The sequence below is a fragment of the Dicentrarchus labrax genome, unplaced genomic scaffold, assembly GCF_905237075.1.
Source record: "Dicentrarchus labrax unplaced genomic scaffold, dlabrax2021, whole genome shotgun sequence".
Taxonomy (NCBI): Eukaryota; Metazoa; Chordata; class Actinopteri; family Moronidae; genus Dicentrarchus; species Dicentrarchus labrax.
Window position 1 is genome coordinate 28753403 of NW_026136706.1, and position 144179 is coordinate 28897581.

At 40.8% G+C, this 144179-nt stretch overlaps 5 protein-coding genes and 2 long non-coding RNA genes across 9 annotated transcripts in view; 3 read left to right on the plus strand and 4 right to left on the minus strand.

Annotated features, from left to right (window-relative positions):
- Nucleotides 1-43618: 43618 nt before the first annotated feature.
- Nucleotides 43619-53940, minus strand: LOC127365391 (uncharacterized). The gene is made up of 2 exons (XR_007885193.1): nt 52420-53940; nt 43619-44008 (listed from the first exon to the last, which is right to left on the minus strand). It is a non-coding gene; the product is annotated as an uncharacterized LOC127365391 (long non-coding RNA).
- A 1268-nt stretch (nt 53941-55208) lies between these two features.
- On the plus strand, nt 55209-75032 carry ccdc80 (coiled-coil domain containing 80). Of its 2 annotated transcripts, none has more exons than XM_051403224.1 (10): nt 55209-56748; nt 56942-57139; nt 58398-58912; nt 59380-59727; nt 60605-60761; nt 65232-65368; nt 68705-68856; nt 69896-69999; nt 73198-73281; nt 74133-75032. In XM_051403224.1, exons 1-10 carry the CDS (start codon nt 56076-56078, stop codon nt 74453-74455), a joined length of 2691 nt encoding a protein of 896 aa, XP_051259184.1. In that variant the 5' UTR covers nt 55209-56075; the 3' UTR covers nt 74456-75032. The 2 variants fall into 2 exon arrangements, with proteins under 2 accessions (XP_051259184.1, XP_051259185.1); XM_051403225.1 differs by having other exon boundaries at nt 55210-56748; nt 58401-58912.
- A 373-nt stretch (nt 75033-75405) lies between these two features.
- Nucleotides 75406-85875, minus strand: slc35a5 (solute carrier family 35 member A5). The gene is given in 11 exon segments (XM_051403310.1): nt 75406-77282; nt 77284-77313; nt 78021-78289; nt 79669-79796; nt 79895-80095; nt 80867-81055; nt 82333-82400; nt 82647-82780; nt 82866-82964; nt 83145-83304; nt 85771-85875. Coding segments are annotated over 10 exon segments (1284 nt in total). The 5' UTR covers nt 83272-83304; nt 85771-85875; the 3' UTR covers nt 75406-77243.
- A 1917-nt stretch (nt 85876-87792) lies between these two features.
- On the plus strand, nt 87793-105828 carry f5 (coagulation factor V). The gene is made up of 25 exons (XM_051403175.1): nt 87793-88049; nt 88454-88536; nt 89669-89791; nt 90839-91051; nt 91147-91308; nt 92783-93004; nt 93095-93260; nt 93601-93781; nt 94143-94239; nt 94356-94561; nt 96086-96233; nt 96326-96538; nt 97192-99319; nt 99459-99627; nt 100229-100465; nt 100818-101034; nt 101273-101452; nt 101906-102022; nt 102136-102207; nt 102357-102442; nt 102544-102699; nt 102807-102951; nt 103895-104046; nt 104231-104413; nt 104508-105828. The coding sequence occupies exons 1-25, from the start codon at nt 87889-87891 to the stop codon at nt 104652-104654; spliced, it is 5964 nt and encodes a 1987-aa protein (XP_051259135.1). The 5' UTR covers nt 87793-87888; the 3' UTR covers nt 104655-105828.
- A 1986-nt stretch (nt 105829-107814) lies between these two features.
- Nucleotides 107815-114441, plus strand: rgcc (regulator of cell cycle). The gene is made up of 5 exons (XM_051403423.1): nt 107815-107978; nt 108280-108453; nt 111870-111977; nt 112690-112752; nt 113684-114441. Exons 1-5 carry the CDS (start codon nt 107948-107950, stop codon nt 113689-113691), a joined length of 384 nt encoding a protein of 127 aa, XP_051259383.1. The 5' UTR covers nt 107815-107947; the 3' UTR covers nt 113692-114441.
- A 12560-nt stretch (nt 114442-127001) lies between these two features.
- Nucleotides 127002-144179, minus strand: part of LOC127365400 (uncharacterized) — a 177316-nt gene continuing 160138 nt past the window's right edge. For both annotated transcript variants that reach the window (XR_007885204.1, XR_007885203.1), the window contains exon 2: nt 127002-127185. This is a non-coding gene — a long non-coding RNA (uncharacterized LOC127365400). The remainder of the gene's footprint in view (nt 127186-144179) is intronic.
- vwa8 (von Willebrand factor A domain containing 8) overlaps nt 141988-144179 on the minus strand; it is an 86900-nt gene continuing 84708 nt past the window's right edge. Inside the window, exon 45 of the mRNA XM_051403176.1 lies at nt 141988-143641. Coding sequence (XP_051259136.1) covers nt 143533-143641 — 109 coding nt within the window. The 3' untranslated portion in view covers nt 141988-143532. The remainder of the gene's footprint in view (nt 143642-144179) is intronic.

Below are 144179 nucleotides of genomic sequence, written 5' to 3' on the forward strand. Positions count from 1 at the left end.
CCTCCTCAACACTTAGCACTGTAAAACCTGTGCTTAAGACCCTGACTCATACACATTAAGGCAGAGATTGCGGAGGAGGTAGAAGTGTATTGAGGCCCCAGACAAGATGACAGTCAAAAGGACACTTACGCAGCCAAACAGCGCCAGCGCTAACAGGAGGCAGACGGCGGGGATGAAGGAAGAGGGATGGAGAGGGTAAAGAGGTGACTAATGCAGGAGATGCTGATTAGCTTACTTGGAAACATTGCCCAAGCGAAAAAACTGGAAAGTGAGTTTATAGTTCCTGCAGCTGAGTACGCTGAAACTCTCAAATGAACTATTTTACTTTGGAGGAAAAGAGGAATGTTCTCATGCCAAGTAATATCGCAGTCAAGGAAAGAGTGGGAAGCTGCACAAGGTGAAACATTTCCAGTCGGTCTATTGAATTTATTTGAAAAGGTGAAAGGTGAGATGGAGTAAATTAAAATGCTGTTTTCTCAGTTGCAAGTCTGTGTATCTGCAATAATACAGTTGTGCATGTGTGTGTGTGTGTGTGTGTGTGTGTGTGTGTGTGTGTGTGTGTTTGTGTGCGTGCAGAGCTCATCAGCATGTTTAAGGTCACATCTGAAGTCTCTGTGCTTCCCCACAGTTAAAGGGTAGACTTCTGGTTGTGGTTTTCTGACTCACAGTGGTTTCCCTCTATCGCTATCACATATAGCCGTGCGTGTGTGTGAGAGAGATAGCAAGAGAGTGACCAAAGGAGAGAGAGACTTTTGCGACATGAGATGCGTTGACATAGACGGCAGGGTAAATGTTAGGATGCCGGGTCACCCTCCACGCCGCAGAGATCACAGCTCCCATCTGTTCCCACCCCTCTGTTTAGCCTCTGAGATTTCTTTGGGGGGGTTTTTTGCTTGCGCCCACACACCAAATAACACAAAGTACAAAAGCCCTTGATTATTTAACCTCTCTCTGAGTTTTGATGTTTTTGACACACTGTAAAACGCCCATGTGGTTTTGGGAAATTCTTGCCTTTCAATTTCTTGCTTTTGTTCTGCCCTCATCACCACCACCACCACCACCCTCCAGGAACAGCCACTATTTGCTGATTGTCAGCTCGTGCAAAGACTACAATGACTTTATGAGTGACTGTGATTGTGTGTTAAAGGCACTGTATGAGACTCCAAGACAAAAAAAAATGCATGTTTGATAAAGAAATCAGGCTACCGGTGCAGCAGGAAAGAGCCCTTGAAATTTCACTTGTTGCTCTGGTAACAGCGAGGACAGATTCAGGTTAGGATTGTGATAAAAAAAAAAAAGTGAGAACACACAAACTATGCATGCAGTTCATGTATGCGTGTTTCAAATGTGGTTTTCACAGGGCGCGACGGGCCTTGATCCTCATATTTGTTGGTCAATACAGAATATCACTCGTATCTGCGCATCATCCTGCCAGTCCTTTCACCGCTGGAGGAAGCTCAGTCTCATTCCTTTAATAGTGTTTTGCCCCTGCTAATGTACATCGCTCCCACACAACTTTTATTTTCATCATAATTTTCTATGGCAGTGTAGCATTAGTGGCCCTTGCTGTCAACAAATCTTTTCTTTATTTGGGGATGGAGGGGGACATTCTTTGGATTGTGTGTCTGCCCCCCCTCCCCGCCAAGTACATCCTTGTATCTCCATTAAACATGACGCTTTTCATCGGATTCAAAACCGACAGTCCCTTTCACCAGGTTGTCACGCCCTCGTCATTGTGCCGCTATTTAACGATGAAATCCGCGGCTGCGGGGGAAAAAAAAGTCTTGAAAACTGCCAGTCACTTCTCAGGCGTGGACCTTTTTTAAACAATGTTTCAATTTTACTTTCAAATGAATATGTTTTTTTTGTTTTTGTTATTTTTTTTGTTGCAGAGCCCGTGCTTGAGTGGTGGAGGTGAAACCCATTATAAGATGTGTCGGCGGAGAGAGGAGAGGGAGAATGAGTGAGAGGGGGCTCTGTGGTGTTCAATGAGTGGGCTGCCGTGCATTCTTTTAGCCTTATTCACTAAGCGTGGGCGGCTAATTCGTGTTTGCATTCAGCAGGTTTACCTAAGGGGGAAATGTTTTATTATATGCTGTCTTTGAATTCGATGACTAATTGTAATCCTTTTTCTCTCACTCTCTTCCATGCACTCGTCTCATGTCTATCCATCTCCCACAGCTCAGTTTTCTCCTGATCCCTGCCCCCTCTTCCCGCCTCACGTCTCTCAGCACCGTCCCCTCCTGGACTTTGGATTTGAGGGTTGCAGCGTTTTGTGTGATGGTGCTGTAGGACTCTGGCTGCTGCAGCATACAGTACAGTAAGGTGTGATGCTCAACCCTCTGGAAAAAGAGGTGTTTTTTTTCACCCCATCGGTTAAATCTCTTAAAGAAAAACACAGAGCAAAGGAGAGCAATAGACACGGCCTTGGGAGCTGACAAATAAAAGACTGCATTGAGATCTTAAAAAATGGAGGGAGAGCGTGATTGAGAGGCAATGAGGAAAAAAAACGGAGAGAGAAAGGAGTGCATTCTCCCGACATGAGTCACTTCTGAGTGAAAGCTTTGTAATTTAAGCCACACACGGTGAAGGAGAAAGAGAGCAAGAAGGGTAGATGGAGAGATACAGAGGGACAAGCAGACAGATGTAGGCATTATCCATCACTAAAATCACCAGCTTTAACCACAGCACCAGTGGGTAGGTGTACCTGATGTGGCAATACTTATCTATGTTGATTCCAACTTAGAGTAATTACACACAGATCTGACAACAAGTACAGGTAAGTATGTTGGCATTCTTTTAAAGTGTGAACCTCCTATTGTAAACACACTTTACCACATCCTCATGATTCACTTTATTTCATTTTCTTTCCTCTTTGTAAATGGCTCATGATGTGGATCAAGGGTCCGTGTAAATAGTCATCCGGCTATGTGCAAATATACACCAACGAAAAACCCCCTTGAGATGTCTGACTTTCCTCTAAGCATCACGATACGGACTAATTAGGGTCTTGAATCAAAACTCAACAAACCCCTTGTACCTGTACTAAATGCATACAAATAAGATGCTTTCCCAGACTGTCATAGTGGCATAAAAAAGATATATTTTGCTAATTGTAGCACTGTAGGCCTACTTGTTTGACAAATTTTAAGAAGCCCCTTCAGTCAAAAATCTGTGTTTCTTCTTGAAACTTGAAGCCACCACTGAGAATGGACTTTACAGTGAAGTAGGAGACATCTTGTGTCCAGCAGGAAACTTTAGAAATCAACAACATTTGTATATTCAGAGATTCTGGAGGTTTTAATGAGGCAGAAGGAGGAGATTACTGTTTAAGGAATTTAATGTGGAAATTATACTTTTTTCAGTCTTCTTAATATATGTCTAGAGAGATGGAAATCTTCTTAGTACCTTATATGACATAAAGAATGTCGGGCAGGTGTAAACTAACAAACCATACAGGTGATTTCCATTAATGTAAGTGCAAAGTGTAAAATCAAAGATGGCTTGCAAGTTCTTCCTCACTCACAGAATGGAGAGCTGCTCAGGAGAAGTGTGCCCAGTGCTGCCACAAGTGGCTGGAAACTATGTTGCAGTTACAACACTGATGGAGGAACATAAACTACTGGACTATAGACAGATCAAAAGTAGATTTTCTTTCAGAAAGTCACTAAAAAATGCATGAACATACATAGATGTTATTTTGTTACTGCTTTGAAACCTTTTTTATTTATTTATTTGGTGTTGTGTGTGTGTGTGTGTGTGTGTGTGTGTGTGTGTGTGTGTGTGTGTGTGTGTGTGTGTGACAATTTTGTTTGTGTTTCCATTGTAGGCTATAATTGTTTATTGTTTCATATCATTTCAGATATTTTCTGAGCTTTGTATTTGGCTTGTCTTGCATTTTCTTGTTTTATTGGTATTGTGTAACTTAAATAGCTGTGTTTATTGTTATTGGTTTTGTTAGAGATTTGCAACCACTTTTCAAGGAAGACACTTTCCACTTTCAGCAGATGAATGTGAAAACAACCTTCTAGTGTCAAACTCTGCACAGACAGCATTCAAACAGCACGCTGTAGGAACAAGAACAAACACTGGTTGACTGAAGGGGGGCTTTAAGTACTAGATAAATAGTGATAAGATCTATCAGCGCTCCCTTGCTTCCTCTCTGATTGCTGAGCTAGGCTAAACACACCTCAGACCTATCTCAGACATGAACATTATATTGGTCTTTACATTTATTCATCTCCATGTCCACCATGTAGGCATATTCTATATATACCAGTGAGGTGTACCTACCAAGACACATCAGCTGAGCAGGTACATACAGTAACTGCCTCTAAAGCATAAATCCTTCACACCAAAATAATCACTCTGTTATTTCCCTCAGTGATACCAGATAAAAGTTTTCATCACTTGCTGTATATATGTATGTTATATATTATTAACTGAGAGGCGTTAGCTGGTATTTTTTGTTCCTTCGCATGTACTGGTGCCAGAACTTTAGCACCAAAGGTCCAAAAACTTGCATTTGGCTGAACACGTCAAATCTGTTCGCTCAACATGGCCAACTGTACATGAGTCATGTGGTATTTATCATGACCTGCCTCAAAGTCCTACCTCCTCTCTGACCGCCGGCTACCATTTAATTTACTGTGGTCTGGATGATGACAGTGTCCTGGCTACAACACACACATGCACATGTGCACAAATCTACACGTGTTCTCAAATGCAGCCCGTCCACTTGACAGCTGGTGTTTTTTGTTTTTTTTAAATGGTCAGTAGGCCTGTTTTTTTTCTCCTTCATCTTGAGGAACAAAAACAGAGACACATGTTGTGAGTCACTGCAGTGTGTCATGATGATCCGTCAGAGAGAACAGTGTCCCGTGTTGGCGGTGATGTGTTCCCACAAACGGCAGATAGCTTTTATGACCAGCACTGTGCTGACTACTGCCAGCGGACAGAAATATAAGAGAGAGCATCCATCTAACTGATGGACTTCAGTGAGGAGACTGTTCCAAATGACAGACAGACACTGACTATGTTTACATGCACTCTAATTTTCCACTAATATCCTGAATATGACAATATTCCGCATTTGATAGGAGTCATGTAAACAGCGTTTTCCTTTTGGATATTCCTAATTAGGCTGTATTCCTGCTTCCTTATTCCAGTGGAGCATTTTACGATATAGACATGACGGATATGCTGATATCATTCAGGTTTTAGGAGCATTCTTTGGACATGTATGCAGCGCATTTGGAATTCATCTTGTTTGCGGTCAGCTCTGTGCATTATAAACAGAGGCGTTTTCCAAAGCGGGAACCTGGCCACCCCAAGTGCCATCCCATCATCCTTCCCTCTTCCACTCTGCACTGTCTTTGAGATGCTATTGTGGGCTTTGTTTTAAAGCTAGAGTGAAGATCTTGGTATCATATTAAAAAAGATGACCTACGCATCCATTGGTACCAACCAATGCTAGCATGTCAGCAAGGAGGCTAAATTAAAAAAAAGTTAGGCTAGATTTTACTGATGGAAAAACTGGCATGCCCGTTTTCGAAAGGGATCCCTTGACCTCTGACCTCAAGATTTCTGAATGAAAATGGGTTTTATGGGCACCCACAAGTGCCCCTTTACAGACATGCCCACTGGCTACGCTAATCACATGCAGTTTTTGCTTGTGGTATAAATGTGGTCTTTTCGCCTACTGTATTTGAATATTTCTCTACACTGGAGTCCATAAACAGTGTTGGAATTGCATAAATTGGAAATTTATCAGCTCATTATCTGGCCACAGCGTTGTTGTTTTAGTTCACTCTCACTGCTCTCATAGTGGTGCTTTCTGCCACAGCAGGCAGATGTTTTCAGTAAGAAAAGTGCTATAAACTGGTGCTGAGCAGGTTCAATCATCAACTAGCTGCTGACATAGTGGAGCATTTAGCAGCTAAAGAGCCAGATATTTCCCTCAAGAGTTGGTGGAGACCAACACCAGAGTGAATAGGGGTTCAAATCATATACTTAAGTAATGCTTAACTAATGCACGACTCATGATGATTTAGTGCATGAATTAATGCGGGATGTATCATAAATTGCTGTTGCTCACCCCGAATAAATGATCAAGTCACTATGCCCTTTTGTGATTAGTTCATCCATTAAGGAATGTTAATTCATACATGAATTGATAAGCGACCAAGTTAGCAGGACTCCAGTTACATTAAAGCTGCAGTAGGTAACTTTTATGAAAAATAACTTTTTGTCATATTTGCTGAAATTTTCACTATATAAATGCTGTTAGGAGTGCTACAACGAGCCAGAGGAACCAACATTTTTCAGATTATCTGTCCCATATACTGCTGTCAAGATAAAGTGTAAGTTTCAGCTGGTATGACAAAAAGTAATTTTCATTTAAGAAAAAATTACCTACTGCAGCTTTAAAGTGTATTTTATGACCATGCATTTGCTCAGCCTCTCTGATAAAAAAAAAAAAAAAAAACAGCTTTATATTTTTCATGAGAATAGACCCAATGGTATTTTTTGACACATTCACAACATAATGGATACATTAGAGGAGAATCAGACATGTTTAAGCTCAACCTCTTTCAACAACACAAACTAAAAATAAAAATAATTTTAAGAAGTGCATGATTTCTACTATTATAGTGTCACTAACAGAGCTAAAAGAAATGTAATATTGGACTTCATTCATTCATCAGGTGGGCACAAACACAACTCCAAATGAATGATAATGTTGTGCTGGATGTGTAAATAAGCAACTGTTTGCGATCAAGTTCACCATATCAAGTTGATGATACACTAATCAGCCATTATTATGAGCACTGACAGGTGAAGTGAATAACACTGATTATCTGGATATCATGGCTCCTGTCAGTGGATGGGATATATCAGGCAGAAAGAGATCATTTTGTCCTCAAAGTTGATGTGTTAAAAGCAGGAAAAATGGGCAGCGTGAGGATCTGAGCGACTTTGACGAGGCCACATTGTGATGGCTAGACGACTGGGTCAGAGCATCTCCAGTACCTAACAAAAGTGGTCCAAGGAAGGAAAAGACGGGTCATGGGCGGCCCGTGTGGTATGACCCAACAGATGAGCTACTGTAGCTCAAACTACTGAAACAGTTAATGCTGGTTCTGATAGAAAGGTGTCAGAACACACAGTGCAGAGCAGTCTGTTGGTCTGGGGCTGCAGAACATTATGACCACCAGGGTGCGCAGGTGGTCAGAATGTTATGGCTGATTGGTGTTTGTCAATGTTCACAACTTGGTGTTACTGCCCCCAACTGGCCCACAAAAACCAGTTTTTGGAGGTTTAAGGAAAAGTAGAATATCACTCTAAAAATATTCTGTTATACGTACGTATTCCATTCAAGATTTGACTTAATGCAACATTCGGGATTTTTTTGCGATTTGGCGCCCCCAGTTTTGGAGAGCATTACCACTGTGGTAAAGATGGACAGCTGTTTGCTGATAACTTATGATAAAAAACAAATGTGAGATGCCAACTTTGCTAACACAGCCAAACATCAAGCAATAACACAAAATATTGCAAGAACAGAACAGAACGCCAGCTTCTGTTTACAGGTTCTGGTACGATCGCTCTACATTAGCACCCTGATGGAGAACTTCCTCTTCCCAGTGGTCCAAAGCTCCAGGGCTACCAGTGTAAACACCAACACTCCCCCAGGTGCTCTGAGGTGCATTGATATGAAAGCAGCATTTTAATGTTATAACTTAAAAAAAGAAGAAAAAGACGTGAAAGACGTAATGATGCAACAAGAGGACACAGACAAGAGAGGGAGAGAGGGCACCCTATTTGAAGTTTTCATTAGCTTTGCACAGGAACAGCCGATAGAACTGTCCTTTAGAGAAACCAAGAGAGTACTTTTTACTTTTATACTTTGAGTACATTTCAGAGCCTGTACTTTTTCACTTTTACTTTAGTACAGAAGTTGAAACAGTACTTCTACTTTTTACACAAATATATGTGCTTCTGCTTAAGTAAAGACTACTTTTGCCACATCTGACTGTATGCAACTTCATGGCTGATTTCTTAACTCCAAAAAAAAAAAAAAAAAGAAAGAATCTCAATTAAAGTTTTTAATTCTTGGGAAAAAAAGATTTGTAACAAATGGCACTGCAGCTGACACCATGCTGTGGGTCTGCTTGTCAGAACAGTGCAGCACAGTGACAGTTCAGAACCATTATTGTTTGGCAGAGACCAATTAAAAACCATCACACATTTTATATAACACCATATTGCCACTCTTTGACAGACCCTCATGACTGTAATCACCAGTCACAAGTGTGAAGTTTAGGACTTCAGTGCAAACTCAATTTGTCCGCATATGATGCCATTACAGCTGTTTTAGTGAATGAATTAATATCAGATTATGATATTGATTTACTTTGTCTTACTGAGACCTGGCTGTGCCACGACAAGTATGTTAGCCTAAATGAATCCACCCCCCCCAGTCATATTAATACTCACATTCCTCGAGGCACTGGCCGAGGAGGTGGAGTAGCAGCCATATATGATTCGAGCATTTTAATGGACCCTAAACCTAAACTAAATTATAATTCATTTGAAAGCCTTGTTCTTAGTCTTTCTCACCCAAACTGGAAAACACTGCAGCCAGTTCTATTTGTTATAGTGTACCGCGCTCCTGGACCGTACTCTGATTTTATATCTGAATTCTCAGAGTTTTTATCATGTTTAGTCCTTAAATCAGATAAAGTAATTATTGTAGGTGATTTTAATATTCATGTGGATGTTGACAATGACAGCCTTAGTAATGCATTTATATCATTAATAGACTCAATTGGCTTCTGTCAGAGTGTAAATAAACCAACTCATTGTTTTAATCACACTCTTGACCTTGTTTTATCATATGGCATTGATATTGAACATTTAATAGTCTTCCCACATAATCCTTTCCTATCTGACCATTATTTAATAACTTTTGAATTCATTCTATTAGATTATAAGCCATTAGGCAAAACTTCCTACAGCAGATGTTTATCTGACAGTGCTGTAGCTAAATTTAAGGAGGAGATTCCTTCAGTGTTTAATTCAATGCCATGTCTGAATTTAACAGAGTCCTATAACAACTTTAGTCCCTCTGAAATTGATAATCTTGTCGATAGTGCTACAGGCTCACTACGAAGAACATTAGATTCTATCGCTCCTATAAAAAGGAAATTATTAAAACATAGGAGAATAGCACCGTGGTACAACCACCAAACCCGCCAGTTAAAACAAATAGCTAGGAAATCTGAAAGGAAATGGCGCTCTTCCAAATTATCAGAATATCGCTCAATTTGGCAAGATAATCTTAAAACCTATAGAAAGGCCCTCCGTAACACCAGAGGAACCTATTACTCAGCACTAATAGAAGAAAATAAGAATAACCCTAGGTTCCTCTTCAGCACTGTAGCCAGGCTGACAGAGAGTCACAGCTCTATTGAGCCACATATCCCCATAAACTTAAGTAGCAATGACTTCATGAGCTTCTTTTATGATAAAATGATTACTATTAGAGACAAAATTAATAACCAAATGCCCGCAACAGGTATCACTGTCTCTCCAAGTTCAGGGACTTTAACTAATGTAAACTCAGATATATATTTAGACTGTTTTTCTGCTATCGATCTTCATCAGTTAACTTCAATCATTTCTTCATCGAAGCCATCAACCTGTCTATTAGACCCGATCCCAACTAGGCTGCTTAAAGAAGTCGTACCCTTAATTGGCACTTCTTTACTGGATATGATCAATCTTTCTTTATTATCAGGATATGTACCACAGTTCTTTAAAGTAGCTGTAATTAAACCCCTTCTTAAAAAGCCCACTCTTGACCCAAGGGTTTTAGCCAATTATAGACCGATCTCTAACCTCCCCTTCCTCTCTAAGATTCTGGAGAAAGTAGTCGCCAAGCAGTTGTGTGATTTTCTACATAGCAACAGCTTATTTATTATTAATTCTTGATTGTTGTTTATTTTATGTCTGTTAAATTGTTGATTGTTAATTTTATGTCTTGTTGATTGTTTATTTTATGTCTTGTTGATTGTTGATTGTTTATTTTGTCTGTAAAATTGTTGATTGTTTACTATGTCTTTTCTATTTATAGAAAATTTATTTTTTACTGCCTGTTTGCACCGTTGGTCCGAGAGGACTGAAATTTCATCTGTGCTGTATGTTGTGCATATAGCATATTTGACAATAAAGCTGACTTGACTTGACTTATTTGAGGATTTTCAGTCAGGATTTGATTGCTTCCGACACTGGACTTGTTTCTGTACTTTAATTATTAGATCTTAGTGCTGCATTTGGCACCATTGACCATAATATTCTTTTACAGAGACTTGAGCATCAAATTGGCATTAAAGGAACCGCATTAAGCTGGTTTAAGTCATACTTATCAGATCGTTCTCAGTTTGTACATGTTAACGATGAATCTTCCATAAATACTACAGTTAGTCATGGAGTTCCACAAGGTTCTGTACTTGGACCAATTCTATTCACTTTATATATGCTTCCCTTAGGCAACATTATTAGGAATCACCCCACATTATTAGTTATACCTGTCGATCAAGCCTGATGAAATTAACCAATTATCTAAATTACAAACATGTCTTAAGGACATAAAAACCTGGATGAGCTGCAATTTTCTGATGTTAAACTCAGAAAAAAACCTTAGAGACTCGCTGTCTAAAGATATAGTTACTCTAGATGGCATTACCTTGGCCTCTAGCACCACTGTCAGGAATCTTGGAGTTATCTTTGATCAGGACATGTCATTTAATTCCCACATAAAGCAAACCTCTAGGACTGTCTTTTTTCATTTACGTAACATTACAAAAATCAGACACATCCTATCACAGACAGATGCAGAAAAACTAATCCATGCATTCGTTACTTCAAGGCTGGATTACTGCAATTCCTTATTATCAGGCTGCCCCAATAAATCAATTAAGACGCTCCAATTAATCCAGAACGCTGCAGCACGAGTACTGACAGGAACTAGAAAAAGAGATCATATCTCTCCTGTACTAGCGTCTCTGCACTGGCTCCCTGTAAAATTTAGAATAGAATTTAAAATCATCCTCCTCACCTATAAAGCTCTTCATGGTCAGGCCCCTTCATATCTTAAAGAGCTCATAGTACCCTATTACCCCTCTAGAACACTACGTTCTCTGAATGCTGGGCTACTTGTGGTTCCTATAGTCTCTAAAAGTAGAACAGGAGCCAGAGCCTTCAGTTACCAAGCTCCTCTCCTGTGGAACCAGCTTCCAGTTGTGGTTCAGGAGGCAGACACCCTCTCCACATTCAAGAGTAGGCTCAAGACGTTCCTCTTTGATAAAGCTTATAGTTAGGGCTGGATCAGGTGAGTCCTGAACCATCCCTTAGTTATGCTGCTATAGGCCTAGACTATCGGGGGATTTCCCATGGTGCACTGAGCTCCTCTCTTCCTCTCCCTCTCTTTCTGCACTCATTCATGTCCCATTAATGCATGTTACTAACTTCACGTCTTCCCCGAAGTTCTTGTGCTTTCTCGTCTCGCAGGTTCTCATGGATCCTGGTGGAGCCTCCTGCCATGGTCCTGCTTGACTGCCATTGCTATTACTGAAAAATTATTATTATTATAATTATTATTATTGTTATTTTTGTTGCTACGGTCACTGTTGCTGCTGTGGTCGCTGCTCGTTGTCCCCCATCGTCGTCATCATCTTCGTGTTCATCATCATCAGTCACTTCTATTAGTGTAGTTGTTGCTACTGTTGTTGCTGTGCACCTCTGTCTGTCTGTCTGTCTCTCTCTATTTCTCTCTGTCTGTCTGTCTGTCTGTCTGTCTGTCTGTCTGTCTCTCTCTCTCTCTCTCTCTCTCTCTCTCTCTCTCTCTCTCTCTCACCCCAACTGGTCGAGGCAGACGACCACCAACCTAGAGCCGAAGGATCTGTCCTAGGTTTCTGCCTTTTAACAGGCAGTTTTTCCTTGCCCTTGTCTCCAAGTGCTTGCTCATGGTGGTACTGTTGGGTCTCTGTAAATAATGTTATAAGGAGTTCGGTCTAGACCTGCTCTATTTGAAAAGTGTCCTGAGATAACTTCTGTTATGAATTGGCACTATACAAATAAAATTGAATTGAATTGAATTGAATTAAACATATTCACGTGTTTGTTCAAGAGTCTGCTATGCAAAGCATGATGTTTCTCCCACACAATGCACACAGTGACACAGGTTTAAGATGGATTATTTTGGTTGTCAGAGGAATGGAACAGACATTATCACCCAACTGAACCTTTTACTGTTTCTATAACTTAAACTATGTTATTGAAACCAATGCCTCACAGGTATGGAAAGCAGTAAACTAAAAAGGTGGAATGCTAAACCTGAGTTGTGATGAAATCTATCTCTAACTTCCTGGAAAAGGTCTTAAGTTCTATTTGAGGGATTTTCCCGCTGAAATCAACAATACTTTTATAGACACAGAATGAGAATAGAATAGGATTCTATTTCTAACCCCCGATCCCAACTAACAATCAACCCACCAGAGTCTGAAGGGGTTCACCTGACAGTGGAAGCTAGAAAGGAGGGAAATCCCTAATATGGAAATCAGACACCTGTGCCAGAAAAGTGTCAGGAACGAAGGTGAATAAAGTCATCTTTCCAGAGTGTGTACACCACACATCCTGCCTGCAGTTTGCCCTGTGCGTGTGTGTGTGTGTGTGCGTGTGTGTGTGAGACTTACAGTCATCATTACCCAAACGTTACAAGTCGTTCCAAGTCTGTGACATGGCAAGTGAAAGCTTCTGGCTGAAGTCCACCGTCAGCGGCAGCCAGCTACAGTAGCAGCGTAGTCCCTCGAGCGGGCAGGTGGCTTTGATCTGCCACCAGTGAAACTGTATCAAAGGACACACAGGTGATAAAGCAGCGCGCAGTAATGTTCCTCCCCTCCCAGTTTTTTCGTCTTCCCCTTATCAGCATGGCCTATATCACACAGCTTTCAGGTCATGCACTGTGTGGACAAGCTCGCGCACGGTGCTTTCAGATACTGCACACTGTAAGGAAATGTGTGAGAAAAAGTGCAGAGCAGCGTCAGTTTTCTGCCCTTTGAATGTGATGTTTACTTATTAGCAAAATAGCTCTCTATAAATCGCCTCCACTGTGAAAAATATGGCACAATAAATCACCTTAACTTGTAAGTAAGTAAGTAAGGTAAAGGTACTTGTATCTACAACATGATTAGAATTATACTCTTAGCTTCAAGTCTTTAACTTTGTCTACATTAATGGATAATATCATGTGAAAGCACTGGTATACTCGGAGGGAGGTGGAGATTTTTTTTAAAAAGTGCCCTCTTGGATGCTAATCCAAATCCTGCACTGTAAATTATTCTAACTAAAAACAAATAGTTGATTCACAGTTTTTTTAACTTACAAAACTGAGTTAGTTGTACTTGTATGATGTGATCAGTTTCAACAATTTTTTTTTTGAGTTAGATGAACTTATCTGGTTTTACTGTGTGACTAAGCTGTTTCACCATAAATGCATCACAACTTCCTGCACTCTGGTGCCCTTTTTATTGTATTTGCCCCTGACCCTCAAGCAGTCTGAGTCCGCCGCAAAGTGAAAGGCACTTTGAGGTGACGTAAGCACAAGCAGTTTGCCGTATGGAGCCCTATCGCTGATAAGGATCAAGACATCAAATGTTTTCCACGGGGTAACTTAGCAACCCATGAGCCAGGAACAGTGGGCCAGGATCTGAGGCTATAGCTAAAAGTTCGACCGTCTAATTGCTGACATCAAAGCGGACTTTCACAAGCCATGTGACATCACCCTGCGGTACACTGGTCACACGCACATGGTATTGACCTAAGCTACATAACCTCCAAGTACTTGAGGCCAAAATAACAGAGCAGCCTGTGCTGAACATGGTTAAGGCCAAAGTATGACGCAGCATTCTGGTGTGAAGCTGAAGGAGGAACGTGGCTTTTAGGAGCTGATGAAACATGCATAAGATCTATCCTTACTTCTCTTCTGTATACAACTATATTCATTAACGTAATCAAATTGATAAATACAGCATGAAAATAACGATTATAATAATTTCAAATGAAAAGAAACTTCGAATTTTAACTCCAGTTCCAGTTTGGAGGGTGATTTTTTACGTCTATAAACCCACTGCCTTTCAAACCAGGACCTTGAAACCACAAGAGTCTTGAAAGGCCTTTTTCAGAGGCACAAGGTCTCTCTCTCTGCCATGGTTTTTTTGTGTTGCGGAGAAAAGCAGTGATGGGAGAGGGAATGCTTCAGCTTTCTCCTCTAACAGAAAGTCACATATTTCTAAATGAAAGGCCTTTCGCAACAAGGCTGCAATCATGTTTCTCTGAAAAGGCTGTCTGCCCTTTGGCCTCAGATATCTCTTATAGTCAAGCAAGGGAAGGAAAGCAGAGGGAACAAATGAGAAAAAAGTGTATTGACAACCTTTTCCTCACTCCCTTTTCTCTACTCCTCACCTTTTCTTCCTCACAGAACCTCTATCTCTCTGCGCTTCTCCTTTCAAGGTCAGCGTTATCAGTGTATCTATCCATTATCCATCCATCTCAGGTATTTGAGCAGGAATTAGCTGCTAATGCCAAAGCATTGTTTCCCACGCCGAACACTGAGGTGTTAACAGCCGCGTAGGAGTAGTTTCGATCCGTCAGGTAGGTCAGGTTTCTCTTAACATGACTGCATACCTGTGTGAAACTATGTATGTGTTTGTGTGTGTGTGCATGTGTGTGCATGCATCTACATGCTTATATTGAGACACATAAAAAAGAGCTAAGGAATCCAATTATTCTTGATATGGCCAGTCCTGAGCAAACACAACCAGACAGCCAATCAGACTTCTGCATTTGCTTCAGCACCTTGTTCAAAGATTTTCCCCATATAGGAGGCTGCCAGTCATTGGTCATAGAAAGAAATACATGGATAACAGGTATAAAATGTCGGCAGAATCATCTCTATCCTTCAGTAAAGACCAGATAAAAGAATATTTTAATATTTTGAAAGTTCATTCTTGATCTTGGCAATAGAAGGTCAAGATCCACTCGCTAGCTTTTTCTGGTCTTTCAACTGCATCTCACAGTCTGCGTTAGTGGATGTGGTGGATAGCTTCGGAGACAGCTAGTAAGTGGACCTTGAGTTAAGATTTATTTATGTATGCAAGTTAGACACTACAGGTGAATGAAACTGACCATGAAACTTCCCCAGTTGATAACTTATATTAAGATAATTATGTTTTGCATAACAGGTTTTCTGAAATGTTATATTCAAATTTGCAAATGAGTCATTAAATATTTGTTCATTAATACATTTCCAGAACATAAATCTGAACATTCGATTAAGCCAGGTTCAAAATTCTGGTTTCATTTTGTTGACATATTAGAGTTAAAGGTTTTTTACAGAGGAAATTAGTGGATATCTCTTCTTATCTTTCCATAAATCAGAAGATACTGATCTATTTCTGAATGACCAACAGCCATCTATTTCCTTAGTTAGTTTTTATGAATACAATGTGATATTAATTAGGCTATGATATATGATATATAAACAAAAGTCTTCTGTAAAAACCTTCATGTCGGCTAGATAGGAGTAAAACTGGAAGCGTTGGTGTATGTAAGTGCTACTGAAGTGGAGATTTCTGGTTCGGAGTGTAACAAAAAACTAATTTTGAGAAAACACCCTTTAAAGGTCCAGTGTGTAACATTTAGGAGGATCAACTGGCAGAAATGGAATGGAATATACATAGGTATGTACGGAGCCCTTAAAGGCACATGGGGGGGGAAATGAAATGTGTGTTGTGGCGAATCAACACATGGCTCATTTGAATATTAAAATGAGCCATGTGTTGATAGGTCACAACACGAAAATGTAACCAATAAAATGACTTATTTTGACACACATTTTAAGCCAATAAGTATTAAACTAACAAGGTAATGTGTCAAAAGGCGACCGTTTTTGTTATTTTCTCAAAAGGAGGACAAATGAGTGTCTGGCTGCAGGACAGGGCATTTAAATGCGGACTGTAACAAAAAAGGTTACAGATTCATTTACATTTATTTTTTAGTTACAGACAAATTAGTTTAATACTCATTTGAATATTAAAATTAGCCATGTGTTGATTCGCCACAACAGGGGATCCATATCTAGTGAGCACTAGATAGTATTTAGTGCGCACTAGAAACGTTTCATTATTTTTTTTCCCCCATGTCCCTTTAGGGGCTCCATAGGTATGTCTTCATTAGTGTATAATCCCCTGAAAAAAATAATTTCACTAAAGGTGAATACATAGGAGAAAATGTTTAACTAATAGATATCATCATGAAACCTCCCCAGCTGATTACTTACATTGAGACATTTCTGAAATATGGGGCATTATCTAATGCTAACCTTCTACAGATGCAAATAGACAAAATTTGGTCAAATAAAAACCTAAATGTATATTTTGGCAGTTATCTTTCCATTAATCTGAAAGAAAATAGGCCAAAATCTGAAAATGTACCTGTGTATGAAAAAACTATGTTTTTGTGTTAGAAAAAAAAAACACACTACCTTATCTGGATAATTCACCTCATGGTATATTATGATATACACTGTGTGGCCAAAAGTATGTGGACACACCTGACTGCACACATTTGTGTACTTTTGGTCCAGTGCCACTTAACTTGCCGGTTCCAATTAAGTTCAGTCTTAATGCTGCAGCAAACACTGATATTTAAAACAACTACTAACTTTTGGCAACAGTCTGGAAGAGGTAATTTCAACATGAAGGAAGGAAGGTCCATAAAAAAATGGTTTTCCAGGTTTCTTGTGGAAGAATTTGAATGCCCCACACACAGATCTGACCTAAAATAAATAATAAACTGTTATGCCAACTGGGAAACAAATTATTGCAAAAAGTCTTCTCAGAAGCTCTTATAGCAGCATAGATACCCATGTGGGTGTAATATTTTGGTGTCCATATACTTTTGGCCATGTAGTGTACATCCACTTAAAAGCATCTGATTTAGGTCAGATTTAGCTGCATACAAAGAGGCATGGCTGAGTGCAGGAATAACCAGCTTGATGAGTCTATACAGGGTGTGTGTGGTGTTGGCAAGAGTGAGAGAGAGAGAGAGAGAGAGAGAGAGAGAGAGAGAGAGAGAGAGAGAGAGAGAGAGGAGTACTCTGAGTGTTATGTTCTTTAAATTTTAACACACACATACACACTGCAGTGGCAAGTGCTCATTCACACTGAGTCATCTTTTGTTTATGTTTGCAGCTCTGGGGAGGAAATGTAACAGACAGAATGTCGAAGCTCTGAAAGCAACCATGCATTATGAAGCATCCTTGCTCTGTCGCCATTGCTTTGTGCAAGGACAGTTTGAGTACTTGCAATCAGCGAGACACACACTCTTCTGTGCTCTCTCTTTGTCTCCCACACTCACTTGCACACACGGAAAAACATGCTAACTGGAAGATGGTATCTTGTCACAAAATCTGACTTTCCTTTACGGTAAACACAAACAAACGAACATTAAATTTCTTCAGATAACTTTTGTCTCCAAGTTCCCTTTGTTACAGGATTTATTTTTGAGATTTGGCAATATATTGAAATGATGAATAATGCTCTGTGCAAATCAAGCAGCATAACGTAGAGTTAACGTCACTCCATTCCACAAATTCTTGAATGCTGACTGTTTTTTTGGAAGCAAATGAAATCAGAGAACCTTAGAGGTAATTTTTTAAACCCCCCCTCCATTTAGAAATCAGTGTTTGTTCTTGTTCCTACAGCGTGCTGTCTGAATGCTGTCTGTGCAGAGTTTGACACTAGAAGGATGTTTTCACATTCATCTGCTGAAAGTGGAAAGTTTCTCTGAGCTCATTGAAAATCTGATTTTAAGGGGCGGGGCCTACCAGCAGGATTTGTGACATCACAAATAGTCAGGAAGTCAGTCCTGGTCCAGTATCAACTTGTACAGTGTGATGTAGAAACTTGAATCCACCAGTGCACATCCACTGAGAATGGACTTTACAGTGAAGTAGGAGACATCTTGTGTCCAGCAGGGAAACTTTAGAAATCAACAACATTTGTATATTCAGAGATTCTGGAAGTTTTAATGAGGCAGAAGGAGGAGATTACTGTTTAAGGAATTTAATGTGGAAAATCATACTTTACTTGTGGAAAAAAAAACATATTGTTCCAAGTAGATTATTTTGTTAATACATACCTGGAGTGGATCTTTAATTGTTACGACCCAATACTGGATTAAATTAGTTATTGTGGACATTTTTTGCAGTGTACATAGACATATAAGCACACACACACACACACACACACACACACACACACACACACACACACACACACCTTGTTTAATCCCTTTCATGGCGGGTGGCTGTGCAGGCGGATGCTGTTTAAACAGAGCGGGCCCTTGATGTGGGGCCTCTAGGGGCCAGGGTTTGTGTGTGTGTCTTTCACCCTGGATGTGTATGTGTGCCTCTCCGAGTTTTCTGGCCATGGGAACAATGGTCCTTTAGAATGTGAGGTTACTGGTGCACTGACCCCTGGCAAATAAGAGCCATGTTCTGGCATTCCAGGCCTGATTGGCACTTTGAGCCTGCAGAGAGCTCAAAGGAGACACAGGAAATGTGACCAGTGTAATTGGTTATATATTAGCGGAGCATTCTCCCCAGTTTAAATGATGGAACATTCTTCAGTGACACTTAGGTGGATGGGGCTGGGATTCCACCAGCTACAGGGAGAGAGGGGAAAGGACAAACAAGAGGGTAAAGAGGAGGGGGAGAAGACGAAAGGAAAGAAAGGGTGAAAGAAGGTAAAAAGGGCAAAGGAGGATGGAAAGATATAAAGATTTGTTCCAACCGTATTCAGAGGAGTGAGGGCTTTTATGCAGGCAAGGGAAGAAAATATTGGGGTGGGGTCATCTACCGTGCACCTTCTGTATTTACCCATGTGGCGGTGAATAGGAATGTCAGATCATGATATGTTCAGCACTCTCCCTGTGAAGCGTGGCGAGTGGAGTGTGTGGATAGGAGGGGGGAGGAGGTCAAATCAGTAGCTTGACCTTTGACTTGGGGTGCTTGGTCGCAGTTCATGAGGGCTTCATTCTGCACTCCTCTGTGTGTGATGTATTTGCGCAAACATTCATATCCTGAGTGCTATTGTGTTCTCAGTAGGAGGATCCCATTCTGCAGAAAACCCATTTGTGCATGACAGGTATCTGTCACAAAACCAGCTCCCATATTGGCCTGTGAAAGTAGCTTGGAAGCCCATTGCATAGATCTGCAGCCCAGTGATGGAGGAATGAGTTATTATCCCCGAGGCTCAGCCAGGGGAAGCTTCAGAGACAGTAGACCCACAGCACCACCCTGCATTCCTTCCTTATACAATGAGTTTAAGGATGGAATGGGTACCAATGGGTATAAGGTATATATAAGTATTCACTAAGGCTATCTTATATAGGTCCTGTCCGTTTAAAACAAAACGCTTGTTGGGGTAGTTTGGATAACATTGGTCTGGTAAAAAAAACAAAAAAAACCCAACACAGTTCACAGGCACACTGGATGAATGTGCACACATGCAAAGACACACACACCTTGGTATGTGGGCCTGGCGTAAATGTAAAAAACACAGGTCTTGTTGTAAACTATCTAGAGGTTGTCAGTTTAGCCATTAAACCTAGGGAACCATGAGAATCTTGTCAAAATGTACTGCCCCCTCGCATCAACACAGAGACAATCTTTGGGTTCACTCAAGCTGACGACAGCCACTGAACAGTTAGTGAAAGTGGAGGCCATGATGATTCAAATTCACTTTACAAGAAGCAGCTTTGAAATGTGGTTGAAATGGGTATTACTATGTTCATAAGAAAATAATGAACTGAATCATACTGTAAAATATCTGTTAGCTAGCTACTCTACATCAGTCCTTAGTTATAATTTCGGCGGCTAGTTGGCTAATCTATATTAATCGTTAGCTATAAATTAGGTGGCTAGTTAGCTAGTTAATCTACATCAATATTTAGATGAAAATTAGTTGGCTGGTTAGCTAGGTAATCGACATCAATACATAGCTAAACATTGGGTGGCAAGTTAGCCAGTTAGCTCATCTACGTTAATCATTAGCTATAAAATAGGTGGATAGTCTACATTAATCGTTAGCTAGCTAGTCACATGTGATAGCTAATGTTACCAAAACTCTAGCTGAGAATTGATGTATAGCTAGCGAGATATTGTTTTTCTAACATTAGCAAATTATCAAATTTGTTGCTTTTATCTTTTAACAATCCAACTTTGGTTGTCTTTTCAACATAGATGAACCTAGCATGATTTCTGGAAAGAGTTTCATTTTTTAATGTATTTTTTGGCGCTTTGAGCACCACAAGCCGAGTGCCATCTGGTTCCATTATACTGAAGAGAAGACAGACATCTCTACAGGAGATATCACCAAAACTCACACCAAAGCAATCTAAATGGATAAATAGCACTACATGTAAGAGGAATAATATGCTTACCAGTCTCCACCAGTATCATCTTCACTAAGACCTGCAGCAGCATCTCAATTCAAACTGCATTTGCCTCATGTATACAGTATGCATGTACCTCTATTTGCACTGCCTGCACAAACCGGCTTATTTGAACTGTTCCACCACATATTTCTGCTACACTATAAACACCGTCCTCATTCAAACCATGACACCTACCCTAACAATTTTCTATATTTTCACCAGTGTGCACACACATGCATGCACTTCTTCCATTCTCTTATGTGTAAACGTAAGGAGGGCGAGTTGATTCACATCCTGAGTTGTTAGCCATGAGAACCGAGGAGCATTCCTTTGCATTCCACGCAGAGGTGAACCAACCAGGGTTGAGAGGAAGAGACAGGCATGTCTGTGGATGTCAGTGACTCACTGTCAGACCACTATGGATCATCTGCCTTTATTCAAAGAGGCCGACACAGTTGGCACTCCTTGAAGCTTGCACTGGGTAGAGGATTTTCATAATTTTTCATCTTCCTGTAAACCCCCAAAGGGACTGTATTTCAAATGCAAGAAAAAAAAAAACATCAGACGGTGATTTGTCGAGAGTATTGATCCGGCCGAAGGAGGCTGCCCTCGGGCTTTAGGAAAAGCTTGTTGGTAAGTGAGTTAAAGCTTCAGGGCTGTGTAATCAATCAGGTTGATCTGATGGACAGAGACAAGATGTCTCCTGATTGACACAACCGAGGATTACATTGACATGGCGCTCGCAAAAAAACAGTGAATAAAAACACACCCGCAAACACAGATGCAGGGATTACACAGGCATTTAACAAGCTCTTTGTGCGGGTCAAAGTTGACCGCAGGCCCCTCAGGAAAAAGGAGGGGTGGAGGGGGGCGGCTGGAGAGGCAACAAAAGGGGGAGAGAGCTGGGGAATGCAGGGGTACAGGGGGAACAGAGACACTGATTGAAACCAATAAATCTTCAAAAAACATGATAGATGAATTCTATACCTTCCTCTTCTAACCTCGCTATTTGGTTACCTCATCTTTAAATCTTTAAAATACTGGTACTGCTGTGTATCTTTATGATTGTATTTTTAAAGATAAAAGAGATTCAAGGGAGCCAAAATTCTCTTATCCAAAACACATCCGAGAGGGATCAGGTAAAAATGTGCAGCGTAATCTATCAAGTTTCATGCTGTCAAAGCAGCTTTAAAGAGGTACAGATAAGACAAGATCCATTTAATGCTCCTGAACTGTGTAATAGATTGTCAAAGAGCAGCAGTCGAGGGGGTTGGGACCACCCAGGAAATTTTCAAGGACTCTAAAGATTATTTTAGGATGTTGCTAGAAAGATTTAGCTTATAGAGAAACATTTTCACCCGTATGAAATATTAAAAGGATCAGTTTTTAGGCTTCCTCTGATCAAATGGAATAAACTGAAATCATTTTTTTTGCAAAACTACCCTTGCAAAACCTTTGTGTGCTATTTTTCAGGTCACATCCATTTTCTCCCTGCTGATTTATTAGTACCTGACAAGCTTTCTACTTTTAGAGGACTGGAGTGCTGTCTGAAGGACATGTAAAATTATAAACCTTAGTCCACTGAATTGACTGAATAACAGATCTCTGAGGCATGACTAATTTATTTCTTCTACAGTACAAAAGTCCATGGAGGACAACCTAGAGCAGAGGAGACTACACACTGAAGACCTGCCTGCTCCTTAAAGCAGACATGCACTGACAAGAAACAAGCAGTTTGTGGAGAATCATCTGTTTTAAATTGCTTTGCGGACCCCTTTTACAACCAGGAAGCGCTCACAGATCCCCATTAATAAATGAAGCAATACAGTAGTTAAAAGATTGTCTGGAGATGATCTTCACTTTGTATTAATTACCCAGGTTAGGGTTTAGGGAGGTCCTCCTGCCTTGCAGCTACTTAATGGGTCACTCCAGGTCAAGGAGAAATTCCTGGACTAATAGCTCCCTCTTGTGTCTGTGTGTTAATAAAGGCAGTGTCTATCAGACAGAAGTCACATTCTTGGTATCACCAAGAGGCGGCAGGCTACTCACAGGACAACAAATGGACACAGGAAGAAGTTTGTCGGGCCAGGGAAAAACTTTAAGCAGAATGATGGCAGTATTAGAGCCCAAAAGGAGATGCAACATGTTTGCTAATTGTCGCCCGTAGATGGTGCTGTTGCATACTTTACTCACAGTGATACACACATCTGCCTTAAAACATACTCACATCTAAATAGAGACAAATGTGTTCAGCAGCATTTGCACTGCAGTTACTATGAAAAGACCAAAGTGCAGTAATGTGTGCAATAATACAGTTATACTGTACACTTCAACTAATACTCTTATTTACTAATCTTGCATTTAACACATGTATTTATAAATCCATTTCCCAGCATTATTATTATTTTTTTATTTACACGGTTGTTACATATTGTAGTATACATATTTTTACAGGTGCATTCTATTTTTCTTTATGTTGTTGTTGTATATTATATTATAATGCACATACTCCCTATTATTTTCTATTTTTCTATATGTTGTTACATATTGTAGTATGATGCACATACTTCCTATTTTTATTTTCCATTTTTCTTCATCCTGTGCTGTGTACCCTGTATGTGCACATGTGACCTCGCTGTGAGCTGGTGAAGAGAATTTACCAGCGGGGATCAACAGTGTATATTATTAATTATGTATATATTTTTAATTATTCATACATTTGTAGGACTTGAGTGTATGTGTGTGGTGTGGGTGTTTTTTTACTGTATTTGCATGTATTTCTTTGTGCACCTTTACTACGCCAGTTTTTTTTCTGTCTCATCTTTATTTTGAACACATTCTGACCTGCGCCCCGGCAGTGCATTCCTATGGTGATTTTATCTGTGAAAAGAAAACAGTCTTTAAAAACCCGGTGCTCCCTGTCTTTGGCATTTGACATTTCCACAGAAGTTCAAGTGTGTGGGTGTGGGTGTTACATGCTTGCTCAACTATTTCAAGAAAACAAACAGCTGAGCAGATATTCTGCAAAGCAAATGTGAAAGGCTTAAATTATACAGTCTCATTGTGCAATATGAAAATGCAAAAAAGGAGTGCTTCAACATATATTCAAACACTTATAGCTTTCTTACCAAGAGCTTGGTGAGAATTTCATTTCTGTGTATTAAGGTACCTTTGTGACATAGCTTAGCACAAAACACTGAAAACAAGCTAGCCTCGCTAAATAGTACCGACCATCAACACCAAAACTCTCCTATTTACTTGTTCTGTCTTTTTAGACAGCAAGCTATTTACCAATACAACCAAGAATCAGCCGGCTCCTTCAAACACATCATTATCAAGTCCTGCATGTCCAGCCTCTTCCTCTTCTTCTGTGGTTTACTGGTGGGCTACCAACCAACTCTAAAGGTGCATACTGCCACCTACTGCGGAGGGTGCAACATCATGACTTTGTAATGGAATCACTTTCTGTTTATTAAACCTGTCAGTTGTAAATATGTAAATAAAGCCATTTGAACCGGATTTTGCATGTTCATTATGCATCCACAACCTGTAAAATAAACAACTGAAATGCATCTCTGCTTTGCAATAAGTCTTCCTACCTTAACAACAAAACAGGTTCCGTCACAATGAAAACACCCATGTGAATGCTTTCTGATCTGGTACCACTAGTGACAGGATGACTTTGTTACAAAATTATTTAAAAAAATATTCCCATAAATGTTTTCTGATTTGCTAGCTTAAAGGTCTGGTTTAGGCCACTATTTACTGGGCATGATGACATAGAGACATGATGCAAAACAACAGCCTCCAATGTCACATCCTTATGCCTTGTCCAATATATATATATATGAGATTTAAAACATTAATATAGCAGCAAACAACTATTCGCTATGTAAAGATAAGGTGGAGTCATGGTGTCACACTCCCTGTGCCTGTTGTTCCTATCAAAGCCTCTCTCAAAGCTTTTTTTATAAACTTGGTCTTGCTGTCCTTGCATGTTAGTGCATGTGAGTATTATCCTGTACAGCTGAGTAGAGCGACTGTAACTGTTTCCCTCATTGACGTCAGTGAATTAAAGAACAGTGGAAACTGTTTTGGTTTTTGTATTTTGTTTCTGTCCACTTTGAAAGTCCCAATGTTAGAATGATATGTGAGGTAAAATTACCATTTTTATCTATAGAGTCTGAGAGATAATGATGTTACGGCTGCTTTGAGTTAAATCTCTATCTCTGTAGTCTATCCTTTCCATAATCTTGTCAGACACAAGTGCATTGTCCCCAAGAATTAGCAAATGTTACATGGCAGTCATTGCAGCCCATTTCACAAATATTTTCTATTAACGGTTTATTTTGACCAAAACCAGCATTGATGATTTTTGAAAAGACTGGAAAGACTAAAAAAAAGAATGTTTGGGTGAATTTTAATTTGTTTCCAGTTTGAAGTGTGTTTTATGATTACCTGCTAGGTGGTTTTGTCAATGGAGCCTGGCCGGATGTGCTGCTGTTCTAGTATGACATCTAGTGGCAGTGAATCTCATGTACACTACCAGTCAAAAGTTTGGACACACCTTCTCATTTAATGGTTTTTCTTTATTTTCATGACTATTTACATTATAGGTTCTCACTGAAGGCATCAAAACTATGAATTAACACATATGGAATTATGTAGTAAACAAAAAAGTGTGAAATAACTCAAAACATGTTTTATATTTTAGATTCTTCAAAATAGCCACCCTTTGCTTTGATTACTGATTTGCGCACTCTTGGCGTTCTCTCGATGAGCTTCATGAGGTAGTCACCTGAAATGGTTTTCCAACAGTCTTGAAGGAGTTTCCAGAGATGCTGAGCACTTGTTGGCCCTTTTGCCTTCACTCTGCGGTCCATCTCATCCCAAACCATCTCGATTGGGTTTAGGTCAGGTGACTGTCGAGGCCAGATCATCTGGCGCAGCACTCCATCACTCTCCTTCTTGGTCAAATAGCCCTTACACAGCCTGGAGGTGTGTTTGGGGTCATTTTCCTGTTGAAAAATAAATGATGGTCCAACTAAATGCAAACCGGATGGGATGGCAGGATGCTGCAGGATGCTGTGGTAGCCATGCTCGTTCAGTGTGCCTTCAATTTTGAATAAATCCCCAACAGTGTCACCAGCAAAGCACCCCAACACCATCACACCTCCTCCTCCATGCTTCACGGTGGGAACCATGCATGTAGAAACCATCCGTTCACCTTTTTTGCGTCGCACAAAGACAGGGTGGGTGGAACCAAAGATCTCAAATTTGGACTCATCAGACCAAAGCACAGATTTCCACTGGTCTAATGTCCCTTCCTTGTTTCTTGGCCCAAACAAACCTCTTCTGCTTGTTGCTTTTCCTTAGTAGTGGTTTTTTAGCAGCTATTTGACCATAAAGGCCTGATTTGCGCAGTCTCCTCTGAACAGTTGATGTAGAGATGTGTCTGCTACTAGAACTCTGTGTGGCATTATTCTGGGCTCTAATCTGAGGTGCTGTTAACTTGCGATTTCTGAGGCTGGTGACTCGGATGAACTTATCCTCAGCAGCAGAGGTGACTCTTGGTCTTCCTTTCCTGGGGCGGTCCTCATGTGAGCCAGTTTCGTCGTAGCGCTTGATGGTTTTTGCGACTGCACTTGGGGACGCATTCAAAGTTTTTGCAATTTTCCGGACTGACTGACCTTCAGTTCTTAAAGTAATGATGGACTGTCGTTTCTCTTTACTTAGCTGATTGGTTCTTGCCATAATATGAATTCTAACAGTTGTCAAATAGGGCTGTCAGCTGTGTACCAACCTGACTTCTGCACAGCAACTGATGGTCCCAACCCCATTAAGAAGCCAAGAAATTCCACAAATGAACCCTGACAAGGCACACCTATGAAGTGAAAACCATTTCAGGTGACTACATCATGAAGCTCATTGCGAGAAGGCCAAGGGTTTGCTGCGCTGTCAACAAAGCAAAGGGTGGCTACTTTGAGGAATCTAAAATATGAAACATATTTAGAGTTATTTCACACTTTTTTGTTTACTACATAATTCCATATCTGTTCGTTCATATTTTTGATGCCTTCAGTGAGAATCTACAATGTAAATAGTTACTTTCTGAAGTAACTAGTTACTTTTATAATTTGTAACTGAGTAACTAATTTAGTTACTTTTTGGAAGAAGTAACTAGTAACTGTAACTAATTACTTTTTAAGAGTAACTTGCCTAACACTGACATTGGATAATGTCATATTTGCTCTTTAGATCTGGAGCCTGCTGGAAAGAGAAATCAGGGTTTTGTCCTCATGTGAATAAACAATAAACATAGATTATTGACAGCACTAACAGCTTTCTGGCTGCTGAATGGATAGACACAACAGTCAGGACTGTCATGAGTATTATCAATTATATCTTATTTCTTAAACAGCATTGGATTGCCTCCCAGGTTAGCAGAAAGAAATTGGACAGTCATAGTTGCAGTGACCCCTGATGCATAATCCAGTGCAGGGCTACAAATGGTAGCTGTCATGAGTGTGCAGTAGCACTTTATTGCTCTAGGATGCTGTCATAGTTAACTTCACTCCCCCACGTCTGTCTGTATGTGAGGTGACGTCAGTGGAAACAGTGGGAGGGAAATGGCTGTCGACTAATTCAGCTCTGTCTCAGCTGGGGGTTGAAGCCTGGGATTCTTCAGGTTCCAGGATGTCTGCTCCAACATAGGACGCAGGAAACCTGTTACTCACATTAGCCGTAGACATTCATGACGACATCACTGGTGTAGGAAAACCAACACAGAAAAGGTGTGCCTAGACGACTGTTTGCTTAGTCAAACCTTTCAGAAGAATGGCTGCATTGATACGTTTTTTGTGAAATTGTGTTGCAAAACAAAACTTCTTCAATTCTTCACTGGAAAAACTTGATTAGACTACACTGGAGCAATGAGAAAGATAAGTCTAGGGTAAAGACACACTCACCACTTCCTACCATGTGATTTGTGCTCAGGGTTCACATTTCTCGGGTCTTATGATACAAACAGAACACGCAAAGCCTCTTCCAAACAAGGAGGGCTTTTTGGAAAAGAACCCAGAGCTTTTTGGACACAGGCCTGTTTCAACTCACAATAGGGAGAAATAGACTTGTACTATGTTTAGCTGTGAGTTTGTTTTTAACACATACAGTATATGCATGAATGTGGTGTGTACCTTGTCCAGGCTTGTTTTTGTAGGTTTTACACATATAGTCCAGGTTCTGTTTATTCTGGACAGATATATTTAGATCTAGGTCTCTAAAGACCTGGGTGTTGAAATTTGCAAAGCCTGTGCTCAAATAGAAAAGCAAATGCTACAAGCTTCTGGATACTTCAGGGTGTGAAGAGTGAAACATTTTGTTCCCAGAGCATTACAAGCGTCTACAGTCATGCTAGCAGCTCTGTGAGGCTGTACTTAGGCACAGCAGTGCTTTGAGCTAAAAGCTAACACCAGCATGTTGTGTTAGAGGGTATAATGTTTGCTACATTCACTATCTTAGGCTGTGTCTCACTGCGCCTACTTGCACACTGCAAACACTTAGTTTTAAGTACATAGTGTAGATAACACAAAAAGTCAGTGCACTGAAAGTACCCGGATGACCCCCTAAAAACGGTCAAAAAATTCAGTGTGGAATGATGGACCCTACTCGCACTGAAGGGGAGGGACCATTGGGACGAGCACGTTATAAATGTGAACTCTATCGTATAAATGTAAGTAACAGCGGTAATACGCAACGTTTTACTGTCATCTAATGCATGACTTACATGTCCTCACTGACACTGACTGAAGCCAGACACAATCATTTGGCGAGTTAATTAGCGCAACGTTACATGTTAATGCTACCTAGCTACCCTAACCTGCGTTGGCGTCGGAGGCAACGCAGTTTCCACATGCTGTGAACTGAGCGGTAAATGAACGTGCAGAAAAATGTTTGAAAACAAACAACATATATTTTTGGCGGGCTGGAAAATCGCGTTCACGTGTGTTGTGTTCGTCACGCTCGTCATATGTTCTAACATAAGTGTTCCTTCTGGGACAATACTAACCATTGAAAGTGGCACTACGGCAGTAAGTGGTCAGTGCACATTAGCAGTGTACTGACGGAAGTATGCAGAATGAGACACAGCCTTAGGCTGTTAGCATGCTAACATTTGCTATTTAGCACCAAACACAAAGTACAGGTAGATGGGAATGTCATTATTGTTCAATAGTATGAGGCCAAAGCGTGTAATACACACTCCAGTTCACCATGGCAGTGTCACGTTTTCAACACACTCTCATTCCATTTATATATGCAACGTCCACTTACACTTTCAAAATAAAGCTTGCTTAAGTTTGGTAGGTTTGGTTAGGTTTAGGCACCACTGCACCTTCATACACGCATGAGCTTAATGTCTGTGAGGCAAAATGTGACACTGAAGCAGTATCCTCCAGTGCAGGAGGCATTAACTACATTTGTCCAAGGGCCAGGATTTTTCGAGCAGACACTGTGGGGACTGTTGGACCTATTGTAGTATAAAATGTAATGCACGTTTATGAATATTATGCACACGCTTTAATAAGTAGTATAGAATTTAATACACGCTTATGAATGTAGTATAGAGTTTGATACACGCTTATTAATATAGTATAGAATGTAATACGTGCTTGTGAGTGGTATACGATTAATCATATAAAATGTTGGAAATTAATCCTATATAAGTATTATAATTATATTCAGAACACTGGAATAATGTTATGTTATAAGTAAAAAAGCACTGTGATGGCCACAGCCATCTTAAAAGCAGTAACATCATACACATACACTTTCCTTAGTTCATGCTGTTTTCCTTAAGATGGGTTTATATACCTTTTCAGACACATTATACATTTTGTTGCATTTAGTTTTAAATAACATACAGGACACTTGCTTTGTTTTACATATATACTTTATTCAGTTGTTTTTGGATTGTCTTTTTTTCTATAACGGTTTTCTTTTTGAGCTTACCAGTGTTGCGGATTCCACACCCTGGAAGGATGCAGGCAGTCTGCTGGTTCAGAGGGGTGGCGCCTGGAACAAGAGCAGCATTAGAGGGGAGGTGGCCAAATTGGAGTATTGGTGTAGTTTTACTTTCTCCCAAGATATTTGACTTTTGATTTATGTTATATTAAGTATATTTATTCGGTTAATGTTAATTAAGATTACATTTCTGTTGGAATAAGTGTTTGGTTGGTTTTTTTGTTATTTGTAGTTTATGTACTAGTGTTATTGTTAGTCGCCCTCTGTTTGTCAAACCTGGTCTGATCAGCCAGTATATAGGTTCCTTTTGTTTCTCTTATGGTAGGTTGGTTGTATTTTTAGTTGGTTATGTTCAGAGCTTAAGTTCGGTTTGTTTGACCTCTTTTAAGGGCCCGAACTTTATCTTTATTTTGTTGTAAAGATTATTTTTTGGTAAAATAAAAACCCTTTTTGAAATTCTCTTGTGACTCCTCTTGCCTAACTGCTTGGTCCCTCACAAGCACTATGGTTTGAAGTAAAAGATGATTTTATGTGAAACACACAGTATTGTTAATGAAGTAGTAAGCACCATGATGTGTAGTGTTAAGGTATTTATACTATTATCTTTGTACCAAAAACTTGTATAATGCAGGTTTTTGTCATATTAATCATGTTATAAAGGTTTTTAAAAAATGGTGTAAGAAAATAGTATTAAAAGGTTTTTAAATAATAGAAGTACAAGTAGAATGGATTTGAATGGTGTAACTGTGGAATAGAGAATGGACAGGAGAAAAGCACAGACAAGGGAGATATAAACTGTACATGACACCAATTAGAATTGAGAAACCTTGAGTCAGCAGAAAAGGCCACGCATGTATAAGGCAGGTTAATGGACAGGAGGCCTGAGGGAGAAATAGACAAGACACCATGAGAGGGGACGAGCCCCAGTTTGGTGGTACTTTCAGGGTATTTCCAGAGGGGATGTACACTATTCTGCCATGGATCAAAAATTGACAGATGGGCAGGACTTCTAAGAGTATATAAGGTGATGTTCTGACATGAAAATTCAGTCTTTCCATGGATGACTCGGGCTTTGTTTTTCTGTAAAGGGAATAAAGCTCTATCTACTGCCAACTCACTGAGGAGTGATTCAATTCAATTCAATTCAATTTTATTTGTATAGTGCCAATTCATAACAGACGTTATCTCAGGACACTTTTCAAATAGAGCAGGTCTAGACCGAACTCCTTATAACATTATTTACAGAGACCAAACAGTACCACCTGGTTTCTATATATGTGTAAATGTAACTGCAGAGTGCTGTCCTGATAAATATTAATCAACCTACAGGTTTTTATGCAATATTTTAAACTGATTTGCTGTCAACAAATGCCCGAAATGACACATTTTTGATGAAAAACAGCGGCCAGTGAGTAATAGACTCACTGACAAATGTATTGTATTTTTTGGTCACTACAGTGACTCATAAATCAACTCATATTTTGCCAATTCAATTATTTTAATGTGAAGCTGCAGCAGTAGGAAATTTGCATCAGGAGTAATTTGATAGACCATTTTTCCTGAGAATTTCACCACAGTTTTACCCACCTGGTAATACTGTGAATGTATTCATTTTGCAATACTTTAATCAGTGGCCATTCCTTGAAGGTCCCGTCGATGGGGTCTCGCCAAAACATTTAAGGGATCACCAAAGTCAATACAGGTCATCCTGAGGGGGGCATCAATGTCTGAACCAAATTTCTGGCTATCCATCCAATAGTCGAGACATTTAAAAAGCATAGCTTAAAGGTTTCTCTATCTGTCATGTCATATAGCCCAAATGTTAGCAGTTACTGTTGTAATGTTGCTAATCTAAAACTAGATCAGTAGAAAGATTTAGTAACTGATCACTGAAGCTTTCAGACCTCTTTTGAGACTATCTTTGTATGTCTCTTGCTTCAGTTTCAGCAAGCGGTCATGGCCATCTGTGCCATTAATGGAGCAGAAAGCAGCAGACTGAGCCAGAGCGTCTCTCCGCCTCTCCTCAATCTGTCAGTCCACAACGCAATGCGCAGTCCCATTACCGAACAGCCATGGTTCTCATTTGCCAAACCAGCTGTGGGGCTGGCGTACTGCTTCACCACGATTTGAGTCAGAAACAGATGTCCCTGGAAAGACACCCAGAGCTGAGTGAGGTTTCAGCAGTTCTGGGACCTGATTTCAAAGCAGTTATTTTTAACCCTGATTGAATTTTTATGTGGTGAAAATATTTTCTAAATATTTCCTCCCATGATCAAAACTTTGTTTTTGCGAGGCACTGTTTAGGTTCATCTGTCTGGATGTACCCTGACTTTTATGTTTTCAGTCCACATCCTTCATAAATCTGGCCATTTTACCAAGACTGTACAGACAATTTGGATGTTTTTGGTGCTGCTAATTCACTTCATCTTCTTGTATTCCATCCTCTACTCTAAATCCATCCTCATGACTAAGGATGGATCCCAGTTCTCTGATCTATTAAAGCTCTTGATTGCTCCTCAGATTTAACTGTATAAAACATTTGTTTTCTACCATCACCCCCTCCCATCCTATCTACGTGTTTGAATGTAGAGCTCTTTATCATCTCAACAGACCATCAGCTCCTGTCTGCGTTCTTCCAAAGAAAGATGCCTGGGAGAGAGGGATGAAAGGCCAGGAAATGACTGTGAATGGGAATGCACTCCAAGAAAACCCTCAAGAACCTTGTCATTCAAGCTTGAGTTGCTATAGTGTGGAAGAAGGAGGACCTTGAGGGGATAGCTGAACTTAGCAAGGTGCTTTAGCAGCCACACATGATTGACAGCTACTTAAATGGTCCTTTGGCTTTATTGGTTCTAGTTCACAGTGAGACCTGGAATTAAGCATGGAACGAAATAGTTTCCCAATGGTGCATTTTGTTCTTCTCTGTCTCAGAAGAGTAGTTTAAAGGTTATATACAGGAAATGTACTTGCAACTAGATGTCACACTAGAGGCTTTAGAGCACCAGCATCTCAGACCAAAAAAATGGGAATTTCATCCAACGTGGTACTCGTAAAACACAAAATTAGACACATCCTATCACAGACAGCTGCAGAAAAACGAATGCATGCATTTGTTACTTCTAGGCTGGGTTACTGCAACTCTTTATTATCAGGTTGCCCCAATAAGTCCATTAAGACTCTCCAATTAATCCAAAACGCTGCAGCATGAGTACTGACAGGAACTAGGAAAAGAGATCACATCTCTCCTGTACTAGTTTCTCTGCACTGGCTCCCTGTAAAATGTAGAATAGAATTTAAAATCCTCCTCCTCACCTATAAAGCTCTTCATGATCAGGCCCCTTAAAGAGCTCATAGTACCCTATTACCCCTCTAGAACACTACGTTCTCTGAATGCTGGGCTACTTGTGGTTCCTATAGTCTCTAAAAGTAGAACAGGAGCCAGAGCCTTCAGTTACCAAGCTCCTCTCCTGTGGAACCAGCTTCCAGTTGTGGTTCGGGAGGCAGACACCCTCACCACATTCAAGAGTAGGCTTAAGACGTTCCTCTTTGATAAAGCTTATAGTTAGGGCTGGATCAGGTGAGTCCTGAACCATCCCTTAGTTATGCTGCTATAGGCCTAGACTATCCCATGATGCACTGAGCTCCTCTCATCCTCTCTCTCTCTCTTTCTGCACTCATTCATGTCCCATTAATGCATGTTACTAACTTCACTTCTTCCCCGGAGTTCTTGTGCTTTCTCATCTCGCAGGTTCTCATGGATCCTGGTGGAACCTCCTGATATTACTGATATTATTGTTATTATTATTAATATTATTATTACTACAGTTACTATTATTACTATTGTCACTGCTCATTGTCCCCCATCGTTGCTGTTGTTGTCGTCATCGTCTTCTTTATGTTCATCATTATCAGTCACTACTATTGGTGCAGTTGTTGCTGTGCAACTGTCTGTCTGTCTGTTTGTCTGTCTGTCTGTCTGTCTGTCTGTCTGTCTGTCTGTCTCTCTCTCTCTCTCTCTCCCCAACTGGTCGAGGCAGACGACCACCCACCTAGAGCCGAAGGATCTGTCCTAGGTTTCTGCCTTTTAACAGGCAGTTTTTCCTTGCCCTTGTCGCCAAGGTCTTGCTCATGGTGGAACTGTTGGGTCTCTGTAATTAATGTTAAAGAGTTCGGTCAAGACCTGCTCTATTTGAAAAGTGTCCTGAGATAACTTCTGTTATGAATTGGCACTATACAAATAAAACTGAATTGAATTGAATTGAATTGAATTGAATTGAATTGAAAGAAACAAAATAAAACTTACCAAAACCGTCTTTGAAAACAGGCTGTGATATGTGTAGGAGAAACTACAGCGGACGCAGAACTGGTGAGAACACAACAGGTCCTATCTAAAGCCAGTGTTTGGTTTGTCTGTTCTGGGCTACCATAGAAACATTGCAGTTCAACATGGTGGACTCCATGGAAGGCGACCCACAGTGTCTGTAGATAAAAACAGCTCATTCTAAGAAAACACAATGATTCCTATTTTCAGGTGATCATACACTGATGAAAACATACTTATTAATATTATATTCCATTTCTGAAAATAGATACACACTGGACCTTTAAAGCAACACTATGTAAGATTCACAGAGTGGGAATGACAGAGGCACCATTCAACTCATTACAACTCACTGTAGCGTCAAAATGAAAGTGAAGCTGTTATTTCATACGTTAAAAAGTTACATAATGTTGCTTTAATTCCACAAGTTAGATTAGACAATAGCCGCGAAATGGGCGGCTGTGGCTGCCATGTAACATTAGTTAATCCTTGGGGACAAATGCCCCCGTCAAAGTACATCCACAACATAGGTGTGGAAAACTACAGTTTCAGTCACTCTCCTCAAATACCCTAACATGCACGCACTCTTTACATCATATTTGAGTTTTTTTATGAATATAGATGTTATTTCTTGCTCTATTTTGATCTCACATGATGCGAAAGGGATATTTTATTCACACAGTCATTTGTGTAATTGTGTGAAAATGTTGTGTGTCTGTGTTGAAGAGACTTTGCGCTTATTGGAACTGTCACTGTTCCAGTAACACCGCTGTTGTCTCTGTGAAATGTCAACATTAGTACAACACAGACTGTCTGCCTCTCTGCACCACAATGGGACTGTTGTATCAGTGTCAGAGACATGGCAAAGTGTTTTAAAGTTGGGACACTCGGGAATATATACATATGTATTTACCATGGGATGATTACACCCAGTTTCTCTGCTATGATGGCTGGAATGTGCTTTATGTTGAAATGCAATACATCAGACCAACATAAAAGATCATTTTCAAGCACTCAGGCTGGAAATGTGCAACAACTGACAATGATTACTCAGTTGTACACACCCTTCCCTTCATCTGATCCCTCTCTTCTGATTTTCTCTCACACATATCTTGCATAAGGATCTGATTGTGTTCTTCTTTGAAAGCTTGTTAATGAATCCACAAAGCAGCTGCATCTTGTGTTGCCTCTAAGACGTTACAGATTTTAATGAAAAGATCAATGGCCAACCTAAAAATGTTGGACCATATGTTTCAGGTTTTATGGTTTTATTATGTTTTCCACATGTCCATTTATATTTCAAAGTAAAATAGGATTCATCCATTACCTGTATTACAGCTTTACATTTCTTTAGACTAAGCAAGGTTCATGTACCTTTCTTTGTAGGTTTTGTAGTGACGATGAAGTTGGATGTCACGGATTTTGGATTCTTCCATACCACTGTTTTCTTCTTACTACCATCATCTACAACAATCCTTGACATCAAATTGTATGCATCTGAGTAAATGGTAAATGGTAAATGGACCTGTAGTTGTATAGCGCCTTTCTAGTCTTCCGACCACTCAAAGCGCTTTATTAAACACGGCCCTCTAGGTTGCCAGGAAATCACTCAATCATTTAAAAAAAATTAAACATCCTTATATCCAGTCCTAGAACTATCTTTCCACTGCAGCTCAGCACAGAAGCACTGTTCGGAGGAAACAAAACAAGAGAATTTAACTTTGGAAGACACCCTTTTGATTTTTCTAACTGCTGAAACTCAAAGTTGGTGGGCATTTTTACACAGAATTTTGTCCTCAATTTCTTTAGTGTCACGCTGAAGGAATTGCGTCATAGCCAGTAAGGACAGGACAGGATTACAGCAAAATAACAAGCAAGAGATATCTACAGCATCATAATTTGAAGCAGAGGGACGTGTTTTATGACTTGGGAGTGAGAATGGGTTGGTGTCAGGGGTGCAAAGTTGCCTTTAATTTTTCAATGAGCAGAGTGAATCAAAGGTTTTACTTACTTCTTTACATAGGTGCACGGTGCCTTGGTTATACAATATATTTGAGAGAGATATGTGATTCACATATGTTGTCATTTACTGAAATAAAATATTTTGACATGAATCTGCATGGTTTGCTTTCCCATTTTAATCCATTCCATGTGACTGTATTATGCTAAATGCATGAAGGGCTCTTATTTGAAGAGAAGGAAGAGGAAGGTAAACAATGTTCCCTTCTCCCACATTACTACAAGAGAGTTTGATAATTTGCTTTTGTGGTTAAGCAAAATGACTTAATTACAAGTGTAGAACAAATTTCTAAAACATTTACTCATAATTACTCCTCGGGGAAGAAAGACATGGCTTACATTTAAGCATTCAAATGCTGGGTGCATTGCTGCCAGTGTCTTTAAGTTTTTTAACAGGATCCTTGGTACAAATTCTCCTTTCCTTTGGCTGAACATCTAGTTTTGACTGCTGACCTCTTTAACGCCACATGCTCTCAAAAGTATGTGTGTGTGTGTGTGTTTGCATAGGTGCGTCTGCAAGCCTGTGTGTATGTATGTGGTGTCGACAGCATTAGCCAGTTTGAGTCTGATCTTTTATAAGATCTTCAATGTGGTATTAGGGTTCTATTCAGTCTATTCCAGACATCAGAGATGTTTTGGTGCCCGGCGTTCGTCAGAGCTTTTAGCCGCAGGGACACTTGGCACCGGGAGACGCCGGCTGGGGTGAGTGGAGACGCTGAAGAACTCTAGAGAAAGAACAAACATTCTCATCCTTAATCCTCTCTAAAGTAAACTTGACCACCAGATTTGCCAGGCCTCAGGACACCAGACAGGATGTTAATACATCTACTACTTCCTCAGATAAGTTAACTGGAGATGTTTTTCAGCTCAAAACAGTTATTGTTGTCATTATTTATTTCCCCTTGTTTAGAGGTAACATTCTCGGCACCCATCAGTTATTGTCTGACAACGGTTTAGCCTCTGGGGGCAAAGGCACTGTTTCGGGGCTTCCGATGTAACCACTGGAGATTTCCTCTGCAGTCCATTTAGCAACTTGATACACGGGAAAGACAAGAGACAATAAACTAATATCTGCATATGATACATTTTTTAAAAAGCTAATAAAAAGCTAAATTGTCGTGAGACAATAGCAGATTGGTTCAGAGATTGCTTTTCAGACCCAACCCATCAGGTTCTGGCCCAAAATTCTTGCCATAGGTCAGGCATCTAGTCGGGCATGGACACAATGAGATAAAATATATATATATTTAATATTCTATTAGTAATGCATAAAAACTAACTAACTAACTATTATTTTTTTTTTAAGCTGAATTTTGGGTCACCTTGTGCCCAGAACTGCTTTCATGGTCAGGCTTACATTTTTTGGTCCAATCAAAGCTCTAGTTCTTTGCTCACAGATTCTACATTCAAAAGCATTTATCTGTTTATAGAGATTATGGAGGTTGCATATAGCAAGTACAAGATTCTGAGTTCATACAATATATGTCTATTTTTATCATCTGTGGTGTTAGGCGTGTGTGCATGTAGGGAGAAAACCTAAGCTACAGCTGTATGTTGTTTCACCTCAATCCAGTTTTCAAAGACCAGAGAACTGACCTGGGTGGAGCCTGCTGTGAGCGAGAGCCGCACCGCAGAGGGCCAACCATCAAGGAGCCACATAAACTGGAGATGGGCATACAGAGGAGAGCTTTGATTGTGGATCTTTGTCACAGCCACTTACCATTTATATATCTGTCTTTCGAGAAGTACTGTAAAATAGAGGTGTAACAACAAATCATGGCACAATATTTCATTATATATGCATTATATACTACTAAAAATTAAACACTTAAACACTTTTTCTTAAATAAGCATGTTCTTGTTTCAGGCCAAAAATGTATAATCAGTCTCCAGAAATGATTCCAGCAAGTTGTTTAGAGAACTAAGTTCAGTTGTTGGCTTTTCTTATACAAGACATTGATTTTATATATTTTGATTTATGCAATGCTATGTAGATATGGATCTGCTTGTAGAAAGGCCATTCGGCTGTTTTGTTTAAGGATTTATTACATGGAGGACATTTTGCATTTGGAGTAAAACATTTCTGTATATAAGGAGGAAAAATAAGGAGTGATCTACTGGGGACTGCCCATTGTTCATCTGGCCCAGTGTTCCTTAACCCAGGGATCTCAAACTATCTGCGCTGGGGCCATTCCATCCCTCCATCCCCCTCCCTCTGGACCAAGAGACTATAATTTTTTTTTAAATAATTCTTTCTAGTTCTTTCATATCAATTCAAAGTACACCTTCATATATAAATGAAATTAAAACATGAGTCTACAAAAAAAAATTTTGTTTGTTGTTTGTTTGATGCAAAAATAATGGCAACATCTGGGGTTTAGAGTTTCATTTGTTGTTTGGCCGCAAAAAACAAAGGTAATATAAAAAAATGATGTAAATGTGTATAAACTGCTGTTTGCAGTTTGATGTTAGTAATGGAAGATTTAAAAAAAAATAGCTTTTTTGTAGTACTTGAATGATAAGGTGACCCTCTGACACGATGCCAGCAGTGGCCCCAAGCCAATATGAGTTTGAGACCCCTACCTTCATTTAAACTTGGATAAAACATAATGAATGTACACTTCTACTGATACTCAATAAACTGAGTGAATATTGAAACTGTCTTCACCTTGTGTTTAAGAATTTTGTGACGTGTGCATGTTCCAAGATATACGTTGAATATGGAGACATACTATTGTTTTAATGAATGTACTGAACTCAGTCATAGACTGACAGTCATGTGTCTGTATGTGTATGAGAGTCTATAGGCCTTGATCATTAGCTGACGGGGCACTTGGAGTTATTTGTACCGGTAGCTGTGCTTGAAGGGAATGTTATTCTAAAGTCTGACTGTGGAATGCCCTATTCAAACACTATAGACCTACCCACACACTGTACTACGTTCCCTCCACATTCAGATTGAAAACATCAAAGTGGCACCTCAGTAATAGAAAATTATGTCCTTTTACTTATGTTTGCTCAAATGTACTACTTGCGCTGGTCTATCCAGTATATGAAAACAACACGCATGCCAGTGAGAGTTTATCTACCGGTATGTCAGAAAACATGCCTGAGCATAAATATTCATGCACCATAAAATACTTGTCTAAGACAGATCTGCACTGTCTGCTGCACCCTCCCATCCATCAGTCTCTGAATGTTGCTACATAAGGGAGATTTATGGTTGTGATAACTGTGGATTTTTGGAGCTTTTTAAATTCTTTACTGGAAACTTATCCATTTCTACTCCTGTGGAGGCCATGATCGGTCAGCTCAGACTTAGAGGCTAGATGAGCAAGGGCTTACAGAAACAGATGTGTGTGAGGAGATGTTCACTCCAGATAACAGAAAAGCTATTATTCTAAGTGTGGTCATGGTAATAACAAACCATTGTCAGTAGGTAACATAAAGGGAACAGTGGCTTCCCGTCTTAAAGTAACATTATGTAACTTTACTACCATAAAATCACAGCTTCAAAAATATTTGGACGATACAGTTGTCATTCCCTGTGCCCCCTACACCTGTTCTCACACTATGTAACCTTTGGCTCCAGATTGGGGCATGTTCTTAACGAGAGATGCATTGCTACAGGCGCAGCTGTAGCAATCTATCTCTATAGAGTTCTCATTCTCCAATTGCTAACTAGCTAGCTTACTAACCTATTCACCAACCTAGAGGATGATCTGCAGCAAAAACCCACAGGTCACATTGTAAGCGAGAACCAAACGAGAATATTTAAGCCTTATGTGTGGCTCAAGAGAGGAGCACACGCCTGGTGCGACGTGCATCTCTGTGTGAAAGGCCCCCCTAACGTCACAAGTCAAAAACCACCGACTACGTCATTCATTTTGGTAAAACTGAATCATTGCTGCCAAGGTTTTCAGGCCCGGATTGGGCACCATAAGCCAGGCGAGCAGGCAATGTAAATGTAAAGGCCAAAAAAAAAACTAAGAAGAGAGAAATAGAGTGACCAAACAAGGGGCGGCCGGACAAGAGCAAATATAAGACTGTCTCTTAGTCGCTGGAGAGAGCCTTGTGAAATCAAATACTGTGTCATCCTATGACAAGTTTTGGGCATTTTCTTGGATTGACAGTCTTCTTCTGACCACCATCTACTCCCTCATTCTTATATTTCTGGTTTTAGTATTCCAACAGCATAAAAAGCAAGTCTCTGTAACTTTTGATCTTGACAACTTGAAACTCACTTTAAAGTCAAAAATCTATATTCTAAACCTCTTGCCTTCAGCTTCAGGCCAAAGGCCTTACAGTGATTTGACTGATAATGTGTGAAAGAGAAAGAACATATTATCATGCTGCATGTCCAACTACTGCAATATGCAGGTTTCTTATCTTATTTTACATTTGCAATGAAGCTCTCCCAAACATTCTTTGGGAGAAAGCCAAACACTGCTTCCAACACATGGCTTACTCCTTAGTTTGAGGAGTTTTCTGCATCGCACAGCAAACTTACAGTGTGTTCAACATACTGCATTCACTGTGAGCTTGGTATTTCTCTCACACTCACTTTATTTCAGTGAGACCTTGTCCTCTGACCCACAGCCTTTTCAGCTCAGGAAGGTTTTCTCTCTGCTTGGTTGACCATGACCTGCACTACAGTTTTTCTACCCACGCAGAATGAAAAAAATCCCTTCTTCAAACAGAAGCATTCATGATTTGGCTGTTATTAACCTCTCAGCACAGGCAGACAGTGACTGTGAGATCATCCATTCATATTTGCTTGGAGCTAAGGCCTGCACAAACTGTGCAATATAATAAAGAGTTATATGGTATGTTCTGCCACAGTGATGTGTCTATTGGTATAAAGCAGAGGTTTAGAAAGGGGAGGGGTACGAAGGGAGAAATGTGAGGCAAAGATACTGTGAGAGGTGCTGGTGTTCTAAAAGCAACAACACTGCTTGATGCCACAAAATCCTAACACTGGACCTGTAAGTAATAACTAAGGATGCTTTCCCATACCTTTAATGTTGATTAATGCTTATTTAGTCATGAATATTCAATGTTCTTATGTATTCTTATGTGTTCTTATGCAGTGGCGTGCACAGACTTTTTGATGGGCAGGGGCGGAAAGAAAAAAATGGCACATTAACATCCTCACTACTGTAGAGGGCACTTTAGACACGTTTTATATGTTATACAAATGGCACATTATATAGCTTTAAAACAGACTAACTAGACAGACACTACTACTCAGTTTAGTTTGCTGTAAGATTCAGCATCCACGAGAACTGTGTGGATTTCAACGTTGGACAGTGAAGAACACACAGCGACATGGATGTATGAAGGAAATAAATCCCCGGGGTCTGGGGGTCTTCCCCCAGAACATTTTCAATTAAGTAGAAGCCATTTCCTGTATTCTAGTGCATTTTAACACCATATTAACACCAGATAATCCAAACTGGTTCTGTGAGATATAGTTCTGGCTCAATATAGATCAACAAAGGGCCCAACATAAAAGTCATCGCAACAGTAATGTGTCATAGAGAATCAGACAGTGTGCACTCCTGAATGCTGTGTTTTCAACAGCAACAAAAGAAATTGAATTAAAATAAAACAATATCAAAGCTTAAGCCATAGCTGTTGAAAAGGTGTGAGACACATTTACTGCTCCGTGGAATAAACTGGGCTCATTCATGGCTCTAAAATGAGCTAGCCTAAATGTATCTAGCCTTCACACAATTCAGGAAATCTGCTTTGACTGCATTATCTATTTTTATTGTAAAGTGTATCCTAATATACACTAACGCTACATTCACAGTTTATAATGCTCACCCAGCTCTGTTCTACTTAGCTGATCATCACACTGGTCTCTCTCTCTCTCCCTCTCAACTAGCTGCTAGCATTAGCCACTAGCCTACTCAATAGCATTAGCCTACTAACAAGACTTTCTGTCCTTAACTTGCAAGCTGAAGTTTAAAAGGCATTTTCAAGAAAGCATTTTTAAAAATGATCCCAGATGCTTAGCCCGGCGGGGAGTCAACTTAAAGCTGGCGGAAACTCTGATATGCAATGCTAACCCAACTTTGAACTTTACTGGCTAGCTTTGAAAAGCTATTCCCACAAGACGTAGTGAGGTAGCTCCTCCTTAAACATGCAATAGGCTTCTCTACCTAATAATAGAACTTAGAAGAGGGCAGTTGAGTGTTTTTTCCACCCAAGAGGGTAATTTAGTGTATTTTGCCTCCCAATAGGACACTTTAGAATGCATTTTGGCTCCCAAGAGGTCATTTGAGGGCAGTTTAGCACACGTTTTGGCTCCCAAGAGGCCATTTGAGGGCAGTTTAGCATACGTTTTGGCTCCCAAGAGGGCACTTGAGGGCACTTTAGCACGCGTTTTGGCTCCCAGGAGGGCACTTTAGCACCGTTTTGGCTCCCAAGAGGGCACTTGAGGGCACTTTAGCACGCGTTTTGGCTCCCAAGAGGGCAGTTTAGCATGCGTTTTGGCACCCTAGAGGGCACTTTAGCACCGTTTTGGCTCCCAAGAGGGCACTTGAGGGCAGTTTAGCACGTGTTTTGGCTCCCAAGAGGGCACTTGAGGGCAGTTTAGCACACATTTTGGCTCCCAAGAGCGCACTTTAGCATGCGTTTTGGCTCCCAAGAGGGCACTTGAGGGCAGTTTAGCACACATTTTGGCTCCCTAGAGGGCACTTTAGCACCGTTTTGGCTCCCAAGAGGGCACTTGAGGGCACTTTAGCACGCGTTTTGGCTCCCAGGAGGGGCACTTAAGCACGCGTTTTGGCTCCCAGGAGGGCACTTTAGCACCGTTTTCGCTCCCAAGAGGGCACTTGAGGGCACTTTAGCACGTGTTTTGGCTCCCAAGAGGGCACTTGAGGGCAGTTTAGCACGCATTTTGGCTCCCAAGAGCACACTTTAGCATGCGTTTTGGCTCCCAAGAGGGCACTTGAGGGCAGTTTAGCACACATTTTGGCACCCTAGAGGGCACTTTAGCACCGTTTTGGCTCCCAAGAGGGCACTTGAGGGCACTTTAGTACGCGTTTTGGCTCCCAAGAGGGCACTTGAGGGCAGTTTAGCACGCATTTTGGCTCCCAGGAGGGCACTTTCGCGTTTTGGCTCCCAAGAGGGCACTTTAGCACCGTTTTCGCTCCCAAGAGGGCACTTGAGGGCACTTTAGCACGTATTTTGGCTCCCAAGAGGGCACTTGAGGGCAGTTTAGCACGCATTTTGGCTCCCAAGAGCGCACTTTAGCATGCGTTTTGGCTCCCAAGAGGGCACTTGAGGGCAGTTTAGCACACATTTTGGCTCCCTAGAGGGCACTTTAGCACCGTTTTGGCTCCCAAGAGGGCACTTGAGGGCACTTTAGTACGCGTTTTGGCTCCCAAGAGGGCACTTGAGGGCAGTTTAGCACACATTTTGGCTCCCAGGAGGGCACTTTAGCACGCGTTTTTCAACAATTGCCCCCCCTTGTGCATGCCACTGTTCTTATGTATTTATGTGGGACAAATAAAGGAATATCTATCTATCTATCTATCTATCTATCTATCTATCTATCTATCTATCTATCTATCTATCTATCTATCTATCTATCTATTAATGCACTTCCCTTAGACTTTATGCAAATATCATGCTTCATACTTTATTTTATTTCATTTTAAGTATTCAACATATTCAATTCAATTCAATTCAATTCAATTTTATTTGTATAGCGCCAATTCATAACAGAAGTTATCTCAGGACACTTTTCAAATAGAGCAGGTCTAGACCGAACTCTTTAACATTAATTACAGAGACCCAACAGTACCACCATGAGCAAGCACTTGGCGACAAGGGCAAGGAAAAACTGCCTGTTAAAAGGCAGAAACCTAGGACAGATCCTCCGGCTCTAGGTGGGTGGTCGTCTGTCTCGACCAGTTGGGGTGAGAGAGAGAGAGAGAGAGAGAGAGAGAGAGAGAGAGAGGCAGAGAGAGAGAGTGAGAGACAGACAGACAGACAGGTGCACAGCAACAACAGTATTGGCAATGGCAGTCAAGCAGGACCATGGCAGGAGGCTCCACCAGGATCCATGAGAACCTGCGAGACGAGAAGCACAAGAACTCCGGGGAAGAAATGGAGTTAGTAACATGCATTAAAGGGACATGAATGAGTGCAGAAAGAGAGAGGAAGAGAGTAGCTCAGTGCACCATGGGAAATCCCCCGATAGTCTAGGCCTATAGCAGCATAACTAAGGGATGGTTCAGGACTCACCTGATCCAGCCCTAACTATAAGCTTTATCAAAGAGGAATGTCTTAAGCCTACTCTTGAATGTGGTGAGGGTGTCTGCCTCCCGAACCACAACTGGAAGCTGGTTCCACAGGAGAGGAGCTTGGTAACTGAAGGCTCTGGCTCCTGTTCTACTTTAGAGACTATAGGAACCACAAGTAGCCCAGCATTCAGAGAACGTAGTGTTCTAGTGGGGTAATAGGGTACTATGAGCTCTTTAAGATATGAAGGGGCCTGACCATGAAGAGCTTTATAGGTGAGGAGGAGGATTTTAAATTCAAATCTACATTTTATAGGGAGCCAATGCAGAGTAGCTAGTACAGGAGAGATGTGTGTTGTACATTGTACATTGTCTCTCTATATATATTTGTATATATTGACTCTTTTTACTGTCTATTTTTTATTCCTCTATGTTTCATTGTTATTCACTAACTTACCAAGGCAAATTCTCCTACTTGGCAATAAACCTGATTCTGATTCACAAATGATACATGTCTGATGTCTGAATGATACAGACTTATGCCAAGTTACTTTTACTTAAACTTAAGGATTAAAAGTGATCAATTTTATTGTCACAAAGCAGGGGCGTATCTTAAAATGTATTTAATGCAAGTGTTGTCCTATAAATACCATTGTGCCATACCTATGCAGGGATTACTGCACGTAGGAGAAACTATGGTGGACACGAAACATGCATAGTTCACATGGCAGACTTTACAGAAGGGCGACACGCGGCATCTGTTGATAAAAAACAGCTCATTCTAAAGTAATAAAACAATTGTTATTTTCATATATAATATTATCAAATACTAATGAAAACATACCTATGAATATTATGTTCCATTACTGACAATAGATCCTCCTAAATGTTACAGACTGGACCTTTAATGGGAGCACATTGTAATGCTGGACAGCCCAAATCAAAATAGCTTGTAATGGAAAAAAAAAACGACCATGATTAGATGAGGAAATGTATTAAGATATTTTTATCTTTTAAACGAGTTGATACAGTAATTTATCCAAACAACGAGGAATCATTTAATCAAATTTAGGGAGAGGGACATTTCCTCCTAAGTTATAATTATCCAAAGGTCTGACACATTTACAAGCTTATTAAAGATGCCTATCAAGCATCATCAACCTTCAAATCCAAGAGAAACATCCACTGTTCACCCTGGATCTGGATGTCTTTGTACTGCAATGTAGCCAGATTTCATTATCATCCTCATCTGTGCTCTATTATATATCTGCAATTTCCTTCCGCAAGGCATGGGATTTTTATTTTGATATGTGTTTGGATTTTAGCAGTGTGTGTGTGTGTGTGTGTGTGTGTGTGTGTGCATGTGGCTTGTATTCAAGGTTAATAGTCCCTGTGCTTTCCCAACATGGAAGTCTGCAAGTCATTATACAATCTGCGTCGCAGTATACCTAACAACCAGACTCCAGAGTACAGAAATGCCACATATTCTCAGATTTTATTGTAATACATATTCTGCTTTCATTTATGTTTGCCTCAGTAGATGCCTATAGGGTTATTTCTGTGTTGATTAACTGTATATTCTCTTGTGTTTTGCTGTTTCCTGGCACCGCTGGGAGGATTCACTTTCCACATGGGAATCATTAAAGTTTCAACATATCTTAAAATCACTTTTTTTTTTTTTTTTAAGTCACCTACAATTTGAATACAATTCAAATAAAACGTTGAAAACAATGCTACTGTAGTGCCTTTTCCTTCAAAGAATCTCCTTGTTATTGTTCCACAGCTTCCTTTGCACATTCCAAAGGTTTCACTGCAGTAAAATTATTAGCATACCAGCAACAAAAGCGCACATGGAATGGATTTGGGATACAGTGTGGTCTCCCATACCCGAGATATATCAGGCAACATTCTTTCCCCCTTCTTTATTCAAAACTAATGCAATGCAGGAATGCGCTTTGTCCCGCTGAGTTGCGGATGCGGCTCATTGCAACTGGCTCCGCCAAAGTGGCCGTGACTCCACCCACATCACATGCCACCTAACTAAATTATTCTCTCCAGTGTTCCCTCTAGCTGTCAGAACTTGATATGGAGGTGAAAGTTCAAACCGCCACATTTGATCACTCTTAGTGTAGTCAGTACCTGTTGAGTCATTCATACATACATAATACAATGAAAGTTTCCGGAGCTCTGAGAGTAGGCATTGGTGGAAAAATACATCCACTTTGGACTGCCCTGATGTACAATTTTCACATACTTTACTTGAGTATTTTCATGTTTTCATCCTCCATTGTGCTTCTACCTCTACTTCTACTGCAATGAACCAAAGCCTACAAGCTAGCTTAGGTGTCAACTCGAGTCAACTCGAGTCCATTCACATGGCCTACTCCTCTCACTGCAACATACAGCATATCCAACACATCCTTTTGATTATACTCTGATCATTCTTTTGCTTCATGTCTTCTGCCACGCTGCTCACCTGAAAGCTATGCTGTCACTTGCTGCTACTGCTGCTGCTGTTCATGTTGCATTTTAAAAAAAGCCCCACCTCCACCCAACATCCGCCTGTAGGCTCTGATTCTACCTTCCCCTTGTGGGGAAGTTGGTCTGTTTGTGGAGTAATGTTTTGAAGCCTTGAGTTCTGCGTTTTCTTATATTACTTTGTAATACTTGTTTATTTTCCTCTAAATGGGACCATCATTTACTAAATGAACATCATAATGTATAGAAGAGACTGAAACTAGAGATTGAGACCATAAGCTCCTCAGGAAACTAAAACTGGGCTTAATAACGCTCCAAAGTTAGGCTACATTTTTGGCAATGGAAATATTGGCATGGCCACCTCTGACTTCAAGATATCTGAATGAAAATGGGTCCTATGGGTACCCATGAGTTTTTTGCATGTAGTATAAATGTGTCATTTTCACTTAGTAAATGATATATACGTGCCACTCCTGCATAAGTCAGTGCACCACTTCACTTGGTCAAAAAAGTCTGAAAATGCCCCTGATTGTAGGGAGCCTTTAACTACAGGTACTAGTTATTTTGCAGGTTAATTAACACAAAACATATGACATATATGAGACATATATCATCAAATATGGCAGCTTGGTCAGTGGCCCTATGCTTTAAACTATGACGCTGTAGGTACCCACTAGGTTCATTTCTGGATGTGCCTGTCTGGTGTAATGCTTTAATGTGCCATTGAAGTCAGTTGACATAGTAAAGAGAGCGAGAAAGACCACATATAAAGGAGGTGGGAGGTAGTGAGAGAGGTCCAATAAACTCAGGAGACCGCTGTTCGTGTCCTGTCTAAAACCAAAAGTCAGTGTTGACTTCTTTTTAACTTACCTTACTTTACTTACGTTACATATTTTACTTAACTTACGTTATGTTACGTACATATTTTAACCCAAACCACAATCTTTTCCTAAACCTAAACAAGTAGTTTTCAAGAGTAGCTTTATTATCCCTTAAGGGGAATTTGTTGTACTGCCAGCAGTACATGCATAATCAATCAACCATCATTTCAAGGCCATTTGCAGCAGGAACAAATTAATATTTCAATTTGCTGGTCCTGACTTTGGTAGAATGAGCCTGTGGCCAGACGGAAGCAACTTTAACTGTTTAAACAGTGGGTGGCTTGGATCAGCCTGGCCTTGTTCAAAGACTTCACTTTGTACAGGTATGGAATGTCATTTAGGGTCATGAAAATGATAAATCCACTCTAGAGTTTCAATGTAATTTATGTACGTGTGTATATGTATTTGAAATAAGTATTTTTACTTGATATTATTGATATTAAGCTATATTTGCTAATAATACTTCTGTACTTCCAACTTCCACTTGAGTAAAATTTTTAATGTGATATACAAATTGAGTATTTTTACATTGTTGTATTACTACTTTTAAGCATCTGAATACTTCTTTCAACATTGATAGTAGAGATATTTGCCTCACAGGGCTTAACAATCTCTAGGTCTTCCACACAAAACAAAAAAAGGAAGGAGGAAATTCCACAAAAAAGTAAAACAATCCTTAACATATGTGTGAGAAATGCATCATTTTCAGCCTGTAACAATATCCTCCATGACCATGCCGATAAATCTCATGGATGAGTCTTAAACAAGTTATTTCTGTAATATATCTGCTGTGCTCCACAGAGCAAACAGAACAAGTAGGATTTGAAAGCACCACATGTTCGGGTCATTAAGCAGGAAGCCATGGCCTGAGCAGCTCCATGTGGGGACTGACTCATGGTCTGTCCTCCTACACCACAGGCCCTCTATGATGTCTCACCCCTATGAAAGGCTCCCTATTGACATGATGAATGGCTTCAGCCTCACAGTGCAGCACTCGGGGAAACCGAGTCACAGCCAGGAGGTCATCGGTCCAAGCCTGGTTTACACATGAACATAATCATCCTAATACACACCCACAGACAGTGGTGGCTTAACACACTTAGAGGCTACTTAGTTGAGCAAGCTTTACTGAAGAATCTATTCACGTCTCAATGGGTAGGTTGTCTGCCATGTCGGGTTGATGTAAATAAAAGCTTTTCAGAATGGAGAAGATCCTGTGCCTGACAGCTGCTACTGAGAATTCATTTAATGGATTTTCTCTGTGCAGAGTGTTCTCATGATGGGCTCTAAAAGTTTTTAAATGCCACCATCCCAATATTCTAAATCCCTTTTCTTTCCCAATTTCATTCCTATACACCAGAGTCCTTAAAGGTTCAGTGTGTAACATTTAGGAAGGTCTGTTGTCAGAAATGGAATATAATATTTATAGGTATGTTTTCATTAGTGTATAATCATCTGAAAATAAGAATCATTGTGTTTTCTTAGAATGAGCTATATTATATCTACAGAGGGAGCAGGTCCTCTTCTGGCGGAGTCCGCCATGTTAAACTGCCGTGTTTCTACAGTAGCCCAGAGCGGAAAAACCAAACACTGGCTCTTGACAGGGCTCACCTTTTGTTTTATATATATATATATATATATAAAATGCATATTATTACTATGTGTTAGAGCAGAGGTTCCCAAACCTTTTTTATGTCAAGGACCATCACAAAAATGCCTGACTTGATTTCATCCTAAATTGTATCCAATGCACATTAGCAATCGCATCTTGAACTTTGATGCTGGTGCACCGAAGCGGATCACTGAATCTTATCCATTCCTAAAAGGTAATTCAGTCCTAAAAAGATAATTCAGTATGATGATTGAGCTAACTTTGCTTTAGCTAATCTTTGAAGTGAAATGCTAAGTATCTGTAGTGACACAACCATGAGGAATAATAATCATTTCGGTAATTATGACCTGGTATGCAGCATTTGCTGTTTTTCTTGCAAAGGGGTATTTCTCCCAGCCTACGGCCTCATCTCTCTGTCTCCCTCCCTCTGCAGTACATCATAAACTATTAAATGTAAAAGAAATACAATAAATCATTCCTTTACTCTCCAGTGGGTTTTCATTCTATGCTGTTTGCACAAGGTGTGTGTAACAGAAGCAGATGGGGTCTCTGGTATCAGCAAAACACTTGTGGTTGGGATTAAGCTCCACAACCAGGAGCTACGAACACACGCATGCACCCTCACATTCTTTCACAGCTGCTCTGTGTTTTCAAATGTGAAGTCACGGTCTGTTGAAGTGGAAAAAACACAGTAGTACACATGAAAAGAACAATGAACTGAGGGTGAGAAAAGAGGTGTGGGGGATCCACTCTAAAGTCAGTGTCTGACCTGTATCATCCTCTGCATATTGCTCGGTCAAATAGTTCTGATGTCCCTGCTGAGCTCCACTGAATGATGACATATAAGAATCATAAGGTTATTTCAGTCATGTTTAAGCACTTCTCTTTTATTTCTAAACCCGGTCCTCTCTTTCATTAGGTTTGTGGGTGGATATGGTCAAGGAGTCTGCTTCTGAATCACGTTGGGAGGAATAGAGCAGACACCAATTAAAGAACAGTTTTTGCCTCTCTCATGTTTTTGTCTGCACCTGTTGGGTAATTTCTATGGATTCGGTTTGTGATTACATGCACCTTTTTTTTCATTCTGACTAAAATCATTCTGATTGAAGATTTCAGGTCAACTGTTGTCATGGGATGACGCGCATGGTGGTACTGTTGGGTCTCTGTAAATAATGTTATAAGGAGTTCGGTCTAGACCTGCTCTATTTGAAAAGCGTCCTGAGATAACTTCTGTTATGAGATGGTGCTATACAAATAAAATTGAATTGAAATTGAATTAATACGGTCTGGTGTTTACATGCTGCACTACATTTAATCGGAACAGCTGTGTGACATGCACAAAAGTGATGAATACATTATGTTAAGTCCATTTTCGTGGACTTATTTTTCTACCATCAGGGCCAGAGGACAGCAACCTTTACCATCAAAAGAGCTCCAGACAGAGTAATTAAAAAGACAAATAAATCTGATTGACAAGAGCTGTGACACTGTTTACAAAGAAAAGTTTGTAAACTTTTCAAGTAAAAAGGCCTTAATGCTGATTTCTCACTGCAGTTCAAACATACCGTTATGACTCACTAATGGCACAGCATGTTGAGAGCCGGCGCCAGCAGTGAAAGCAAACAAATCTATCCATGCACTATTATAGAATACTAGAGATAGAGACACTTTTCTCAAAATATAGAGGAAAAGGTGCCAGGTCAGGACAGCATTTTAGTTGTCAAAACATTTGTTTTATTTGGTGTGTATTTGCTGAGTCCACGGCAGAGTCCTTGCTTCAATGACCAAAGGTTTGACTCTGATCTGTAGCCCTTTGCTGTGTGTCATCCCCTCTCTCTCCCCCATTCCTGTCTCTCTACAGCTGTCACTGTTGATTAAAGGCAATCAAACCCCCCAAAATACATTTTAAAAAATCCCTTTAGGCCTAAAAAAACCAAACAGAGATGTTATTCATTTTCATATAATAGTTTGTCAAAGCCATCGTAAGGCACTGGAAAGGGGCTGAAGAGCTGCATGCCGCTCTGCAGCTGCAGGTTACCTACACCTAGTCTAGGCGTCAATGGTATCATGTTCATGAGGTCACTAATCTGCTTTTGTATTTATAGTCAATGGTTTCAAAGGCCAGCACACTCCGCTGCAGTCCATCATTTTGCATCATATGGAATTCTTCCTGTTAAAATGTAAATCGATTTGTCTGTGTGCACTCTGTGTATGTGTGTAGCATGTGACAGGTTGCTCTCTCACCGACCTGTCAGCGGGCTGATGAAACAGAAGGAGAGTTCAAAGGTGAAGGGGCAAGGTCGAAGGTCATTGTCTTTATGAATGCAGCCCTAGACTGGACGTGCTGCGTCAACAAAACTTCATTAGGGTCAGGATGTCACTGTTGAGTGAGACACTGTTTCCCAAACATCATCTCATATTTCCACTAAGTTGCTCTGTTGCAGAGCTGATATGTATATCAGTGTATATGTATATCCAAATGTATTAATATTGAGCTCTAAAAAGCTGATGCTTTCTTCTAAGCTTGAAGTGATGACGACATCTTTAACTGAGACCTCAAAACACAGAAACATACATCTCTAGTTGATGTCTGTAAATCTCGAAAAGAACTCAAGATGTCAGTGGAGTTTCAGACATGTTACACTCACCAAGAAGGCCTTTGAACAGAATATGTGAGGCACAGATGGGCGTGGGATGACAGACTTTGTGAAGATTTGAACAGAACGGGGAGAAGGGGAGACTCAATTCAATTCAATTCAATTCAATTCAATTCAATTCAATACAATTTTATTTATATAGCGCCAATTCATAACAGAAGTTATCTCAGGACACTTTTCAAATAGAGCAGGTCTAGACCGAACTCTTTATAACATTATTTACAGAGACCCAACAGTACCACCATGAGCAAGACCTTGGAGACGGGGGCAAGGAAAAACTGCCTGTTAAAAGGCAGAAACCTAGGACAGACCCTTCGGCTCTAGGTGGGTGGTGGTCAGAGAGACAGACAGACAGACAGACAGACAGACAGAGGTGCACAGCAACAACAGTAGCAACAACTTATAGTAGTGACTGATGGTGATAATGATGATGAACATGAAAAAGATGATGGCGACGACAACAACGATGGGGGACAATGAGCAGTGATTATAGTAATAATAGTATCTGTAGTAATAATAATAGTAATAATAATAATAACAATAATATCAGTGATATTAGCAATGGCAGTCAAGCAGGACCATGGCAGGAGGCTCCACCAGGATCCATGAGAACCTGCGAGACGAGAAAGCACAAGAACTCCGGGGAAGAAGTGAAGTTAGTAACATGCATTAATGGAACATGAATGAGTGCAGAAAGAGAGAGGAAGGGAGGAGCTCAGTGCATCATGGGAAATCCCCTGATAGTCTAGGCCTATAGCAGCATAACTAAGGGATGGTTCAGGACTCACCTGATCCAGCCCTAACTATAAGCTTTATCATGCCTGAGGCATGCCTACATACATATTAATACCATATACAGATTTTATATTATACTGTTTTTGAATTTAGTATAAATATGCATATGAAGTTAAATAACTTAAACAACCCCTCCATACATGTATTAAGACATATATACAAATAGTCTGCTTGGAACAATAATGTGTGTCTGATTTTTTTCTGTAAAACAAAACTATAATTTCCACATTAAAATCCTTAAACAGTAATCTCCTCCTTCTGCCTCATTAAAACTTCCAGAATCTCTGAATATACAAATGTTGTTGATTTCTAAAGTTTTCCTGCTGGACACAAGATGTCTCCTACTTCACTGTAAAGTCCATTCTCAGTGGATGTGCACTGGTGGCTTCAAGTTTCTACATCACACTGTACAAGTTGATACTGGACCAGGACTGACTTCCTGACTATTTGTGATGTCACAAATCCTGCTGGTAGGCCCCGCCCCTTAAAATCTGATTTTCAATGAGCTCAGGGAAACTTTCCACTTTCAGCAGATGAATGTGAAAACATCCTTCTAGTGTCAGCTAGCATTCAGACAGCACGCTGTAGCAGTGTTTTGTAGTTGTGGGGCACTTCAAGGGTAAAACAGGAACAGGAAAATGACACAAGACTAAGTGATAGATGTCAAAGTGCTGTTTTAAAAAGCTACCATCAGTTAAACAAAACAGAGACAACAAACTGTTTTCCCAAAGATAGTGTTGTTTGTTTCCCAAGATTTTCCTGGGGTGGGCTCACCACCATTTGCATTATCTCTTGATTTAATCCAGCTGAGATACTGACCTGATGTACAGTTTGTGCTGTATTGTGTCCTGCTTAGTAAAAGAAATCATGTTGTAAACTTCAGAAACTGAATGAATATGTATCATTTCTCAGATCAGCTGGATGCTTGATGTTGGGGTCAGTGTGTCAGTTGCACATGTGATCACCATGTGCAGCATATGTTTTAAGTGCATCTTAAAGCTCTTAAGCATCTGCTTCCCTCATGCATGATGTATGTGTGCTTGCATATGAATGCAGACCGCCACTTTTGTGACTTTACTGGTTTGTCTGAATGTAATAAAGGTCTGATGGAAGTAAAATACATGGTTCATCTGGCAGTCCTGGGAATGATTTGCACTCTGGCTCATTCAGAGTGAAGTAAACAGTCTGTGTAGTGGGCAGAGGAGAATGTAATTATAGAGTAAATTGTGAAGACCTCTGAAGACTGACAACACAACAAGGTACCATAGAGAGACATACTGAACATATACAAGCCTATCTTAGCCATTGCACATGACTTTTAGACAGGCAATAACGCTCTGTCCTGCAGCTGTTAATATCTGCTGACATCGGAAGGAACACAGGATGCTAGAGGCCCTTATGCTGCTCTTATTATCCAAAAGATATCTATTCATTCACTGTCTGTGGACGCTGCATGTGACTCTGATCATTTTTTGTCTTGACACAATCCAGTAGCCTGTCGCTGTGTCAACTCCCAGTGTGATAGTGTAAATAATCAGCCGGCATCCTCTTGTTGTGGTCAAGTGGTGATCAGTTTGTGATGTAAGGTATTTAGGCTGAGGTAGACTGGAAGGGGATGGAGCTGGTGGACTCTGGGGTAGGGCGATTGCTCTCAAGTGCCCTCTCAGATGCCCTATGGTAGATAAAACATGATAGTGCCCTCTTACTGTAGGTGCCTTTCAAGTGGAGAAAATGTGATTGAGTGCCCTCTTTGGTGCCCTTCCAGCGGATGAAACATGATAAAGTGCCCTTTAGAGTGCTAACAGAGTCCACTACTGATAAAGCTGGTTCACAGAACTCTGGGAGACTTTTAATTGTTTTAGCATTAATTTTAGAATCACTTTACTGAACGTCTGGCCAGGAAGGTGTATTATTCCTAGAAGCTTTAAAATCCAGTTTTGCATTTTCTGACAAATGCCACTTGCAGCACACTGTGAGAACATTTGAGACAGGTGATAAAATATAAAATATAAGGTATATATATATGTATACATGGTTATTGTATTACATATATTTAGTGCCGGTAGAGATAGGTGGTGAATGTATTCTTTTTTAAATAAACTAGTAGCCATACAGCTTGCTGTGGCGATGGCACATGCTATATAGTGTTTTTCCTTTGCAGTGAGAGTGGATGTGGCTCAGACCTAGTGGTTTACTTTTCTTTACTTAGGCCTTAATTACAAGCTAAACTGGGAAACTTTCTTTGAGCAAATGGAAAGAGTCTGATTTGGGCTGAAAGAGCTACCATAAAAGAGCAAAGAGGGTCACTGCAATTATATTATTTTGGCAATAAACATGCAAAGACAACATTCATTGTTGCTTTTCCTCACTGTAAACACTGAGGACAGTACATGGATGGTCAGACTCTCAGTTATATATACACCAGCACTGTGTTTCCTTCTAAATCATCTGTTTCTGGACAAGGAGCAGCCTTCTGGAGGTGGATGGGAAAAAAAACGGCCCACTTGGAGAAAATAATGCTGGACAAGGAAGAGATGGGATTTGGGGGCGTTTCTCTGTTGGCTTTAAAGGAGGAACTTGACACTGAGTCTGATTATTTCTCTTCCCGGTAATCCTGTCCAGCAGGGGGGCAACGTGTCCAACTTTTCTCAGATATTTAGTCAGCTACCTCATGTGTTGTGCTTCAGTGAAACCTAAACCCACCCCAGCGCGGGGGACTGAAACTTTGGTGCAAATGTTGTCTAGTGAAACGGGTGTTGCAGACTGAACTGGCAACCGCGAGTCCCGGGGCAGGTCCTTCTGCCATTGGGTCGCCTAGAATCCGGAGGCTGAGGTTTGTGTGGACATTTCTGGGAAAGCCTCCAAAGCTCCGTTTTGCCAAGGAGGACCTGGGAAGAAGGACAGCCGCATTTTCCTGTACAGACTCAGGTTTCTTTGCATTTTCTCGGAGATTCCTGCGTCCTGCGCCCACAAGATCCCCTCTCAGTTTGCTGGAAATAAATAATGCCCAGGGATTATGTGTTTGTAGGTTCAGTTATTAGGATGTAAACCTAAGAGTGAGCATACTTTGGAGAAGACTTTTCGCCGAAATACTTTCACTAGTGGCTGAGGATTTATCTCACAGTTTTGGATGTCTGTATAACAGAGAGGGTCTGATCTCCTGGGATTATACTTAAAAACGGAAGTGTTGCTGTGATGAAGTTGTGGATGTAACCGTTTACGCACAGAAATTCTCTTTGTCTGACAAATAAAGAGCAGACAGTGAAGTGTACCTCCTCGGCAGAGGGCATGCTCTGAAACAGATCTCTGGCTGACTGTTGTGTGCCGAGCCTGCACGCTGCATGTCTTCATCTGGAATTAATTGATTAACAACCTCAAATGCGCTAAAGACGCGGCAGGATCGCGGCTCCACCACTGGATCAGTATCTTCCCCTCAGTGAGTGTTTAGCCTACTTTATCTGACATCTCGCCAGAATGCGGAGGGCGTTTGTGCTCAGTTTAGCTCTGATATATCTGCTAACCTGGACAGGTGAAGCCGACAAACACACTCACCTCAAGCGGGTGCAGCTGAACAGACGCACAAGACAGGGACGTGCGCAGTTGGGCGCAACGGACAAAGAGCGCCTCGTCAAGCGTGTGCGCCCCGGGTTTGCTGCGGCAATCTCGGTGCACGGCTCCAGGAAGGAGGGAGATGTGCAGGCGGACGAGGATGTTCCAGCGTCCGGCAAGCGAGCAGAACGTCGGGGTCTAGCGCCAAGGAGAGGGGCGGTCGGACAGATTGGCTTGCCCCGTCAGCCGGAGATGCTGCAAGATGAGGGCGCCCCAGGAGCCAGAGCCAGGGTCATCCGAATGCCCAGCAACGCTGGGTCACCAAATCTGCTGGCCAGTTTCGCAGGGAAGAACCGCGTCCTGGTGATCTCAGCGCCTCATGATTCTGACGGCTACTACAGACTGATGATGTCTCTCCTGAAACCAGATGTGTACTGCGAGCTCGCCGAGCGACACGTGCACCAGATTGTCATGTTTCACCAGGAGGGAGAGATGGGGGGCAAGGTGAGGAGGATCACCACCGAGGGGAAGGTGATGGAGGAGCCGCTGGACACGGCACTCATACCCAGACTCATGAGCTTCCTCAAACTGGAGAAAGGTAAGGGGGAGGTGACGGCACTGGGACTATAGTTTGTGCATGTTTTAATTTGTATTTGGGGAAATTACTTTGTAATTCAACAAGAACCATGTCTGAATGTTTGCTGTGGAGACCAACCTGAGCTCATATAGGAGTAGCACACACCTCACACTTCCCATCTGGGTGAAAACATCAGTGATGTGGTGACCTGCAGGTAAATTTGGGATGGTGCTGCTGAAGAAGACCCTGCAGGTGGAGGAGAGGTACCCCTACCCTGTGAGGCTGGAGGCCGTGTATGAGGTGATTGACCAGTCGCCCATGAGGAAGCTGGAGAAGCTCAGACAGAAAGGTTTCGTCCAGAAGTGTAAAGGAGCAGGTGTGGAGGGCCAAGTGGAGGAGGGCACTCTCACAGGTGATTATGTTGGGAATTTTATACATTTTCACAATTATCACAGGGAGGGAAAGTCACCAGTCACACCACTGAGAATGGAGTGAAGTAGGAGACATCTTGTGTCCAGCAGCAAAACTTTAGAAATCAACAACATTTGTATATTCAGAGATTCTGGAAGGTTTAATGAGGCAGAAGGAGGAGATGATTTTTCAAGGGTTTTAATGTGGAAATTAGACTTTCTTTGTGGAAAAAACATATCAGACACACATTATTGTTCCAAACAGACTATTTGTATGTATGCCTTAATACATGATTGGAAGGCATCTTAATATATCTTACTATATCCATGTAAATGGGCAGTTTTAACAAAGATTAAAACATATTTTCTCCCACTCTAGTGGTATGCAGATAAGCCTCGCCCATTTTGGTTTCATTTGATGTTTAGAAGCATGTCTGTAAAACCTGCACTCCCACACAATGGCAGTGAATATACTTTTATTTGTGGTTCTCACACTAATGAACATTCACATTAAAAAAAAAAAAATTAGTTAATAATAATTAATAATAAAGTGTTTTCTGGTTATTCAACATTATCTGTTTTCATAGAGGCTATTTCATCAGAAGAAAATAGTTTCAGTGAAAACAGTTTTTTTGTGGATTATCCAGAGTTAAGGGGACATTGTTCTTGGAATCAAAGGTTGCTGTGGACATTTTTTTCTCAAAAAGCGATCTGCATGGCTAGATATAACTAGAGGAGAATATGTTTTTATGGAATTTAGTTTTAAACCATGATCCTTACAAAAGTATACACTAATTAAAAGCACTGCAATATAATATGTATATTTTTTTGTTAAAATATGTGTTAATTAGTTTTACATTCTGTTACGGTCAGTAACATAGTCTCCCAGTCCCTCCTTCCTGCAGTAAACAGAGAATACACTTCCTGGTATCCTGTTCCCACTTTATCCAATCAGGAGAGAGAACTCCACAAAGAGGCCGTCCTCAACGGCAGGCAGCAGAATGTCAGTGTGGACTGAAAATAACGGACAGCACCTTGAAGCAGGTCATCTGGAAATACTTGAAAAGTGTCAAGACATTTTCGCACTAGAACGTATTATGACTAAACAATTTAGGTCAACTTTGTTGGTCTAATGTAATATTGTTGTAGCAATCTACTGCCTCTAGGTACTTTCTCACAAAATAGGAAAGTGTTTGAAGACAACTTTTTATCTATTTATCTATCTTGTCTTGTCCATGTCTTTCTGTGTGTGTGGACCAGTAGATACACCAGTAGAAAGAAAACCAGGCAAGAAGATCCCAAGAAAGCCCACAACAACAACAACAACAACAACAACAACAGCTGCAACAACCACCACCACAACAACTACACGGCCAACCACAACAACAACCACCACCACCACAACTACAACACACCCCACCACCACCACTACAACCAGAGCCACAACAACCACAACTAAAGCCACAACCACCACCAAACCCACCACTACCACCACCAGAAGAACCACCACAAAACGACCCACCACCACCACCACTACCACTACCCAGAGACCAACCAGAGCCCACAGCACAGCCCCGTGGCTCCCAGCCCCCAGAACCACTGCTGACCCTTACTACAACCGAAGAGAGAGGGAGAGGTACCCGGCTAAAACCACCCCAGCTGGAGATAACCGCACTGACAAGGACAACAGAGATCCACACAGCCGCAAGCTGGTACCTGCCACACATAAACCCTCCAGGGTCAAACCCACCAGGAAGAAGAATGGGGGAGAGAAGGTGATACAAAATATTTGATTTGCTAAAAGTGCCTAGGGTTCATTCTGTATATAGGCTGCTTAACTTGAGGAAAACTTCAGTACTAAAACCATACTTAAAGGCTTAAAGGCACCTACAGTAGACAGCTTTAACTTTAAGCCTTAATATAATTTAAACAGGTGAAATTATGGTTAAACACACTCCTCTTAGTGCTCCTAATGGCATTTGCAAGAATCCACCACGCCTCAACAAAAACAACAAATTGGAAAATCTTTATATTTTTAGATCTTTCTTGACTCTAGCTAATGTTAACTGCCAAACTAACTACCATTACCTCACTTTTTGTGTGTACAAGGAGATTTGTTTTCCCATGAAAGGTTTATGAAAAAGTGGGTCTTGAAAAAAAATCTAACAGTAATGTAAAGGTATTCATTCACATAAAAATGTGGTGGAAAGAATCAATAAACAACATATATTTATCCGTGCAGGTGCTGACTAATGAGTATGAGGACAAGTATGAACCCAGCAAGCCAACAGTCAGTGATCCAGAGGAGACTGAAACCTTCACTGTCATTAGTCCCACCAAGAAGGTCAAGGGCAAGCATGATAAGCTTGACAAGAAGAAGAAAAAGAACGACAAGGCCACCAAGAAAGCCGACAGGAGAGGAGGCAAGGTCGGGAAAGAGGGGAAGATCGGGGGAAAGAAAAATGGAAAGAAGCTCTCAAAGTACCCTGAGAAAGAGGAGTACCCCAAGCCCACTAAAAGGCCAACGCCCCCTCCGAAGGGATCCCTGACCTCCTTCCTGGACTACTTTGAGAACAGGAGACGGCTGCTGGTGAGGGCATGACATAACTCACAGTTCGTAAGAGGTTCGCTACCTCTCTCAAATCTCCTGTTTGAGGTTTCGACCAGAGGGAAAATTAGAGGAAAATTGAGACCACAAAATGTTTCTATAAGAAATGTTTTTTCAGTATTGCTTGGAACTTTAATAGTAGTTCACCTACAGGAGTCTCCACCAATAAATTACATGTGGTTAACATAAAAATATTCACCATTTTACCCATTGTCTTGTTTTCACAATAAGAGACAGGAAGCCAGACAAGCAGACTAGCCAATTAAAGCAGTAATCCAACAGAAATATCACAGTCATGACTAAACTATTTTGTCTTGACTTCCACTTTTGACTGGCTGGCAGTTGCTTTTCAGCCAAACTGGATGTAGCACCACCCTGCATCACTGAGGAGTGGGAAATGTGGAGCAGGAGGTGGTGATTAACAGTATATTGCAACTCCAATGATTGTTGAAAGTTTGTTTTCCAAAACAGAGTACAGGGAAGTTGTGAAATCCAAAAAGTCTCAACATCTGGATAAGGAATCTATTTTTGATTCATTTGTATCGGTCAATAAACTGGTACACAACACTTGAAATGACTTGACCAGAAAATCATATAAGCTCATAATGCTTTATATACTGGAGTGGAATGTAATATAGACATAAACTCCTGCAGCTACCCAACAGGCTGTGTGCTAACAGACTGTGTGTCTCTGTTTTGCAGCCAGTATAGATTCTTATCACAGCAGTGCTGTGGGCAGGCTGGGAAAATATGGCCCATCCTCCGCCTGCAGGTTAATGTAAACATCACCTCTGTGTGTGTTCATTGCATGACTCTCTTCTCTCCCTCCCTCCCTCCCTCCCTCCCTCGCTCCCTCCAGCTGATTACGTCCCCCAGTGAGGAGAACAGTATGTATGTTCAGCAGAGAGATGAGTACCTGGAGTCTGTGTGTGAAATGGCCATCAGGAAAGTCTCCATCATCACCATCTTTGGCTCCCTGACCAACTCCACCATGAAGATTGACCATTACCAGCTAGGTAAGTAGCTGCCACCTGCAGCGCTAGCACAAAGTTTCACTTCTATCATCGCAACAGATGATCGGCAGTTGTCTCAGACGTCAGCATTGACCCATCCAACCCTTCCATCTGGTTGGCCAAATGCATCCTTCACTGGACTGTGAGGGAATCAGGTTAACTACTCTGTCTCAGTGGATGTTTTCCACATTCATAAATATTATAGTAAAACTCCAAAAAGTATCTTGATTCCGAGACCAGACATGAGTACTACAGCACTACATAAATACAATTAGCCTATAATTGCTAACAGTTTGACCAAATTAAATCCTCCAAACTTTTATTTTTTTGATAGGCATGCCTTTGCCGCAAAAGCCAATGTGACACTGTAGCACCAAAACTTGGTATTGTTGCTGTTGTGTGAGGGCTTTGGGCGAGTCTTTTGAAGTTGTGGAGATGAACCAATATGTTAGGACATATTACAATAAACAGTGTCAGGTATTATCTCATCCAACACGGTAAAATATCCAGTATAAATTTAGTAATTTGATGGAAGGGATACGCCCTGTGTTGTGGATATAAGGTTCTACTGGAGCCACAGACCACCACGAAACAAGTATTTCCATTAGTCATCCATTTATTAACCAATTAATTGTTTCTTTAGGATGATGATTGCCATGATGATTGCCATGGTTCTAAACAAAGAAAGAACAAATGACAATAATTCCAAACAAATCATTAATCCAGTCTTTAAGTTGTGTTAAACATTTACACATTTATGCATCATAAATCTCTCAAATAAAGATTAGACTGACATAAATCAACATAATATTATTTAACAAATGTAACCTTCCTGTCTCTTATACATCATAAAAATATGTAAATAATACATACATTGAAGGTAGATCAAAAGACACATGGCAAACATCTACATCATCTACACATCATGCAGGTGAAATGTTTGTAGACAAAGGAAGGCAAGTCAAGTCCAGCCCTCTATTTATAATGTGGGGAAGTACTCACAAGTTGAGCCACCTGTTGTCTCTTGTGGCGAGGAGGGCGAATACTCCTGCAGTTTGTAACACCCTGTTTCACAATAATGTCATTAATTAAATCAATAAAAGTGACCCAAACACTGGATTTTTAACTATATTCTCTCCATTTGTTATTTAGTAAGTCTCAGTAGTAGTCAGTGACTTGAACATTTTTTTCACACTTTCACCACCTGACTATGCTAACTGCTATAGCTATTGAAGCTACAGTAAGTTCAGGGGAATTGTTCTCCCTACTAAGAGGGAGGCCTGTCTGCTGCCACGTCTGCTGTCCTGTCCTTGTCTTACCTTCTTTGCATGATGCCAGAGTAGATGCTTTCAGCAGCGATCTCTGCTCCAAGTATAAAATTCTGAATGCACACCGACTCTGCCAAAGCCACAGCATTGTGAACTCCTTTGTGCAGGTGATACTAGACTGAGCTGGCTCCTGTGCTCTGACATTAATGTGCATGTAACCCTGTGGTGTTTACTCTTTCAGTGACAGAACTTTTATATGATTATATTATATTTGAAATGTTAGACTTTTCAGTGAAGAGACAGAAGTATATGAGTCTGCAGCAGAGTGAGAGTGCAGCAGTTAAATGACCAGTGTGTAGGATTTAGATCGCAATCAACTGTACAAGCATGTAGGAGAAGCATGACCTGACAGAGCCATTATTGATGGATGAGGTGATTGGATCAACCATCTGTTTATCACTGTCTATCAGAGGCAAACGTCAACCAATCAGATCAACGAACAACACATAGTCGTAGTCAAACTCTTACTGAAGTCAGTCGGGAGAAGAGAGAAAACATCTCTTCCACTAAGGAAAGCCTTCAGTGCTGTTTTTTGTTTCCGGTTCTAATAGAACTGATGCTAGCAGCATCTATGCTCACCTCTTTAGCAGCTGCCATTGTTGCTTTCAAGCAAACAGTCACTTTTCCCAGCATTAAACCACGCCTGTAGCTCATGCTGTAGCTCCCAGTTGTTTCTCAAAGGATGCTGATTGGTCCGAACCACATAGATTGAAACCTGTCAAGATGGATTTCAGCTGCCTCGCAAGGTTACGAGAAGATACAATGATTACAGAACTCATGAGCCAGTGTTTGGTCAGTCTGTTCTGGGCTACTGTGGAAAATAATGATACACTTGATTATCGCAATATTTTGTTTTGTGATATTGTATCGTATCTGTTTATCCACCAACTGCCAGATAGCGGTGTTGTAAACATAAACTGAGGGCTGTGGATCTTACAGTATTGCAATGTACCACAGTAAATTGAATCAGAACCACTGTATCATGATATTTATCGTATCGCCATATTTTTGCCAATACACAGCTCTGGCAGAAACATGGCGGTTCAACATGGTGGAATCTGCTTCCTCTGTAGATAAAAATGTCTCATTCTAAGGTAACAAAAATGCAACGATTCTTATTTTTAAGTAATAATACACTAATGAAGACATACCTATGGCTATTATATTCCATTTCTGACAATCGATCCTGGACCTTTATATTACAGGGGTCTGTATCACATGTATATGGGGAAGAGGGGGAACCACTGCCAGAATACATCATACACCTTCCTTGTATATCCTATTGGAACAGTTAAGTTATAGTTATTTCAACACATACACACACACTCAATGCAGTTATGACAGCTTTTGAAAACCTCCCTTTTATCAAACTGCTCACTGCTTGTTCAAAAGCAACAAAACCACTACTGCTTTTATGAGACATGCTGTGTCACTCCTCGGCAGCCCCTCACATTTTGAGACATTTTACAGCTGTCTCAAACCCGAGGCTCGGGTTAGTGCGTGTTAACGTCCGGACATGCAAACCCACTTTGTAAAAGTTTACGAGCCTCTCACACCGCATGACAACAAGGTTTTATCCAGATGGAATGCTGGGAAAAGTGCAAAGGTGACGTCACTTGCCCCCACCCGTGGTAAGACTCGGTTACACTTTTGTTCCACTTAGCGGCCAGAGGGTCTGTGTGTGTGTGTGTGTGTGTGTGTGTGTGTGTGTGTGTGTGTGTGTGTGTGTGTGTGTGTGTGTGTGCATGTACTGTATACAAACAACAGGTTCTTTCAGTGTTGCCATTCCCTCAGTTTAGGGTGACCTCATAGTGTTTTAAGCTGCATGTGTTGTACATAGAAGATATTTCTTTGTTGTATATTTCTGTGAACAGTCTTCAGAATGTCCTGGGGTTTTCCTCATTTGATTGCTCATACACATTACACAGCACAGAGTGGGCGAACCAACCACCAAAAAACACTGTTCTGTGGTCTGTGTGTGTGCTGTGGCACATGTGCATGGAGGGAGTGGTGATTAAAGGCTTCTGCTTTCACCAGCTACAGTACATTTCTGATCTGAGTGAATAAAAGCTGCTCTTTGTCAACTTTGTCCCTGATTCACTCTGCATGTTTCCATTCTCACTGCAGAGTCTGCCTCGCTGTCATGTCAGACACACATTTCAAAGGAACATTGTTTTGAGCTTAGCAATGGAAAACACATTTTACTCTGGAAGACGCAGTGTGAGCCGAGCACTCACATTCTGTTATTATGGTTTATTCAATGGGAAATCATCACAATTGTGCTTTTTCACAATTCAGTCAGGACCACTTTTGTCAAAATGACTTATTTTTCAAAGCAGAATTTTACATTTGGCGGTATGGCTCTGTTCTGGGACCTCCTTGTCCTTCCACGTGCTTACGTGCTAAAACCTTAAGGCAGGGAGAGCACACCTCCCTGCCCTTTCATGTGCATACATGGAAAAGTTTAAGACAAGGAGAGCGGCAGCAGAGACCCCCCAGGGTACAGAACAGAGCGAGCATCAATGGAAATCAAAAAATGACATTGATTAATTAGATAGAACTTAAAAGGAGGAGCTGGGGTGGAGGTGGGTTGCAGAGGAAGCAGCAGAGATAGGCAGGCTAAAGCAGCTTAAATAAGGCGCCATAAATGATATTTTCCAATTGGATGCTTGAGGGAATCAGCTGAGCTGTCCGCTGACTGTGTATGGTTTCCAATAGGAAGCTTAGGAGGTATCAGCTGAGCCGTCAGCTGATGTCTGTTTACATTAGCTGTGATCAGCTGATATAGCTGGAATTGAGAGCTGAGCTTTACTTTGTGGCCTGCCTGAACTAACACTGTGTTAATTTCTGTAAGGGCTTTTATTTGTCATATGTGACAAATAAAACAATAAAATATCTTACAACATTTTTCACTAACATCTCTTCAGAGCAAAATATCGAAGGCAAAGCTGAGATGTCAGAAGTTATTATAGTTTGTGTGTTTTCCTGTTTAGGTTTCACAGATTTTATTTGATATGCTGCATTGCACAAGCCTTTTGTCTACCAGAAACATTTTTTAATTCATAAACCTTCACAATCAAATCGTGTGAATTAGAGAATATAAACTGTCTCACACTAGCTTACTACTGTTGTGTTTTTCCTTCAGAAAATGACAAGCCTATGAAGGGTCTCCGTCAGGAGGACCTGGTGAACCAGGATCTGATTACAGAGCTGAGGAAGGAGTTCAGCATGACATATGATGACTTCTACATGGTCCTCACCGACACTGACATGAGAGTCAAGGTAATCTCTCTGCTCTCTATTTCCATGTCTCATAGTTAGGGGATTGGATCCTCTAAATCGTACCCCTACACTCCTGTCAGACGAACTCAGGTACCTTCATCATCACCACCAATCATGTTCCAGATATGTTCATTTAAACTGCTTTTAAATTGGATGTTATTTAACACCACTGAGTACATAAAAGCAGATATTACTAGGTTATAATTTTCCGGGGCGATAGCTCACCTGGTGGAGCTGGCATCCCCCCATGCCTAGTCCTCGCTGCAGTGGCCGTGGGTTCGAATCCAACCTGTGGCCATTTGCTGTGTGTCATCTCCTCTCTCTCTCTCTCTCTCTCTCTCTCCCCCGTTTCCTGTCCATCTCCAACTGTCCTATCCAATAAAAAGGCAATAAGAGCCACCAAAAAATTATTTAAAAACAAGAGTATGTTTTCATATAGTTGAACTGTCAGTGTTTTGGTTTGTTGTTCAGCTTGTGGGATAGGCTGGATGTTTTAATCATTTTATATATATATTCCTAAATATAATCAGTTTCTAGTATTAAGCACAAAAAAAAAAGGCAATGTTGCTTGGCTAGAATTATTAAAACCAGCAGAAAAATGTAGCCACTGAAAGACTGTAATGGGCCTAAAAATAAGTTGTGCTTGAAAACTCAATTATTTAAGAATTTTAAGATTCTTAAAATAAGTATTTTGGCGACTTTATTGAGCTGAATTAAATAATTTGTACCTTAATCTAAGATTAATAATTAGAAAATATAATCTTACAATAAGTCACAATTTCAGAATCATTCTTATTTTTATCGTTCTTATTCAAACAATGAAAAACTAAACAGCTGCTTCATTTCCAACACTGGGACCACTTTCTCTTAAACTGAGAAGTTGTGCAACTGGTCTTTCTCTTAAAATAAGTAAAATAATCTTGTTCCTCTGCTGGGATATTACTGGTTACTGCTTCAATAGAGCTCAATATTAGCTGTTAGATATATATTCTTTAGACAAAAAAGAAGACTAATTTCCCAGAAACAAGACTTTTTTACTTGAGATTCCTTTAAGCATGCCATGATATCTTCACAATCTGAACATGACTTTGATTCCCTCTACAGTTAAAATACCGACCTCTTTCTCATGGTGTGCTGGTTGATTACCTTAAATGAACTGTTTTTCTGCTTTATTCGTGGCACTGCTGTTGGTTTCCACCCTCTGTTTACATGATCACCACCCATCTGCCCAACACTTTCACCCTGTCTTCCTCTTTGAAGGTGGACTGACTTGTCCTTGTACTGACACCTCCTTCACTAAAACACTGTTTTAATTCACATAACATGTGAACTGTGTGTGTGTGTGTGTGTGTGTGTGTGTGTGTGTGTGTGTGTGTGTGTGTGTGTGTGTGTGTGTGTGTGTATGCCAAGGTAAATCACCAGGCTGTTTTTGGACAGATTCATCAAAGAGGCCAGTGTTCACCTCTCTGCTGACAGAGGCAGAGACAGGGGAGTCTGTGAGCATACAAGGATGTGGGTGTGGGCATGAGACAGAGAGTGGCAACGAGAGCAGAGCGGAGGAGAGAGGTGTGAAAGAGCGAGAGCGAGCAGTGCAGCACATTCAGCGTATTTTGCGGAAGGTGTGAGAGTTAGTGATGGGCCGACTCTTTCTTTTCACAGAATCAGGTTCCTTCATGTTGACCAATGCTGTGAACCATTTTTGTACTTTTTGCAAAATATGGATTCAGTTTCTCTGTGACACTCATGAGTCATCATGTATACTCAAATTTCAGGCAAGTACTGGAAGTAAACAAATCACAATTACTGCGGTGGTTCTTCCCTACAATATGCGCAAGCTAGAATGCAAGCTGTAAGAAGTGTACAATTTTCTACTTTTCCCTTTACTCCCTATTATGCTAGGTAGCCTAGTAGTCACTCAATTTTTCCTCTATTTTCTGGCGAGTGTAAACTGAACTGTTTGAATAACACTAAGAGCGCCAACTATGTAGGGGCCTTCATCAGTAACTGATTGCAGGATTTGTGTATAAGTTTACATTAATAAAGATAAAATATTATTTTTAATGCACTGATTGATACTTGTATGTAGGTTGGATATATAAGCCATACACACAGTGTTACAGATCTGTTTGGCATTCTTCTTGGGCAAGTAGCATACATCCCACCCCCAGTTCCAGAGGACGGTTCAGAGATTGAGTGAGAGAACAACTGAGTGTGCAGTAGCTGCCAGGCTCTGGACTGAGGTCTGGACTCCACTCGAGTCACTCATTGAAGTCCTTGTTTGAGACATTGATTCCCGGCCGTTCACTGGTTTTCCCGCTTCCTATGTTTTGAGCAACTGCACGACCGTTGCAGGCAGCGTGAGCACTACCTTACAATAACAGCAGTAGGCAGTATGAGTGGGAAAAGTTGGGGGTTTCATGTCTTTCACGAGTAGTGCGCACTTGATCAACAAGCTGAGGTACATCTTGGATACTAAAAACTGTCATTCAAAAAGATTTGTCCATGTGGAGTGCCCCGGTTACATTGTTATATTTGTGCCTCATTGCTGAGTGAGCAATGGGAGACTTTAATATTAATTATATTTTGAAGAAAGAATATATGCAAGAAAAAAATAATTGTGTTTGAGCAAACAAAAATCTATTCTGTTCAATAAATGTATTTGCATGTTTGCTAATATCCATATTAATGTGCAATCATAACCCCGTTTTACACATATGCCCTCTAACAAACTCTTGCTCAGAGCTCACATTATCCCTCTTCCTCTCTCAACGTCTCCACTCGTGTGCTCAACTCTGCTTGCTCATAATCAACCAATCGAGACTGAACTGGAAAAGGTCCATTTAGATTGGCTGTTTCGGCTCCTGCTAGAAAACTTCACTTTATCTGAAACTGTTGCATAATAGCATGTTTCATCAAAGGCACTGCAAATAATAACCACAAAACTAAAAATTCATTATTTACCTGATGCCTTGGCATATTGTCCATCATGGAAGATTTGTGTGGCTGGGTTACATTTTCTTGCATGTGTTAGATATTCATGCTGAGAATGCCTAGCATTTTGTAAATTAAACGGAATACTGTGTTATGTTACGCCTTGTGCTTCTTCCCAGAAGTTATGAAGAATGCGTGTGATGTGGCAAAGGCCATACCCCATCTACTAACATGTTCCAAAACTTCACTTTATCACTTCATGGGAAACAGCTTCAGCATTGTTTTAAGCAATAGAATTTCATTTTGATATCCTCTGCGTTGTTTCCACAGACATATTGATGTATTTATCCTGTGGCTCCACTGACTGGTTGAATGACTGGTTCTTGTTGATGTTCTTTTTCCCAGCAATCCTATGAGGTTCCTATCGCAATGAAGGCGGTGTTCGACTACATCGACACCTTCTCCTCCCGCATCCGAGAGATGGAGCAGCAGAAGAGAGACAGGGTTGTTTGTAAGAAAGAGGATAAGCCCAGATCGTTGGAGAACTTCCTCTCCAGGTAAAGTTGTTTCCAGAAGCTTTAAATACACTACATGGGTATTAACATCCTGCTACAACAGCCTGCTCTTCTGCGATGGCTTCCCACAAGGTTTTGGAACATGGCTTTGCTCCTGTCCAACCACAAGAGCATTAGTCAGGCTGACCACTGATGTTGGGTGATAAGGCCTGGCTTGCAGTTCTAGTTCTTCCCAAAGATGTTGAATGGGGTGGAGATCAGGGCTCTTCCACACAAAACTCTTGGCTTTGTGTACGGGAGCATTGGTGTTTGATGATTACAATAAACTGTTGCCATACAGTTGGAAGCACACATTGTCTAAGACAGGGGTTCTCAACCTTTTTGATGTCAAGAACCCAGAAACTGATACATTTACCTGTATTTGATAAGCTGTAGTTTTTTGGAGTCCTCCTGGATCCTGCTCCATGACCCAGACCCCAGGTTGAGAACTGCTGGTCTCAACGTTGATGTAGCATTAAACGTACAATATGTAATTTCTGCCACTGAAGGGTCTCTCACATCAAAATAATAACAAAAGAAAAAGTTTGATGACCCTGCTCCTTGAGATATTGAGATTGTCTTATTGAAGTGTTTTGCCGGGGAGGTGGTAGTCAGAATTATTGGGTGGTCCCATCAGGCTGTTTCCACGTCCATCAAACATCTGTTGCTTTGCTCAATAATCAGCTGCACCACGATTTATAAGCAGCTTTTGGCAATTTGCGCCAGCCTGTTTGTGTGTGCTCCACGGATATTAAAAATAGCATAAACCTCTGCCGTACCTCAAGGCTGAATCACTGCAATCACATATTCTTCCGAGATGTCTAAACCGGACAGGCTGTCTTTTGTTACTATGGAGACCTGAATTCCTGCTCCTGATTGAGGCTGCGATCTGGCAGATTTTTGACCATAATTTGGGGTTGTTACCCTCTGGCAGTAATAGTATGGGAATATGTTACTGTACAAGCACTTGTCTTAGAACAAAGCTTTCACTGCTGCAGCAAAGTGCTACTTAAATCCAGGCTAAAATTTTCTGTGATTGTAGGTTCCGTTGGAGACGCCGCCTGTTCATCATCTCAGCCCCCAACGATGAAGAGTGGGCCTATCAGCAGCAGCTTTATGGCCTGACCAGCCAGGCCTGCAACCTTGGTGAGTCAAAAAGTGACCTGTGAAAGGTCGGTGAACTCCACCGTTAGGTCAGGATAGTTTGGGTGATAGTTCACCCAAATGTTATTTGCAGAGCTATTGAGTTCACCGGTGAGACATGACACTACACTCAAACTGCAATAACTGATTTTTTGGCCACTTGGGGCTGCGGAAACAAGCTGTGAACCAATAACCTTAACTGTAATGTTTTTCCATGTAATTCCCTCATTTCCTGACATCTCTCTACTTTAAACTACAGAATAAAAGCATTAAAATGCCCAAATCACCACCTTTTAATTTCATCTAGCAAATTGTTTTTACTCATATTTACTCATAACTCCTGAGGGAAATATCTCTCTCATTAGCTGCTAATTGTTCCACCAGCTGGTGGTTAAGTGTGTCCATCTGCCGTTTTGTGCCGAGCAGGTAGCTTGCAGTGGGTTTTTTGAGCTAGAGAAAACAGCAGCCTGCTACAATTATCAGAGCAAAACAATAAAGTTGGGGGCTGAAAAACCAAAACAATGCCTTCAAATATGCTATAAAGCTCCATAGAGCTGAAGGGAACTGCAGAATTGGGTGATAATTCTCTGTGGGTTTATCACTATGGGCGAACCCACATGCAGATACTAGTTGGTGAGTCGACTTAAGTAATTTTGAAAGACCAGTAGACCGATGAGGCAGATGCAAAGCACTTTTCTTTCTAATTTCCCTATTTTTTTTGTTGTTGTTGTTAATTCATTTGTCTATTCAAATGAAATATCTTTACTGAAATTGCATGCAATAATTAAAGTAAATCACATGCTGGACCCACAAGCAGGCATTAAAGGGTGCCAGGGTTGCACCAGGCTTGGAACTTTGGACTATCAAGATTCCTTATACAACTTTTGTTTATGAAGGTTCAATCATTCGACGTGCAAAACTTTCATGCAGATCGGACTAAAAAAGGTGAGTTTCACATATTTAGCACATATTTAATGTGAGAGTTAAAGTCCAAAATGCATTTAACTTAATTACAGCGCTACCTGCTGATGGACATGTGTCATTTTTTGTGTCTGAGGTACGAACACTTGCCTGTACCTTCTCTGTCAATTTCATTTCCATAGCTCTTAGGATGTAGGCTGCAGTACCACTTTTACAAACAGATGAAAAATAACAAAATCTGAATGATTCCAGTAGGGTTTCCAGCACCCATTCAGGCTTGGACCCCTACATTTATTGAGGACGTTCTTTACTGGACTACACAACATAGCTGGGACCAAAGCAGCATATATAGCCTCTCTAAGATGAAGTGATTGCTCTTATATGCTACAAATAATATTGCAAACAAGAACTACTTGGCTAGATACCACTGGAGCTAAGAAACACGTTTACGTTTTGGTGTGAGTTGAGTGAACTCGTGCTTTAAACTACCTTTATAGTGCTTTCTGTTTTCCTCTTAGTTCGAGTGCTGTGAGGATTTTCTGCCACTGTTTTGCGTCCTCTCTGTGTGTACTCAGTAAGAAGGGCACCGCTCAGGCTGACTACTCTTTCTGTGCCCCAAACAATTTCCTGCTGCAGCAGCCGGGAACAAACAAACAAACAAACAAAAAAGAAACTTCCTTGGAAAGACCTACCTGGAAGAGAAAATGTAAAATGTGTGATGGAGTGACTGTAGGTTGAATCCTCTTTGTGTTCATCCATATTGGTAGAGTGGAAGTTCAGCTTGCTTGAATCATATTTCAATACACATACTCAATTGTAGATGCATACTTTGAGCAGTTGCAACTGACTGTGTGTGTTTGTGCATGTGTGCACAGAGGGATGTGCAGAGGGATCCCAGATGACAGAGCTGGCAGAGGGCAGTTCTGCTCTGTCTGAAGCTAACAGGCTCTTTTCCTCCCTTTCCTGCCAGTTAGTCAACTTTTCCACAGTTACTTAAATGTTATTACTGTACATCTCAAAAAGAGACATTTATCTAAACTGCGCTAATCTCAACAACCTGCCGTGTCTGACAGATTTATTTAAGATAAATGTAAACTTTAAATAGCCAGCGGTGAACTCCACTTCTCTGCAAAACTAAATAAATGCTGTCATCTGGACTTACTTGAACCTCATGTTCCAGTCCTGTTTATATGAATTCAAAATTCTTCTGACAGTTCTCCCCAGCTCTTATGAGAGCACTTTGTCATAAGATAGTCAGTAAAATAGATGTATTAGTCAAATATAATAAATGACTTTGACTTGCACTATCTGCCGTTTGATTCTTATGAGGACAGTTTAAGAAGGAACGGCCGCACATTCAATTAGATTTTAACTCGATTTTAAGCTTAGGGTACTAAAAATTTGTTTATATGTTGAACATTTTAAGAATTCCAACTTATTCTACTGCTGTCACTCTGAATACGAATAAATCAGCTCATTGTAACTAATGGCTAAAAAATCGTTCATCATCGGTCGAAATAGGATAATTTCCATTAAATATGTCCCGAAGCAGGGGTCGTCAGTTACTCAGTGAGGAAAAAGTTTGGGAACCACTGACCTACCCGCTAAAGCTATTTTTACAACCTTCTTATTAATTGTTTGTTACTGATCTATAAAGTCTTACAAATGATTTATTAACCTTTAAAATTATTTGTAGCCTCTCTCATAAAATCTGCCTCATTAGAAAGCCATTGGTGACATCAGTGCACTGTTACTCCATATGAGTGAATCCAGAGACTGCAGAAGAAAGCTTGTCTTGCTTATCAGCAGGCCCAGACCTGGGTCTGCGAGAACTTTTTTCCCCTTGTGTGTTGCTCTTGGCTGGGTTGGCACCCAGGGGCTGTTCCCTCCCTCCCTGCCCCAGACAAAGGCCCGTCCTGCTGACTGGGCTGAAGGCCTGAGAGGTTTGATCCTGGTATTCAGCACTTCGCTCTCACCAAGTAAAGCCTGCGTTCTCCTGTGTTTAATGTGGGCTTTCTCGCTTCAGAGGAAACAGCTTTTTGGCAGGACTCTCTGGACCACCACGTTCTCCTCCCCTTACCTAGAAACCAGTGCTCAGGATGGTTCCAATAATAAACAACCACAGTGAAATCAGCTTGGATAAGCAGAAGGAGCAAGGGATAAAAAACATTTGGTCAGCCTATTACAGGCTCGACGTTTAAAGTCTGACTTTTACTGTAAGGTATTTGCCTCTCTCTGATGTGTGTTCTCACTGTGGTTGTCGTTGTCACGGTGACGCAGGTCTGAGGCACATTGCCATTCTGAAGTTGGTCGGCACAGAGCCACCGGATATGGGCGGAGTCTTGGAGCTCTATCCTATAAATGGTAAGAACTTTCTCATATAAAATAATGAATGGGACCGTGGGTCAGGCATGTCTGTAGCAAACACTAACACACACACACACACACACACACACACACACACACACACACACACACACACACACACACCACACACACACACACACACACACACACAGAGTACACACACACACAGAGTACACACGGCACCTCTATTTATGTACATAGTACCTCTATTTACTGAATAACCACAAACTGACATCCAGTTCAGTTTTCATTTCAAAACAGCTGTCCTTCATGCTTATGAAAAAAAAAGTGTTTTGCATAAGGAGGGGTCTTATAGAGATCTTAACAATTGATTGGAATAATTAAGTTAACATCACTTGTAAAGTTGCATTTTTCAGTCTCTTAAAATGGGTTTTTAGGGAAACTTTTGTATCGATCATGCTGTAATAACTATAAAACCAAACCGACATGGAACCAATACTGATTTTTAGGATTTTAAGACATATTATGACGGAAAAAGATTCCTTTATTTCTCATACAAAAGTATTCAGAAGTCGCACTCTGGCAACAGAGGCACCTCTGATAAAGTAGTCTAGACCCCAAATAAGTGATCCTGTGGACACAAACCTTCAGAATCAAAGTATGAATTATCTCTTTCATTCTCGCAAACCAGGCATTAACTTATCTGGGAAGAAATGGGAGTCAGGGTTTCTTCAGGTTTCTGCTTCTGACATTTTGAGCTCAGCGTGTGGAGAACAGTAAATGTCAAACAAGCCTTCAAGGGAAAACATCTCTCCGCTGTAAAAAAAATAAAAATAAATATCTGTCTGAAATACTTCATTCCTAATCTGAGTCTCTCCTCCATCCAGGGAGCGCCACCGTGGAGCGCGAAGGGCTGTCGGCCACCCTGGTGAAGGACATGAGGAACTACTTCCAGATCAGCCCAGAATACTTCTCCATGCTGCTGGTAGGCAAGGACGGCAACGTCAAGTCCTGGTACCCTTCCCCCATGTGGTCCATGGCTATCATCTATGACCTGGTAGACTCTATGCAGCTACGCAGACAGGAGATGGCCATCCAGCAGTCGTTGGGTATGCGCTGCCCCGAGGACGAGTACGGTGGCTACGGCTACCATCAGCATGGATACGAACACGGCTACCAGGACGGCTACCACCAGGGCTATGGTTATTAACTTGTCCATCTGCCTTGTAGCTGGTGCTTATGCCTTTCACCCATAACCTTTTTTAATCTTTCTTACCCATCCTCCAGCGGGCAGTTGGCTCAGATGGAGTGAGGTCCTCGAATGTTTTGTAGCACTTAGTGAAAGCCTCAAAACCTGTTGCTTTCACCTATCCAGTTCTTTGATATACATAGCACAGTAATGGTAATTTGCAAGGGGCTTTAATCAGAGCCGGTTAGTCAGTGTGTGATGTGTAGACGGAGGTTCAGGGATCTGTACTTAGTTTTATGGATTTGTTATTACCGACTTCAAACAAAGAGTGTTTTTGAACGTTATTATATTATCGGTCTCCTTCACTTGCCTTCCAGGTCAAACTGACATATTTGTGTTATCAGCACAGACCTTTATTTTGTAGATAACGGGCTAAAATAAGACATATATGTATTTATTGGACATCTGTCGCATTTGAGGTGCAGTTATGAAAAGAAGCTGTCATATTATTTCTCTATTGTAAAGTTTCTGTTGCTACACAATGTTCTTATTTATACTCTGTTGTGCTATATGACAAATAAACATTTGTTTACTACCAGTAATGGTCTTTGAATTGCTCCCTGCGCACATTGCATAAACACTCACCTGCAGAGTTTCACTCTACACTTGTGCATTGCAAGGATCTGTTGAGCTACATCTCCTCCTAGTGGTCTAATAAGATGATGAGGGGAAACTGCTTGACTGTACATTTTACTGACTGTTTAATAATGAAGACAACCCTATGTTAATTAGTGTGCGTTGTATTTCAGTAGGAACGCAAAATTATAAAGATGGCTTTTAACAGTTTAAACCTCCTAAACCTCATGGTCTTTTCAGTAGGTCCAATATATAAAAAAAACATGTTAGGCAGCCAATAATTGTTGAGATCCACTGAACTTTCCTCCAGGGTTTCCAACAGAAAACATGCTAAATTCAGCTTAAATGTTTATTAAATTATGCACAAGATATCTGAAATTTTTCATTTCAATATAAAGTTGGAATACAATAAGGTTTATCACTTCCATTCCAATTGCATTCTCTCCACTGCCCTGTACTCTACTCATGCTTCCCAACATTTCCTTTTGTCCTCATCTTTTTTGGCACATCAGTGCTCCATCTCTTTCCCCACCTACTCTCCTATACTGCTGTTGCTACACGTGAATTTTTCACCTTTTAAATGCAGTTTACTTGCAATTTATTTCAGAATAACTAGCATTCATACATGTTAAAATTGTATGGCACAAACTAGAATCTTAAAAGAAATATATTTCATTGTATTTCACAGTTGTAATACATCAAACCTCCGCCATGTGTTTAAAAAAAGAACGTTCGAGGCCAGTAAGAGACCAGAGTTTGTTGTGCTTTCAGATATTCAGGCATACTAACTGCTCTATTGTGCCAAAGGTGCTCATTGATTCTGGTTCGTGGTTAAGAAAATACACTGTGTGAGCAGAAAAATAGTAGGCCTGTACACTTTAATGGAAACAGTTCTGTTGTGCGTATATTTCTGCCAATTTATAACTAACCCCTCCTAAGTCCCGCCCCCTTTTTGTTCCATGTTCCAATAACAGCCTCATCAGAACAGAAGTTATGCTATGTGCTAGGCTAATCTATGTTGAAAAGACATTTTGAAGATGGTTAAAAGATAAAAGTCTTCATCTTAAATTAGCTGCTGTTAGCAAAACACTAGCTAGCTAATCTACTGGATCGTTAGCTAGCTAGTTATATCTGATAATTAATGTTAGTAAAATGGGGCGGGACTTAAAGCTGCAGCAGGTAACTTCTATTAAAAATAACTTTTTGTCATATTCACTGAAACTTTCACTATATCCTGACAGTAGAACATGAGACAGATAATCTGTGAAACAATCACTTTCCTCTGGCTTTGGATTTGTAAGAATCCACCGGGCCTGAACAAAAACAACCAATCAGAGCGGAGAAAGATAGTTGAGTCTCATCAATCAACTATTTTCAAACCACCAACCCAAAGCGTCTTTCTTTCTTGACTCTGATTGGTTGGTTGTGGATTTATTTTTACAAAAACCATTATGAGCCCTAGGAGGAGCCAGAGGAACCTGATTGTTTCACAGATTATCTGTCTCATGTTCTACTGTCAGGATATAGTGAAAGTTTCAGTGAATATGACAAAAAGATATTTTTAGAAAAGTTACCAACTGCAGCTTCAAAAAAGGGACATGTTCATTTTTGAAGCCATAGTTTGTGACTTTGTAATGGACTGTATTGCATAAGTTTTCCATATTGTTTAAATATTGACCATATTGAATAAACACTTCTTTTACACAGCACCAACAACAGTTAAAAATAGTGTAAAGCCGTACAATCATAAAACTGTATGAAATGTGATCCTTAAGCTTATCAATCACCTGCAAGCAGTCAAATAGTGGCACATAGTCTAAGTTTTTAGAGGAAATAAAGTATCCATAACAGACCCTTACTGACCCCACATCAGTGGTTGTGACAGTTATTTCTCAGCACATATACTGATGTATTACTGGGAGTTCTTCCACTAGACTAATTGACAGCACTCTTAAACAGACAGGCACATTTCAAAATATACACAATAGCCTTAGTCATCACAAATGTTCAACAGAGTTCATCACACTGTCCATCAACACTGTCATTCAATGTTCACCCGCTGAGTCATTCAAGTAAATGCTTGACCTGCTGCCACGTCCAGGGCTACAAGTCTATAGTGCAGCGGCAGTGAAGAAAGAAAATCTTCTGCCCTGGTTTGAGCCGTAACTCACTACTACAAGGACTCTTCCTCAGATTCACTGTCTGTGTTCGGGCTTTGTCAGGAGCTCCAGCTCCTCACCGTCCTACGACAGAAAACATAAAGCAAATTAGAATGTGTGCACAAATGGTGGAATCCAGTGGACAAACCTAAACGCACAAAGGTATTTCTAACATTAACAACTTAGTATCATCACCAAACGACAGCTTTCTCAGGGTTTCTGCAGACCATTATGAATGTAATTTAAAACCAATTTCACATCCATACTATCGACATCGATTTCCAGGTGTTTCTATGACTAGAAAACTTAAATTTAGGACACGTGGGAACCCTGATTAAATGTGACTTTTAAAACTTGAACTTGATCAATACAAATTTTCCCCCAAAACAAATTCAAAAGCGAGACTGAAGTCAATGCAGTTCTATAAAAGTAATGTAACATAACCATCATTTTAAAGACCTGTCAAAATCAAATTTTCCTGCTAACTCCAGGACAGTGTCCTCATAAGGCCCTCACAGAGATCTCTTCTGTTTAATAGCTTCCTCTTTCAAAATCCAATAGACTACACTGACCTAATGAAATTAAGTGAGGTAAGGCACCAGCACAAGTCTGAATGCTGTTCCCTCCAGCGCTGAAGAAATCACATTACAGACAAATTAAAGCCAAGTTTCCTACAGAGAACTTGGTATGTGTGGGAGGAGAGGACGGGGCTTAACATGGGGGTTCGGTGAGTGTGTGGGCTCCTGTGCGTGACCAGTGTAGGTTTGTGGGTTTTGCGGTTTGCTCCCTACCCCTCTGGACCTCTCGAACACCTCTCCGTTGATGACCCGCAGTTTTTCCTGCTGCAGGCTGTATTCCAGGTCCTTGGGCCGACTGGCGTTGTAGATAAAGATGGCCAGCAGGACCATGGGAGCCTGGAGGAAGAAGTCCAGTGAAGGGCGGAAGTCAAAGAGGAAGAGGGAGAGGGCAGTGACCAGAACGGTGGTGATCTGGCCTGTCAGCACATGGAACATGTTGTCTCTGAATTTCAAGATGAAGGCCACAGATAAACCCAGGGCAGCTGGAAGACAGAGGAGAGGTTTTCAAATGCACACTTTCAATTTTTTATCTTGTTTATATACTCACAGGCAAGTTGACAGGTCTTAATGGTGTTTACTGATTATATTAACTCAGCAGCTTTTATTTGGAGACAGTTATCCAGTCACTGTCCATACCATATACACAACAGCTAATAATGCCTACGCGGCCCAGAAAAGTTTAAGCGATGGGAACCTGTTCCAAATTGTCTGATCAATCAGAATTGTATTCCTCCAAGCTTATCAACTCCTTTTATTGATGGCAGCATGTAGCGATGGGCGATACTGCCTAAAAATAAAATCTCCACGCACTGTGAAACACTCTGCAACTGTAATGTCTTACCACTGAATTTTTTTCCTCAATGGAAGACTATGGGGAAATGATTCTATGTGTTCTGTAAAGATGAGTAGAAAAAAGCTTGTTTTACTGAGTCCTTAAAAGCTGTATATCCCCACATTATAATATTTGTAGTTTGAATCTTGTTTTTACAATTCAGCCGTTTTTGCATCGTTTTAAAATGTAAATTAAAATTAATCATTTTATCGGCCAGCTCCACCGTTTTTTTTTTGACAGCTGATGCATTTATGCTGCTGCAACAAGAAGGAGTCATGGCGGAGAGAAACAGTCTGAAGTGTGGCATCATTTCACACCAGCAACATCTTTCTAAGCAACAGGGGCTTAAATTCCAAGAAAGTTGGTTTCTTGTGACAATGAAGACAATCCTTCCATATCCCTAACCACGATCATTATCTTACCCCAACCCCAAAGGAGTAGGTAGACATTTTGGTAAATATGTAGGGCTGTAGTGAATAGTTGAAACTTTATACTATGGGCTGAGCTACTCATGCACACAGGCAGGCAGAGCAGAGCAGGGAAACAGCAGACAGGATGAAGCCCTTCGGTTGCATTTACACAAAATTCTTCCCACAGATTTCTGCAGAGGTGTGTTTATTTGTGCTTTAGAACGTACTCGCCATTAAACAATAAGAAGATAACAATTTATTCCTCTGATTCACAGCTTTGTTTTTGCTACAGCCACTCGCTCCATCTCTTCCTTCACTCTCGACCAACAGCAAAGAAGAGGAAAGAACAGAAGCAAGGGGAAACAGCTAATAGCTTCATATTTAACAGACAGGGGAGTGGTGTCAACCCTCTTGTCCATCTCTCCGCAAGAAAGCGAATAAGTATATTTGCTAAAGTTTTGTACTAGTCCTTTAATGGAGTAGTTTTAGTTGCCTAAACTAATCACAGGGGCATTCGATCACAAAACACTCATATCGGTTGTTTTAGAAGACACAGACAAATCAGCTATTTTGTCATTTAGGTATGCGAGGCCCTGTTACTTGTCCACTGTTAACTCACCAGTGACCAGCACCAGACCCAGGGAATACATGTTATGTCCATGGAGGAGGCCACAGTGCATGGTGAGGCCTCGTGCCTCACTGCCGAGCCCGAGGGTCAGACCATTAAACACCACACCAAAGGCATACCTGCAAAATCATGCAGCAAAAGACAAAGATTAGAGTGGAATAATTTAATCTAGTCACGTGTCTTCTGTCTTCTTATTTTCTCTATAAGTCGCACTCACAATTTACTGTTCTGGATGAAGATGCTCTCTGTGAGCTGGTCTCCCTCTTTGAGTATCTTCTCATTGTAGATGTTGGCCATGGCAGAGATGAAGCACTGGAGCAGGAGCAGGATGTGACCCACACCCAGAGATCGAAGCTTCCCCACTACCCTGTCTCTCCAGGCCTGCCCGGGCAGGGACGACGCCCATGATTCACTGGCACTGTGTTGAAAAGATAAAAATAACAACATAACGGACTGGAATTTGTTCCAAAATGAACCAGGAAACATGCTGTAAAAGTATCACTGCAGCATGGACAATAATTTTGTCCAAGGGGACTATATTTCCTTTAAACTGCAGAAGGGGATCTCTATTGATTTTACACAACAGAGCTAGTGTCAGTATTCCACGACCTTTGAATGAGACTAAACAATCAACTATCTTTCTTAGCTCTGACTGGTTGTTTTCATTCAGTCGTGGTGGACTCATGCAAATACCATTAGGAGCACAAGAAGACCTTTTCCACCAACTTGAACCCAGTGCTAGTTCTAGGCTGGTGCTAGTGCCGGTTCAACTTGAGAACCTTCTAAGAACCTGTTTGGTTTTCCAGAGAGTCACCATAGAGCCACGTCATTAAGTCACTGCATACGCCTCCCATGTTACCTATTGTTATGGTTACACTAGCTGACCAACTAGGTAGCTGTTGGCTAGCCAACATTAGCCAAGCAAGCAGTTCTTAGTTCTAAACCAGTAAAGATTTTGGTGCTGCGCTACAACCAGTTTTTCTGGCCAAGCCAGTTCTTAGGCACCGGCTCTAAACCAGCCCTTAAATTGTCTTTGTAGAAAAGGGGTAGGAGGATTTTTTTTTTTTTTCCCCACAGATTATCTGTCTCATGTACTACTGTCAAGATATAGTGAAAGTTTCAGAAAATATGACAAAAAGTTAATTTTATAAAAGACTGCAGCTTTAATTTATTGTAATTATCATGCTACCTGCTGTTCCTCATCTGCTCCAGGAGCTGTGTGTAGAGCAGGCAGGAGTTGGAGGGGGCGGAGAGGGGGTTTGAGTGCAGTCCTGGCACAGCTATGGCATTTTGGTTGCCCCCCGATCCTGTTGTCAAGGAAACAATGGACAGGAAGAGAACAACTAACGCTGCCCACTGAACCCAGGAAAGGCGCCTCCTGTGAGAAACCAAAAATGGTATGAAATGAGTATTTCACTCAACTTAATTGTGATCTTGCTTTACTTTAGCATTGGAGTGCAGTACATTATTAGTATTATTATTTTGTTAAAATGGAATACATTACTACGGAGCCCCTAAAGGGACATGGGAAAAAAAAAAAAATGAAACATTTCTCACGCTCACGAAAGTATCTCGTGCGCACGAGAAACCTTAGGTTAAGCACAGGCAGTTGTGCTGCCTGTGCGTATGCCTCTAGGCTCATTAACTGCGGTCAAGCCAGCCGTTACTAGGGTGGCTATTCGTCCGGCTTTTAAATGCCCTGTCCGGCTACAGGTGCAGCCTTAAGCCAGACACTCATCTGTCCTCCTTTTGAGAAAATAACAAAAAAGGTCCGCCTTTTGACACATTACCTTGTCAGTTTAATACTTATTGGCTAAAAATGTGTGTCAAAATAAGTAATTTCATTGGTTACATTTTCGTGTGGAGACCTATCAACACATGGCTAATTTTAATATTCAAATGAGCCATGTGTTGATTTGCCACAACAGCTACCACCAGGCTGTCAATCAAGCTCTTAGCAAACGTTGGTTGTAATATAATATAAGAAAAGATGCCACTTGGAGGTACAAATATGGAACTTTTGTTTTGGCATTTCTCCACATTGGTGCAGTAGAAATGCTTGATATTAAGTATGTTTTTTATTCATCAAGGTCGCATGAAACACTTTAATGTAACATATTTTATTTTAAATGTAGGTTCGAATTATAGCTTACTGTTCTTAATACCTTTATTGTGAAAACCGGAAGTGAATATGCTGTTTCCCCGCAATTACCATAATGCTGAGAATATAACACTTACATATATATATATATATATATAACACTCGAAATTCTGCGGCTGATTTGACCACGGAGATCGGAGTGACGGCTGGCTTGACCGCAGTTAATGAGCCTAGAGGCATACGCACAGGAAGCACAATTGCCTGTGGTTAACCTAAGGTTTCGCGTGAGCACAAGATACTTTTCTCGTGAGCATGAGAAAGTACCTCGTGAGCACCAGAAACGTTTCATTTTTTTTTTTTTCCCCCATGTCCCTTTAGGGGCTCCATACATTACTTCTAAACAAGCCACACAAAAAGGTAAAAGGGACTGGAAAAGCAACATAAAAACAGTGAGAAAAATTCAACATCTCTCATCTACAGTCACACTCCCAAAAACATACACACTATCATACTGAGGAACAGAACATTACAGAGTTGTCAATCGAGCCACTTACTTCAGAACAATTCTGAAGAGTACAGCTGTGGTCAAGATGACAAAGTTGGAGAACAACACTGCCATGGCCTGTGGATAAGAGGAGGAACAGCTGCTTAAGAGATAAAACAGCACAGTAATAGCAGGACAGAACATTTGGTAAAAGCTGGCATTGATATGAGAACACAGAATCTACATTTAGATATCCACTGAATTCCCCAACAGGGTCTTAAAAGCTACAAAAGGGGTGTGGTTTGTATGTTAAGGTGGATCATCCAGTAGCCCTAGTGTAAAGCTAGTACACTAAATGTTTACTTCAGGTAAATATTAACTAACAGGCTGCAGGTAAGTCATCACATAGAAGATGATGAGGTTGTCCAGAAAGTAGAGGAAAGCGGGGACAGCCCACTTCAGGGAGCTGAGGAAGGAAGAGCTGGAGGAGCAGCCCAGCTCTCTGCATGATCGTCCCTCTGAAGAAAGAGAGAAAAAGAGCGCATAAACATTATGTTTTCCTCCACACAGACACAGACACACAAACATGAGTTCAATGATTACCTCGGACTATGACCCTGACTGACATAACCAGACAGAAGAGCAGTTTGAGCGCCTCAGCAAGTAGATTGACGGACGCAGGGAGGAAGTCATACTTGTTCTCTGCAAATTGACCACACACACACACACACACACACACACACAAAGATGCAAACATTTAGTGGAATACACAGAAAAACATTAAAACCACTTTATGACATGCCTTTCAATTGTGTGCTGACTTGACACATCATATTATCTCTGTTGGAAACACAAAGTAACATTTGTCTCTTTGTCACTCACCAGCATTGGCAGAGAACTTGAGCAGCAGGATACGACTGGTCCCCAAGGTGACGAAGCCCAGGCCGAGGGCCAAAGTGTAGGCCGACGAGCGGGAGCACAGTCTGGGGCAGGATTTGCAGCACACCATGGCTATGACAGGAACTGGGTGCTGTCAAACCTGCTGGCGCACATAAAGCACAGATTTTTTTTTTTCTTCTTAGACTTGGAAACTCAGTAGCTTCATTGCACTTCACTAAAAATGGTAAATGGACCTGTACTTGTATAGCGCCTTTCTAGTCTTCCAACCACAAAGCACTTTTACACTACATGCCACATTCACCCTTTCACAGACATTCACTCAGTGATGGCAAAGTCCATCAAACAGAAAGTAGCGCATTCATACACATTCACACACCGATGACACAGCATCGGGAGCAATTGGGGGTTCAGTATCTTGCTCAAGGATACTTCGAAATGCAGCGGAAGGGGCCAGGGATCAAACCAACAACCTTCTGATTAGTGGACGAGCCACTCTGCCTCTGAGCCACAGATATGGCATTCAGTAGAGAGGCACCCATACACTTTTTATCAGTTCCAACTCGATTCAGATATCTGAATTTGGATATCTGCTGATACTATTATCTTTTTGCATGTTTTCACCTATCTGTACATCCATCTGTCTTTCACATCCTTTCTTCCTCTCACTCATCCTCACACACACATTAACCGCAGTCAACTGAATAAACTCCATAAAAGCCCCAGACAGCTGTCGTAAAAACACCATTATATGGAATCTGGATCAGTAGGCAGATCAGTGACGCCAGTCTGATATCCAACTGTGAGTATCGGCACCCGATACCAATATTGGATCGGAGCATATTAGTGGAACATTTAACGTCCTCAAGCCTCCTTGATAGTTCTCTATAAATCCTCTCTTCATGAGGGTTATAATGTTCAGTTTGAGAGAGATGTAGTTTGTGGTGATGCTGAATTGTACAGGTGTTTTGATAATTTTTTTCCCCCACATTTGTATCAATGTTGGCAGGCTGAATAACAGGAACAACTCACTCTACTGACTGGTGTATTTAGCTCTTATCTTCTGCCCCACTGCACCACACAACCTCCTCCCACTGCTGTCCTGTCCTGCTCTTTCTGGGTGTTTAGAACAATCTTCCGATGGATGATCAGACAGGCACATACACATAACCCTTTGTATCCACTCACTTTTACTTTTACTCACTTTTGAAGTCAGAAAACTGTTAAGCAGACAACACAAAACTCCAGTGTTCTGCTGATATAATACCAAGCTGAATAGGACAGTGGCGAGGCTGAGCCGGACAATTGAACATAACTACATATCAATTCTCAAGCAAAAAAGGTTCTGGTTCCAACTTGCAATTGTTTTTTAATGCAGTTATCTCCAGATTTATTATTATTTATTATTTTGTTATCTCGAGACATCAACGCTTGTTTTCTCAACAGGATGAAGTATTAAAAAAAGCATCTTCTGCCACTGAAGTGCAGTCGCCTGTGAAGATGCAGTCAGTACCGTCCTCTCTTTAAATGATGAAGAGTGATCTAAATGTGATCTATCCACAGTGCCTGTTAAGACTGAGCTCAGTGCTGCCAGATTATGTCCTCATGTACTTTATTTGTATCCATGTTTATATGGGGGGTGACTTACATGGGTTTCTGATTTTAATTTTTGCTCTGTATATCTTTTAATCTGAAAAGCAGGGCTTGGGCTTGAAAAGTGCTTCATAAATAAAATTATTATTATTATAATTAGGGCTGCACAATTATTTGAAATATTATTGAAATATAGCCAGGTGCAATCACATAAGTAATATGCAAATTGCAATATCTATAAAAATAATTGCAAAATGACGTTTTTATTACATCATGCAGCCCTGTTACTAATGATATTATTATTATTATTATTATTATTATTAACATTTACTAATGCCAATAATCACTCTGCTCACTCAGATCTGCAGGGAGACATACATAAGATCAATAATCCTTATTGATTTTATTCACTTAAGAGTGACTTTATTTATACGTTTTTGGAAGTCTGTCATTATTGTGAGGCCTTACTGAGCAGTCCTAAATACTGCCTTTTTGTCTTTACGCTTGTTCACTTGTTGACTGAAAAAAACACATTAAAGCTTTCTATTCATAAAGTCGACGAGGTATGTAATAACGCAGTCTACGTTTAAATGGTAGGGGGGAAAGCACATTTCAAGACATACTGGCCTTTTAAGAGTGGACATTTATAGAATGATCCTAAAAGACCAAAAGGAAAACTAACGTTATACTTAACCAGAGACTATCTCTGACAATGCTGTAATGCGCTTAAGATACTGACTACAAAAGTACAACAGTAACACTTGTTGTTAGGGACAGACCGTAAGTTAGTCTGCTGACAAACAGGAGAACTGAACCAAACTGAACCAAACTGAACCAAACTGTACCAAACTGTACCAAACTGTACCAGTGTGCTCGGAGCTAACGTTAGCATCATTTGCACCACAACCGCCATGTTTCTAAACACCTCCGATAAAGATAACGCTACTGTGAATCTTTATTCTTAACAACGTTATATTGTTACTGAGAACACTGCCAACGAGATATGAAACAGACTTACTTGTTACATCCCTCTCTTCCGAGACATAACTCAAGCACTCTCTTAAGGCACCATCAAACAAACAGCAACCAAACAACCGAGCCTTGCTCTTCCTGGTTAATGTGCGCAGGCGTATTGGCACAGGTGCCGCGTTGACGTCATTAACGCCGCATCGACTGCTGCCGCCACTAGAGCGGCGCGCCTACAGGGCGGCCATCTTGGAACAGGGCTAGCAGAGGCAGCGGTGCATCAACCTACGAAGGAAAGAGGAACTCCTCAATCTCAAAGTAGAATTATTCGCTGGATTTTGGACCCATTTCCAAACGTATTGATTTGTTAAAAACGTCACACATGTAGCTATGATACAGGGTGCTTGGATATTTTAAAAATACTGGTTTTACTACCCAAATACAAATTCTACTTAATGTTATCAGCAGACCAGCTTCTGACAGAAGATTTGTGAATGAAAAGATTCCGGACTTCTATACGATATATATCTGATATTCAAAAAGGGTAGACACAGCAGATCCTATGTCTACAATAATAATAATAATAAGCATAATAATGATAGTGATATAATTATAATAATAATAATATAATATTAATATAATATAATGATAAGAATAGTAATAACAGTAACAATATAATAATAATAATTATTATTATATTAGAATAATAATATATATTACATATATTATTATTATACTCAAATGCAATGTATACCCTTCAAGCAATACTTTAAATAAAGACCTGAACACACCTGAACGTTTTCTGGGTTCTTTTCGTTCTATCTCTGTCTGTCTGTCTGTCTGTCTGTCTGACATGTCTGACGTTTGACAAACAAACCTCGTGAAAATAGCAGCTGAGCGATTTATTATCACTTTTAATGTGTAGGAACACCATTACTCCATAGATGTAATCATAGATGGATGCACTGTAGGAGTGAGTGGCCCTGTTCCAAGATTATTATTATTATTATTGCTATTATTATCATTATATTATTATTATTGCTATATTATTATTATTATTGCTATTATTATTATCATTATATTATTATTATTATTATTGCTATTATTATCATTATATTATTATTATTATTGCTATTATTATATTAATATATTATTATTGTTATTATTATAATTATATCACTATCATCATCATTATTATTATTATTATTATTATTGTAGACATATGATCTCCTGTCTCCCACGAGATCTGGTTTGTATGCTTTTGTAGGCATCTTTTCATTCACACATCTTCTGTCAGAAGCTCGTATGATGATAACATTAAGAAGAATTTGTATTTGGGTAGTAAAACCAGCATTTTTAAAATATCCAAGCACCCTGTATCATAGCTACATGTGTGTGTGCTACATTCTGCAATGTTCAGTGAAATTTGGGAGAGGAAGCTGCAATGTTTTTTAATGCTATTTTTTTTAATTGAGAACTTTTTGGGTAATATTTTATGTTTTCTTCGATGTATAGGCTTTTTCACCCTTAAACGCTGTTTTCTGTGCTGTGGTGTCATGTTTTCTGTAATGTCTCTTATTTTTTATTCCTGAATGCGCATGAAACTATGGAAGCCCATTCCCGCCAATGTGACGGGAAAATGGGATTCTGTAAGTCGTTATAATGACAAAATTACTCAAAATAATGACTTAGCATCTCAAAATAATAAAAGTACCTCTGTTATTTGTCTGTGCTCTCTGCGCAGCTGCAGGATGGGCAGCTAACTTACCATTGTTAAAATGTCGGGGCAAGACGGTCTCTTTTATACATTTTTCCTGTCATTCTCAATACCCCTTCCCAAAGTGCTTTTTCAAGAGTGATGGGAATAAGCACACCCTCCCTAAGGGATGACTCACAGCGAAACACATGAGGTCAATTAGGAGAAAAAAAGAAAAAAGTGACAAGACAGTTCATTGCCCCAGGACATGTTTAAATGTGTGTGTGTGTGTGTGTGTGTGTGTGTGTGTGTGTGTGTGAGAGAGAGAGAGAGAGAGAGAGAGAGAGAGAGTGAGTGTGTGTGTTTGTGTTGTCAGTAACAGATAAAGCGCGGAGCGGAGCTCTCTGTCAGATCACAGCTTCTTCACTTCACTTAAAGAACAGACCAGTCTCACCTGTAGGATTGATCCCAGATATGAGGCTCTGTACCCAGGCTGGAGCCTGGTGTCTCCTGCCCGTCCTGGTTCTTCTGACTGTCCTCCATGTCAAAGCAAACCAGCATCAACCCAGGGAGAGACACTATTACATTGCTGCCGTTGAGATAGACTGGAACTACTCTGGGAATGACGCAAACAGGTAGGGTACTGGTTGAAGGATTTGTGATATTAGATGACAAGAATAAGATATGCAAGACTGTATTTTGTTTCATTATGATATTCCCTCAATATTTGGAGATTTTATTATTTTATATTATATTTTTGTGTTATGATTATTTATCTGAATTCTGTCTGCCTGAGCTCATTCTGTTATTGAACTTGTTTGTAAAACAGTCCAGTCTGTCCTTGTTTAATCTGTGTTTGACTGGTTTTCATCCTATGGCACTATCAGCGGTACAATGACACACACATTAGTTGCAACATACAAGGAAACTTGTGACCTCATATCTTAAAGTCCATATGTTGTTAGAGCGGTGTGCAGGATGTGTGTTCTTCTGGTGTGTTGATTTATGTTTTGTGTTTTCCTCCCGTTCCTTACTATAGGTTTGGTCCCACCTATAAGAAAGTGGTCTTTCGGGAGTATGACAAAGACTTCAGACAGGCTAAGACTCATCCCTCCTGGTTAGGTAAACTTTGTGTCTGTCTGGCTCTAATTACTAAGAAACACTCATCCTGTCTCTTCTTAATCATTTCTTAGAGAGGAAATGAAATGTACAGCACATAACTGTTATTTCCCAGCGGGTTTCGCAAAAAGAGTTATGTAATTTTGTAGTACTTATAGCGGGAACTAAAATGTTTTCAACTGGTACGCTTAGTAAGTACCTGCAGATTTATGTCAGTTGCAAATACCATTAGGAGCACTAGGAGAAGCAGGAGCAAGCTGATTTTCACAGTTTATCTGTTTTATAACTGTCAGGATATAGTGAAAGTTTCAGAAAATATGAGAAAGACTTATTGTTATAAAAAATGACTGACTGCAGCTTTAATGATGATAGTATGTTAAGGGAAAGCCCTGCAGATCTTTTTTTCTGTTTAAGGTGGAAACACAAAATCTGCTATGGAACACAAAATTTTAAATTACTGATTTCACATCGTTATCATGCCTTAATTGGGAGGCAAAGTTGACTTTCTTTTTAAAACACAAATAACAAAAATAACAAATAACAAAAATAAGTAATTTGTTGTTCTGAATCCAGTGGTACCAAGCATTTGATATAACTACTTGTATTTTTTGAAATACAGCTATTTCTGTATCACACTATATATATGGGGGTACTTATTTCATCCCATATATACATTATAAAATGTCTCTAAGGTCTAAAAATTCTGGGACTAAAAAAGTACGATAAGAAAAATCTTTTTAAGATACTTTTTTTTTTTTTTTTTTACAAATTTGAAGAATTTTGTGCTTAGCTCAGCTAGTACTGTAAGTGCTGTAAAGGAAATTATAAAATTCCACTGTAGACATTAATGGGTTAGTTACCAAAGTACATTTTGCTTTTCAGAAATGTTCTTATGAAATAACAATTTGCCAAATAAGAAATATAAAGCAGAACCAGATAGGCTAAATATCATCATATATCATCATGCTTGTACGTTACAGTTAATGGGCCAATGTTGAAATGATATTTCCTGCTCAATAACGTCAGTGAATCACCAACAATAACAGAAAAGGAGTAATGAGTCAGTATGACACTTTGTTCCACTGTGTTGTGAGGATGTACCAAGTGATCCCAAATAAACTGTCTCTCTCTGCAGGGCTGCTCGGACCCACACTGAGGGCAGAGGAGGGGGAGACGATTGTCGTCACTTTCCGAAACATGGCGACTGGACCACACAGCATCCACCCACACGGGGTTGCTTATGGGAAACAGTCAGAGGGTGGGTAACTGTTAGACCAGCTGCAGATGAAACCTGACAGCTGTGGTAAACCTGAAGACACCAGTAACACTCCACAGCGCTGTCTGTAAGGGTCACTGTGGGTGCTTGCGATGTTACTCATCCAATAATTACACAAGATTGGCCAACACAACAAACACGCTTGTTTGTCTTTTTCTAAAATATTAACCAGTACAGGCAGATTATCAAAGGAGGCAGTACTGAAGTCCAGCAGGACGCTTTGCTGAGCCTTAGGAAATCACTCTGGGTCCATTCACATAGAGACAAATAACAAGACATTAGTGCCTTTGAAGATGTCGGAAATTAACACTAAGCCCTCCTTTACTCACTTCTAATGAAAAACTCAGACTGCAGAGGAAGTGAAAACTAAAGAAGAGCTTACAGGGAAGTCTTCATTAAGTCTTCATTATTTTTTAGGCTTGAGTGGAATGTCATTTCACAAACTTTGTTATGAAAGTCAATAATGACCTCAGGCACCTGCTTGGTTAAAGCTCCCCTCCATTCAGAAATCAGTGTTTCTCCTTGTTCCTACAGCGTGCTGTCTGAATGCTGTCTGTGCAGAGTTTGACTCTAGAAGGATGTTTTCACATTCATCTGCTGAAAGTGGAAAGTTTCTCTGTGCTCATTGAAAATCGGATTTTAAGGGGCGGGGCCTACCAGCAGGATTTGTGACATCACAAATAGTCAGGAAGTCAGTCCTGGTCCAGTATCAACTTGTACAGTGTGATGTAGAAACTTGAATCCACCAGTGCACATCCACTGAGAATGGACTTTACAGTGAAGTAGGAGACATCTTGTGTCCAGCAGGAAAACTTTAGAAATCAACAACATTTGTATATTCAGAGATTCTGGAAGTTTTAATGAGGCAGAAGAAGGAGATTACTGTTTAAGGATTTTAATGTGGAAATTATAGTTTTTTGGGGGAAAAACATATCATACACACATTATTGTTCCAAGCAAATTCACATATATTGTATATGTCTTTTTACATGTCTTATTTATGTACATTCGTATTCAAACTTCCTGCAGGAGCTAACTACTTTGACAACACATCACAGAAAGAGAAAGAGGATGACATGGTGAAGCCTAACAGAGAACACGTTTACTACTGGGAGGTGACATCAGATGTTTCTCCACAGCCAAATGACCCTACCTGTCTCACCTACACCTACATCTCCCACCAAAATGTTGTGGAGGACTACAACTCAGGCCTCATTGGTTCTTTACTCGTCTGCAAGCCTGGTAAGTGGTAAAATGTGGCTCTGAAAATCACAGAATATCAGTCACTGCTGCACCTAAATGATTTGGGCATTATTTTGATGTCTCTCTTTCTGCAGGCAGTCTGGATGAGTCGGGGAAGCAGGTTGGCGTCCACCAGGAGTATGTGTTCCTCTTTGGTGTTTTCGATGAGAAAGTGAGCAAGTACAAACCAAAGGGCCGCGCCTCAGATGACCACGTCAAATACACCATCAACGGATTCACAGAGGGCTCGCTACCCGGTTAGTCCTTCTAGCAGTTATTTTTTCATTCATTGAGTTAGACAATGAGCCAGTCAGTTACTTGGTCAGATTTTTTAAAACTTGATATGCAGATCACTTGAAAATCCATTTCTGGCATCTGTTGCTCGACTAAATTTCAGAGGGAACTATTGTTTTTTATAATTAATTTGACAGTTACTGTGCCGATAATGAGTTCCATACAAAACATGTAAAATCATACTTATCTGACAAATTACTACACTGTAGAGTTAACTACCCAACACTGTAAATAGTTGAAATAGTTGAAGTTACTAGAGCACCATCTGGACCTCAAACATAAAGATATACATTATATCACAGCAATAAAAACTTGTTGGTGATGTGCGTTAAAACTGTGTATCATCAGGACACAGACTTAGTTCTGTTTATAGTCAAACCTCTGTTCGTCAGTCTGCACAGTATATTAAACTGTAACCATAACAACAATGTTGACGCTTCATACAACCATGGGTTACTGACTACAGACATGGACAACTTGAACACACTCTTTTGTTTGATAAGTGTAAGCAAGGGCTTAACCATGGTCATTAAGGGGATCCAAATCAGAGCAGATTTTTTTGTGCATTATCCACAGTTCTGTGATATTTATGAAAATGTGCACATTTAGAATGTAGTTTTGTGGACCATATTGACATTTGAATTCACATTTAAAGGAATAGTCTGTGATTCCCTGTGATAATGACCAACAAACAGAAATACATTAAAAATAAACATAATCATATATTCTTACATATAATCTACTGTGTGTTGCTGAGGACTGATTGGTTTTGTTTTTTTCAGTATGCACCCCCAATGAATGCGTTGTTACACCCAAGAGTGTAGGACTGGAACGCACCAATATTTTCATTATGAAGTGGTCTCTTGATTATTTTTGGATTAATCATTTTAACAAGTAACAAAATAATAAAAACTGCCCATCACAATTTCCCAGAACCGATGATGTCTTCAGATGGCTTGAAAACAGAGAAGAGATGCAAATCCTCACACTTGAAAAGCTGGAACTAGTTTTTTTTTACTTTTTTGCTAGAAAACTATTAACTGATTTCTTCTTTATTAGTTTTATGTTGGTCAACTTATCAAATAATTGTTCCTATGCTTGATAAGTATCTTTTGTATAAATGGAATAATGCACTTTTTGGCAATCTTTGTCTCCAGCTTGTCCTAACCCTACATCAGAAAACCTTATTGTGTACTTAAGCATTACTTAGTTAATCCATTATAACCACTCTCCATGGTGAAACTTTAGCAACACTTCCTTTTGCTTTGGAACACAGGAGTTTTACTAGTAATCCATTAGTTTACAACGGAATGCTTCCTGCCCCATGCATACAGATTTATGGTGACTGGTGTATGTGGTGTACAGTCGGTAAAAACATTCACCAGATGGCCTGCATAAACAAGATAAAATACACAAAGTTTCCTCTTTTCCTTCCAGATGTCAGTGTGTGTGCCCATGCCTCTGTGAGCCTGCATCTGATGGGTATGAGCTCTGAGCCAGAGGTGTTCTCGGTGCATATGAACGGGCAGGTTCTGCAGCAGACTGGGCATAAAATGTCATCGGTGGGCCTGATCAGTGGCTCCACTGCCACTGCCAGCATGGTGGCTCTCCACACGGGCCGCTGGCTGCTCTCCTCACACACCATCAAGCACATGGAAGGTGAGATGACATGAAGGGATCCATGGGTAAATGGTTTTGACCAATGTAATTAAATTTACAAGAAAAAAATGTCTGTTTCTGTCATTGCAGCTGGCATGCATGGTTTTGTGGACGTGAAAAAGTGTGATGACTTCAAAGCACCGCGGCGAAAGATGACAATAGAACAAAGACGACACAGCAAGGAGTGGAAATACTACATAGCTGCTGAAGAAATTGTCTGGGACTACTCACCTAACATGCACGAACACATTGAAGAGTAAGCAGAATTTACAGATATATACATTTCACAGCATTTTTTAAGTACAAACTAATCAGATATCCCTGATATACATGGCTTTGTTAACTGTCAAAAGGGAGACTATAATAGTGCTGCTGAAACAGGGTGTTCTTTCCAGTTTTGGTTTACTGAAGAGGCTATTTTCTATGTTTGACTCTGCTACATCCCTGAAGAGAATCCCTCATCTCTTTAAGTTCTATTTGAACTAGAAGAACAGTTTTGCACAAGATAAGGATAAAAGCTAGAGAAAAAGTGCCACACAGCTTAAAATGATATCAGTGTTTCAAAATGAAATAAAACCTTTGACCTTTTTGTGCAGGGACTTCAAGTTTCAGTACCTGAGGCAGTCACCAACACGCATAGGAAGGAAATACAGGAAGGCAGTGTACACGCAGTATCAAAATGAGTCATTCACTGAAAGAATGGAGAGCAAGCAAAGGAAAAATGAGCTTGGGATCTTGGGCCCGGTGATCAGAGCACAAATCAGAGATGTCATCACGGTGAGAACATAGAGTGACATAACACACTTCATTGATTTCATCTGATGACAGCAAAGGATTTGCAAATCAGTATTTAAGATATACGTTTTTTATTTATGTTAATGTCCGTAACTGTTTCAGGAACTGTAGCAAATTTGAAATATGAAATTTGCTACAGTTCCTACACTGTTCAACTGCTGTGGATACAAACACTATCAAATTCAAACTGACAGTCAGCACTTTAACTGTGACAAAGAGAACAGAGCCAACTCATGAATCAATAATACTTTCATTCTGGACTTAAGGTCTCCAGGCATAATCTTTGTCATTGTCTACAGACTGCATGTCCTCTCACTTCCGTCTGTCCTTTTTGACTGATTAGATTGTTTTTAAGAACATGGCCTCCAGGCCCTACAGCATCTATCCACATGGACTGACTATAGAGAAGTCAGAAGAGGGAGTCAACTACCCAACAGGAGGTACTCAATCTCTTTACTGTAAAACAAATTGATTGAACACTTGGGTATAGTATCCCCCTCTAGTTGGCTTACGATGACAATAAAATTGATGAGGTATATCGCAATGTTGTTGCCAGGCAACCAGTCCCATGGTGTTCAGCCAGGTGAGACACACACCTACATATGGAGAGTGGTCGAAGAGGATGAGCCTTTGGAGGGAGACTCTCGATGTCTGACGCGAATGTACCACAGTGCAGTGGACACACCACGCGACATCGCCTCAGGACTGATCGGACCGATCCTCATCTGCAAGAGTCAGTCCCTCAACGTCAGGAACGTGCAGGTACAAAGATTCTACATTCACTTGTAGTCGTGCTAGTGGCATTGGCAATTTTAGTCTGTTTGTCAATTGGTTGGTCCACCACTAGACTGACATTTCAAAAATAACTATTTAATGGATTTCACTCATGGTCACCAGAGGATGAATCCATTCTGACTTTCATGATACATTGACTTTTCCTCTAGCACCACTCTGAGGTGGAAATTTGTGGCAGGTCTTCATATCAAAGCTTTTCTGCTTGTCCAGGTGGATTTTTTGCAAAGCAAGTGGAATTTATTTGCCTCATTAGACAAAAAACCCCCCCAAAAATATGTTATGCCACACATTACTCACAGCTTTTCTGCTGGTAAAGTTTTTTCATGGCAGGTCACCACGGTAAAACACACATAAGAAAAGCAAACATTCTGTGATCAATCATCTGATTCACTTCTTCAAGTGCCTTTCCAGATCCACAGGTCTAAACCATGTTGGGAAACCTTTTTTTAAGGTTATTATAATTTACTTTAGCCTGGCTCATAGCCTGGTAACTAGGCTTTCACACAATTCACTGGCCAAAAGACCTGCATCCGGAAAAATCCAATGGTGTTCAAGTTCGTAGATCTGTATCCAGATCTGTATATTGTATCGCATCGTATTGCATATCATATTAAAATAAAATCAGTCAAAGATGCTGTCTGTAATCATCTGCATACTACTCTGTACCTTTGGCAGATACAAATATATCACCACCGTTGTAACATTGCATGAACAGGAAACTTTTATTTCTCTTCTCTGTCACAGCGAACACAGTACACGGCTTTTCAGCAACTATTATGCCTATGCTTATCTAGCCATGTTATGGCTGACTGAAGTAACTTAACTATCCCTTATAGCATGCACTTTTCTATAACTCTCTTTGGGAGTTTGTGCCTAGACAAGTGAAAGGTAAATTTACATTTGGTTTGTTTTGTGAAACTATTGATTTGACTGCCATGATAGCTGAAATTAGTCCAATTCTACTGGTATGTGTCCAAATCCCTTCAAAATTAATGGTACTCCCATCAACCTCAGCTGTATTTTGTTTTTAGTGCTTATTATGTTCATGTTAGCATGTTAAAAAATATACTTGCTTAACATCATGTAAGCATTGTCTTTATGAGCATGTTAGCTGAGCTGTGTCTAAGTAATACCTCCCAGAGCTGTGTTGAACACAGGAAAACCTTTATTTTGCATTTGTAGATTAACATATAAAGTTATTTTTTTAGCCTTTTGTTGGCTTTATCTATAGAGACAGCTGTAGAGAAACAGGGAGGGTGGGTGGGGAGAGAGGGGATGACACGCAGCAAAGGGCCGCAGGTCGGATTCAAACCCAGGCTGCGGCAGCAACTCCGTATATGGGTCGCCAGCTCTACCGACTGAGCTAACCAGGCGCCCTAACATATAAAGTTAAGATGTATATTTCAGATCAGTCTAAAAAATTTACTCATTCCTACTAGATATGACTAAAGATATTTGAAAATTAATAGAGGTTTTGTTTTGTTTCCACAGCTGAAAGCAGACAAGGAGCAGCATGCCATGTTTGCTGTGTTCGATGAGAATAAGAGCTGGTACCTGGATGAAAACATTCGCCAATACTGTGATCGATCCAAAGTCAACAAGGCAGACCCAGACTTTTATAAGTCCAATGTTATGCATAGTGAGTTTTACCATAATCAGATGATATATGATATGCATTGCTTTCATCTGCCTGTCAGGCGACTAATAGTATTCATGTAAATTTCCTTACAGCAATTAACGGTTATGTGTTTGAGAGCGGCCCACTCTTGGGCTTCTGCAATGGTGAGGTTGCAACGTGGCACATGTCCAGCATTGGAGCACAGGACTACATCCAGACAGCTACTTTCTACGGCCATACATTTGAGCTGAATGAACGCACCGAGGACATGCTCAGCCTCTACCCCATGACTGGAGAGACCATCAATATGAACATGGACAACATTGGTCAGTCAGGGTTTATAGTGCCTTTTTTATATCAAACTGTGTATTGTGTATGCAAATATTCAATCTATAGGGATCATTCAAACATAAAAAAAACATTGTGACAACAGAAACTTAATATACTGTTTATATATAAAACTGTTGATACTAAGTGCTACATCTGACTGCGCCATTGTTAGAAACTGTTTGAAAAAATATTCGGCAGGTGATTGGATGAACCATCTGTCTATCACCGTCTGTCATGGGTGAACTTTAACCTAGCAGATCAACAAACCATATAATGTAGTCAAACTGTCAGTCAGGAGAAGAAAACATCTTTTCCATGGAAAAAAGCCTTCAGTGCCATTCTTTCCTCTTCTTTCGATAAAGAAATACTTCTGATAGAACTGCATCTATGCTAACCTCTTTAGCAGCCGCCATTGTTGTTTAACAAACACGCTTTCTGCTGGGTCACACCTAGCACCCACCCCCATAGCTGCCAGTACTTCCTCAAAAGATGCTGATTGGTCAGCTACCACTGTATTGGCCACAAATGCATAGTCTAGCAAGATAGATTTTCATCTGATTTTGTGATCCATAGAGACTATTGATAGTTAACAATGTTTTTTTTAAAGGTCCCTTTCATGGATGATTTTTGTTTGTCTCTCTTGAACCAGGTGTCTGGCTCCTGGCCTCCCTGAATTCCCACGAGACAACCAAAGGAATGCGTGTAAAGTTTCAGGATGTTGAGTGCTTTCGTGACTACCAGTATGAGTATAATGACTATGAAAGACCAGGAATAGATTTTGATGTGTGGAAGCCTCCAACCTGGGAAGATGTCGACAAGAAGGAAGAGAAGCCAGAAACTGCAAAAGAAACACCAGTGGAGATAGATAGTTACACAGAAATGTTTGCAGATGAACTGGGTCTCAGGTCCCTAAAGAACCAATCTGGTAGTCCAGATGTGGAGGTGCTGGACCTCTCTTTCCTTGACTATGATGCTATTGATGTGCCTGATGGAGATTCAGATATCACCCTTAATTTCACAGAGTCGAAGAATAAAAATGAGACATCTATTCAAAAGCCAAATGCAAAAAATGAGACATTATTCCCAAACTGGAAAGAGGTGGATGGACTAAACCTTAAGCCCCAAAATATCAGTGAGAATACAACACATATGCCGAACAGTAGTACGACATCAATTTTTGACAATTCTTCTCTGAATAAAACAGAGAACACAACTGCTTTATATAGCCCAAATATATTGCCAAAGAATGACAGTATAACTATAAATAGCAGTTTTTCTGTAGTTGTCTCAAATCTTGATAATGTTACTCTGTCTGACACAAAGAACACAACAATTCACAATGCTACAGGTTCATCAACGGTTGGAAATGTGTCTACAGAGATTACCAGTCATACGGTAGCATTACAAGGAAATTCCAGTTCCATCTTGGAGAATGAACGAATGAATGCAACGGTGACTGGTGATAACCAGACTTCTGTGGGCACGATCTTGGTAGACGACCCCGAGGAGAGACTCACCAGAGGGGATGTGTTCTCTTACTCTGGTGTACTGTGGAGACTGCTGATGCTGGAATTGGATAGAGCTACAGAGGGCAATGTTGCCTCTCTGTCAAAAAAGAAAGATGACACAGCAAATAACCATGTTAACATGTCAGCAGATGGAACAAACCATTCGTTGTCTATTCCGACGGCTGATGTTGGAGAGGGTGACATCAACAGCAGGAGCAACTCAACCATCTTTGGGTTAGAGATGGAGGGCACAGACAACAAAACCAGTGACAATGACTCTCTAATTGCCACAGCAGAGCCAGAGAATGGACTTCAAATGAATTCCTCTGAAATTAGGACTATAACAGCCAATTCCAGCCTTGAAAATGTGACACATATGTTGCTCGAAACAGGGCCCTTACAGAAATTCACAGTGAATGTATCCAGATTAAATTCATCAGAGGAGATGAGTTTGGAGAGTAGGGAGAACATCACAGGTCTTCTTGGCAAGTTGAACCACACATCCTCTTTAGAGAGTTTCTCCAATGAGACTATGACTTTAGGTAACCTGTACCATTCCAACGATGATCTAAGAAAGAGCAACTCTGACAAGCTACATGCCTCAGACAGCATTGAAGAAGTGTTTATCTACCTTAAAGAAAACAATACAGACTTGATTAAAACCACCTCTGTCAAAACGCAGGGGCACAACTGGACTTATGAGGGAACTCACCATATTGTACCCATGGAGATTCCTGATTACATGATGAAATATTTTGGAAAAGAGACCCCTCAAACAACGCCTACCCCAAAAAAGACAAAGAAGGTGAACCTCCGACAGAGGCCCCAGAAGGGCCAAGGCATGAAAACAAAGAAGAGGAAGGAATACAAGCCTCAGGCCAGGAGTGGCTTACCGTTTTCCCCTCGAGGATTCAATCCAGTCATGACCCCACGTGGGTCACGACCCAATGTTCCACAGCCTGTCTCTGATGAAGAGGAGCTCAATAACGTGCCTGTGGTCATCGGCGTGCCCCGGACGGGTTTCAGTGACTACGAGCTGTATGTTCCTGGGGATGAACCAGCTCATCTAGCGTTGGATGAGCAAGGTGTGAATGCCAATGAATATGAGTATGTGGTCTACAAAGACCCCTACAGCAGTCATGAAGACATCAAGAATCTCAACCTGGACGAGACCACTAAATACTTCTTAAAACTCTCAGGCACAAATGTCAAGACTTATTTCATTTCTGCAGAGGAGGTTGAGTGGGACTATGCTGGCTACGGACAGAGGTAAGCTTAGAGATAGCAGTAAGAAAAGCTCATGTGACAATAGAAAAAACATGACTGTTCAGATTTCTTTGGAAAAGTGTACAGCTAGTACACATCCACACACATGCAAAGCTGAAATAAGGTCCTGTTATCACCACAGCAGGCTAGACAAGTCGCAACAAGACATGAGGCAGACCAAGTTTACGAAGGTGGTTTTCCGAAGTTACATGGACAGTAGCTTCATCACACCGGATATCCGTGGCGAGGTAGAGGAGCATCTAGGTATCCTGGGACCCGTCATCAAGGCGGAGGTTGGACAAAGCATCATTGTAAGCCTGTTAGCATCAGCTGCAAAGCCATAATCTGTATAGCTTTACTAGGATCTCACATTTTCAAATTATATTTTTTGTGTGAAGGCTTCACTATTATTTTTTGGTTTATATAAACTGTAGAATTTACATCTACAGTCTGGTTGTTGCTTGAGGCTGGTTCCAGCAGTGAGTCAATCTCCATATGGTTCCATATTAAAATGCCCAACTTTACAGCGGACAGACTGGTAAAAATAGTAATTTCCCCATGCATGACAACTGTACGGGTACATTTTTATATAACACACAGTCTTTGATTAAATTTAACTTGTCTGATCTGTATAAAAACCCATAGTGAAAAAACAACACTTCATTTCATGAGGGGTTTGTGCCGGGCTATTTCTTGGCCAGGCACAGTCATTTCCTGCAGGGGGACTAGCTCTTTCCCTTGTTTACAGTCTTTGTGGTAAACTAAGCTAACTGTTGTCTAGCTGTAGCTGTATATTTGCCATACAGACATAGGAGTTAGTTGATCTTTTCATATAACTTTTGTCTAGTAAATCAATGAGTATCTATTCGAAAATGACTACCCAACCACAGAATGTGTCTTTTTGTCCTGTAGGTGGTGTTCAAGAACAATGCCAGCCGTCCATACTCCATACACCCAAATGGTGTTTCCTATACCAAGCAGACTGAGGGTCTGTCCTACGAGGATGACTCTAAGTACTGGTATAAATATGACAATGAGGTGCAACCCGGGACCACATTCACATATATATGGAAGGTCAATTCTATGGTTGGGCCAATGCCAGATGAGTCTAACTGTCGGACCTGGGTCTACTATTCAGGTGTTAATCCTGTGAGTAATTTGCACTTATATATTTTTGGACTTATAACTATATATTTGAGTGTGGAAGGCATTGAAGATATACTATTTACAAATACAAATTAAAGCCATTGTATGTAGACTTTGAGTTTGTGACTTTGGCGCCACCTAGTAGCAGCATAAGAAAACAATATTTTCACCAACAGGGTGTGTCATTTTTCCATAAACTTATGCCATCAGAAATTTTGAGTGATGCTAAATCACATACAGGTTCTACACATAGAGTTTTGTGATACATTAAAGTATGTGTCTGGGTTTAGCACAGGGAAATTCATTTACCTTTTTAAAAACTAACATTAAACCTAGCGTATGCTCTGTTCCTTAGGAAAGGGATATCCACTCTGGCTTGATTGGGCCTCTGCTGGTGTGCCGAGAGGGCACCCTGGACAAAGGGCTAGCAGACATGAGGGAGTTCACACTGCTTTTCATGACCTTTGATGAGTCGCAGAGCTGGTACTTCGAGAAGAACCATGAGCTCATGCAGAGAAAAAGCAGAAGGAGAGTTATGGACCCCAACTTCAAGGAGAACCTCAAGTTTCATTGTAATGCATTATGTACCTTTAACTAACCTGGTTGAACAATCAAGAATCATGTAGCATGTTAAATTACACAGAGGAAGTACCTCCTCCATCATATCACTGGGTCAAAATACAGTAAAATTTAGTTGCAATATCTTTTCTTCCATGCATTTAAGACTTGTCAGTTACAGAACAGAAAAACAAAGACGCCTGACCAGAAATGATAATGATAATGATGTCTTTTTGTCCGCTGTTTCCAAAGCCATTAATGGCATTATATACAACCTTAAGGGACTGAGAATGTACACCAACCAGCTCGTAGGCTGGCACCTGATCAACATGGGTTCCCCCAAAGACTTTCAGAGTGTCCACTTCCACGGACAGACATTCCTCTACAAGAAGACCACCAGCTACAGACAGGCCGTTTACCCACTGCTGCCTGGTGAGCAATATAATCTTTGTATGAAAAGAAAATTCAGATATTGATGCTTAAGCAGGGTTGAGCAAGTTCTTGGCTGAGTATCAGGTACAGATAATGTACTGTCATCAGAGTATCATCAGAGTTAAATGTGTCAAAATATCAACTTTTAGAAAAAGACTGTTCTGTAAATAGTTTTTTCAAATAATTATAGCAACTAGAGATCAATTAATATCAGTTTCAAGCACAAATGAAAAACTTCCAGTTAGGCCCGCCCACCAGTTTAAGATCAACCCACGTCAGCTTTAAGCCTCAGCCATAGTGAGTACAAATACTGAGTACTGAGTTTTGCATAGAAGTCACACGCTTCAGTATCTTAAGTGACGATACGTCAAAACTACTGGTTATATTTGATGTCAACAACGTAGCAAAGACAGTGTGTTTCAACTTAATTACTGTACCAAACTGTCTTTGCAGGGAGCTTTGCCACTCTGGAGATGTATCCATCCAAACCTGGCTTGTGGCAGCTGGAGACCGAAGTTGGTTTCAACCAAGAGAAGGGCATGCAGACTCTCTTCCTGGTTCTAGATAATGGTACAAACGATGAAAAAAAAATACTCTCCAGCATTTACACATTTAAGTACACTGACACACTGTTACGTATGTTATGTTTTAATATTGAGATATAAATTGTATGTTCTTCCAAGACTGCTACCGTCCGCTGGGTCTGGAATCAGGCAGTGTGAAAAATGACCAGATCACAGCAAACAACAGTAGAGGTAGTCATACCTCCTCCTGTCTGCACCCATTTGTTTTTGGCAACAAATACATTCTGGTCCTACAATGCTACATTGGTTTGTGAAGTATTGCAGTGAATCTTTGTATGCAAATAAGTGAAAAATTAATGAATTGGTTTCCATCTTTGAAGGAAACTGGGATCCCCATCTTGCCAGATTGAACAATCAGGGTAAATACAACGCATGGAGCACAGACAAGACCTCCAGCTGGATTCAGGTATGTGTTGTAGGCGTAATAAATGTGTGACTAGATCTGTATATGTGCACTTGCATTCTATGTGAATACAATCTGCTACCTTTGGGCTTCCCTCTGTACAGGTGGACTTCCAGAGGCCAGTTGTGATCAGCCAGGTGGCCACCCAGGGAGCCAAGCAGCTGTTCCAACCCCAGTATGTGGTCAATTACTCTATCTCCTACAGCACTGATCGCCGGAAGTGGGTCTTTTATAAAGGCGAGAGCAGGGACCTCAGGAAGGTGGGGGAAGTTGGATCATCTCCTTGATCAAAGCAAAAAGCTACAAACTCAAAGAGAAGTGTGTGATCACCTTATATCCCTCTGTCTGTCTCTCCATATTGCACCAGATGTTCACTGGGAACCAGGAACCCTATGAGACAAAGAAAAACACCTTCTTTCCTCCCGTGGTTGGACGGTTCATTAGGCTCCATCCTATCAACTGGTACAACAAGGCCACAGTCCGCATGGAGTTCTATGGCTGTGAGCTCGATGGTAAGATGTTACTGTATGTGTGTGTGGATGTGGACAAGTCAGAATGCAAGTCATCATACATTTTTGAAATACTTTATATCCATTTATACACTAGTAGCACCTCCCTAACACCTATTTTTTTTAACTGATCGCTAAACAGGGTCACAATCCAAGCCCTCTCCTTATCTCTCTGTTTTATGTCATTTTAGACCCATCTCCAAGCTGCCATTTTTATTGAAGGTTATGGGGAAAAAAATCTCCAAAAACTTTATTTCATGAACAACAATCAGACTGCTCTGGTCAAGGTCACCAATGATTTACCTATTGCAGCCGACTTTAGGAGGATCTATTGTCAGATCTAATATAATATTCATAGGTATGTTTTCATTAGTGTATAATCACCTGAATATGACAATTGTTATGTTTTGGTTACCATAGAATGAGCTGTTTATATATACAGATGCCATGGGTCGCCTTCCATGGAGCCTGCCATGTTGAACCGCCATGTTTCTACAGTAGCCCAGAAGGCTCAAACCAAACACTGGCTCTAGATATAGGTGTTCACATTTTTATTTTACGTTTCTCAGCCACTGTAGTTTCTCCTTTGTCTCTAGAAGGGGAAGGTGAAGCAAGGGATTTGTGATTTGCATCTACATCGCTCTTTTAATCAGTCGCCTGAAAAACTATGTTGACATCAGTGATGTGGTGCTACATTGGTTTAAGTCCTATCTTTCAAATAGGTCCTTCTCTGTAGTTGTGTGCTTCTCTAGTTTGTGGGGTCCCCCAAGGATCTATTTTGGATCCCCTCTTGTTAACTATACATCTGCTATCTCTGGAGCAAATCATGTATTGACCTGACACTGATTTCCAGTGCTTGGCAGATGTCACCCAAATGCATGTCCCAACAATATTTTCTCCTTGTCTACAATTACTTAAATGTGACATTTCTAATCTCTTTCCTCAGGCTGCTCAGTTCCTCTTGGGATGGAGAGTGGACAGATAGAAGACCATCACATCACAGCCAGCTCCGTAGCTTCCAGCTGGTATTCGGGACCATGGAGACCCTCCCTTGCGCGCCTCAACAGACAAGGTGCTGTCAATGCATGGCAGGCAAAGGTACAAATCTTAATACTGACATGAGGCATCAAAATTAATGTGGTCAAATTAACTTTGAGTATCAGGTAGAACATATAGAATGTCACTGTTCTTGTAACACAGGATCTCAGCAGTCTAGAACCGCAACTCCAGAAATCCCTTGAAACTGTCCCTTGAAATAGCACACAATCTCTCTCATCCACAGCATAATGACATGAACCAGTGGCTTCAGGTGGAGCTGCCCCAAATTAGGAAGATCACAGGTATCATAACACAAGGAGCCAAGTCTCTGGGGAAAGAGATGTATGTTATCTCCTACATTCTGCAGTACAGCAACAATGGGATACACTGGAAAGATTACACAGATGATGAGGGCCTCCCGTTCAAGGTGAGCCAGTTCACTGGTAACTGGATTTTTTGTTTAACGGTAGTAGAGAAGCAATGATTCTAAACAATATCTTTCTCTCTCTCATCAAATCCAGACTTTTTTTGGAAACACTGATAACAACGACCATGTGAAGAAGTACATCTACCCTCCTATCTTTTCCCGCTTCATCCGAATCATCCCCAAAAGCTGGATGGGCGCCATCACCATGAGAATAGAACTGCTGGGCTGTGACTTTGAGTGATAAACAAGTCAGGTCAACTAGGGTGGTGGTTCTCATCCTAGGGTCAGAGACCACCTGCGGTCCTTGAAGGGCTTCCCCAGACAAATAGGAAATATTTTAATTTCACTATTTCAGAATTTATCCAAATGACAGAATGTATAAGAATGACTATCTGTTCATAGGTTTCACACTTTCCACAGGGATCCCTGAGACTACATCCCATTGAATATGGGTCTGCAGCCTGATATCAAATCTGTATCAATTTAGGATTCCTTGATACCAAAAACCAAACAACCTTGCATCTCACATCTCATTGCATTGCCAACGGTCAGATACATATGAAGCAACTATCAATGTGATGCAATACAATTCACCCCTATTGCAATGTAGTGCAATTGGAGATGATTGGATTTAACACAATGCAATTCAACACAATATCATGTCATGCAAATAGTTTGATTTTATTTCTTTGGTTCTTCTTGCTTTGGAAACAGTTTATAGAGAAGGGATCACCCTAAATATTAAATCACTGATTGCATTTTTGAATAATAAAGGTATAGGGCTTCTACTAACAAATTGGATTTCACAAATGCAATGTTGAAGAAGAATTTATCCCAGTTTCATCCCCAGTTGTATCGGATGCACACTTTTTTCATTGCAATTGTATCTTGAACTTTTATGCTGGTGGACCAGTGCCAAATATACACAATGAAACACACATGTAGTGTACGCTCAGACATATGCACTTCTACTTCTGTCAGTCATGTATGGAGAATGTTACATACATAAATACTCAGCATTACATCCTTCTGAGTGCAGGCACAAGCAAACACATACATATATTTATTACTGAGGCCATTTATTATGTAATGTTATGTAATACAGTTTGTGAAACTCAAATGCTACATAAATTAGGACTCCTGTCACTGGGAAATTTCAGCCTGTTACAAACTAATAAGTGTAAAGTGGTCTATTATATAGATAAATGTCCAGAAGGAACTATAAAACTCATTGCTAATATGTACTAGTAATCCTAACACTTTTGTCAATAGTTGTATGTGTTTTTGAAATACTAGTTGCATTTTTAAGCTGATATAGGGCGTTTTGTTAATCAGAAATGAAAGAAAATGAATGTAAATATGTAAGTACTGATCATGTAATTTATTTTTCAATAAATATGATTACCATTCTTCTCTTTCAGTGTCCCCCTGAGTGATTTATGAGCACATAAATGAATGGATTCTGCCCGTCTTGTTATGCTAAGTATGTGAGCACTGATATCTTCTCACAGTGTCTTGAAGGTGTCACTTTTAGCACCTCAGATGAGGGCCTCGTCCATCGTTAAGTGGCACCTCAGGGCCTCCAGAGTCAACAGACACGTGCAGCTGCAAACACATGGCATGCTGATCCATTTGCTGATCATGTTAAACTGGGCACTGGAGGTGTGAAAGTCTCAGCATGGCTGCCCTGCGTGCTACTGATCTGTGAAGACAAATTAACTCACAGATAGTTTAATTGGACAACTGGCTGTCTGGGCCTTTGGTTACTGATGAGAAGCAGCTGTTAGTCTGTGGAAATACTAAGCATAATAATTTTAATGTGGCACTTTATTGTTGGGAAACTCTCATTGCAGGGGTCAGGGCTGGTACATGTTTAGTGTCTTGTTCAATGAGATTTTAACAGATTATTCAGTTAAAAAGGCCACCCAGCAGCTCATACAGACTCCAGACACAATCTTAGAGAACAAGATTTCATTTTGTGTCTAAGAAACATTAACACCAAGCCAATATAGCTGTAGCTGATTACTTTCTTGTTTCAGACCTTTCCACTGTATCACACAGTTGTGATTGTTTCGTCAACTGCTGTTTCCAGCTGCCAAGCTCAAGCATTTGTATTCTGCACCATACATAAAGCAAGGAAATGACTCATTTAGAGGTATAAAAACACGAGATGCAGTGGCGACAGCGCACCACCAGATGTCGCTCTTGCCTCACCTTTGCCAGAGATCAGGTCTAGACAAAACATTTTCATGTCAGTGTGATAAGGTTTGGTCTGATAGACCTCCACCTGATAAGATCACTGGAGATAATTTTGTACCAGATGACTTCCTTCTAACTGAGGCAACTAAGGTCTGACTGTGTTAAATATTAATGGTGAAGGAAATATTTAGATCCTTTACTCAATGTAAAAAAAAACCTCAAAATGTACAAGAAGTATGATTTTGGAGGTAGAATGGCACCTTTCATATCCACTTGTTACTGATGCATTAAATTGTAAGCAGAATTTTAATGTTTTAACTGGCAGCAAGTCAAGCTAATTTTGTATACTTTATCATACTCGTAGGTAAATCTATAACAATATAATAATGTTTTATTAGATGATCACTTGCTTTGTATGTTTATTTGCTTTTTTACTTTTTATTTGTGCCATACATTCCATCAGTAATTAAATAAGCATCTGTATTATCTTATATGTCTTTATGTGCGAATTGCATATAGACAATAGACATTTGGATAAACAACAAAAAAACAATAGACTGAAAGTAATATCCTTATGAATATATTTTGCCAAATCATTATTTGTAACCATCACTATTAGATAAATGTAGTGGAGTAAAAATAATGTCTGCTTCTGGAGAAGTAGAGGTAGAATTGTTACCATCTAGTTAGGTACACCCTAAAATTGCAATTAGGTTACTGTTTTTTACATTCAGTTAGGTAATTATTATTTAAAAAAGACATGAGACAGATCATCTGTGAAAAAATCTGGTTCCTCTGGTTCCTAGTGCTCCTAATGTCTAATCTGTCTCATGTACTACTGTCAGGATATCGTGAAAGTTTCAGCAATAATGACACAAAGATATTTTTATAAATGTTACCTACTGCAGCTTTAATTTTGAGGCCCCATATCTGAAACTGTTCCTAATGACCTGTCTGTCTGTTAATCACACGTTGTCCCCGTTCTGTCTGATCTGCCCGGCAATAAAACGTGAAATGCTCTGGCTCACGATTATAAATATGTGTGTATTACACCTCTGCCGGTCAAGTGACACATAAGTTGTTTACAAACATACTTTTATGAGGGACACGTCAGGGGAGTGTAACTATAACCGACACACACACACACACACACACTCACTCTCCTTCCGTGCTGCTGTCGTCACCGCCCCCACCGAGCAGCACTCATTAAAAAGCGGCGGTCCCCGGGCTGCAGGGTTAGTTCAAGACCTTCAGGAGTGGGACAGAGTGGGACTTTAACACTGAGGGACATATATCTATTCAGGACGGTACAGGATCATCTCATTACTGATCTCAATGATGAAGTCTCCAAAGTTGAAACCTCAAGGTAAATATTTATTTGCTTTTCCATCCATGGTTATTTTAATTCAATAGCACGACTGTTTACGCACTCCTTGCCACTAGAGGTTCAAAGAGGAAGGATTTAAATATAATATTCCAATAGGGAATACTATCGGGCGTTTATTATGATCATGCATTTAATGTTTTTTTCATACTGGACTACCTTTCACCTCTCAGTCACATGTTCATATTGTCCTGCTGTATCATATATTTGCTGCTAGATTAAATGTCCATCCCTGGATCAGCTGAAAAAGTTTCATTTAGTTTTTCTGGCATTTTTCTCGCAGCAAAGTTCGTCAACGAGGAGGATTTGACCGACGTGCTGTGCGAGTTTGACGCGGTGATCGAGGACTTCACGTCGCCGGTGGAGAAGCGACACTTCAGGTACGACGAGCACCTGAAGACCGTGAAGAGGAGGAGCAGCGCCAGCGTCAGCGACAGCGGCATCAGCGACTCAGAGAGTGAGTGGGAGTTGAACTGCATATTCTCCAGGATATACAGGGAGCATTGTCCTGTGGCATATTGTTTCTCACCTTATTATGATCTGCACCATGGGAACAATGAACGTGGACCGTTCAGAATATGTCATTTGGGCTTCTGAAACCGGGGAAAGTTCTAGACAGCATATTAAAATCGTGCAATGAAAGTTCCTCCATGACAGCTAAGACTCCAGAATGGAGATCAGGCACTGCAGACATGATTTCAATTCAGTTCAGTTAAAGTCGAAGGGGCTTTATTGGCACGAGAAACAGATGTTTATACTGCCAAACCAAACGCAAAATAAATGTATATACACAGGTTAGTAAGAACAGCATCTGTTCTCTGTCACTGATGGCCACTGGTGGACTCAAAGGGATGCTTCCATGTTCAAAAAAATGCTGCAAAAGTGCCGCTCCTATGGTAGATAAAACCCGATGAAGTACCCTTCTAGTGGAGAAAACATGGTAAAGTGCCCTCTAGGGTGCTAATCCTAACCCTGGTTAAACTGTTTCACAATAAATGCACCACAACTTTCTTCACGCTGGTGCCCTTTATGTTTTTTTACCCCTGCCAGTCCACCATGGTCTGAAGGAGTTCTGCCCACTTTGCTAGGTCTATATAGAATACCAAGAAGGCCTGCTTATCACACATAAACTTTGCCTCTCTTCTCTACTGGAGTCAGTGTTACTCCTTTGCATGCAGTATCTTATCATGTGCCATCAATAGGGCAGCAGGGAAGACTGCTTCACATGCACCCATGCATGTACAGTATGTTCTTTCACACAATTACACATGAACACAAAGAAAGAGAAAGAAAGAGAGAGACAGAGAAATCCAGAGATGTCGGCGTCAGATTAAGCCACCACTGCATATTTTGGGACAACTGCCACCACATTGTGACTGCTTCTCTAGAGCTTTATTGTCATCCAACATATGGTGTTAGAAAAGTCTGCTGCAGAGCTGGCCTCAGGCAGCCTGTAGCCCAAACGCCTCATATGCTGACACACAGAGAAAAAATATGCTTCAGGTCCCCATGGGCAAAGATAGCTCCCTGAACACGTGTGAGCAGGTGGGGGCATCAGAAGACGTGAAAAGATCTTTACAGTCTTCTGGAAAGGCTGTCTGTGGAACCATTTAACAGTGGAGGTCGTCTTCCAGTTGACATGCAAGATAGACTCCAGGGAGATCCAGGCACTAGTGCTGTCCTCTGTGTAAATGTGAATAAAATATAATTTCATGCTGATGATTTTCCTTCGGGACAGCAGTTTGGTAATTGCGTAATAACTGGGGTTCCGGTGGTTATGTGATAGTACCATCAACGTCCACAATGTTTACTAATTCAGCTAGAATTTATGTAATTACCATGCTGAGGATCAGTAAGCAGCAACACTCGTGTAAAAACCAGGGGGAAGGTGTTCGAACCTGTCTGTTGAGCCAATGAGCTCGTTGATTTGCTCAAGGGATCAGATTCCTGTACGAGTTCTGTCTTCTCCATGGCAGTCTAATGAAGAGCGACCTGTCCCATGCAGGGACAACCTATTGTGTTGCAGCCTGATGGATGAACGGACCGTAGAATGAGCAGATAAATGGCAAAAGGGTCTTAGAGACACACCCTTAGATTGTGCATGTTTGAGTGAGATGGATAGGTAGAAGCGGCAGAGTGTGTGTAAGGAATGAAAACTGAGAAATGAGTCCAAGTCAAACGCTGATGTTAAGACCACAGCTCTGTGTGTTTGCTCCTGGGTGCTCCCCGTTGTGTGTGGCGTCTCCTCTCTCACACTGTGTGTTCAGTGCTGAGTGGTGGGAGTAGTACAGGTCAGAGGGGGGGGAGTTAAGTACAGCGGTCGACATCTGAGACACTGTTAAGGTCCGCTGGAGTTCAGCACAGTGTGAGACAGACAAGGACTGCTTTAAGTGCTGCCTAATCTTCTATTTGTCTCACACACTTACTTCATACTCACATAGATATCATGGTCAGGAAGGTTGACTCTTTTACTACATTCTTTTACCAATTCTACATTTCTACGACCAGATTTGAATGAGCAATATTATATCAACATTAACCTAGTGCTACTTCTTGGCTAGCGCTAGTGCCAGTTTAGAGCTGGTTAAACTTAACCGGTTTGCTTTTCCAAGGACTAGAGAGCCACCATAGAGCCACATCAGTACATGTCATTATTACTGTATGCATCTCCAACATTAGGTATTGTTATGCTAGCTGGCTAGCTAGCTAGCTAGCTGTTGGCCAACTAACATTAGCTAAGCAAGCATAGCTACTATTTTCTCACACAAATGTTACTAACCTCGAACCTAACAATACAAACAATTACAAACGTAACCCTAAAAATGTGACATATGCTTGCTTGTGTAATGATAGCTGACCAACTAACGTTGAACTCAACTTTAAAGTTACGAACAATGTTAGTAACTTAACTTTGTTAAAAATGTAACATCACTATTATGAACAGACATTGATTATTGGTAGCGATGCTTGCTTGGGTAATGTTAGCTGACCAACCAGCTCGCCAGCCAGCTAGCCCAATGTTACATTCATAAATAGCAGTTCTTGGCTCTAGACCAGCAAAGTGTTGGTGTCACAACTGGAACCAGTTTTCCTGGCCAAGAGTCCGTTCTTTGGCTGTGGAAACGCAAAGAACTGGTTTGACATTAGGCACCGGCTCTGAGACAGTGGTCAAACTGCCTTGGTGAAAAGGGGGATACATGACCGACTGATGGTTGGCCTGTAGTACAAGAATCTAGCTTCTTTTTTCTCTCTTCCTCCATTTCTTACCAGCAGTAAACAGGCAGTATACATATGTGATGTCGTGTGGTGGCTTGAAATATGATCCGGCAGAATTAAAGAGGCCTTTATATTATTTATGTAACTATCCGTTTAGAGTTTGGGTGGTACAGGGGAGACCGAAAGGGCATCCCAAACAAGAGTAGAAACCAGGACAACCTATTATATTGCTGTCACAATGGAGGTATAGTCACTGACTTATAGTTACAAATGGTACTTTTTGCATTGGAGTCGAACCTTTTGCTCATTTAAATGCAGAGAAGATGTCACTGCAATGATCATATCCTCTCGGGAGTCAACATCGGTGTTGGAGTACAGTTTTGTATAGCTTGTATACACTTCTGTGTGTGCAAATACAAGCACATGCATGCGTGTGACAGGCCACAGAGGAAAGCTGTCATTAGAGGAGAATGCAGTGATTACACCCTAAAGATGCTCCACTGACAGAGATCAGATTTGTGTGTGTATGTGTGTGTGTGTGTGTGTGTGTGTGTGTGTGTGTGTGTGTGTGTGTGTTCGTGTTGCACAGAGCATGCAGAAAAGTGAACGCTCACCCAATCTCATTCGTTTACGTATTGTCTTGTCTCTTTCTAACAGGTGCAGAGTCACTCAACAGAAACAGCTTCAGCTTCAGCGATGAGAGGCTGAACTCCCCCACCGTTTTCTCCCCCACCATCAGCTCGCCTCCTCTCATGTCACCAAAACGTGAGTGACACTCCTCATGTTTAAACACACACACTATTTTGTGTATAGTTTTATTTCACATAAGTAATTTTTTACTACAAGTACACTTGCGTTGCCATCTACGCAACATATGTTTGTTGCAACAGAAAGGCCAGCCAATAACAAGATAGAATAGTTATGATGTCACATACTCTACACAGGGATGCACCAATTTATCAGCCAAACATCAGTATTGGCCTATATTCACCTTGTTGACTGACATCACTCTCTAAATAAAAAGGCCTTCGCTGTTGTGAAATGAGGCATTTGTAAATTTGGTTGTGTTAATTGTTAGTTAAATTAAATTGCTAGTTTTCACACCTGATGCGAACCGTGCCTGAGACCACCTTTCCAAGTAAACACAGGCAGGGTCTGTTGATCTGTGCCCAGGTGTGGTACACAGTATAATCAAACAAACTGGACTTTGCAGACAAGTGTACTTTAACCCGGGTCCAATTCCCTGATGTGAAAGCCTCCTTATTTACCCAACAATTCCCACAATCTAGGTTTGCTTACTCTGGCAAAGCCTTGGGAAGCAGATAGAATCAAATCACTGTAATGAGACATGGTTCAAAGTGACATGTATAACAAAGTATAAATCATAAAGGAAGTCTTATTTGCTGTATTATAATGCTTACAACAGAACTGTCACTTTTCTTAGTCTCAAGTCTTAATCTCTTTCTTTCCCTTGCAGCCAAACTTGGCGACACTAAAGAACTGGAAGACTTCATCGCCGACCTTGACAAGACATTAGAGAGTAAGTGTTAATGCAACCTAGCTGTCAGGACCCCTGATGAATTAGCCCGTGTGCATGCTGGCACAGCCCACTACTCGGGATTAACGGGAGCGTTTGTTCCCTATGTCAGCTATGCTAACAACCACTCATGTGACAGAGGAGTCACTCCCCTTAGGTTTCTAAGAAACAATGATGTGTCAGGGCCATGAAGGAGCTTAGGCATGTTTTGCAGACCATGAGGCCTCTGGGGTTACATTGGAGGGAACGGCAGGTATCCCTTTTCACCCTTCACTCAAATTTAAAGATGCTGCTACCAACACCATGCAATTCATATAGCGCTGTGAGCTTGCCTTTTTCTCTTCAGTACAGCCAAGACATAGAGCTCTGTGTATTGTCCATGAATGACACTATAACCCAAGAAGGCATTAGGGCGTCATTTAGTAGCTTAAAGAACGTCATGGGTAATACACATACACGGCTAATTTGTGTTGGACGTCGTCTTTACTGCGGGGCTCATGAGTGTTTGAACTTGCATCGGAGTATGAAGAATGTGTGCTGGTGCAAACCTAGACTGAAATTCCAACTGCAAATGTCAGGAACGGAATGAGGCAGAAAGTGGGAGTTGAGAAACTTTCCTTATTTCCATGTTTTTTTCCTTCCACTGCCCGGCCCACTCTGTTCTGTGTTTTGGCCACTAAATGTCCTTCTTTCACAGCTCGCAGGCGTTCCAGTCCCTCTGTAAAGCTGGACATTCAGTCAGCCAGTCGGGCAGTCAGCCAGCCCCCTGTTAGCCCTGGAGAGTGGCATTTATTAAGGCCACCGGTGTTTACGATGACCAGCCTATAAAACCTGGCGACTGTCGCTCTGAGAATAGAGTTGGCAACCCAGGAGCCAGGGAGTCCTGTTCTAATCAGGTCTGTCTGTCTGTCTGTCTGTCTCTGTCTGTTCTTAGGCATGTGACAAGGAGGCTCAAAGTCATCTTGGAGTGTAGCCATGAGAGAGGGATTGAGTGGATGTCTGGAACCCCCCCCCCCCTTGAGAAGCGCCTGACCCCCACACCCAAAACCACCCAACAGGATACAGCTGGATGGAACTTCCAAGTGGCTCCACCGCGGCATCAGGTCTAGCCAGCACTCTCCTAAAGTTAACCCAGCAGTGCTCTACTAACTCCAGGCCACCTGGCTACTGGGCTGTAAGGACTGCAAGAAGGGTCAAAATTAGCCTTGTAGGGAAGCTGAGGACAAGAATACTTCAGCAGCCATGAGGTAATGGACTCCATGAAACGTTGCGAGGGAATGAAGACATGGAATATGCGCTGCAAAGAGTCACTGGAACATTTACCGTCACAAATCACCCCCATACGCAGACCAGGTTACACTCCCTCATCCAACACTTGAGCTGGAAGAGTATTTAAAAAAATAGCTTTTTATAATAGAAATATATTTGTAATTTTATAGAGCTCCTTACTGTCTTTTTTGTGAAATATATTTTTGTATCTTATGTAAATAATACTTGTTTCAAATTCTATTTGCCTTGGTATTAACAGAACATTCAGATTAAGTTTTGACTGGAATAAAGTTGGTTACATGCTTAAATGTGAACTGAAAACTTAATCCACCCTGAAAAAAACTGGAAAGCAGTATGTGTATTTAATACAGCTAATGCCCACCAGAGATAATATTAAAGTATGAAATATCGTTCTTTTACTAACTCAAGCCTCCTCTCTTTTTTTTTGACTTTTTGTATGGTTGTTTCAGTAATGTAACTCTGTAAGGTCTGAATTTCATGTGCAGTTCAGTTTAGCTTTATATACTATACTGTAGTTATTTTGACTCTCTCTCTCTCTCTCTCTCTCTAGCCAGTACATCCTGGCTATATGTACATTATAGAATAACCAATCTAAAGCTGAATCCAATCCACACTAGAAGGTATGGATTTCTTCCAGAGGCCATGGAGAACTGTAGGTGTAGAGCTGCTGACTGGCTGAATTGGAGCAGTATCACAGTGGGTATCTTTGAATGACAGCTGGCTCCTCAGCACTTTATTAACCTACCAACACCAACACTCTGGTGTGTCCTCCTCCTTGTCTTGTCGATGACCTGCAGATCTCCCTCCAAAGTTTTAGCTTACTTTCCAAGACCGAGGTTGACGTAGTGCTGCAAACACAGGCAGGCAAACCAAATGAAATCTAAATTAAATGTATTTTTCAGGATTTACATATTTATTTTCTTGGAATGTGGATATAGTTGCCAAAGTAGACTGCATGCAATAGTGAAGGAAGAGACGGGTCATTCACTTCCTCCTAAGAATGTAAACTCCAACATGCAACTGCACACTGGAACTGAAATAGATATTACACGTCTCTTACCTTCTGTGCTCATTAATCAACCACTCAACAAAGCAGGGACTTATGTAACTTCTGTAGCAACAGGGTCTATTTCCAGAGGTGGAGGGAGGTAGGAGGGTGTGACCCCTCCCTTGCCCAGCAGCAGGTGTGGCTGAAGTAATCTAATGTCAGAGGCACCCCTCCGTCTGCTGACCACTGCGGGTCAAAGGTCACTAACTATGGGCAGAGACGCTTCCATATTGGTTCTATAGTGGCAGTGCAGCAGGTGTAGATTCTGTTTCATGTACTTAAAGAGACGCTTCAACCAGCTTTGTATCATTACAGTATGAGTAGTATATGCAAATGCCCTGCATCCGGAGGTCCCCACCCATTTGTCAACAAAGGTCTACCAGATGACACTAATAATGTCACCAGGTGGACGTTTGCCAGATCTGAGGGCTGTTGTTCAAACTACAGATTGTACTTCCATGTTTTTACATGCCACCTTGCCACTGCAGACCATGAACGAGACACAAACCGAACAAGAGCGGGGGTGCTCACAAAACTCAAGATCAAACTGTCAAACTCTGCATCAACTATGAATCAATTTGTTACTGCATTGTCTATTACTTGCCTCAAATGTCTTCAGAAACATATTTTATTGTACTGTTTAGCTGTAATACAAGAAAGTTTGTGATTAGGCCAGCACTTTTTTACTGACGAAAGATTGCGTATGTGTAGTACCGATAGAATTACCACAGCCCCTATTATGATTTATTTAATCATTTTTCACAAATTTCAAAAATATTTGCATCTTTCTATTGCATAGACAGTCCAGTTTTATGAAAATACCATCTTTCTGGCGGTCCACTTTAAAGAAATACAGTAATACACAGTTTCATAAAGTTTTGTTACTTATATAGCCAGAAAGAAGGGTAAAAATCTGCAGAAGAGGCCAAGATATCCTGACTTTTTGTGCCTAGTATGGGTCAAGCAACCAAAAATGCTGGAACCTACATTCCCCATAATGCAACTCAATGTGACATCATCGGAATTACTTTATTAAAGCTTTATACAGAGCCACAAAAGACATTGTAGAGAAGGGCTTAGGGGTACTTCTCATGAGTACTAAACTGTTTTTCCATGTGTAAAATCAGTGGATGACCCCTTCAGACTTTGTTGATCTTTAATGTGGCTCTATGTCCACATTGGCCACAAATTGTATGTAAAGGAAGATATTACGCCCCTCCTTTCCTATAGCCACTTACTGATTGCATCTAATTTGTGCTGCCGCCTTTGATTTTACTCCGTCTCATGTTTTGAAGTGCTTCACAGCTGTGCGTGGCTTCTGTTCACAGTCTGTGGATCCAGCCACCCTACTATCAGTGCATGCCAGACTGTATTAATCTGATGGCAGGAAGCTGGCATGGAATTACCCATCTCCGTGTTGTTTCTCCAGTATAGCTGGCAGAGGGAAGCTGTGGGCACTGCCCCACTGTGAGTCCACCTATCTGCGCTGTGCAGCTATCTCTGCACTATGGGTATGGTGTTTGGTGGGTTTCGGCCTGAGGCTGGGTCTGAAAGACCTTGTTGACATAATCATGATCCCCTGAGGGTAGGGGGGTGGGTTGCCCTGTCTTTTAAAAACAACCTTCTCACTTGGCAGAGGTGGCCATCTTTTTGGCAGCATGAGTCAGTTCTGCAGAAGTGTTGGACTTACCAGTGGACAGCCCGTATACACACAGAGCTGGAAGTGTGGGAAAGTATAGGAGACTTGGCCAAAGGCAGGAGAACAGAGCAGAGTTGGATGGGTAGAGGAAGATAAAAGAACACACTGAGGAGCCTTTAGAAACAGAAAGCCAAGATGAATGAGGGAATGGGTGGATAGATGGACAGAGAAAGAGAGACACATTAAATGTGTCAATCTTTACATCGAGATAGATTCCTATGGGAGGCCCTCACGACTGCTGCAGTGGTTGTTCTATGAATAGGCTGGGCAGAGACACACAGATGTGTGTCCACATCACAAAGAGACAGAAATACACAGAGCCAAATATCAGGTTCAGCTTTCCACTGGGTCCTCACATCACTGGTGTCCAGATGTCCCTGCTGGCAGTGCAAGAGGAGGGGAACATTAATGAGTGTATGTGTGTTCATATCAGTTTCTATAAATGTGTGCATGTGATAATTTACAATATATACTGTATGTATGCGTACATTTATCTATGTGTGTATTGAGGCATGGAGAGAATGCTTTATACATTTTGGTTACAGATTGGGGTCCTTTGCTGGTATGAACCTGGACCTTGTAGACCCAGAACTCCTCATGGACCAAAGACCAGCCTTAATGTGGCAAAACGTCATTTTTGATGTCCTGGTTAGGGTTAGGGAGAAGGTGTGAGTTGAGGTTATGAATTAGTTATGGTTGGGTTAGGCTGTCCACAATGAATGAAGTCAATGGAATGTCCTAAAAAGGGTAGTTGTGCAAACTTGTGTGACTGTGTGTGTCTTTGCCTTTCTGCTCACCTTGTTGTTTGCACTGTTGCCTCACAAAAGGAAGGTTTAATTGAGCTCTTTCTGGGTGGCGTTTTAGAGTGTTCTTCTTGTGTTACCTTTCCTCTAGGTGTTGTAATTTCCTCCCACAGTCCAAAGACCTTAAAGTCAAGTGAACTGGACATTTAATTTACTCATATATGTGAATAGGAGTCCTAGCTTCTCATCTCAAGTATATCAAGGATATAGATATCAAGTATTTTGGAGATAAAAGGGAGATGAGAGATGGCAATAATTGTTTGTTTTGTGTGTAGCATAAAGGGACTACAGCTTGCATTCCATTGTGTAAACCTTGAAAAACTGGCAACAGTTAATATTCATGCTTCATATGCACATACAGCAGCCTGCACCAAGAACCACTGAACTCATTCTATGGTGATGACAGACTTTCACCATAATGACAGATGAGTCAAGACTCACTCAAATGAGGGTTGAGGGCAGGTTCAGCTGTCATGGAGGTTATTGCCTTTCCCTGACCTCATGCAGTCCTTTACATTGCACATCCATTATAATCTTCACGATCACTATCAGGCTTACTTATCTTTGACCTGACAGACTGCATTTGTGACCAAACTGATTCTGAAGCAGCTTGACCCATGACCCATGACCCATATCTGTCCTAAAATGTAAAAACAACACAGGAGGTAGAAGTATTAGATGTTTAATGCTAATAAAAGCACCTCCCTGTGTCTGGGTTAATATCACACCAATTGACTAAAATTCGAACAAGCATGATGAAATTTAGCTTCATCTCCACCTTGGGAATTAGGTCACACTGTTTTGAGCAGGGAGATGCCTTACACACACACACACACACACACAGTCCAGTGATTGTGGCCGCTGGGAAGTCTGAACAATGTGTGGGTGTGTTGGGTCTGACAGAGCAGTGAATTTACTGCTGTGGACGTCCGTGCAGCTGAATAGCGAGAGCTCAGTAGCAGGTGCTAGATGGTTTTCTAAAGACTGACTCCTTCACGGAAATCTGACTTTTTGGCTTGTTTGGTTACTAAGAAACATGGGGAAAAAAAAGATTAACATTTCAGTACTGGACAAAACACAAAACACAGGGTGTTATGACAACAGTTATGTAATAGCTTCATTAGGTTAGAGCGTTCTTTTATCTGTGTTTGTGAGAAATAGTTATCTACTAGTTATCTACTATTGAACTACACCCGCAGTTCAATATCTGCTCCATTGACAATGTTGCACATTATCCATTAAATTTGATTTTTATGAACTTACAAGTTGAGACTTTGTCGAACAGAAAGGTCTATTATTAATATTACTTAGATGTTGACCTGATCACTCCAAGTGGAAAACTGGTATAAATAATTACTCGACCCCATTAGCCATTGTCTCATGGGATATGTAGTTCTTAAATGCACACAATAATTGTGTGATGAGACAGCCATATTTTACTGTCCAGTGCTGTACAGTGGTTGACACATACAGATGCTGGAGTCATAGATGCTAGGAAGCGGGGGGAAAAGTGAGCTAAATAATCCAGCACCTCTTTAATCATAACACACAATAAAACAATAAAAGCAAGGAAAGAGGAAAAGAGGAATTTTGACTCATGGCATTAACTGTTTTTAAATATTCTGTAGATGTCGCAATAATATTGTTATTGTGAATTACTTTTGTCACGATAATATAAAGATATCAGTGAAAGTCTGATATCGTGACAGCCCTACTTCACGAATACAAACATGAAACATGGTTATATTCATTTTGTCTTTGTCTTATTACTCAAGCAGGTTTTCCATGTGGCTGTAGCACATTATGATGTTGGCGTATGCTTTGTGAATAGAGGCGGTAATATCACTGGGCTTTGAGCCCATGTTGCCCTCCCAGCCAATATTCAGACACAGCTGTCTTCCTTGGCTACTCTTAACTCAGCCTCCACTTCCTCTGTGCCTGGCTGAGTCGATCTGGAGGGAATTATTAGAGGAGAGAGTGGAACACTGGTGTGCTGTAATACAACTTTCTGTTAAAAAATTTTCAGCATTTCTGCTTTTTTGGACAGTTAACAATAGAAAGAGGAATACCTGAAGGAAGCAGGGAGAGAAAGTACACTGTATTATATTATGTGCAATGTATTGGTCAGACCGTTTGATCCAAGACAACGAAGATAACATTGAATTCTATTAAGTATTCTGTTTTGCATTAGGAGCAGTCTGAGCATGTACAGTATAAACTCAATTCTTGTGAATCATGCAGGATGTCAATGTGGCCCAGTGACCAGTTCACAGACAGACTGTGAGTCAGACCACACAGTCTGTTAATATGGAGAGAGCGTGACCATATGTTTCCAAATTGATGAGTCACTTATGATCAATGTGGTAACCCCAAGAGGAAATGTGTTGACTGTGTTCAGTTTGTCTGTTAACTTCAGAAACACTCTTATACATTTGTGTGACATAAACCTCACACAGGGGTCATTTCTAAAGACAAAGTGAAACAATTAAAAGGGAAAAATAATAGAAAACAACACACACACCCATTTTTGTTTTGTATTGTGAAACTGAGTGAATATGTGCAATAGCCTGGTTTGCAATAACTTCCTCTATTTGGGAGCCCATTGGATCTCTGTTTCAAAATGTTTCTGAGATTCCTCACAAGTTTTGCATTTTCTGTAATATTTTGTTTCAATCAGCCTGCTACTTAGTCAAGTAGCACGCACATACATACGTGATTAGCTACGAGCTAAAATGTTATGGTAAGATATTAAGCAGAGGTAAAATTAATGGTTCTAAAAGACTCCCATTGTGGCTCTAAATGCGCAAAAAAGCTAAAGGCCCTATCTAGATCAAAACAGCTCATTCTAAGGTAGCAAAAACACAACAATTCCTATATTTCTGCCAATAGATCCTCCTCAATGTTAAACACTGGACCTTTAACTAGAACGGCTACCATGACACCCCAATGGTCATCGTGTCTAGCAATTATGATAACACAGTCACTGAATTAATTGCTGAGATCTGAAAATGGGGCAACATAATTAAGAAGTCAAATAGGGCTGAGAAACATTATCATCAATCGTGGTTCCAAACAGGAACTATTGGGAAGGGAAGTATGGATCAGGAGTCCCCCTTTTCCACCAAATTAGCTCTGGTTCTTGAACCAGTTCTGTTCAGGATTCAGGGGCCTATCATACTTTATTATCATATTCTCAGCATTTTTACATACATTGAACTGAAATTTGTCATCTACATTTGACCCAACACTGGGAGCAGTGGGCAGCCATAGGTGCTCAGGGAGCAACTTGGGGTTCAATGTCTTCCTCAAGGACACATTGGCACATCATCAATCATCAATCAAACTGCCAAGCCTGCAGTTAATGGACAACTCGCTCTACCTGCTGAGCCCCGGCCACCACAACAGTCAATAAATAATCTTCGTATTAGGAATAAAGCTGCCTCCTCCGTGAACTGTCTGTAGCTGAACAGGGTCGGTCTCCACTGCTGTATCGGTCATAATGGTACCACCAGTACTTGGACAACACTGTGATTGGAAGTGCTGGTATTGTATAATCCCCTACAGACCTGAACTATCGTTCTAACTATGCCTGGCAGCATAGGAGGGCAGTCAAAGGTTCTCTACAGGCTCTATGGATTTAAACTGGAAATATGAAAGTGTGTGTGTGTGTGTGTGTGTGTGTGTGTGATGTTTGTGTGCACCAGGCAGATTCCAGATGGCTCTCTGCTGTCATGGTCCTCCTCCTTCCTATTGTCAGGCTGGGCTGTCTGGCTCCCATCTGTTGCTCTCTTTATTTCCTTCCATTTATCCTCCTGTCTTTGTGCATCTTAATTGCTCCTAATAAACGGTTCTATAATGTACAGTATTCATCACATCCCTCTATCTCTGCACTGCTCCACTTCTTCTTACACTCACATTTTCTACTGCCACTGAGAGTGAGCTTACCCTCCAGAATGTCCCTGGGCACCCTTCTTTCATGTTTGAGCACTAGAGGCATTCCACCAGCACTCTTTGAATCTGTCCGACAGCTGTGAGTTGGCCCCTTTGCCTATATAAGAATGGCATTCAAAGGTTTTCACCAAGTTTATCCAAAGACAACTTTAAAGAAACTTTGCCAAGTAAGATTAAGAAGGACATCGGTAGAAGACGCGGGCCTATGCGTTGGAGCTGAAGCTATGCTACTTTGTTACTTTTAATCTACTTTTTTTTAAAATTATTATTATATTGCCTTTGCCTGACATACAAATAGGAAACGTGGAGAGTGAGAGAGAAAGAGAGGGGTATGAAATGCAACAAATGTACCCACAACACAACCACAACCAGACTGCTGATGTTGCTGTGATATTGTGTGTCTTAAAGGACCAGTGTGTAGGATTTAGCGGTTAAATCTAGATTGCAACTAACTGAACACGTTATGACTGGGAATGAGAACAGCTTGTGAAGTGTGTAAGAGAATCTATGGTGGCCACAAACCTTGTGAAATGATCCATCTGTGCAACTGTAAAAAACATGGTGGACTCTGTAGTAGAGGACCCACTCCCTCTGTAGATAGAAACAGCTCATTCTAAGGTAATGAAACCATGACTTTTTTTTCAGGTCATTATACACTAATGAAAACATACCTATGAATATGATATTATATTTCTGACAATAGATCCTCTTAAACGCACACCAGATTTCATTCACACCCAGGTTAGCTAAACTTAAACAAAGGAGAACAGTACAAATTGTCACCAGAACAGTTTACAGACCAATTGTCTAATGACAATTTAGCCTCTGGGGGCAATGGCCAATGATTCGGGACTACTGGTGGGGCCAGTAGATGTCCGGATAATGGATATCCCGAAGTCTTCCTCTTCCATGTGCTAATCATTGTTTACATCCCAGTTAGCAAGATTAGAAAGAAAACAGAAAAACAGGAAATTATTCTATAAAATGCAAAATGGGTTTCGAAATCGTTAACAATCTGTATGGTACTAATTACTTTTACTGTTACTTTTTAGATTGCATTTCGGCCAACGCGTTCTGCCTCTTTTGCTCTTTACATAGACTGTTTACCTGCACGCAACCAAAGCCCGCTCAAACGTGATTTGTCAATACTACTTGGACTACAAACAGAAACCAGAATGCTTTTCATAATAAAATCTTGGTCCCTTGCTGACAGATTCTGCATTTATGTGCAGATATCTGTTTACAGAGATTATAACCAACATTACTAGATAGCTGCAGTCACTTACAGTTTTCCTCCAAATACAGGGGTTTAGATAATCTGGCTAAACTGTTCTCCATTGCTCCATTGTAACCTGTTTGATTGTCTGAACGCAGGTCTCAGCAATTGCTTGAGTGTGCATAGAGTTATCCTCACTGCTAGATGGCCAAAGTTACAAACGATTTTGATCCTTTAAAGGACGAGGGACAGCGAGAGATAAAACCACAAAGGTTTCCGATATAATTACTCATTACTTTTACACCAGAGAGAAAAATAACAAAACCAACCACAAACAGTTTCTCCTGTTTCCTAATGTACTTGATAAAGTCTAATCTGTCCATACTGCTGCATATCAGGAAGTTTTATGCACTGTGTGACAGTCTTTCTCCAGGAATCTTATCCAGTGATGCATGTCTCAATAGACCTCTCTGTGACGCACAGTGAACTGTTCCAGTGTGCCAACAGGTGGATTAAACAGGGAGAGAGAGGAAGTGAGACAGCTATAGAGAGAGACAAGACAAGGTGACGAGGATTCCCTGTTCCCCTAGTAACGTAGTGAGGCAGTGAAAGACAAGCTGTCTTCCACAGATTTCTGTTTAATTGCACCCCAAACCACAATCTTTGGGAACACACAGAGCCTCTCATAGGTCTGATAAACACTCAGCTCAGTCTCTTGAGTCCTCTTCATTCACCCCTGCATCAAAAGCTGAGCTAAAGCATTTGTAGCTGCAGTAGCAACACATCTTCAACATTTTAGTCTCTATTTTGTTGGTTAATGGTAATGGTAAATGGACCTGTACTTGTATAGCGCCTTTCTAGTCTTCCGACCACTCAAAGCACTTTTACACTACATGCCACATTCACTCAGTGATGGCAAAGCCCATCAAACAGAAACTAACGCATTCATACACATTTACACACTGATGCACAGCATCGGGAGCAATTTTGGGTTCAAGGATACTTTGACATGTGGTGGGAGGAGCCGGGGATCGAACCAACAACCTTCCGAGTAGTCTTTTGATGAGAAAAAATCTAGTATGTGCTGTAAGCTTCGTAGAGTTTAATGCTGACTCACACTACATGAGGGTTTAAATGACCAAACACATGTTTTTGCATGGCTGTGGCCATTATCTACAATTCGCATATATTTCACTTCCTAAGAACTGATGTCCTACTTTCCAAGTAGCCAATGGTTTCTGTTCCAGCTGGTATGAAAATCTGTGTAAAAATCAGCCCACGGACATTGGAAGCTTTTAACTTTTATAACGCACTTATTTGTCAATTTTTTTTCTTTCAAAATGTATGTTATCATCAACAAAAATTTTGAAAACTCAACTAAAAATAAAGAAACCAAGATGACAAAAAAGCATAACATAACAACAAAACTTTTAGCACAATGTTAAGAAAACATCAAGCCAATGTCACATCTCGAAGTTAATATCACACTGCACTAACACAAAGTTATGCTTTAGAAAATCCGTGGTTATAATGGGTTCAAGGTTGAGGGTTCAGCTTTATTGTTATTAATTGCTGTGGGAGCACAATGCAGTTGTTGCCCCCTCCACGCAACATACACATACAATATGTATGAATGTGACAAATATATTAAACTGGATTTTTTATGTAATAAAATAGATGAGGTAGAATTAATTAATTAATGAGTTAATGGGGAAAATATGCAGAATCATAGCTATAATATTGTGTTCATAAAATGTTTCAGAATGCATTATCATTAAAGATATCCTCCAGTCATGTATTAGGACATATGAAGAACAATAATGTGTTTCTGATGTTTTTTCCACAAACGAAAGTCTAACTTCCACATTAAAATCCTTAAACAGCAATCTCCTCCTACACTGCATTAAACCTTCCAGAATCTCTGAATATACAAATGTTGTTAATTTCTAACGTTTTTTTAAAGTCCATTCTCAGTGGATGTGCACTGGTGGCTTCAAGTTTCACTGTACAAGTTGATACTGGACCAGGACTGACTTCCTGACTATTTGTGATGTCACAAATCCTGCTGGTAGGCCCCGCCCCTTAAAATTGGATTTTCAATGAGCACAGAGAAACTTTCCACTTTCAGTAGATGAATGTGAAAACATCCTTCTAGTGTCAAACTCTGCACAGACAGCATTCAGACAGCACACTGTAGGAACAAGAACAAACACTGATTTCTGAATGGAGGGGGGCTTTAAGTATTAATCGACAGCTGCTGTAAGTCCTAATACATTTGGGTGAGTAAACATTCATTTAGCAGACATAGGCCATTGTTAATAACTAAGTCGCAACAGATGCAGACTTCTGTAATGCCTCCTCCTGTTTTCACTTCGCCTCCCACCCTCCTGATTTATCTTTCATCTTCTCCTCCTCCACCCTGCTAAACTCTTCTTCCCCACCCTCTTCCTTTATCTTCACAGCTAAACGTGTCCCTGTCTATTGTCTTTTATACCTTTCTCTATCTTTCTTGTCCATACTCTTGCCTTTCACCCTCAACACGACCTCTGGCATTTCTAGGAGTGCGATTACTATCAGTCAGTGATTCTTCTTCCCCCTCTCTCTGCCTGCCTGCCCAGTTAAGAAAGGTGGGTTAGGGTTTAGCTTCAGGCCAGCAACAGCACCCTGTCATTAAGGCTGCATTTACATGTGACCAGACCTTCCATGTTAACTGGACCCTGAGGGGGGAAACCTCACCTTAGCTCACCTGCCGGATTGTGAGAACTTTCTTCTACACTTCATTGTTTAACACACATGCACACACACAGTAGAAAGTCTTGGAATGGTGTAAGTGGTGTTTAACACGGGTTTGGGATCACATGCAGGTATGGATAAAACCTCAAACTGCACTGCGTCCTTCTGTCATGCAGAAAATAGTTCACTTGCACATTATATTCCTCTTCAAGGTTGGAATGACTTACTGGAAGAAATCTACAGAAATAAACCATTGCTGGCCCCCTGGTTAGCTCAGTTGGTAGAGCTGGTGACTCATATACAGAGTTGCTGCAGCAGCCCGGGTTCAAACCCAACCTGCGGCCCTTTGCAGCGTGTCATCCCCTCTCTCTCTACCCACCTTTCTTGTCAATCTTCAACTGTCTCTATCTAATAAAGGCATGAAAAGGCAAAAAAAAAAAGTTTAAAATAAACCATTGCTTTCCAATTGAGAAGCCATATTTGAAGATGAGAATAGACTGAACATACAGTAAAGGTGCTATAAAACCAAAACTGTGCTAAAGTTGGCTAAAAAGCACCTTTAAGCTGCAGAATTAACATTAAATTAAACTTCTTGGTTTTTATCACAGTTAAAAGTTATATATATCAGATTTAAAACATTAACATAACAGCAAATAACTGTTAGCTATGTAACAATATAGCAGAGTCATGGAGTCCTGAGCAGAGAATGGTGTCACACTCGCTCTGCCTGTGTTACTATCACAGCCTCTCTGTGGTTTCTTTACATAGCCAGTCTGGCCAACGTGCATGTTAAGGCTCTTATACACTCACCGTTCCCGACCTGTCGCGCGACAGTGTGACGTCAAAATGACATAGATCTCGCTAGCACTCTTTTTTTTTCAGCTGAGCGCGCCAAAGCAGAAACAGGAAGATGGACGAGTTCGAGGGCAAGCTTTCCGAGCAAGTGCGCCTCTACAGGCATCTGTATAATCCTTCAATGAAGGAACACAGAGATGCCCAGAGGTGCCAGAAAAGAGGAGGCCATATGCCGGAAAATTTGGAGGAACCTCCGTGACCGATTTGGAAAATCAAAAAAGAGGTCGCCATTGTTTACCTTTTTCTTCTTCTTCTAGTGCGTAGAAATAGCAAAGTCCGTAGCCTTTCCTCAGTTGCGACACCTCTGTTCAGGAGAAGACTGCAACTAGTGTTGCGACCACCACGCGCAAGTATAAATAGTTACAGCACTCCCGTGACATCACATTGTCACGCTACAGGTCGGTATATAAGAGCCATTAGAGACTAAAACTGCTGTTTTTTCTGTCTATGTCAGTGAATTTAGGGTTTATTATGACCAAACCAGTGTTGTTTTCGTTCACTTTGATTACCGTCACTTGCCACTAAGTCACTTTTTACACGTGACATCGAATTTCTGTGTGTTGTTTTCTGATGCATTGTTATGTATAGTGTGTTTTGACATATTCCAATGCCAAAGATTAATTTCTATTTTATGCTAATTTAATGGACAATAAATTCAATTCAATTCAATTTTATTTGTATAGCGCCAATTCATAACAGAAGTTATCTCAGGACACTTTTCAAATAGAGCAGGTCTAGACCGAACTCTTTATAACATTATTTACAGAGACCCAACAGTACCACCATGAGCAAGCACTTGGCGACAAGGGCAAGGAAAAACTGCCTGTTAAAAGGCAGAAACCTAGGACAATAAACTAATTTGAATCTGAAAAATAATTAGTGTAAGCAATACCTAATATTTCCAATGTGTTTAACAGACCCAGTTTTGAATGACAGCAGTAATAGCAACAGAAAGGTGAAAAGTTTCTTCAAAGCACTTGTGTCAACACTTTGCATTTACCTAAAGAGTTACTACTGCAAGTGCCACCTCAGGGCAAAGTCTCTGCCTTTATCCTAGAGGGCAGAACTTAAATGAGACTGTTTCATTTTCAGTAGAGCCTGCAGGGCATCCATCAAATCACCCTGACCCCGCATAATTACAGCCCAATACAGGCAGTGAGAACGACCCAGACACTGTCCTCTCTTTGACAAAGGACAGGGGTGGTCAAAGTGCTTTGTCTTAGCCACATAGCTGGTGAGTGTGTGTGTGTGTGTGTGTGTGTGTGTGAAGGGGGAGAGAGAGAGACAGACAGAAAATAAGAAAGTGTAGCACAAAGTGTTTTATGCTTTTTTTCCACAGCTCTGTCCATTCTTGCCCAGATTTATGGGGCAAGAATGGGACAATAAATAGGAGTGGGACGGGCTTTAAAAGAGTGAATGAACGTGTGTTTAATTTAGTAGGATTGTAGGTGTGTGACCCCAAGTTTCACATCATTCATAATTCATATAATCGCCCACCCCTCAGTAACGCAAAAGATTAAGAAGGAACCAGGATTTCCTTTTGCAAATACACCTTTCATCGGCTGAATCTTTCTGGTGGATGGATAATAAATAACTGTCAAATGAGTAAGGGAAAATCACCTCAAGGCAGGGCAATAAACAGGTTGATATGCCCGGCTCGTGGACGGCTTACGGTCACCTTCCACAAGCCGGGTAAATCAAACTGTTTATTGCCCTGGCTTGAGGTGATTATCCCGTTTATTCTACTTCTTGCTTGCCAACATAATAAAACAATTCAAATACTTTAATAATTATGCTTTTTCTTATTCGTATTGCATGCTTATTAAATGTATACTCTGTTTGAGTTCATCTCCCTCAAAAAGTAGTCTCCTTTAGAACTACGGTGAATAATGTTAGCTCAGCTGTAGCTAATTAGTTTCTATAGCAACCGCACAAGGCTGCATCTGGTTCACTGGTTTAATACCATAGTTGCTACATTGTATCAAGTCAGCTTTAATTATGATCGATCAAACATGCATTCCTTATTCCAAATAATTTTTATTTGCAATAAATGTATGACAAAATTATTGCGATTCAGGCGATTCATTTATGTGTATTAAACTGGACATTCCCATTGATGGTAAAATGAGACATAGAGAAGGGCATAGGGAAATTCATGGCAGAGAAAGATGAATCGGACGAAGTAGGCCGAGAGGATTGCGCAGCTTGGGGGGGAGAGACTATGCTTGCTGCGGAGGCCTGCTGCGGTGCGGACAACACCCGACTCCAAACTTTTTTGTCCATGTTGGATGGCGCCCAGTAGCTTTTGAGGCTGGATTCACACCTGCAAAAAAACTAATAAAAAATGCAAACGCAAAATTTGCAGTAGGCTTCAGGTAGGCTTCAGGTTATTATTACCACAATTAATTTATAACCTGGGCTTAGGCTTACCTGTGTCCCGTAACAGACATGATTTGTCTGGACTCCACCCTGGCCTCAGACAGACGACGGACAGCCGTGCTTCTAAGACTGTGGTTGGTGTATTTGGTGGTCAGACCAGCTGCTTTGGACAATCGTGGAAGCATGTCCCCCAGGTAGTTCTTCCCCATCGGCTGTGTGGAGTACCAGACATGTGGTTGGGTGTCCATCACTGCCCCCCCGGTTCCGCGGTCTATGGATGCCGGTCATCGTTGCCACACTGTATGGCTTGCCTACTAACAATTCGTTTAGTTCTTTGGCGCTGCAGGTGTCTGGGTCAGTTGTCACTGTCAGTCTATCCTGTTGGTGGCTCTTCCACTCGGTGAAAACCTTTATAGCAAAGGCAGTTGCCTTTTTCGTGTTTGATTCAAGGGCCCTGTCTTCAATTGTACGCAGCTCCTCATCTGTCAGATCTCAGAAACGGGTACCCTGGGTCTTGTCTTTTGCTTTTGTCATTCCGTCGTCTTCGTCGCTCTTTAACCAGTCCTCAAATGTCTTCCTTACTCCAAATAGATTAAAATTGACAATGAATTCGTCCATTTCAATCTTTTCAATCAATTCTGCCAATCAGAATCAAGCATTCTTAAACGAAGTAGAATACAAATATTTAATTACCCCTCCTGTACAAGCTGAGATCTCTATCTATCATCCCGTCCTCCCTCGCAGCACAAACAAACGGAGAAAGTTCCACGGGAGGCCTTAACAAGACACTGCATGCTTCCTGTCCTCTCTGAACTCTAGCGAACATATCTGTCATGAACAGTAAATTATGTGGAGTAGAGTTTAACTGAGAAAGCTGTAAGTCAGACTGGGAGTCACAGATTCCTGATGAAACATACTGGCCTAGCTGCCAAAAGTCAGAGTGCTTAAACAGCACTGTTACATTTTTTCATCCTCACTGGGTGATGACTTTTAAACCAGTGGACTACTCCTCTCATGTAAGACTTTATCCCCCCAAAAAAGACCTTCTGTCAAAATTCTTTTCTGGGTTTAGTCTAAACTAGATACACAGGTCACATCGTTTAACACAACTTAGGCTATCACTGCAAAAAATATCCTTATCCTATCCTCTGAGTAATTTTCATGTTACTGAGTCATGTGAAAGAACCAAATATCATGCATGCCATCGATCACTTGTAAAACATGAATCTGATGAGAATCTAAGAGACATTGTAAATAATGTGGGTACACATGATTGAAGGTGCAGGATTTTCTGATCTGCCACATATCTATATGATTTTTTGATGTGCAAGAACTTACTTAGTAATATTTATTGAGTCCTAAAATTCTTTTCTCAAAACAAGTAAAAACAATCCACCAGTTTCCAATAGAAATGGGAATGTTCCACAAATGTTCTAGCTGGTTTCTTGAAATTAGAGCTGACTGCACAAGTGTCAAGAAAAATTACACTGATGATGGTTTCTTCTGGCTTGGTCAAACACAAAAGAAGATTAAAGCTTGAGTTTACCCACAACTAGCAGCTAACATTAGTCTGACCATGGGGTGAGATGTCACTGTTGGTTTATCAAAGCAAAGCTAAAAAATAAGCACAGCAGAATTGCCAGATAGGTCGGACTACCGTGTTTAACTATATAACTTTAAATGTTACAGTTATATAGTTATAGAAAATAACAACAGAAATAAACACATTTGCCGATTTTATGTATCTCCACAATTCAAATCAGCTGCCAGTGGTCTACCTGGAAGTGACTGTTGTTAGTGCAACGTCACTCTGATTCCATCTGTAGGACTTTTTAATTATGGCAGTGTTGAGTAGAGTAAACTCTTTTTGTCTCAAGCACAGTGCTATAATCTGTTACTTCACTTTAAAAACATTGAAAAAAAACAAATAAAACATGACATTTAACTATGCATTTGACACTGACAGTAGGCAGCCAAAAAGGAAACTGTAAGAATTAAAGTGCTAAGTGCTGTATTGCATGTTGCTCTATTGCACTAAGCTTGCAGCTTGATGGAGGCTGGGACAAACAATAGCTGGTCTTTGCCTCAATAATACGGTTTGATTTGTACTTTTGCACTCTGAGTCTTCTTCTTGATGGCACAGGTTCATATTCATCTATTTACCTAAACCAACACTCTTTTTCTCCAGCACTTTTGTGTGCCGTCTGCCACACCGATCACCTGGAAGCTCTGCTAACACTTTCTGCTGCTACTGCGGCTCAGAGAAGGAAGGAAAGCTCATTCAGAGAGGCATTTCCTGATTGTTAAGGTAATGAGCCCCATCAGTCCTCAGACACACAGGATTAACCAAATCTAACTGTGGCTAATTAGATCCGTTAGTGCCCTCTCTTCAAAGAATTGCAAGTCGCCTGCATTTTTCAGTAAAGGAGTGAAAAGAAAATATATTAGCTACTATTATTAAAAGAGATGGAATCATCATTTGGGTGATGATGTTTAGGCAGGAAGAGGACAGAACTGGAAAGAAAAACATCTTCATCATTATTCCAAAACAGGTCTGAGACCTGGCCTATAGTGAACTTCCTGGTCTCAGTGGAGTAAAGGTCAGGGGAAAAAACACACACACACACACACACACACACACACACACACACACACACACACACACACACACACACACACACACAATCCCCCAATGGTGTGCGTTTTCTTTGAGAGGTAAAGTCTTGGTTGGAATGCATGGGTGCATACGGGCGTGTGATAAATCGTATGCTGTTTTCTTTTTCAATGATACATTAGGATACAGGCTCACAGACAATTGTAACCATTTATTCTCTTAAGCAAACTTCAGAAATCCACCTGTCACCATTTCACTGCATCATTCATCATCATTATGGTCATTACTGCCTCCTCAGGGCTGTTGTTGGGGATAAGCTCTGGCTTAGACAGTCTGCAGGACACTTCAGTTCTGAGGTCAACAGCTACAGCTACAGCTCCACCCTTGCTTTGTGCATGTAGGGAAAAAGAAAAAAAAGGCATAAATACAATTAAAAACACACACAGACACAGCACATGGACTGAGTGAGGCTGCTGGTAGCATCATTCCTTTCTGCGTTATTCATCAAGACAGTGAAGGGGACATTCATTTCCATCAGTCTGAAGAAGGAGAATTATCACATATTATCTCTGACATTCACTGGAATGCATCTGGGGGAGAGAGAGATAGAGAGATAAAGAGAGAAAAAGATGGGGCTGGTTTAAGGTCTTGCCAGACCAGCTTGGTTTGACGTAGTGGTGTAAGATAAAGAAGCAGGAAGGAAAGAATGAGAGAGTAGAAGAGGGACAGAAAGAGGGGGGAGAAGAAAACAGGGGGGAGAAATCTGCAAAACAAATCAGTGGAGCATCTGTTGTACACACATACACACTCAAATCAGCACACAGGGAGCGTAACAACTTACAAACATGCAATGACAGCAAGAAAGGTTGCAGTCACGTAGCCATGACAACAGGTCTCCAGTCAAATGTGTATGAGACAACATGAATGCACAGTCAGCAAGTATGCAACATTGTCATGTGGCTGAGAGCTGGTCTGCTGGTACGGCACTGGTCCCAACTCCTGGGCTTTTGAAAAGTGAAGTGTACACACATTTTAACCCAAAAAAACATTACCAATGGACACACCTTCAACAAGCAACGAGGGAATGCATGGAGAGAAGTTAGTCTCAATGCTGGGAACAGATGCATCTTTCAACATACACCAACCGTAGTGAAGAAATATCAAAAACATTTACTGATAAATACAACCCAGACAGTATTCATTAATCTAATAACAGCTTCCTGTGCATAGCAACATTTTTTGAATATATATTTGCAAATTGAGTGTGTGTGTGTGTGTGTGTGTGTGTGTGTGTGTGTGTGTGTGTGTGTGTGTGTGTGTGTGTGTGTGTCCATGGACCACCTGATACTTGGTTTACAGGCTTCTGAGACTCTTTTCCCAGCCTCCGATCCATAGAACGCTTGTTGTCTTTAAGTGCAACTTGATTTATGTAGAATTTCAAAATGTTTTCAATTATTTGTTTGTGGATCTAAAAATGTATTAGTGAACGCCATAAAGTACTCACAATATCTTCATACACATTTGTAAATCCTGCTTTGATTCAAGGATCATGAGATATGCATTTCTCACCAGTATTGAAGGTCCAGGTTTCTTTTCATTAGTGAATAATCACCTGAATCATTTAATTTTCATTATGTTAGAATGAGCCGCTTTTATCTATAGAGGCGGACTCCACCCTGTTGAGCTGCCTTGTTTCTACAGTAGCCCAGAACAGGCAAACCAAAAACTGGCTCAAGATAGGGCCTTTTGCACTGTAGTTTCTGCTTCACAATTGGAATGAGAAGGTGAGGCGAGGGTATTGCAATCTGAAACTGAAACTACACTGCTAGATGCTAGATGGGAAAAGGGGAAAGCTCTCTGAAGGCCAGTAATAATCATTTTCATCCTAAATATAAGTAATGATAATCAAATTTTATTTTGAACAAAAATATTCACTCTTACTTACACTGTAAAAAAGAAACCATGCTATTTTTATGGTAAAAAAACTGGCAGCTGTGGTTTCCAGAACTTTATGTAATAAAAATGGTAGAACTTCCTACTGTTAAGATACAAGGATATTAGTAGTGTTGATCAATATTTTACAGTGTAAAAGTTTTTTACCATCTGAAAATTCCCTTGAATGCTATGATGGTGGTTTTCAGTGCAATTTAGTCTGTAAGTCTGTAATATAAAACAACTACTTTATTCTCTATAAATTCCTTTTAAAATGCTGTATAAAGGCTTTGCCATTAGACATCACAGTGTTTTACTGTTACTGAGTTTACTAAGTTTACAGTCTTTTACTGTCATGGTTTGACAGTTTTTCATCATAAAATCAGCACACATTTTTTACAGTGTATTAAAACAACAAAAATAAATGTTTATTTTTATTGTTGCTTTAACAATTTGCCTGTTTTAAAATGAAAAAACCCTCTCCTGCAACTTCCAAGCGGCAAAAGTGCGACGCGGGCTGCTGGTCGTATGACCTGCGAAATATACTGATCTAAACTTACTACTAACTAATGTTGGAGTTAATTTCCATGCTATGCCATAAATCAAGATCCCAGAGAAGAAAGGAGAAGAAAACAAGGATCTGGCAAGGGCTTTAAACCCAAATGACCTGCTTCTTTTAGTCATCTCAGAAAGCTGCTCCCAGCCAGGCTGAAGAGACCAAAGATAGCCACGACACTAAGAGAGATAGTTAGCATCAATGAAGGAGCCACCACCACCTGTGTGTGCCTATGTAGCGCTCATCATTGAGTGTGTTCACATAGGAGAGAGCGGGAGAATGTGTTGAGTCAAGCAGATTTGGGTTGGGCCCATTGTATGTTTTTAGGGGCCCAGACATTTCTTAGGGCAAGCTTAGTATTATTAATAATGAGTTGGAGCTCCGGTGCCAGTTGAGTAGTTTAAGGTGGAGGCTTTCTGATATTGCACGATACAGATTGGAAAGCTCTCTAAGTCAAGTTTTATTTTTGACTAATATAAATACAACTGACCTGACTTTGGTTCAACGGCAAAAGGAGTCCAAGGTAGAGAAAAAGGACAAGGTCAACCATGCAGAGGAGGTCCAAGAATCTCTGAGCTCCAGGTGTGTCCTCTCTGTGCGTCTCCTTGACAAAGGCTTGGCACTGTCTGCCGGGAAGTCTGAAGTGTTGGAAATAGAGCACATACTACAAAAACCAATCGCCTAAATTAGACACAATTTAGTGTCAGAGCTGTCCTTCAAGGGAGATTTTAGTTGTTTTTTCTGGTGATTGCATTTATAAATGTTGTCATCCACACATTTTCTTGATATTCAACTCAAACACTCATTTTAACTCTGTGTTTATGTTGAGAATACAAAAATTTGATTTTAGGATAATGCTGAATCTTACAAAACAAACCATCACCATATCACATGTTTGTAGAATAAATATCTGGTGTAACTAGCAACTCAGCAGTCACAAGCACATAACAAAACACTGTTTACCAGTAGTCAAGGACAGCAGCATTATCATATCTGTTCTGAGAGCTGACCACAGCAACACACTGCCAAAACCACATCCCCTGCATGATGTAAGACTCATCACAGGACTGTATGAAAGCTCTGTGAATGGGAAGCATTAGTAATGGAGCATTAGTAATGGAGCATTCACTGTCTCTGATGTCTGATTTCACAGGGAGTGTAATAGTGAATGATATTTTGTTTTAGAGGAATCATTTCACACATTTCAAGTTTTTTAATTGCATTTTTTGTTTAGTAAAATGAATTAGCATTAACCGTATGTTTGAATGCGAGTTGAATGGAGGACTTGTGGAGGCAGACGGGGAGAGTTCAAATAGGAGTCTGTGGCTTCAAAGAAGCTGTAAGTGGTGAGAACACGGACAATGCCAATACCGAGTGGAAAGGTTTCCCGGCCTTGTGTTTCAGTTTCCACTAGGCTGATATTATATGCACACACGTCTAGCTATCAGGAGCTGAATTAGCCATCTGGATTGGCTCTTATCATTACAAATGTTCTGCTTTAGCCAAGCTAGGCTTACCTGAGTTATTCAATAACCAAGCACATGGTTTCAGTTGACAAGATGACTTTTCCAGTGAGGCTATATGTTAATCTGTTGAAACTTTAACTGCTTGGGAATGACAGGGACAAACACAGACAGAGAGAGAGAGTGTGTGTGTGTGTGTGTGTGTGTGTGTGTGTTGGAGTAGTCTGACTTGGGCTACCTTCGGGGACACATTTCAGATCAGTTAAGACTAATTAATTGGGCATGGTTTGTCCAGTTGCCAACAAAAGCCGTGCCTCGATTTAGGAAAAAGATGGGTTTTTTTGGCTATGGGTTAAGACTAGGGTTAGGGTTAGGGCAAGAAGTAGTTATGATTATGGTTTGTGTGTGTGTTGAAGCAGTTAATATTGTTTGGTTTGTTAAGGAAATAAGGTATGAATGTATATTGTGTTTGTGTAAGAATGTGGAAATTTATTTTATGTAAAGCAAAGGTGTGTGATTAATTGCCTGACAGCAGGAGAAAAGTACAGTCCCTTCGCCATTTTCAGGCAGTGATGTTACGATTCACAGTAATTATAAAACTTTGTCCTGGTTTATGTAGTCAGAATAATTTCTTGGTGGACTGTTGGTAAACTCGCTGCCAGAGTGGTAGGAGTGTTGGGGTTATTTCTCACACACCCCCCCCCCCCCCCCCCCCCCCCCCCCCCCCCCCCCCCCCCCCCCCCCCCCCCCCCCCCCCCCCCCCCCACGTGAAAAACCAACCCACCCAATTTAAACAACCCCCATCGCCAGACAGGATCCCCTTTCTAAGGGGGACTCTTGGGCGGTGGGTTTTTTTTTTTCCCCCTTTCTCTCTCTGAACTGAACTGAAATGAAACACAAGAGTGGAACTGAACTTGAACTGAAATGAAGTATTACTTCATACTGTATTCTGTCCTCATAATTGTGAAAGTTATGATTTAAAGTGTTTGACTTGAATAAGATTTTTGGAAATGGTGTAAATATTATTTGTTTTCTTACTTGTGAAGGGAAGAAAAAAGAGTTTACTCAAGGATGTAGGAAGGAACCAAAAATAGATACAGCCTATTAACATAAGATAGTTACTTATAGACATATACATATATCTGAACTAAATTATTTCAAACCTAGGTGAAGAAAAAAAAGGAAAGTGAGTCCTACTTTACTTTTTGTTACCTGCAGGACTATTCACTGGTTCAAATATTTGTTATGTGTATTGTCTATGTAAAATTTCAGTAAACTGCCGGCTTTTGTATTTAAAGTACCTGCTCTCTGGTTTCATTTTGTATCGTTACCCCACTCCGTAGAACCTAGAACTGGTCCAGTAGCATTAATAGGGTTGTATTAGAGTATACATGTGCTACACATGCTCATTTCATGTTTCTATTCTCAGGCCAGGTGGGATATATAATCTCCAGGAGTGAACTTGCTCATATGCCAGAACTCACTCATCGGGTTCCTTATGACTCTGAGCTCCTCTTTCCAAGGGTGAACCCCCGACACCCTGCAAAGGAAACTTTTTGTGTCCACTTGTATTTGTGATCTGGTCGTTAGCCAGAGCTCATGATCACAGGTCAGAGTTGCAACATAGATCATCTAGTAAACAGGAAGCTTAATCTTCAGCCTCAGCTTCCTATTCACAACAGACTAGTACAATTCATACATCACTGCTAAAAACATACCAATCTGCCTTACCTTCGCTTGCAAACAAGACCCTTAAACTAAACAGAGTACCATGGCACCACACTGATTCTTAACCTCTCTGTAAACTGCCCCACTATGGTTGTGGTCCAATGAGATCAACAGATGACTATGATTAAAAAAAAATAAAAAATAGCCAAGGCTTTCTATAATTCATCTGACTCTACCTCCTCTACAATGTGCGAGGTTAGGTTTAGTTCCTCTAAGAGTTCCGTTAGTTCTGATCTTGTCCCAGGACATCAGTGGAGGCAGGGCCTTGTTGAGTTGCCAAAAATATTTGAAGCCAAAAATCCAAATGACCTTCAGAAACTCATTCCATACCCATATTTTGTGTTTTCGTGTAAGCAGAAACTGCAATCCCTCCGGATTCTCACCACGTCTATACTTATTGAGGAGCTTCTTTGGCTCATCAAGCCTAAAAAGCCCCCTTTTTCAGCTGGACCACTTTCTGTTCTGACTGTTGGTGTTGTTCTCATGACCAGTACTTATGACCAGGCCAGAAATCTGTGCAGCAGCCTCTGTACTGTCTTCGAACATGACCAACTCAGATTCCATACACCCAAACTCCCTTGGGTTACAGAGAGAATTCTGTCAGAGGTGGGAGTTGTAAACCTTTTCAGTCATAGACCTGAGGCAGATGTTTACAGTTCACCCTCACTGCACATTTGGGTTTACTGGCTCTGTCTGACAGATCCCCTGCCACCTGATATAACTCACCACCACATGATGATCAGCTGACAACTCTGCTCCTTGCTTCACCCAAGTGTCCAAGACACAGCTGTGGATCAGATGATACAATTACAAAGTCAATCATGGAGCACCAAATGTGTTTGGGTATTAGGTACAACTATAACTCCTGTATGCTTAAACATGGTATTTGTTATGAACAGTCTGTGACAAGCACAGACTCTACTACTCAGGTTTAGATCAGGCTCCCTAATAGACATGCGCATATCCTAGGTGGAGTCCTGACACCATGTAAAGAGTCCAAAAACTAACCAGCTGAAAAGCAGATTTAAGCCCCAGTCCCCAGAAGTGAGTCCAACTATATCTAGTTGGTACCTTCCATCTATCTAGCTCTTTCCCCTCTAGAGAGATGACATTACATGTGTCAAGATCCAGTTTTTGGAGCCAGGGATCCGTACAACTACCACCCAGTTGGCAGCAAGATGTCCTCCTAGGCCTTGTCCCAGAAGGGGCCTTAGTTAGGTTGCACTTCTGTCTGATACTGATCCAAAGAGGTCTTTGGACCACTCTAGGTCTGGCCCCTCACTTGGAACCAACTTGCCTTAGGAGACAATAAAGAGTGGTTGCCCTTGACAACAAAGCTCCAAGGTTATAGGGGCATGCAACCACCACCACCATACCCTGATGACATACTACAAACCACATATTTAGGGGAGAAGAGTATACTGGGAAAATAAGTTTTATTCAGACAGTGCTACAAAAATTGTGCAAAAGACATAAAAATAATATTTTCTCTATTCATTGCAACATGTCAACACTCTCAGACACAAGACACTGTCATATTGATAAGATGGTGTCCTAGATTGTTTGTGGGTTTGCCCTCCTTTACCCTAAATCCTTTTATGGAATAAGCCCATGTTTGGACTTATTGCATCATCAATTCAAGGTGAACTTGGGTGATGTGCTGAAATACAGTCTTGTAATCCTCTCTTTACAGCAGTTTGTTTTACATCACTACTCCAACTGTCTGACAGACTGCCTGTACATCTGCGTATCAGCATTTCTGTGTGTCAGGTGCTCCGCCAATCTGTCTTTGGGTCTGTCAGCAGCACGGCTCATAAGTCTCCTCTCAAGATTCAATGCACAACTCAATTAGGACATGACAAGGGCAGGTGTCAGGTGGTCCTTCGGTGTGTGTGTGTGTGTGTGTGTCCAAGGTGTGGTTGTCTGCCAGACCCAACAGGGATCTCTTTTGGTGCAAATAGGCCAGTGTCTCTATCTTTCTCTCCAATGACTCAGATACAAGATGCAATGATGGAGAAACCGATGTTATTTTCATAATTGCAGAAGTAATCACACCCTAAAAAATATTAAAATGGAAAGTAACTTGTAGTTTGAGTAAGTTATTGAAGTTAGGTACTTTTCTACTTTTACTTGATCAGGTTTCTCAAATTGTAATTTCCATTTTTACCTGAGGCATTTTGGATGTGACTATTATTACTCTTTCTTGAATGTGGATTTGTAGGACTCTGCCAACCACTGGCACACACTAACCACACAGTGATTAAAGAGGACTATTGACTCTGGACTTTTATTACTGCCTAATGAATCTTCCATAAAGCTTTGGGACTGCCGCCAGCTATCTGTCTGTCTGTCACCACAGCGGAGTGAAGCCCCTGTGTTTGTGTGTATCCTTATGCACTCACATAACAGTAATGGGGTGATGCGTTCCTTCATGTTTTGTATCTTGGTGTATGTTAATAGACTAAAAATAATTATTATAATTTCAATTCTTCTTCTTCAATGCTTCCTGTACCCCTGCTTAGGGTTTAATCATGCTGCAATTTAGCCCCCAGTGAACACATGAGTCTCACTTCTTATGTGCTGTTTTCTTTTTTAAAGTTATTATTTGTTTGGCCTTTATGCCTTTATTTTGACAGAGACAGCTGAAGACAGACAGGAAAGGTGGGTAGAGAGAGGGGATGACACGCAGCAAAGGGCTGCAGTTCAGATTCGAACCCGGGCCGCTGCAGTATATGGGTCGCCAGCTCTACTGACTGAGCTAACCGGGCGCCCTGTTTTGTTTGTTTTCTGCTCTGTCAAACACAGGATGGAGACGGAGACGTAATGAGATCAGCCAAAAGTACCCAGAAATAGTTTTGCACATTATGAATCACCAGCTAGTTTTTCTGCAGATTTTTCCACTGCAGCAGAAATTGTGACTGACTCATACAGTATCTGAGCATGTAAGAAGTGGGGACACAAAACAAACACACAACACTGACTAATGCATGTAATACCCTGCTAGTCTAGACGTCTTATCTCTGTTGTAATCATACAGGACTTTTAGGCGGATCAGGTCTGCATTACAGGTAAGTGTGTGTGTGTGTGTGTGTGTGTGTGTGTGTGTGTGTGTGTGTGTGTGTGTGTGCGCAAGTTTGTCAGAGTTTGTCATTGCAAATCCAGGGTGGTACAGTGTGTCAATAAAGCAGGAAGGACAGGAAGCAGGGAAAGAAAGTGGAACACACAGCAGAGTGTAATTAACACCACACTACTCTTTCCATAAGACAGACAGGGCCCAGGCAGAGACTGTAGGCTGAATAATACAACATATGCCTACAAGTAGGCATACAATTATAGAACAATACGTTTTCATTGAAATGCACCTGTTTTACCAACTGATGTACTGTTAAAGGTGCAATAAGCAATGACGACCTGAGAATCTGGCCAGGGTCACTAGCTTTTCTAAAGCCTGAAAACAGATCCAGGAGGAGGCACAGAAGTCTAGTTTTCCTTTAGACAACTTGAATTACAATATGCTAAAAGGTTATTATGGAGCAAAAAAAAAATAAAAAAAAAAAATAAATAAATAAATAATAATAATAATAATAATAATAATGATAATAATCTTCAGAACCCTGATTTACGACACAGATGTACACATTCTGGGTGAAGCACAAAATCCTAACAACATCCATGTAGCACCAGAGTCAGCATAAAAAAAAGAAGCTAAACTTCAGGAACATTAACTATAACAAAATATGGATAGAGCTGAAAGGTGTCCTGGAGTGGAAGGTGTTAAATTACAGGTGTTTCCAAGTATCCAATTCAGAGAAGAATAGACTGACTGACTACACGGTGTGAAATCTGTATTGTGCAGAGTTGCATAGTATGTGTTGAGTTGTTTTGGTTAGCAAAACAGTGAGGGTGGGCTGGGTGATTGTGGTCGAGCAAACTGATCATTACAACACATGGAAAAAGTGACCAAGGAGGAAATGGGAGGGAAGCTGAGTGGTCTATGATTCTAAGAAGTCACTCAGTTACTAAGTATTAAGATGCAGAATAAGATACAACACAACAACACAAGCTTTGTAACAATGTGTTTTTCAGATAATCCAGTGAGTTTTTAAAGCTATAATATAACATTTCTGCAATAAACTGTCTATAAACTCTAGCTCTATGTTCTATATGTAGTTGACTTGTGTACTTCCATTATCCCAAATGTTTCCAACAATGTTCAAACTCAGAGAAATCTGTCATTTTATTCAGGTAACGCTGCGTTTCACCGGTCGCCTGTCGATGGCATCATCTCCCCTTTGTGCCTGCGTCAGTGTTGTGGTTGTCTGCCAGAAGCTGTCATACATTGACTGTTGATCCAGTCTGAAGCCACATTGTTACCATCCACTGTTTAGATCTTGGTGCTTTTTAACTCTAGATTTGAACCGGATGAAGGATTTGACATATACTAACGGGACGAGAGGCAACATATGGAGAGAAAAAAAAAAAAGTTAAAAAAAAGTTATTTCACATGGCGTGCTCTACAAGTTAGATAAAAAATCCTCACACAAGGTCAGGGACATCATAATGCCTAAGTTGTATTATGAACTCACTCATCCTTTATCTGACTGAGGTTAGATAGCCCCGAGTCCTTTCCATGGCTCTGAAATATCTGCAGCCTGACTGTGATAAATCCATTGCACTGTCCATGATGTTGAAGTAGCGGATGGATTTGTAATTGTACCTTTTTCTCAGTCTTGCCCTTCTGTTAGCTTCGTCTTGGATCTATAATATTCTCTAAACTGTGTAGCGGATTGCGGAAGGTGCTCCCATTGAGCCAACTACACTGGTTAAAATGAACAAATGGCAACTACATGGTTTCCTTTGAACAGCGATGATATGGGATTGTTATGAATGTAAAGGTTAGCCACAGTTACTAAACAGTACAGTAGGTGATCAATTATTTAACAAGACAAAAAGTGTGGGGAATCACCTGAGCAATGTTATCATGGTTTTATTAAAATTTTGTACATTACCTTTACAATTTTTTCCACATAAAGTAATAACAATGTACAATTAAATAAGACTAAAGAGATTCAAATGCATACGATTTAATATGCTTCTATGCACATTTTAAATGTCTATATACCCAAACAAGTTTCAACATGTAATGTAGGTGAAATGACTACTGAGAAACTAGTCCAGTTTTTACCATGAAGTCACTGTTGCTCCTTCCAACTAATCAGAGAGAGAGAGAGAGAGAGACAGAGCCAGAGAGAGGGTCAGAGGGAGACAGAAGTAGGTTAATAAAAACAGTGACATCCCATCTATCAGAGAGGGATCAATAGAGACTGATTGTTAGACAGGCTGTTATATTGATCCTATCAGTGGATTTGGAACTGGATGCACGTGTCTGTGAGGTGGTACAGACAGGAAGAATGACCACACTGCATCATTAAATGAAACATGATGTACACACACAGTCTATATTCTATGTGCACTTAATCTCTAAACACGCACCGCTATGCACACACTAAGCCTTGTGGTGGCAAAGGTGTGTGTGTGAAAGAGGAGTGGGAGGTCTGGCAATGAAAGGCGATCTCAGATTCCTTGCAGGACTGAGACGAGCATGGGGCGTCACAAGGTCCAGCCGCCAGGAAGGAAAGGGCTTGTGCATGTTGACATGGATGCTGTAGGAGAACACACACACACACACACACACACACACACACACACACACACACACACACACACACACAGACACACAGCAGGGGGTTGTGCAACAGTGGCTGCCTTTAAAGAGCGTGTGCAGTCAGGTGGGAAATTCCCTGCTCACAGTCTCAGCATTCCAAAAGAGCCAAGTTCAGCCGCTCGCCACATCCAAGTGTCGGTCAGGTGGCGCGTTAGTGCAACCCTTCCTGCATGTGTCGTGTGTGTGTGTGTGTGTGCGTGCGTGTTTTTCTGCGCGACAGGCGATAAATGAGGAGGAAGTCCAAATAAGTGAGCCCGTTTCAAGTTCGTGTCCCTCCCCCGTCTAAGTGAAGTTGCTCGCAACCCAAAACAGGACGTATGCATGTGTGCCTGCGTCAGCACACTATCGGCCCAAAAAAAACAACAACAACAGGTCGGGGCCTGTGTTTGATCCCCACATGGGGTCTGAGACAGACTCCAGGCACTCATAATGTCACTGTAGTTGCAGTATGTGTCATTTCCCAGTAGAGTCACACTGATCACAGACCACACTGTACAGTAAGTATTCCCCGAGGGACAGTACACATCATTTAACTCGTCACGCTACACAGCACTGCCACATTCTGCTTCTACTGAAGGCTTCTGTAAAATAATAAACCGTTCCCTTCAAGCTTGTACAAAGGCCAGTCTGCAGACCTGATACAGTTCAGATAAAGTTATATAATCTGATACAGAAAGTGGGTTATCACATCGTGACAAGTCAGCGTGCTACAGTCTCAGAGCTTGCAGAAGAAAATTTGAGGTTTTGGATGTGTGAGATAAGAAGTGAGTGTATGTGTGTGTTTATGTGTCTTAGGCACTGGACAGCATGGTAGATGTAAAGATCTGCTGCAGTATTTGGGGAATCTCCTTGGTGTCCATGGCAACAAAGGATCTCCCCGCTGGAAGGGTCTTTTGGAGTCTGAAACAAAGAAAAAAAAGAGAAGTTTGAGGTTAAACGAGGGGGACTGAACTTTAGCAACAGAATCGTTTCCCAAAATAAAACGACAGACGAGTGCTTGTTTGCTGTGTGAGTCGGTCCTAGACATTTCCACTGACAGAGTACAGTGTGTGTGAATGAAAGGCCTGTCATTCACATGGTGGAGCTTAGGAACAACACAGCACAGCCACTTGTACATAGCCACTACCTCTGATGGCACTTCTTTCACTCCCCCAATTGCTTACACATTCCTCTTTTCCAATTAGCAGTTTGTCCTCTATATGAGGACACACACAAGCATGGACAGTCAACAGGGATATAAACAGTATTCCCATAATGTCATATTATATAACTTTATGGCTTCCCCATAAATAAGTTCCTATGCTTGCGTGCTTCCATGCCATGTGGGTATATTATTCTCATTCCTCTATCCCAGTGGTTCCAACATATTTACTTTTCTATCATTGAGTAAGCTGACTAAGTGACATATTTTATAGATATTTCACATTATATTCAATGC

Bases quoted from the DNA above. Each gene is read 5' to 3' on its own strand.
- ccdc80 (XM_051403224.1), top strand. From the start codon at position 56,076: ATGCGGAGGGCGTTTGTGCTCAGTTTAGCTCTGATATATCTGCTAACC. The intron at 57,140-58,397 runs GTGATTATGTTG...TGTGTGGACCAG, and splicing joins GGAGGAGGGCACTCTCACAG to TAGATACACCAGTAGAAAGA. The intron at 59,728-60,604 runs GTGAGGGCATGA...CGCTCCCTCCAG, and splicing joins AGAACAGGAGACGGCTGCTG to CTGATTACGTCCCCCAGTGA.
- f5 (XM_051403175.1), top strand. From the start codon at position 87,889: ATGAGGCTCTGTACCCAGGCTGGAGCCTGGTGTCTCCTGCCCGTCCTG. The intron at 93,782-94,142 runs GTGAGAACATAG...TTGACTGATTAG, and splicing joins AAATCAGAGATGTCATCACG to ATTGTTTTTAAGAACATGGC. The intron at 94,562-96,085 runs GTACAAAGATTC...TTGTTTCCACAG, and splicing joins TCAACGTCAGGAACGTGCAG to CTGAAAGCAGACAAGGAGCA.
- rgcc (XM_051403423.1), top strand. From the start codon at position 107,948: ATGATGAAGTCTCCAAAGTTGAAACCTCAAG. The intron at 107,979-108,279 runs GTAAATATTTAT...TTTTTCTCGCAG, and splicing joins TCCAAAGTTGAAACCTCAAG to CAAAGTTCGTCAACGAGGAG. The intron at 108,454-111,869 runs GTGAGTGGGAGT...TCTTTCTAACAG, and splicing joins CGGCATCAGCGACTCAGAGA to GTGCAGAGTCACTCAACAGA.